The sequence below is a fragment of the Nymphaea colorata genome, chromosome 10 (genome assembly GCF_008831285.2).
Source record: "Nymphaea colorata isolate Beijing-Zhang1983 chromosome 10, ASM883128v2, whole genome shotgun sequence".
NCBI classification, from domain to species: domain Eukaryota; kingdom Viridiplantae; phylum Streptophyta; class Magnoliopsida; order Nymphaeales; family Nymphaeaceae; genus Nymphaea; species Nymphaea colorata.
In genome coordinates this window covers 22,101,523-22,240,931 of record NC_045147.1, presented here as the reverse complement: position 1 = coordinate 22,240,931, position 139,409 = coordinate 22,101,523, and the positions used below count along the sequence as shown (strand labels likewise).

Genomic DNA, 139,409 nt, shown 5'->3' with positions numbered 1-139,409 from the left:
TATTCTACACTGACATGAAGAAATGGGAAGAAGCGCTGAAACGAATACGAATCTTACATTTTCTAGCTGCTAAATTGAATAACATTTCTCTCATATATAATACAAAACGATGTTCCGCCTTTTAGGCCCAAAAAATATTGAGATCAAAACAATGACTAAAAGCAAGAGATTAGTTTAGATATTGCTATATAACCAAGCTGGTGCCAGTATGTGCGGTGTCAACCTTTGCCTTTCAGGTTCAGGTTCGGGTGGTACGGGCCATGTCTAAGATTCCATCCACTTCAGTACGTGTCTAACAAGTCAGAACTTTATTTTATGGCATTTTTATTCTTCCCCATGTGATCATCTGATTTATTAACTGTAGGATACGTAATATATATATATATAACGCGAAAATTTTCTGTTTCAAATCTTTGACCAGTTAGAAGTACTTTCTTGGTTAATAGGGAAAGAATAAATAATGCGATTTTTTTTTTTTTAAAAAAAAAGTCGGCTCAGCCATTGTACTTTCTTGTGTAGAAAGGAAAAAGCGTGGGCCTCCCACATTGTTTTTAAATATTTAATTTCCGTATAATGCGGGGAAAGCTACTTAGGGATGTAAAAAGATATACATTTTTGTATTTTGAGTAGATGAAAGAAATTGAAATAAAATTTAGTATGACTATGACCTGGAAGGTCAAACTTGGAAATGATATCTTAATAACTTGGCATCCCTAAAGCTACCAATAAAACAAACTATTAATTTAGGATGTTATCAATAGATCGGATTGAAGTCCGATATATACCTTGTACCGTCTGCGACGTATCGGATGTTCACGTAAAAAGGAAAAAGTCCATACTTGAATTTATTTTTCAAATTCATAAATTTGAATCTGGTCTGAAATCGACGTTTATTTTACATATAAACCCCAATCTGATTGTTGAATTTACAACCAAATCTGACGATATGTTAAGAACCAATTTTTAAAATGTATAGAAATTGAATATAACATACTCATTTGAAACCAAATCGGAAGAATTTCTATCATTTTATAGTGGCATTTTTTATACCACTTCTGCCCTTATAGGAGGAGATCTCTTATTTACCCATCAGGGGCATTTTGGTCATTTCAATCTGCCGGTAGGATCCAATCGAATGTGATGGGTTCGGAAATCCGGTCCGAGAGGGGCCTGTTTGCGGCCCCATAACATATTTACTCCCAACGGAAAAGACGAACCCGCAATGCGCCATGTTAGTTGTGGTCCTGCCTTTCTTCCTCACATCGCGGACCAAGGCTGCCGACTTTTTTGGCCTCCTCAACACACAAACACGGGACTCTCATGAAAAAACGGAGCAATTTATGCTTCTTAAATTTTGTCCACTTATGCTTCAAAAATCATTATATTCATTTTGCGAGATTTTCACGCCTCCCAAATTCTACATCCAAGAAAAACTTTCAAACACAAATTGTAACGGTACAAGTTCCACCAGATAATTTCTCCCTCCTAGGTCAATCTAGTCAGAAGATGAATAAGATACTTTTACCCTCTTTTGTTCTCTCTCTGGGCGTTTGAGAAGGACGTATCTTCGGGGAGCCATTTTATGGGGACGACTTGGACAGGCGTGAGGAACGTGCAATTGTTCCACGTACAGCGACAGCCTTGGACCCTTCCCACCGCTTCCCCCACCCGTTTACGTGTCGGATAACGAAAAGGGGCAAAAATACAACTCCCAAGTCCTACCCCTCCCACAACTGACGTGTAAATCTAATCCAACATATTTATTTATTTATTTATTTATAGTTTTCATAAAAAAACAAAAAAAAAATTAATGCACTTTCGGTCAATTGATTTTTCGTGTATCACCAACAAAAGCATAGTGTACATTATAATTGAAGGCGGTACTCTCCAATTATAAATCTTGTTTTCCTTCAATTATAAGAATTCTTGGTAGCAACGGAGCTTGTTTGCGTACTAGTCATTTTTTGTTCGACAATCTTTTTTTTTCTTATTTATGCATAGAGAGGCGTACACGCATACCCACATCGTTATCAATCACCATTCAATTGAACTACTTTTAAGCGGATCAGCTATGAGGCCAACCAAACCCTTTCCGGGTCCGGATCTGGGCTGAATTTTATGCTAAGCTCCGAATCTTGAATGAGATCCAAGAGTATGAGATAAATTTTGAACTAAACAAAAAACATATACAATAATGCGGGACACTGTATTGGATTAAAAGGGAAATATGAAAAGAGATCCAATGGACCACGACCCAACAATCAACTTCAAGTCACACACCACCAACTTTTATTTATCAAACGCTTGACCTCTTTCAACTTAAAAAGTTAATAAAATGCAGAGTCTTCTTGGTAGGCCAACGGTCTGAGCTTCGCAAAGTGGGTTTACAAAGAGAACAGATCTGGCAACCACGACGAACCTAGGGGTGAGGCCGGGGCGGGGCCCATCGATTTTTTGGCACTTTTAAAAATATGCCTTTTCGCTGCTTGAAATTTTGAAAAATCGATTACGTCCCCACGTAGACAGTTTGACATGTTTTCTTTAATAAGTTTCTTTCCATATTCTGTTTTACTAATTTATATATAGGTGCTCCTTTAAATTTAAAATTTAAGCTACTCACACATTTTAACTAGGAAATTTAAATTTAAATTCCACCGGGCCTAGCATTCCACGTGAAGCCCCGTGCGTTTCTAATGGCTCGGCCGACAATTGACCTCAAGAAATGTCCCCTTTTTCTTTGAGAAGTAGGTAGACCCACACAACTTGCACCGGGCACATGGGCGTGTTTGATAGAGGGCCAACGCTCGCCTGGAACGACCAAAGTATTTGAAATCTGCTGCCCATTGCACGAGGGAACATTCTTTCGGTGGGTTTTCAGTGTGCTGCTGGCGCATTGTGTGGGCAGTTGCCCACACAGAGCCACATAATTTGGTTTATTTACTTGTCCCCAGCAAAGAATTTCTTGCTGCTTCTGCCGGCCGCACTCCAAACTCTTACCAAACGAGTTCTTGATGTCAATGAAGAATAGTCTTTAAGAAGTCCGTCGGAGACAATCTTGGTGTCCGGCGACGACAACACCAAGGAAAAGCTTTTACGGAAAGAATGGGAATTTGGTTCGGATATGCATGTTTGACTGCTGATGATGCAGCGATAAGGCAATCTGCTTCTTCCCGGAAGAAGCTCAGTGTTTGCTAGTTGGTCCTCTTTTGGCCTGGGGCGGCTTTGTCCAAGCCCGACTCAGATGAGGACGAGCGACTCGTCTACGCTGGTGGCTCCACTCCGACTTCCGCCGGTGGTTTTAGTCGCCTGGACCAGATTTAGAAACGAGCGGCTGCAAACGAATCCGGAGAATCGGCGCTTTGGATGCCGCTCATCACGTAGGTGGACCGCTAGCGGTTAACTGTCAGCGTTATTCAGCCGAACTCCATCTCTGGCCCTTCGTCATTATCAGGCCTGTCGTTGTACGGGTCTGGACCCTTTTGAACTGTCACTTGGTGGGATCCAATCTGGACCAGCGTATCAGATCCATCTTCTACCATGTGCAGGACGCACTCAGTTGGATTCTTCATAAAGAAAAAAGGAGGGTCAGGTTGTAGGAGACCAAGTTGGATCCAATATTGCCATTAGCGAATGACAACTTACAAGCAGAGTTGTATAGCAGACGAGATTTTTGGAGTCACTAGCGAAGCCAGAAAATTTTTCTCCTGGGGGAACTCATTTGATATCTTTAATTTATTTGGAAAACTTATATGTAAGACAATCGAATATATCAAAATATTAACATAATAATAAACTAACTTTGTGAAGCTGGTGTGTGCAGTTGCCCACACAAGAAACCATGTGGCTCTACCACTGGCATGACCCAACCCATACAACCCCAACCCTCTTGCCATAAGGTGAGAAATGATCCAGTACAACATATATAACTACACAATTTTGTACAATAAACATCTCAAAAGTTCATTTTTTTTTAACTGGTTTTCAGAACTCTGCCTATACAAATGCTATCTACGCGATTAAAAACCTCTTGCACGAATCAGTTATATATTTGGACGTTGAAACGAGATTATGTAACTTTCAATGATAAATCCTACTTAGACATCAAAATAAACTGGTTTAAGAATTGGTTTTCCATTTTTTACACTGTACAGATCTTTACACATACCATCTAAACTTTGCACATTTTTTATTTTCATTATGTGTTTGCACCAATTTTGTCCAATCGCAGTGCGTTTAAAACCTTCATTTTGATTAATAAAGGAAACACAACATAGGTGGCGTTTGAGGAACTGCAGATCGCATTACTGAAAATCTCGCAACCTCTAAAATGACAGGGCAAGTTTCATTGCCAAGATCCTTGTCCTTCGTGGTTAAACCGGAAGCAAATGTTTCGGATTTGTAGTCAGATCTCAGTAATCCCGAGAAAAACATCTAACAATTTGTACATTGCATGCGCTAAACTGGGAAAAATTATCTAATTTTTTTGTGACTATGCTTGAACAACTATTGTACACCGTCTAGACTCATCATCTCCACATACCAGTTGCCCCTATAAGAATGACAGGTTCTCAACTCTCTCTAGCCTAGCAATGATCTGGTTTGGATCCAGTGTTTAAAGAGTATCTAGAGTTGGTCCTGTTCTAGATCCAATTTATTTGACAAGGGACCCGTAACTGTTTGAATTAGGGTAGGCACTTAACCTAACTCCATGATTGCCGGTGCAACTCATAATCAGGAAGCTTAAAGCTTGAAACCGGCTCCTGCGGTGCACGTTGAATGACAACCAAGATTTTTATGTGAAGAAGTTGATCTCATGAAAAGTAAGATAGGAAAGGGACCCGGCCGAAAATGGAGTCACTTTGATAGATCTAGTAACTTTGTGTAAGGAAGCTAAAAGTAATATATAAAAGCATGAATTGCTAGAGCCGATGTTGATGTGAAACATTTCTATTTGTAAAGGAACATAACAAAAAGATAGAAAGGACAATTGAAGATTCAACCTTTTTCTCATCAAGATTCAACTAGTATCACTTTCTCCTTTTGCGGAGAAATATTTTAGGTTTTTGTATGACTCGGGCTTCTTCTTGCATTTAATTTTTTTTTGTCACTGTAATTGTGGACAGAGGGAATAAAGTTGTTAGTTACTTCTTTTTGGGATGCAAAATATCAGTATCTGTAAGCATGTGCATGTAATAATCCGAGTCAATTCAAGAACTGGGACCAACCTGTTGATTCAGGCAGGCTCACCATTTCAATCATAGCGAATAATCTAAATTTTAGATAATGAAACAAAATGGCTTAAACGTACACAGCAATATATATTTTGCATGATTTTAATGGCCAATTAAAAGGAAACATTTTTAAAAAATCATGCATTCGAGGTCCAGTTTTATGAACTATGAAGTTGGACACGTTCTTACCCATTGAGCCACAAGATTAGAAAGAGATTGATCTTTAAACCACAAAATCCGAAGTGGGTAAGAGTTTGATGTCTGAAAGGTGCATTTGGTGGTAGTCTTCCATCAACACAAGCTTTTTAAGAAGTAACAACTCGACTCACTTATAGACTTACGCCCCTGGTTCGGCAGATCCCAACCCACCCCTTTGCAGTTTTTAGCCTCAAAAAGGCTACTAACCAGGGCATTCATCTCTTTAATGACCCTCCTTTATAAGCTCTTAAAGATCTCTTACAATCTTTAATACCGGACTAAATTTCTGGGGTGTTACAACAGATAAGTAGCTAATTCTTAAACCTTATAATCTGCATCTGAATCCAAATCTAACCCAACTTGGTAATCGAAATAGAATCTGAATCCAAGTCCACTAAAATCACCCATCTAAGTAATCAAGTTAGGGTCGGATTAGGTTGAGAAACAATCAAAATTTAGTAGCCATCCTCCCGTATCTACCAATCAATCGCTTCTTTGTCACATGATGCCAACGAAAATGTAATCGCTCAAAAATTATATTTGTTGGTTCAACAAATGCACTTTTTATTCAAAAACTGTAGGAAAGGTGCTGAAGTTTTAAAAGTTCTGAGAGACTTTCAAAGATGATCCACGCTTTGAAAGTGGCTTACTTGGAGGAACTTAATTAAGTTTGCAAATTAATTAACACAGGTTGAACATGGTACACATATTCGATCTAAGAGAGGCTTGTTATTGAGAAATTAGATCGTGCCTGATGATTTGTGCTGCTCCGAAAAGCAAAAGTATTGTGGATTAACCCTATCATGCTTGCCGTAGACCGAATCCAAATATGATATCATATCCAGACCTGCTGCTTCAATAGGGGCTCTAGCTTTGGAGTTTCAGGAGCACGCGTGCACACACACGCACACACCAGATGTGCTCTGCCCAGCATAGTGCCTCTTGCCCGCCTATCTGCCTACCTGCCCACGAAGACCACATATACTTAAGCATCAAAATTCAAATTATATTAATAAAAGAAAATTTTTTACAATTTCTTTTAAATTCTAAATATATGGATGCCATATCGATCGTTTGAAACTTACAGACTCACTCATGTTAAAAAATAAATGAATAACTTTTGAAAGCATAATTGCAGTATTCTGTGCAATCAGATTGCACCTGGACAGTCATCTGCTGCGATTGATTGATCTCTGAAGCCACCAAAAGAGGGAGGCTTGATCATGAAGAAGTAAAGAAAGACTGCCAAGAGTTGGTGGCTTCTTCAACAAACGCCATCTTCCCTCTAATTCTACCTTACTCCGCATGCATGCTGCAGCTCTCAATTAGTAAATTAATTGGTCCTGGTTTCTACTGCCAATTAAAAACAGACCACAAAAGACCAGTTGGGTTCTAAACTATTCTCCATTGGCCAATGGTTGTTCATCATTATAGACATCACACGCCATAAATCCTCTTTTTAATACTCTAAACAATTAACCAAAAGCTATGGTAGATTACCATAACTATTCTTTTTGTTCTTTCGTGTTACAGCAGCAAGTCATGACATTTTCAGTTTCTCAGATGCACTATGTATAAGAAAGAGTCTTTCTACCTCAATATCCCCTCCCGACTCCCCATCATCATCATCATCTCTCTTTCTCTCTCTCATGGCTTCCAGTGCATACAGCAAGCTCATGTGCCTTAGTGCAGCATTTCTTTACTTATCTGCGTTATGTTGCCGTGCAGGTATCTGTTTCCTCGAGAATCTAGACGCCATAACTGCTAAGTTTTTTTTTTTTTTGGTAAGAGTGCTGCGGATTATGCCAATAGAGACGCATCTCGGGCAATGAAGTCTTCCAACTTTTTTGAACACGAAGATCTAAAGTTCAGCCAGACGGCATACCTATTTTTTGCATGATTGTATGCTTAGATGTGATATGTGGTGTGTGTGTGTGCTGTCCTTATTTTTATCTTGTCTCTTGAATCATGTAGTTCTTGAGCATTTGCGATGCTGTTTTTTTTACAAAACTAAGCATACAAATAGATGTAAAATGTCTATGTTTGTCAGAAAGAAAAAGACAATCAAATTTATAGATAAGCTTTTGTAAAAGCATTAAGATTAATTATCTTAGCTTTTTAGACACAATGAATCTAATCTAGACAAGATTTTTTTGTCATTTCTGTATTTTCAAATATTTCATATTCGTCTAATAGATTCATCAAAAGGAAAAGACACATTTAAGAAAGCATCATTTATGTGTGTGACCTTGTCAGTGTGTGCGTATCTGATAAATTGGGATTTTTTTCGTGTGGTGCAACAGAATATTATTATGAAGAGGGTCCGATGGAGATACTGGAAAGGGCACTTAGATGCTTTGATGATCGTGTGGTGCGCTTTCTTCACTTTCCTTTCGGTACATAACTCTTCGGATATATCTGCATGGTTCGAAACTTAGACAGTCACAGTTGGATCCGTTCATTTTTATGTGAAACTGAGTTTATTGGGTAAGAAACAAAAGAAAGTTGGGAGTCTTTTTGTAGGTTGCCCACAATGTATATCATGTTTTTCTGGTTAGAACATTTGAACAAAAGCCTTCATTTTTTTATTTCTAAGATATTGTGATTACACAAAATTTAATGGAATCACATTGCAACCAACTGCTGTCGGTCTTATGAAGGATCACTTTGGAAAGAAAAACCCTAAAAGGTTTATGATTATTGGAACGATTTTCAGCAAGAGGAAACTAAACGAAAACATAAAAGTTTGAAATATAAAAAGACCAACAATTTTAGACACAGTGAATGGGCTATTTTCCAAATACAACTACAACAATGCAGGGCCTTTTTGCAATAATAATAGCATGTAAGTGATCCACTAATCTTCCTCAAACCTATCCCAACTTTGGAACAGATTCATGAAATATTCACCCCTTAGAACAGCCACTATGGGGATTGCAAAATTAAGAATTTAAAAGCTTTGGACAATGGCTTATGCTCATATTCTCGGACTTTCGGAAGAAAAAAACTAGCACAACTTTATCGCATCTCTTTCTCATTTGACTAAAGGGGCTTCAAGACAGATGATTTTGTTTGTGAAATGTAATATCAGCAGCAGAGCCACAAATTTCGCCAATATTTCGAGAATTTTCTCAGCCGTCAGGATTCCATGCAATCTTTTGGAAACATTGTATTTTCAGTGTATAGGAATTCCCAACCAGATATCAAGCCTCAAAACATATCAAGGTGATTTGCACCATTCACCTCCTTGCCCGGTGTAAATTTATGTCTAGTATCCTCTTGTTTCAAAAAGTTGAGGAAAATGAACGGCAGAAACTTGAGTTCAAGTTGTCGTCTAAATAGTTCACTGTGAAGTATGAAACTTGAGTTCAAGTTGTCGTCTAAATAGTTCACTATGAAGTATGTTACTGGTTCAGGGCACAGGCCGTCGGTCGACCGAGCAACTTGAGCCGTAAATATCGCTTCTTGATATCTCAAGACGAAGGTGGCTACTAGAAAATTCATTGTGAGAGTGTTTGTGCATAAATCACCACACGTGGTTTTGAACTTTTGACACATTACCTGATATCCGAATTTCTTACTGTGGTCATGCAGTCTATAGAATGCCACTGAAAAAAAAAACAACAACAATCAATCAATTTTTTAAAGTACTACCATTTCGCTGTTCAATTTTTAAGATGTCAATATCAATGCCAAGAAAAAGAGAAAATTTCAAAACAAAACACTTGATTTTAGAAAAGCATGTGGTTTCCAGATACCAATGCGTTAAAAGACAGTTTAAATCTTACATACTGATAGTTGCTGAAACTTCACAAAAAACCCAAAAGAAAAATGCAAGTTCTTCCCAAGAGTTTACACAGAGCACAATTTGCAACTGCACTTCATTTTGTTGGTTAGTGTTATTAACAGTGATTACATGACAAGATTCAGGTTTACAGGGAGTGTGCATACGAATACAGGTTGACGGCAGATGGATACATGACAGTGCCAGAGGCTTCCACAGAGGCATTTTGCAGTGGACCGTGCTTGGAGGAGACAGATATGGTGCTCCACTGTGTGGATCGCATTCTGGACCACTTTGAGTTTTATAACAGGGCCACCATACGAGATGTGAGGGACACCATCCGTGATGCATGCAGGGAAGGGAGATGGCGAGGTAATAACTAAAATCATGCGCGCGCGGGCACACACACACACACACAACATAAGGTAAACCAATTGAAATCAAATGTACATATGCACACACACACATAGAGTCACCGATATATCTACATATTTATAGATATGATAGTTATATAACCAAGGATGAACCGCACCATAGAAATGCTTTCAACCACCCTCCCCCTAAAGTCATGATAAAACCATCGTGACCTCGATTAGGCAAAGCTTCTGATCCAGCTTTTCTTTTAGTGAATGTAACATTTGCACGCAGACCTTGCCTTGAAGCATGCACCAGTAGACGAAGTTGTTTTGGTAAAACTTTCTTCTCTTATGAACATCCATATGGCAAAGATGCATAACAATTAACCTGACATCATATTACAGACTGACAAAAATAATAAATGCAAGTAATTGTGCTAAGAGTGCATGCACGTGCATATAGACAAATAAACTATAAATGTACTGAAACATGGTTACCAGATAAGCTTACAGAGTACATGCTTTTCCCTAGATCCATATAGAGCACATCTTTCAAAAGATAAACAATTTTACGAAGCTATATAAGCATGTTTAGCTAAGATACAGAGCTCTTAAAATATGAGCTCTGAAAAAACATGAGCACTATAAACACCATAAGATGACTCATTACTCACACATGGATACATGCACAGTAGCTTTGCAGAAAGGTAGTACACAGCTACTTTTTTAAGCTAACTGGACTTCAAGACAAGTCCAGGCAATCTGGGTCGCGGGATTGACGCTGGAGCATATGCTTATCATATTTCTTAGTTTTCTGAATATTTTATATATATACATAATTATATAATTTCTTACTTCAAACTTGTCAATGATATACTCCTTGTGGCTTGTGCAGGTCGTTTTGATGTTTATGAGCACATGCAAGCGGGTAAAGCAGTGGAACCTGTCAACCAACTGAGTCATCTTCCATTGTTACTAGGATTAAGTTTGATGCTGCTACTACAGAATTCATTATGAATTAGCACTCGCACATTTGCCAGGTCCAAGAAGACAGTTTGAGTAATCTAGGTCAATCCGGCAAAATCCAAAGTTACTGACTCTTATACTAGCACAACCATTTTGTTCACTGTTTTTACTGTTTCCAATGAATCATTTGATTCATATTATAAATTATTCTCATTATACAGGCAAAATATTGAGACAATGTAAGGGTCTTAAATCTTAAGATTCAAGGAGCCTTCATCCTGGAGTTTTTTCTGTTAAAGTAATCACAGGTATAAAAGGCTAAACCGGCATGGATAGGCCTCTCAATTGAAAAATGATTAATCTGATATCAAGAAAAAAGTTCATATTTTACATTCCATCTACATAGGGTATTGGGTCACTCAAGGCTTTCCAGTTGTGGCTGGTTGAGTACTTTGGGTAGCTTCTACCATGTCTGTCTATGGATCTTTATATATAATATATATATATATATATATATAAATTACCAAAACGGGACTTGAACCGATGTCGCTCTCCACGAGTCATTCTTTCAGTGCTTTTTCTCCAAGTGAGTGATCTCAGGGTTATGATTAAATTTATATTAATATTGTTGTAAAACATTGGTCTTAAATATTTTTTAATTGTGAGCCAACCTCGCTGTTTTAATTGTCTCCTCTTGTCGCCCTCATTTTAACTTTTTCAATGTTCCTTGCTTTTTAAGATACGCAGGTCATTTATTGAAGCTGGATATGCCTTAGACCCCCGTTTGATGCTTATGGATATTACTATGCATCGGGTGGAATTTACTGTTCATGTATGGTTTTCCACAAAGATATCAAACACGGAGAATTTTTTCCTGTAGAAACGGCCCGACGAGGGTAACTTTACCCTGGAAAAAGTCGGACCTCATGGGGTCCGACTTTTTTCCGTCGATTTATTATTTTGCCCGTTCGGGCTTTGTCATTGTTCTCCTTTTCCCTTGCTCGGAACAGCAAGGCGGGCCGCGGCGGGCCGAGGTTCTTCTTCACGACAGGTAAGACGCCAACTTTTCTTCGCCATCCCTCTCTCGAGATCTCTATTTTGTGACTCTCTCTCTCCCTCTGTTTGTCGGTCACACACGCCATCTCTCCCCTCTCCTCTGTATGTCAGCCGCATGCCAATTGCCATGGAGCAGCCGTCAGCTGCATGCCATGGAGCAGCCATCATCTTCTGCCCATTTTTCTTTGTTACCTTTGTAACTTGCCCTCCCATCAACATCCATTTTTTTATTTTTTTTGTTGTGTGCTGGTACATCCAAGAAGGCTACCTGCTCATCAAACCAAAGGAATAATGGCTTCAGTGATAGCTGTGAGTGGCAAAAATAATTATGTTTATTCTCATATTTTCTTTTATATGTTAAATGTCAAAAAGCTACACAATGGTCTGAATTGGTCGGAATCCAATAAAAGCAAAAGGACTGCACATGTGGAGCTATATGTGACAGATCTGAGTTTGGGTAGATGTGAACTCGGTGAAAGTTCAAACAACCTGAGTTTGTCTGAGAAAAATACATGGCAATTCTGATATTTTTTTACCTTGAGAGAGAGCAAATTCTTTTGGTAAGAAACATGCCAGAAACATCACTTGATTGCTGGTAGTTTTTACCTGAAACACCTCAATATTATAATCTAAGTTGAAGGGCCAAATCTAACCATTGCAGCATCAATAGACAGATGCCACCTTGGTCAAGAGACAAACTACTTAAACAATCTAATTTTTTGTCCTTCCAAATGCACTACAGATAGAGAAACCCTTTGGTAAACTAAATTCCCTGGCAGTCAGAGCGCAGCTCCAAAGATCCATTTGAGTGAAATACCTCCTCAGGCGTCTTGCAGACTTAATTTTTTATGACTTCCATAGGGATTTTGTCCTTTAGTCTGCTACTGACGGTTCTATTCATTGAATGACATGATGAACCTTGCTATATTTAGTATTAGTCTGTTTTTCTTTCACTTTCCCCACTCTGTTGGGAAGTCACAGGACATGTTGTTTGGCCTTTTTGTTCTACAAATCCATCAAAATTTGCAATCCTATATTCTTTACCATGGACAGTTCTTATTACTTTAATCCTTTTGCTGTACACAGTGCACACTAGGGTCAGCCGGAAATAAGCGCCGAAAATGCAGATCGGAAAATCAGATGAGAGACAAAGGTCAGAACAGCAGCACGAAAGAACGTTCTGTTTCTGCTTTAAAATTAGGTGATGGGACCTCTCATTAAAGGGTATTTCAGTAAATCAATTAGTCAAATAGCGTTTTCTATAGGAACGGTAACAGATGTGGGTACCTATGAACATGTCTCCAACTTTGTGGGCCTCGCTGTTGACATCTAAGAGGGCGTCTTTACGTCTCTGTTATTGGCACAGCACTTGAGCGCCGCGCCGACAATGTAATAATATCAAGTTTTGATTCAATGGTACAGTTTTGATTCCTTGTACCATTGAGTTTCTCTACTCTTTTGTCAGATTATGCTTAATGTTCTTTGTACATTAGACCTGTTCATAAGGAAGTGAAGACTGTAGAGTTGCATGCTATGTTCGTTTATGTAAGTAACTGTGTGCAAATTTAAGAACTTCAAGTATTCATATTTTGTTTATGTAGTATCTAAGGTTTCAAGTTAATGCAATATCAAGTTTTTTTGCAATAAAGTGAGATATTAAGATAGATATGCTCATCATTTTCATTTGATGTAGGTGGTATGCGAGAGGCCAAACCCTCCTTTCCCCTGCCCTAAAGGTCCAAGATTGCTTTAACTTGAGTGATCATATGGTTCACTCGAGTATCAGGCATGCCACATTTTGCACCCCAGAATAGCACCCACAGACCAAAGAAAATTTGTTGTCAATGTCAATTGGCATCATATTGCTTTCCTGCCTAATTGCTAAATCGGCAATCAACCCATGTCGGCATATGCGTATCCACATTGGCTTCAAAATATTAAAAGTCAGTCAATGAACGGTATAAAGAACAAAAAATTAATAACAGCCGTAAACTATCCTAGCACCATCAAAAGATGGTAAAATAACAACAAAATCAAAGGTCTAACAACATGACAAGTGAATGTTATCAAAATTAATACATGAATTGTATCAGAAAACTTGACGATTCAGTGAATCAAATTGGAACCAAAATAGTTAACAAATTGGATTGATTAAAATATGTATTTTTAATTTAAAAAATAAAATGAAAAATATTAAAAAATCAGAAAATCCGAATGTGCAAACTGCACAATAGATGACATTGTTACGCATACAAATGAAGCCATCCCCAAATCGACTGTCGTAGCAAAACTTCCAAAAGGTAAATAGTTACACACAAATGGGTCATCCCCAAAACGTTTATACATACAGAAGTTGACCATACATTTACTCGTACACAAAGGTGTCATCCTCAAAGCGACTTGTCCTAGAATAATATTCTAGGAAGAAATTTTAGTTAAACGTAAGAATATCCAGACCTAAAGTACTGTGTTAAAAGAAAAACAATAATATCCATAAATGAATGAAAACAAGCTTCACCAACTTGTTTCTCCAAACTTGATAATGGGCACACATTCTTTCCCAATGACCTAGAAAAGACCGGCTTTAAAAGAGATGTACTACTACAGAGTGAACAATCTGACTGAAGATAACCAACCTGCACGTTTTCTGCCAAATTCTTTTGTGATAGTGCTCTAGAAAAGGTTAGTAAAATTTACGGAGTTTAAATATCTGAATTCAAAAACAAAACCTGTTGCTCTTGCCGAAAGCTGCAACAATCCCCATACTGAAGTATATTCATGAAAAAATTGGGAGGAGGGAGACAAGTTGTTCATGACAGTAAAGAGCTACAAGACATTAGACATACTTAATGCACTTTAGCATTATAATAAAAGGAAAACAAAAAAAATCACAACAGAAAAGATAGTAAACAGTTCACCCTACCAGGCCTTGTAAAATGACACGATGTTGGATTTTTTTTTTTCCTTTTTTTTGGGGGTTGGATTGGGTTTTTGTGTGATGTGTGTGTGTTGGGGGACCCAAACCAAATAGTTCAGTTTCACGAACCAAAGATTCCTAAAATCATTCTCCAAACTGCAGTTGAACAACCATTTCCCTCTGAATAACCAGCCAAAAGTGGAAGCCAAGCAGGGTACCATCTGAGAAGCAAGTCAAGACTTAAAATTTACACAAATCAAATCAATGAAATCCTTCCAGTAGGCATTCTTCTGTCCAGTTTATGAATTCGCTGTGGAGGCCAGATGACATGCGTCGCTCTTCCTTTGACAAGGCCAAGTGGGATCTGGAATGACATGCTTCAAATTCTAAGAAAACTGTCGACATATACAAATTCCAAAATGTAACTGATTCTCTGAAAACACAATTATGAGAACAGGACAATGTTTGTTACATGATTACTCTTAGTACCACAAGTTTCCTGGGGGGTTAGATGCTAACAGTGTACAAAGCAAACATAGTTCCCCAGGATCCTGAAATAACAATTTTTTCAGGAAATGATAGATTTTCCATAGAAAGGTTAATACCCTCTACGTAAACGGGACACAGTGCCTTGTGCAGTTTCAAAATAACTTGAATACCTGCAAATACAAGTATGGGCCAAATTCAATGGGAGGAAAATTCTTAAATCACGTGTCCTGAAGGGGTTAAATACCAACAAGATATATAAGATAACACGGCGCACTGGAGAATTCTGAAATATCCACAACATATTGAGTAAAAATTGTTGAGAAGAATTGTTTGGACTTTAGATATTAAATGCTGATTTCAACTATATTAACATCTTCAGAGAACTCTTTTGGCTAATAAAGCATACCACCATGGGTACCCAAAACCATGGCATGATGAAATTAATCTCTAGAGTCTTCTCCATCACATAATGTTTGTACAAAAATTGGCAGGACTTCCAAAGTATGTCGTGAATTTGGGAAGAAATACAACCACATGCAGGAACAATCAGTTCCAAGACTTGACTTCTCAATCCAGTGGTTCACCATTTGGAGTGAAGTTTCTTATATATAAATGCATATTCGGGAAACTAGAGGATTACCACATACCGGCCCAAAAGACCTTGAATCAGTGCTGCTATTATAGTTGTCACCTTCAACCCAGCAATGGCCTTCTGGAACCTTCACTATTTTGTATGTCTCAGGTATTCTTATCCAATCCCCAGGCAAGGCTATTATCCGCTTTATAAGTGATTGTTTGTGGTTATTGGGATTCCTGAAAGTTTCATACCCAAATCCAAAAGGAAACATTATTCTCGAAGAAATAAGTAAATCAACAAATGCTATTGTCTCATAATTTTTAATATGTTTTCTAGTGAGACAGCTAACTTTTTTCTGCTTGAACAAGAAACACGAAAAATTATGAACCATTTCAATTGCCATCTTCACAAAAACTTGTGCTAAAGTTGGAAAATGCAGAAACCAATGCATAGGGAGAATCAACCTTACCCACACACTACCACGTCACCATGTGAGAACTTGTATTTGTTCAGGCATAACTTCTCCACCAAAACTAGATCACCAGATATTGATATTGGAAATGCTTTAGAGCCCGGGTTCAAAGTGGGTTTCATAGAGTGACCATGGACTGTAACAATGCTTGCATATCGGTCTGAAATGGTTAGCCCTATTAATGCACCAGTTGCAGTCCTCTTTGTAAAAAACCACAAAAGACCCCTGGAAACCATATTGAAAATTCTACTTGCTATCAAACATCTTCCCCAGTTGTGTCATCTGCAATATAAAGAACAAGATGTAGATATAAATCCATAACAAAATATCTGAAAATCTTCTGCAATGAGGAGAGTTAAAGTAATCATGTGGCTAGCTTTAAAACTTTCAGTGTGCAGTTCTACCATTCTCACTGGTTATGGTCTATAAGATATTAAGATATGAAAATCCTCAAAGTATTCAGAGGTTTTGAAGCAACTTCATTCTTGTGAATCTCTCTGTGACACCGTAGAAACACCCAATGGAAGCAGTTAAAGACTTGTAAAACAATATAAATAAAGTTCACAGGAATCCTGATTATAGGCAAATGGAGCCAAAGACATAGGATTATACAAATGTGCATTAATGCGCTCAAAAACATATAACAACAATGAGGATTGTTTTCTGTGAATCATGCCTAGAACAAGCATACTCCACAAAAAAGGGAAACCCTAATGTATACAAGAGAAACGGCCTGAGCTAGAATCTACAAGAACACTATCTTTTCCTTTCGATTCACCTTGATACTTATTGAAGTGGTACATAGTACATACGCTTAGAAGCCGCAAGAACACTATCTTCTCTTAATCTTTTTCACAGATGAAGAGACAGACAAGGCACTATCACGAGCTTTTTTCATGTCGTGTATTCTTACGAATAAGCTTTGCAAGTGTGTCATCAAGAGGTGGAATTGGGTGAAAACAACAGAGATTTTGTTTGTTCAATTTCCGTTCTAAGCCCTTGAAAAAGGTTAAACAAGTACTCTTCATGTTGTCTCTGTCATTTCTTAGTTGTCTCTGCTCAAGGAGAGTAATTCATATCGTACAAGGGATAACTCAGCAAAATATGTACTTATCTGTATGTCATCATGAAGTCAAATAGCCTTGTGGTGAAGTAAAACTTGTGGTATACATCATTTTCATAAGGTTCGAGTTTGATTTGCTTTTCTGAACTTGATGATATTGACATTAATTTTGATCTCCACAGTCAAAAAAATTCATAAGAAGATTTAAAGTTCTTCCTCTGCCACTTTCGCTTCTTGCTGTAAGCTTCCAATTTTCATCTCTTTCTTCTCCTTCAAGAACTTTTGGTTCACTAATTAGTGTTGAAAGCTCGAGTACATCCTCAGGGATAGTGCCACAAGAATCTTGTTGAAAATATGTAACTAAAGTCAAGGCACTCAAACACATAGAAAAAACATAGATCTTTATTAGTGAGGGGGGTACTTGGGTTAGGGAATCTCAAGAAAAGGGGCAACCCCATTGCATACAAAAGAAAGGGGCTGGAAAGATAGTTGGCTGGCTTGGTCAGTCAATACACCCTACACACACACATGTATGTACGCGTGTGTGTGTGTGTGTGTGTGTGTGTGTGTGTGTGTGTGTCGCAACCTGGCCAAATCCTACATCAAGCACGGAACCCATTTGGCAGATCCAAATTAGCCCCCTAGTAGACAACCACTTAACAACTCCCTCTTTAAATCATTGAAGTGCTCCCACAATCTTCAATATGGAACTAAATTTCTGATACTTAAGTGTCATAGTATATGACATCATTATCACCAATACGGATGATGTTCTGAGCATAAGAAAAGTTTTTTCTTGGGAAATATAATTATATAGATTTTACTTTTTAGTGTTTATTTTCTATTTTCAAGTTTCTTTTAAAATTTTAAAATCTATTGTGAATCTTTATCATTTATTAACTACTCTTTTATGAAAAATAGGAATGAACTTATAATTCATAATTTTTATGTCATCTATTTCTATTTTTTGAATTTCTGAGACTTTTTTAGGAAAAAAAATTAGGAAAACTTCCGAGAAAAATTTTGGTGGCATACACCTATATGTAATATATAGCATTCTTAACAGCCATTAGGCTAAGCAAACGCTTTATTTTTGCGGGTGCAAACAAAAGCCCCAAACTCACTACAATTATCACCTAACTTCCACTAGTTTGTGCATAAACACGGAAAACAAAGGCTGAAAATACACGTAACTAAAAGCATTCTACTCCGACAAGGTGCTGGCCAGCACCTAGCTCCTAGCTGAAAACAGAAAGATCCCCAAAAATTTCAGCCTACGCGTTACTTAACTAGCAAAAATATGAACAAAACTTATCTAATCTATAACAATGTGCACTAAGACATAAATAATTAATGCTGGAAATAAAAGGAACTAAAAGAAAATAGGTACCAAATGCAGTGGAATGCAACTAGCAGCCTAACCGGACAGCTATCAAGCCGCTGGTCAGCTTGCCAAGCCCAAAACCTAGCTAAAACATGATGAAAAATGCAAAATTCATAAAAAAATCAACAAGACTGAACATGTACGCACGATTCTAGGTAGGTAATGCCGAAAACGGCAGCTACAACATGAGACCACACGATAACTCTTGCTATTCTACCCTAATCGACAAATACAACTAACAATGCTCAACCTAAACATGCAAAATATAAAACGCATACATGAGGGAGACGACCCAAGCAACGATTAACAGAAATCTGCCCAAAAACAGAGATCTACAGCTAGGAAAACTCGAAAATCTAGCCCTAAATAATGGAAAACTATGAGATAACACCTAATATCTAACATGAAATGCAAAAAAATCGAGAAAAACTTGCCTAGAAATGGGTGTGGTCCTCTTGAATCTCCGGTTCCACAGTAGCTACGCCTTTTTAGAATCCTCCTTTGAGCATCCTCATCTCTTCCACCTAGCTGGGCTTCAAGGGTTTTAGAAAAGAAGGAAATGAAGGAGATAGATGTTCATAGGGATGGAGGAATGGAGCGTCGCGTAAGAAGGATGCTACCATCGTCCTTTGCATCTTCTGACCATCATTTTAGTGTTCCCTAAAACCCCCAATCCTAAACCATAAAGTTTAGGGTTTTAGGGTTTAATTTTATGATTTAGGTTTTTCGAGTTAACGGGCTTTTTCTTCGTCCAGGAAAGTTGATCCGAAATTTCTGAAAATATGTTTGCGGAAATCGCCCAACGGACATTTTCTTCACCTCACCTTTTATGGGCAGGAAAGAAATTCGATTTGCCCCAATGAACATCATACACTTTTATTTTTTTTATTAGTGAATCCTCTCGCCAAACCTTCTTCAGCTGACCAACCATCCACCTATAATTAATGAATAATTGCTCGTAAACACCTACTAAATAATCCATATCAGATCCAATTTGTTAATCGGATATTATATTTTCTTTCTATATCCAACCTAATTTTTATGAGGGAATTCCGTTGGATATCCAATCTGAATCCGATCCCTTAACATCCCTATACATAACTGTTATATGATCCGGACCTAGGGCTTTCTAGTTATAGCTATGTCTGATCATTCCCTAGAGAGAGCCACCTTCGGGTGAGGGTGGGCTAATGCCCACCTGACCCAAAAGCTTCAATCATGTTCTCCAAATTCGGGGTGGACAATATGCCCACCTTGAGCTCAAATCGGAGGTTGCAAGCGCTCATCTGAAACTCTATCTGGAGCACCTGACTTTCTCCCTGTTTTCACTTAAACTAATTTAATTACCACAGTTAATAAGATCTTTTCTTTTTTTTTAACTAAAAGCTAAGAAGATCTTCTTTTTCAATTTTAATAGCAGTCGCTCTCTTCATGTCAAATTTCGAACTTAACTAAAAGCTAAGAAGATCTTCTTTTTAATAGCAGTCGCTCTCTTCATGTCAAATTTCGAACTTAACTAAAAGCTAAGAAGATGTTCTTTTTAATAGCAGTCGCTCTCTTCTTGTCAAATTACAAACTTAAAAACAAAATTCTTTTATAAGACTATGCACTGTGTGTGTCTTTACGTCTTAACCTCTTTCGGATCTTTTACATGCTTGTTTCCATACTAACTTAGATTTTGGGTTAGGCCGTGGAGTTAAGCAAAGTGTGGTTCGACAGCCACGGCTTTGACTGCGGCCGACCATTTTGTGTCCTAGCGTGCTGCGAGCCATGTCCTATGTGACACAGATAGCGGCCGCTTGCGAGTATTGTTCTTCTTCTTCTTCTAGTTCTATTACGTACATTATCGTAGCCCATTTTCCTAAGTAGTGAATCGATCTGCAAATTCTTCTTCCAGCAAATTTATTTAGGGTTGTAGCCTCTGTTTTCTGTCATTTTCTCGTCTCATCCCTGAACTTGCATACAGGAGTGCCTCTTCTTCTCGATATTGTTCTTGTTCTTCTTATTGATCCTTCAGTTTCCTCTATCCTGTTTCTCTTACTGCTCATAAGGAATGAAAGTGCAAGAGCAAATTCTGCGATTGCGGGAGAAAAATAAAAAGAGAAAGGAATGCTTCAAAATGGTTGATATGGTTTCTCAATTTATTTTGATTAAATTATGTTTGCATTAAGTGAAAAGAGAATAAAAACTGCTATCCTATTTTTACATATTATGACCGCGAATCTTCTCTTGAATCGTCTCTCTGATTTCGAATATCCCCAAAATATTAGGTGTTTTTTTATGACTATGGGTTTAATGGAAGAGTGTTATGGAGCTTATTGGTAATCATGAAAATGTGTGACGTTCGTAACAATATTTGAAACTTGAGTGATTCATTCTTGCTGAAATTTTTTGTTGCATGTTGAAAGGTTCCCTAAGGCCCTTTCTCCAAGGGAAAGAGAGGTCTCATAATACTAATATGGGGACATTTAGCTTCTTCATCTTTTAGTGATACATAGCACAACCGACTGTTATGAACTTTGACAGCCTTATGAAGATTAGCAAACTAAGCCTTTTTTTTCCCTAACAAATTTTCGTACTTGATCATGCATTCCTACATTAATTGCAAGATGGCATCATTAGTAACCTTGCAAAGGGCAAAGCATTCTGATCAATACAACTTTGGAAAAACACTTGCTTTAACAGTTACTCCTTGCCAAGATTCAGTTGGTTTCATATGGGAATTAATGAATAAACTTGTAATAGAATTTTTAATTGGTATGGTGCAACAAAATTGGACATAACTTGTTAGTGTTTACTGACTGTTCATGTCAGTATGCCTTGTGCTATAATATGTAAATCATTCCTTATGGTTTTCAGGGGTCCATTCTATGGTACTAAGGGCCAAAGTGCTGCTTGCTTTTGAAGAAAATGGAACCAGTTCTGGAGGGAAACGACCTTGGTGGTCTATGTGAGCAAATCATGGCTTCTTTATTCAGTCATTTGATCATCTCTCTCTCCCCCTCCCCCACTTTATTATGATGACTATTTTGTTTTGTATTGCATCCAGTGAGAGTAAAAATGGCCCTCTGATCTTGTTTCTGAAAGATGTCGAGAAATCTTTGGTTGTCAATTCAGATTACTTTCTTCAAGATAAATGTAGTAGGCCTAGATTATGTGGAGATTGTTAGGTAGCCAATATGACAAAATGATGTTTTTGTCTATATTTTTCTAATGAAGCACATTCAAATTGCCAAAATTCCAATCTTTGTGCTCAAACTCTTACTCAAGTATCATCGTTGTTACTGGTACAAATTACAAATGTTAACCTACAGAAAATGAACAAGCACAATAGGTGAAAAAAAGATCTTTATGTGTACCTTACACTTATACTTTTATTCTGGTATAGAAACTTAATTTGGCATTTGGCAATCCTTTGTCTTTTATTTGTTATGCTTTTTGCCTCATAGTAGTGTCTTTGCAGTTTATAGTTCACACACCCCGGAGATTATCAAGGGAAAGACATCCTGGTCACATCCAAGTCAACCCATGAAAATTTCAAGTGGCGCATAAATGAGCCCCACAAGATAATGGATCTTAAATGCAAACAGAAGGCAATAGCGCAGGCAGCATGCTTCTAGCGCACCATTACACTTTCTGAAAATGCACTATTCCCAGGTTCCTTTCGTATGCTCATCTCCTTCATCATCGCTCTCACTTTTTCAGCTTCATCCCATTGACCTGCTTCAGCATATATATTTGATAGCAACACATAATTCCCAGAATTAGAAGGTTCAAGCTCAATGAGCTTGTTAGTTGCTCCTTCAGCTAGCTCTACATTTCCATGAAGTCTACAAGCACTAAGTAGTGCACCCCAAATTGCAGCGTTCGATTTCATGGGCATGCTTCTTATCAATGCATGAGCTTCCTTTAGGAACCCGTAACGGCCTAGAAGATCCACCATACATCCATAATGTTCAAGACTTGGCTCGATTCGGTGCAATCTTTCCATTGAATTGAAAATCTCCCGGCCCGTTTGCACCAATCCAGAATGGGTACAGCCAGTGAGAACCCCAATAATTGTCACACTGTTCGGCTCTGTTCCACTCCTCTTCATCTCCTCAAACATCTTAATGGCAAGCTCTCCTTGTCCATTAATAGAAAAGCCCATAATCATCGAATTCCAAGAGATTACATTCTTCTGAGGTATTTCATTGAACACACTACGGGCCGTCTCCAAATCTCCACATTTTGCATACATATCTACAAGTGCATTCATAACCGAAACATTTTGTTTGTGTCCATTCTCTACAACTTTCTCATGAATCCATCTGCCGAGTTTTAAAGCACCAAGTTGAGCACAAACAGGCAACACGGCTACTATTGTTGCATCGTCAGGCTTAGTTCCCTGCTCACACAATTTTCTGAACATCTCCAGAGCCTCATCCGACAGACCCTTTTGAGCAAGCCCGGAAATTACCACGTTCCATGATACAACAGTTCTCTCCACCATTTGATCAAACATCTTCAGCGCAATCCCAACATTGCCTGATTTGAAGTAGCCACCTATCATAACGTTCCATACGATCGCGTTCCTTCGGACCATACTATCGAACACTTTTTGTGCATCGGCCATATGCTCGCATCCCACGTACAATTCTACAAGTCCGACCTGAACTGCCCCTTCAGCATTAAATCCGACCTTCTCTATCTGTCCATGTATCCCCCGACCGAAACAAAGACTGCCCAATTCGCAAGAGGCACGCAGTAGAGGCGGGAACGTGAAATCATCGGGCGATATCTCTCGAGCTTGAAGATTGCGAAAAAAACGGAATGATTCTTCGAAGGGCCCCGACTGCGAATACCCTCTGATCATGGAATTGAATAACAAGATGTTGGGGTTCTCCATTCGGTCGAAAAGGAGCCGGGCGTATCGCATTCTGGAGAGAGAGGAGCAGACTGCCGCGAAGTGAGAGATGACGAGGTTGGACTGGTCGAGGCCATGGCGGACGAACTGCGCGAGTATCTCCGCGAGGTGAGTTCGGCTTTTCCGTCCGTGAAGCGCGCTAAGTATCCGCCGCTCGGCCGCCTGGCCGCTCATCACAGAAGGAAGTTTCCCCTAGCCGCGATGTGAAGCCGATCGTTGTGAAGAATCTCATTCTCGTTCCGGTACAGTCTGTAGCTAAAACTCATGTTCATCCGCGAATCCACGACCGGAGAATGCTTGAAACGTTGTATAATTTATTAAGTTTGGGCTTAGCTCACACGTTACTTTCACGGGATAGGAATGTTAATGGATCGGATACAATATTTGATTTATGGGATGTTCATGTATTTGGATTCAAATTCGTTTTTGAATGCTAGTGAAGAAAAGTACATCTTCATATCCGAATCTGACTTTTAAACTCACAATCTTATTCCGGTCCAAATCAGACTTTTAAATTCAGCTATGTATTTAAAACACATTATGTCATATTAAAAAGCCAATTTCAAAATGTACGGAGAATTTATGTTTATTTAAAACTCAATTTAAATCCGATTAAACATTTATTTCAACCAAATCCAATCGGATCCAATTTCTTCATAAGATGCCAATCCAACTTATGTAAAGCAACTCAATGCGTGTCTAATGTCCCTGGATGGCCCGATCGGCCACTAGTCCTTGTGTATACTAAAACCGATACGGTTAGCCTATCTAATCCCTTGTTGGCTAAGATGGAACGAGGATTTTAATAACAAATACTTTAAACTTTTATTGATTTTTTTTCGCTTCCAAATCACAAGTTCAACTTAAGTTCACTTTCAATTTCACTAAACGTTACGTACGTGTGGGCATGAGTCTGGTCTGCTGGTGTCATTGTGATACGGGTTCCTACCAACTACCGGCATTATTAAATCCACCGATCTGAGAAAACCGCGTTTAAAAGGGGTGGGCGCCGGGCGGGCGGGCGAGGGGCCGACGGCCGGTACGAAGTTCGGGGCGGGAGGGGTGCGTGTTGACCGCGCCAAGATAAAGGGGGAAGAAAAACTCCCGGGAGGAAGATCCCCTAGCCCGCCGTTCTCCGGTAATTCAGCATGAAGTTTCCGGCGCGGGCCATCAACGTTTCCGCTCAGACCCGGAGGCTCGACATCGACAATCGTATATCCCTTCGTTACTACTACCGCATCGCCGATAGCCTTCTCCGACAGGTCTCTCTCTTTCTCTCTCAAGCATATCCTTAGCAGGGATTCTAAGAGAATTTTAGGGCGAGGGTGTCCCTTTTGTTTTGCTTAGGGTTTCATTTACCCACGATCGCATGAATTGAGCCGAAACCCCAGGGTGAATTCATAAAGTTGGATGGTGAACTCGAAATAAAGTTGAAGGGGAGCGTTTTATGCTGAGCAGCTCCTGATCTCCTTTTCGTACTTAATCTGTGAAACGATATTGATTTGTATTTTGCTTTATTGACTTGTTTAAGTGGCTTTGCCTAGTATTTGCGTTGGCAGAGTGGTGGTGCCTTTGTTCTCTCTCTCTCTCTTTTATTGCCATGATTATAGTTGAAAGTTTATGTAATTTCTCTTGGGGGGTTCTCTACGAGGTTCCATTTGTCGTCTATACTACGAGGTTCCATGTCCCGTCTATCACAAAAACGCAATGCCGTGATGTTTTATATTTTCAATGTATTCATATATTTTTTATGGGATGGTTTGAAGCCGTGCCTTATGCTTTCATTCTACTTTGGTCTTTAATGAACTTATCATATTAAAGAGATGCGGATCTATAATGCCATGACACGGGCATCTAGTTTTGACATGTCTACCTTCTCAAAGCATTTATCAGCATCAGCATATTGTACCTATTGCTAGTTATTCTGTTGCTTCCATCACCACTATTAGTCTATTACTATCGCGTCATCACCGGCGTTAATATTGGCGTTAATAATGTAATCTTATGTATTGGACATCGACAGCGTTATTGTTGTCATTTGAAACTTCAGCAGCACCTATCCATCACACTGGACTGATTACATATGCACTCGGGTACTAGTCCATGATTCGTAATACTGTTCTGGCTAAGACTGCCGTGAAGACAGGCAGTGTGTTGTGGATATTTGTTTTATTAGGTGAACGAACATGCATCCCTGTAAATCACTATTCGACTATTGTCACCAATTGAGATGGTTACTGGGCTCTTCATTTGTTTCATATTCTGTCATAGGAAGGCAACATTTTTATTGATGTTGGACATGGAGTGACGCTGAAGAGTTTAAAGAAGTTTTTAACAAGTAAATTTAACTTTTTTTGGTGCATAGTGAAACTGGTTTATTAACTATGGTAAAAGTGTTTATGGAATAGCATGTCTTAGGAAGTCCTGGATCAAGGTTTTTCTGGATGGTGTGTTTGGTATATTATATGTGCCACTATCAAAGATTGTTTCTCTTATGATATGACAAGTTAGTGGATCAACAACTTGGATCATTTGTGAATCCTGAGTCCTGATGCCCATATTACCAACGAGTTTTGTTGAAGGCAGTAGAAAATTTGAGTACTATGAATGCCTTGAGGATGACAAAGCAGTAGTTATTTCTCACATAGACATCAGCACCGAGTGTTTTTGTTGGAAAAGGATACTTATGCACTGATTTATACACAAATTCATGTTTATATGTTCTTACATAAGTATGTAAATAAATTGTGATTACTAAGAGCTCATAAGATTGAGAAGCGAGTGTCTTTATCTTAGAGACAGGTTGACTTTTCATTTTTACTGGAGTCATGGCATTGATTTCTTGGCCTGTTAATAATTAACACTGGACGACAGTTGCATTCGATATCCATAGTTTCAATGGTCTTGGTTCTTATCTTAATATTCAAAAGCACTAGGCGGACCAAAAATATTAAATGGAAGGAGAAAAAATAGGACGATGATGAAGAAGAAGAATGAGAAGGAGAAGAAAAAGAAGAACGAGAAGAGAGAGAGAAAAAAAAAAGAATGAGGGAAAGGTAAAAAGTAGAAGAAGAAGGAGAAAAAGTGGGGAAGGAATTTGTTTTTTTTTTTTTTTGAGTTGGGTACCTATGTAGCCCACCCAGTAAATAGATGGCTAGCCAGGTGCCTAGGTGCACTTCTTGGCTACTAAGACTTTCAGGTAAGGTATTTATGTTTTGAGTTGGGTGCCAAGGTGGCCCTCCTATGTTGTAATGGATAAACAAGAAGAATATGCATTTTGCATTCCAAATGTATCTGATTATTTAAAGTTCCTTCTTATTTCATTGTATTCATGTATTGAATGTTTGATTTTCACAAACAAAATTTCGTCATGTCTAGGCTGATATATATCGGGAAGAAAAGAATATCATTGACCTTTATGTGATTCTTCTCAGATATTCAAGGTAAGCAGTTTGGCCATCTCCTGTACATCTGTTGCTACATATTTGCTTGGTTTAGTAGCCACTTGACTTCTCAATGTTGTTGTTATTCAAAGTAAAAATTAATTGTCAATTGTCATGTAATTCCTTTACTCGATATTTAGTATCACCCTGTCCTCTGTTTGCAGTCTGGTTTCTGAGACTATACCATGTCATCGGGATTACAAGGTGCTCCTTTCAATAGAAAAAAATACTTTTAAAAAGGTAAGACGAGATTAATCTGTGTAAGATCTACCTTTAATTTATTCTTATAGGATAAGAATGCGTTTATTCACTTATAAAGCTATTTTAATCTTTTGATTTTCTCTTGCAGAAGCTAGTCGATGCAATAAGGGAGCTAGAGACATTGAAACCCCATGTCCAGCGTGAAATTGATGAATTGAATCGGCAGCATCTTGCTGAACTTGATGTGCAGGATAAGATGGCATGCACTTCATTTGATTCTTCTTATGAATGGCCTCCAACTAGGAACCAAGCATCCAACTCATGGCCTGGGAAAAGACAAGTACGTCTGTAGATATTTATTTTAACATGCACAGTTTGGTTACAGGAAATGGTTTTGTATGTCTTGCTATGACTGATTTTTAAAGTTCCATGTTTACTATATAAATTGTTTGTACTTGTAAGGACCATTTTATTCTTTAAAAAAAATTGTTTCATATAAAATGAAAAATTGCTTTCTTTTAATGTATCTGAGGCTTATGGTATCTTTCACATTGCTCCATAGATGGTCGTGACTATTTCAGAAACTGGTGCACCTCAGGCTTCAAGGAAATATAGCAATGGGCTTGTGCAAGAAGATTTGAACAGAGCACTTCATAGACAAAACTACAAACTGTATGTTCTCATCTTGATTATTGTTAGATGTTAGCAGGAAGAAATGAAATACGTTTGTTTGTTGGTAGTTGACACACATCATGGTGCCTTTGGGTACGTAGCATTTCAATGCATGTGGAATTGTTCAATCAGATACCCGTGCACTTGGGGCTTTACTCTATCTTATCTGAACTATTGGTTTGAAAATAACATCCGGAAGTTTTGAGTGGTTTGGAGGTACAGTTATCCTTCTTTTAAGAATGATGATGTGCAACTAGACTCATATTAAGTTCCGATCTTTTCACTTTTGTTATTGGAAGTGATATCCTTTCTGGGAAAAGAAGTGTCAATTGTTGAAAAACATGCAGAAAATGGCATTTTGGAGGCAAAATGGGTTTTTGGCTGCAACATGCCATTTTTGGCATGCATCCAAACACACCCTAAAAGGTTGAGATAGATAGGGATGTATGTAATGAAAAGGTACATGTTCAATATGCCACCAGACATAAATGTACATTTAGAAAACTGGAATATGTTAAATTACCATAGGGTGAGTTTAACCACTTCCATTTTGTTAGTGCAAAACCAATTGTCACAAGTTGGGATGATGGTGATGGCTTACAAATGGTTCAAGAATCATGTCGGTCTCATGTTCAGCAGATGAAAATAGTAAATAGCCATGATCCAATGGTTGAAATTTGAAAATTTCAATTTATATACATCAACTGTACCACCACAAATTTGTGGTTATATGATAATAAAATTCTCTGTCCCTCCCTCTCTCTTTATAGCTCTCTCTCTCTCCTCCCCCCCCCCCCCCCCCCCCCCCCACACACACACACACACATGCAGGCACATAAAATAACTCAGAAATTGTCTTATGGTGGCACTTAATAAGTTAATAGATATTAAATCTTAAAAGTGAGAAGACACATGCATGACTTCATCTGCAGTTAAATATATAAATATAGCGATGCATGTGAATGTTTGGCATGTGATTGCATGAGACATATAGGCATTTATAGTTCTTTTTGTCTTTCAGCTTCCCCCGTCCAAAGGAGGAAACATTGTCTAGGCATTCCATTTTGGGACCAAATGGTCTTCGTGGTCAATGGCAGCCGCCTGTGACTGGTACAAGGGTATAGTTCTTGCATTCTTTATTCTTGAAACTTTTTCACTGCAATTTGTTAGTCATCATGTATTTTTTTTTTCCCTCTACAGGTTCAGTATCCTGATAACATGGACCTGGCTCCAGTTGAAATCCCAAGGTGAAGATATTGGCCTGAATTTTCTAGTGCTTCATACAATGAATACGTGGGTCACTGTACAAAGAATTTGACATTTCTAGGTTGTTGGGCCTGAAATTTTGTATCACTCCCCAAAGACCTTACTTCATTAAAACTGTCTTTTAGTGGCCTTTGAAAATGCTGCAATTTGACATTCTCTGTCTTTTCATGGTTGACAGTATAAACCATGTTGGGCAAGAGGGCGCTGTAACTGAAAAATGTGGTGATTCAGAAGTGGGTATGTCTGCCATGGATTCAGTTCTCTCTCTTGATGATGGACGATGGTCACTACCTGAGGAGAAGCTCCTGCAGACAGTTCCTAGTGACACAGGCATAAGCTCTACCGAGCCCATTGTTATTAGGCAGCCCACTCCTCCTCCTGTTCTGGCTCAAGTAGAGGTGTTTAATCCAATCCCACCTTCAGAAGTTGCTGATCCAACTCCTGGACCTGCATTATCTTCATGTGATGGCCCTGATCGTTCTAAAACTTTGTTGCGGCTGCACTTAGTAAGCTCCTACATTTTAGTTGTCAATAACAAAGGGAAAAAAAAGTGTTGCGCATATGTCTCTGTGATGGAATACCACTTCATGTGCATATGTAGTTCATTTGTGGTTACTATTACCTTAAAGCTTATTTTGTGGGTTGGTCAATTGCCTAAAAGTCTCGGACACACCCATTTTTATGATTTGTTTGTTAGATGCTGACCTGCATTTCTTGCATTAGAGTTCAATGTCTCAGTGGTAGTTATGTTTTTTTTTTTTTCTTTTTTCTTTTTAGCCAGTGAAGATCATGGAGGACTTCATGAGGTTGGCACAAAAAAATACAAAGAGGAATTTAGAAACTTGTGGTATTCTTGCTGGTTCATTAGTAAGTATGATTTTGTTGGTTAACCTCATATGGTTTACACTGCACTGTTTTTTTTTTTTTTTTCTGATCGTTAAAAATTTGCAGAAAAATAGAAAATTCTCTATTACTACATTGATAATCCCAAAACAAGAGTCAACATCTGATACAGTAAGAGATTCTGCAGCATGACTGAAGTTTTTAACCTATCTTGCTTTTTGATATCTTCATTCTTCTATTGTCACTACTGTTTTAACTGTGAAGTTGCTCTTGTGCCTTAGTGTCAGACAACCAATGAAGAAGAAATTTTTGATGTGCAAGATCAGCGTTCTCTTTTCCCTCTTGGATGGATTCATGTGAGATTTTCAGTCGTGCTCCTTTTTCCAAATCTCTATGATTTAAATGATGTCTGTTCTGCTTATGCATTAGTTTTCATTTTTCAATCATGGCATTTCTGATGTTATATTTGAACATTAGGTATTAGACAAGGAATAAGCGTTTATTCTTTTATTGTATGATGAAACCAACTTTGTTAGCCTGATTTTTTTGCCAAAAATGGTGCATTTTTTATATGAATTTTGTCACCAGCATCATCGGGTTCACTTGCTATTTGTCAAAGCCTTTGATTTCGCAGCCCGTGACTGTTGGTTATCTTGTGACCAGCGATCACAGGTTCAGAAGGCCCTGACTTTCACAAGGTGCTTCTAGATTACTAGATGCATTTTTTGTTTGGTAGAGGCTGTAGCAAATTTGACAAAACTTATTCCACGTTTAATGTGTCTTCGGTAAAAATTTTCGACATTGCCAATCATGTGTTAATATAATATGATTTGCTTATTATTTTTTCAATGAACTTAAGTGATCACGTTCATACAGTCAACAAACTTCGTCAAACAATTTACACGAAATTTCAGGGTCATTTTCATGCTAGTCTTTCAGTTATCTGTTTGTTGATCATGGAGAGACCCTTTTGTTGATTTGCTACAGTTCTGATTTTCAGACACATCCAACTCAGTCGTGTTTCATGTCCTCGGTGGATGTTCATACTCATTATTCTTACCAGGTAACTGTTGATCCCAAGAGCATTTGTAATTTCAACTTTGAAAATCATTTTTCTTCTTTGTTTGATAACTTGAAAGAGGCTGTTGAAGCTCAAAAGATAAACAGGATGCACTGTTCTCTAGATCAGTTTTAACTTTACTCTGCCACATTAAGCAACAAAAAGAAAAGTTAAAGAGAGAAAATTTAGAAAAACAGAAATTTATGACTCATGTTTTTACTTAGCACTCAGTTGTCAGCCACTTCTTTTTTATTTTATTTTATTTTATTTTTTTGTTTCATGTCTCCAAGCTGGTTATAAGTCACAGTACAAGTACATTTTGATACAGAAAGTTTCTTGCCTATTTTCAGATTATGCTACCTGAGGCGATTGCTATAGTTATGGCACCTACTGATGTCTCCAGGTATTTCCTTTTTCATTTGGTTGATTCGTTTAGGTTGTGTTTGCCTGTTTGGTATCCTCAGACCATAGATCCGAGGCTGGTGTGTTTTGAGAGATCCTCAGTTTATGCTACATGCTAAAAACCATGGATTTAAGGTTGGATGGGGGAAGGTCGGGGGAAGGTCCGATCTTAAATCCATGGGATCTCAGATCACTGCGGGTTTGAGATCTACGGTAAAAGAAACACAGCCTTATGGGCAGGTTTTAGTAGCCAACATCAGTCTATAATCCTTTTCTAATGCCACGAGGGCATGCCAAAATTATGAAGCACAATTTCCGTCTAGCCTGAGGAAAACCTTTGCGCATTAAGCTTAGGATCACCGTGTGAAATCTTTGTTTTTGTTAGCTGTTAACTGTGCTCAACTATAAAAATGCAATTCAGTTTTTTAATGGTCGAAGAATTGAAAGCAATATATTTAGATCATTGTCAGAAATATCACCATTTATTACTATTTTTTCTAAAAAAAGTAAAAAATGTGATAATATGGGGAAATAAATAAAAATAAAAATAATTGGATACTTTGGAAAAAAATCCAAATAAAATGTTTCAGTTTGTGTTTTTATAAATGTTTAAATGTATTTTATAATTTTATGGTCATTTAAATTTTACTGACTATCTTGGATTTTGGTCAATTTTGTTAGAATATTAGTATAACTCAAAGTTTCATAGTTTTCTATTATTTTTTATATTTAAAAAATTTTTCAATTGCTGGATTTTTGTAGAGAAAAAAAAACAAACTTTCAAAATGAATACCTAAGAAAAATGCCTGAGAACGTTATTTGTGATGATGGTCTAGACATCAAAAGTTCAATTTTGCTTTATGCTTGGTTTTCATGTCTGACCATCAAAGTTTCTCAAGCGGCAAATGCATGAAAAATAACTAATGATGATAAATTGTAGCTGGAAACGAGTGGAGTAGCTTGTTCCCTCAAGGGCGTTTGATAAGAAAAAACTGAAAACATTATGTTCGTTCTCCAGGAAACATAGTGTGGTTATGGATGTTGGATTCCTTAAATCCAACGATCAAACGATGGACATAATTATAACATGTTCCAACAAGAATATAATGCTTTCTAAGCATGTGTTTCAAGAGCACAATCTTTTTCTTGTCAAACACTGCCTTTGTTCGGGCTTGTAAGGTTTTGTGTCTAAAAGTTCAATGCTCATGCAGCAATGTTCAGTCCGTTTGGCTGGATATGTAAATAAGCTTTAGTGTGGACAATAGTTGTTTGTCGTCTTAATTGTGCTAATGTATGCTGTACACACTTAATATTAGATAACTTCTTGTGAGACGGCTGGCAAACCTGTCAATTAGACTCAGATCTGCTGATTACCGGGTCACAGATCAGCAAGTTGAGTCAGCAACTTGTTCGGGTCAGCTTATAAATTTTAATAGTGTTCATTCTGTACAAATGATGAAAAAGTTGAAGATATGCACAAAATAACAAGTAATTATCAAGTAAATACAATCGGATAACTATAGTTTATGAACATCCATTAGATTAATTTATTTCTAGTTGAACAATTATAGTTATTTCTTAGTGATATACTAGTTAAAATTGGTGCTGAATGAAATAATCTAGAATTTGGTGGTCCTGGCCTGATTTAGCCGACCATACTGAGTCTTCTGGGATTCGGTTGAACTTGGCTCAGTGACCTGACCTCGGTGCCATGTTGACTCACTATGCTATTACATACTACATACCTGCAGAGTAATTCTCTACTTATGATGTTACTTTTGTTGGTTTTGAGCAAAAAACCATTATCTTATATTTTTCTTATTTTATTGAATCTGAAGCGTTGGATAACATTTATGATAGTTTATTATCGCAAAGGATTCATAATCTCTGATGTGGTTGATGGGTTCCTAAAGAGTAGACTATGTTAAACTTTGACGGTAATCCTTTTACTTTTCTGTTGAATTACTCTAAATCCATCGCATGTTTCTTGGAAAACAAGTCTTGACAAACGCAAGCAATGATTGGTCAGACAAAAAATGCCTCCAACCGTTTCTTGCATGCGCTTAACTAGGGATTCAAGACAAATGCGTCTAAACTGCGCATTGTTGTAATTATACCATGTCTGTTGTATCCATCTCAAGTTTTCTTATAATAACTTCGAAAGAAGGAGCCAACTCACAATGGAACAAACCCTTTCGGGCTATGAGCCCGTTCACGGTGGGCTGATAAAGCTCTTGCTCGTATGGATCTTTAGTCTCGTTTCTGTTCGTGATAAGTTCACGACCGACTGAGGAAAGGGCTTCTTGTTTAAGAAACGAGCCTTGTTAGAGCCTGTTCACTGCTCAGCCTTGTGAAAGGAAAAAAGCTTGTCGTCTCTGCATCCAGTGAACTAGCCATGACATCACACTTGACTAAGCACAGACGTTGATTTCCTGTACGCGATCAATATTTAGAGGGTTTTCTCTCTCTCTCTCTCTCTCTCTCCCCCCCCCCCCCCCTCTCTCTATTGTAGCAATATGTTTGGGTTCAGTTTATTGTAAATTTTCTTTTTGATATATCTTGCTGGTTTTGCTTTTCCAGAAAGCATGGCATATTTCACCTGTCAGACCCTGGTGGTATTACGGTGATACGGCAGTGCCGAGAGCGTGGTTTCCATTCACACGTCGCTCCTTCAGACGGGAGCTCGATATATGAACATTGTTCTCATGTTTACATGGACCCAAAATTAGATTTTGATGTTGTTGATCTAAGATAATCCTGTAAATAATTCTTCTATGGAATGATTTTTCAGATACATGTTAAACCAAATTGGCTTGTAAAAATATCAACTGTTATCGGCATATGGTGATGGGAATAAATATTCGTCATCGATTCTTTAATATCACACTCCTTTTTACCCTTCTTGTTTGAGATTCGTATAACGGGAACTATAGACACAGTGTAACTAGAAGAATCTGTATTTGCGATCTACTGATGGCTGGATTTGAAATGGAAATAGCAGTGCCCATCGAAACGATGCGTCGTTAACACTCAGAATGCGCAAGGGATCTCGGACCTCTTGAAGAGTCTGACAAACAACAGAAACAATTTTGAGATGCAATCGTTTGAAAGGTTTTCTGTCAAATATTTTAAAAACATTTCCCAATTTTGGGACACTAAATGTTTCAAAAATTTTTGGAAAACGAAGTGCAATGCTGAAGCTGCATTCTCTCCTAGCTGATCAACTCCTGCCCCATTAGCCTGGGAGTTCTCTGATTCTCTCCATCCAAAGTTTTCATGTAACAACATGGAAGGAGCTCCACGATGAGCGAGGACTCGTAGAGCAGCTGATCTGTGAAGTGTGTATGAAACCCACCAAAGCAGGTGATCTAAGAGGACGTATGATCAAACAAACAGAATGCCGCTTTCACAGAACGTGGTGTTCGTTGTGCCGTTTTCACTATTTTGGGCACTAACGCTGAAACGAGAAGCAGTGACATAAGATCCATGCTTAGGTCGATTTGGAAAAAAGAAAAAAAGAAAAAAACGAAGAACGGTACCGAAGAGATGGACATCGTTGGAAACGTAAATTCATTTTTGGGTCACTCTTTCAGGATGTGCAAGTGCGATCCTGTGTCCTACAGAATTCTAGGCTTCCAAAATAAATCTGGGTTGAAAATGACTTAAATTTTGATCCACGGGATCACCAATAGAAGTTTGGGAAGAAAAAATTCCGTGCAATGGCCCTGCTAGAGGGTAGGCCTCCACCCTTCCATTGTTTTGATCCACGGGATCACCAATAGAATGCATTCACTTACATGCCGCAATGGAAAGAAGAAAAAGTTCGAAGTTTGAATTTTTGGAAGTATCCGTGCAACTACAATTACATTGCAACTTATTTTTTCTAAGTGGCCTATAAGCCAAGCGTGAATTTGGAAAAACCCAATCATTTTTCTATTCTTTATAATAAATTGAACTGAAATCTGTGTATGATTATCACAGTATTTTCAACATAACAATAAGGGAAATGGAAACTTTATAGGACGAAAATAATCTGTAATATAACTATCAAAACAAAATGTAATATAGTGGAACGGAAGGATAAATACCAGGAAAACCAGTTCCTAAAGGGACAGATGGAGAATAATTGGAGAGACCTTATCAATGACAGAGATAACCCAACGATGCAAGGGCTAAAGATCCGGCCAACTTTAAGGGCATGAACTACTGAAGCTTGAGCTGCTCAGTAACTGCAGATTCTTCTTCCACCAGAACAGATTTAAGACAGGATATCCATAAAACAAATCTATCCATCATTCAAAAGTAGAACTCTTTTACAGACGTGACATCCTGTTATATAGCATAGTCCGCAAAATTCAAAGGGTCAGGGTTTTACTACTTTTAGTTATTGACTAATATCCCCGCTACCAACATATTTCAAAAGCTAAAAGGATTTAGTTTATAAACTAAAATTCCAAGAAGTTCCAAAAAATCGGTTATCGAGTTCTTTTAGATAAATAAGAACGAAAATTTCGCAGTATCGGTTTCATTCGAAAAAATGGAGGAAAAAAAAAAGGGACCCGTGGATCACTCTTCATCTGCATTCCATGGTCCTTCCCCTGCAGTTACCCATGGCAGTGCACAATGAAAATCAAGGATGGTGCTTTCGGGACCGCTTATATATATGGAAAACGACGTCTGCGGTTCAGAGAGCAGTATATAATGCTTCGGGATGAAGGCAATCATGAATGAGCTGAAGAAAAAGTGAACTTTGAGCTTCCCTCTCGAGGGATGAGTTGTAATCGCTCTTTGAGAAAATTTCTGAAGTTTCTTTCAAGCTTCATGTGCCCGAGACGTATATAACTGCGAAATTTGCTCTGTAACATGTTTTTCCTGTCAGAATCTTGTCCTGAACAATGGCTAGTGTGGTTTTTCTTTTCCAATATAATATTTTTGTTTTTTCCCTTCTTGTCTTAGGACTCTGGCGGACGTATTACAGCTTTTAGTCATGTTATTCTGTCAGGGCGCACCGTCCCTTGGTTGCGGTTGAAAGGAGTCTGACATAACTGCCACATTTGGTGCTACACTTCAGAACTGCTTTTCTTCATTAATGAACGTGCATTACAAGTTGTTGTAAATAATATCATTTCTTCGCAACAAAGGAAATGAGCCTCCAGATTCTGATTTAATGTGCATAGCAAATAAAATAGAAAGATACATAAACTCAAGTTTTCGTTTGTTCAGTATCCAGCTGCGCTCATGTGGCTGAGTAAGTTGCAGCAGCCGATTGACTACCCTTAGCATATACATCGTCTTACAAGTCATTGATAGAAAGCTGGTTCACATACATGCATTAATGCAGCGCCGTTACATTGAGGAGGAAGAGGGACCACCAACAGGCAGCCACACCCGAATGGACTTGACGGCAGATTAATTACATGTTTTTTTTTGCCTAGGAGATAAGGACATCTTGGCAAGAAATTAACGCAACTTGCACTGGGGATTCAAGAATTCACAGTCAAAATATGGGCGGTTTTAACTTTTACTTTACCAACCAAATGCTCAACTCTATTAAATCTCCACTACCCCACACATGGCATCAAGGGTGCAATGAAGGTAGAACACGTTTGTAAGTTTAGGGTTTAAAGAGAAGAAGAAGAAGCCACCACGCACATTATATATGTAAAACAAACTAATTCCAGCGAGTATCGTTCTTAACCCAATGAATGCTTTTGTGACTCTTATCTTCACAGTAAGTCTCTGTCTGACTATTCGAAATTTGTAATTAAAAAAAAACTACCAGTGTTCCATATTTGTGTGTTTACTTTTTGGAAAGCGAAGCTGGGGTAAGACAATCTCTACTAGATTATGCCAACGGAGATGCAATGAATGAGAATCGAGTCAACCCCTTGCCCAGCGATCCAGGACGTGGACTCTCATGAATACACCGACAGTCACTGCTCCATCACTTTAGTGGCTTACATTGCTGGGTGACTCACCTTGATTCGAGTTGCACCTACTGCATTGTTAAATCCTGTTCTTCTTAGATGCTCCATTAACCAGGAGATATCCTTCTGCGTCCAACTGAAGCTGCAATCAGACATTTGAAAGATGGCCTAGATGCTGCATGCTTTCAGATTTGGCATGTTCAGACAAAGCCTGCTATAATATTTGGAAAGATGGAGATTTAGAAGCATTTCATTTTGATCTATCGACGATTTCAATTTGAGATGGAAGTTTAGTTTAAATTTGCAGACTACCTGTTTGTCCACAGATCTTCTGAAACAGAGAAGCCCTTCTTCCTCTTGCGCCGCATGCATTCCGCTCCCAAATTGATCAGCAGGTGCTCTCCACGAGTTTTAAGTCACTTTCGGTGAGCCACGAGATGTAGAGTTGCCGAGGTAGACTAAATGACAAATCAATTTTGATATCCTAGCAGTTTAATTCTCTAATTCGGTTTCTCCAACTGCCAAATGAAGATGAAACTCTATAAGCAGATGGTAGAGTTTCTGTGATGACGGTTACTTAAATTTCCTTTCTAATGCATTCACTTGCATGCTGAATATTAAAATTGTAATACTAGTAGAAAGTGTGAATAATAGCAAGAACAAACTGGAAACAAAAATCGTTTAAACTTCATTTTGCATTTCGTCATGGCAAGGGATTTTGATCATGACCTTATGGACCACCAACATTAGATCAATTAACAAGAGCCATTTACTTTCAAAATTTTCACAATCTATGACTACCAACTGTCTGGATAGATCATTCCCAGGTTCATGAGGACCACATTTAAATGTCTTCTGTGCTCCATGCCCAGTCAGAAGCACATGACACGGACATGAAATTTACAGGGCATGCGGGGCCACCAGTAAATTCTTATTCCTGCTCTTGAGTTGTCTATCTCACCAAACTATTCTGCCGAATGAATGAAAAAATTAAAGAAGAGCAGCTTTCTTCCACACCCCAAGAAGAAATATGAACGTAGAAAAGCCACCGGATGGAGGCAGAATGGGACCCAATGGCCAAGTTAGCAGGAACAACCTGGAACCCCAAAAGAGAAAGAACATTGAAAAGGTACCACGTATAAAGGGGCATTGCTTTTCTTTCCGTCAACAGATTTCTAAAATACGAAAAGAATTTTATATTAAAAAGCGAAGGGCGACAAAGACAAATGGACCAGCGCAATGCATGATGACTCAGAAACAAATAAATGTTAAAAAGCAAAAGAAATTAAGACAAGCAGCAAAGCTGCCATTCTGTTGATTGAGTTTCCCAACGGTATTGCTAAAAAATTAGATGATCAATCGTTTATTATTTAATTCAACTCTCTAATGAGTGCTCTTAACTGATCAAAAGAAACCAACAGATATTAATGATCATCAAGGTGAATGAAATCGCTCTAAGTTCTCCAGCTAATGCCTTAGAATTTGACGACATGAAAACTGCAAAGGAGCTCTTAATTAGCAGCTTGTTTTACAGCTATATCTAACAATCTAGGCAGGCCCCTTCTTTTTTTTCAAATTACAGAAGATGAAAGAGAATAAATGACACGTATTATAACTTTGGCCTCACAACTGGCCACATGATGGATGTAGAGATGAGGAGGAAGACAACAATTTCACTGGGTGCACAATATGTGTATAAATGATGACCAAACGCCATGAATTAGTCAAGCATAACGTATGTAGGTCCAAAGCTTCATTAAAGAAAAGAAATATAAAAAACAAAACCAAATATTGGTAAGGGCTCGACATCCAAAAAAAACAAGAGGTAGATAACTGAAGATGTGGCAATGTAGAGATCGGCTCTTCCCAGGTCAGCGATAGGATCAGCCAATCATTGAGGCATAATTTATCCAAAATGTCCCTCTATTTAGGAAAGCCATCAAATAAAATTCATGAACCTTCTGTTCTGTGGAAAAATTACTCAAATGCTACTAAAAAGATGGCGTCCTTGACATTTCTGCGGTACCCATTATCGTCTTCCTAGAAATAATGAACAAAGTGAAACCAGAGAAAGAGAATCCTTGACATTTCTGCGGAGCCCATCATCATCTTTCTGGAGGTAATGGATAATCTTAATGAAGAGAGATGCTTGTGTTCCAAGCACATTTCCCTTCCAAAAAGAGGAGAGGAGCAAAGCAACTTACGTTATCTTCAACTATTAGCAAAAACGATGGCTACAAGAACTTGACTCGGCTTGTATAAGCTCGTACCCGTTTGCTAACAACTGAAAAGTTCGGTTTGCATGCAAATACATAACTCAACTTATCCATGCATTGATTTGGCGTCGAAGAACAGTGACACACACCCCTGTATAGTTCATATATCAATGACAAGACCAGTGATTCAGTAAACAACCTCCCTATGCTTTATAATATGTAAATATATGTTCAGTAATTCGAATATATATATATATATATATGCGTGTGTTTGTGTGTGCGCATAAGTAAGAGGGAGAGAAAAATAATCTAATAAATTACTAGCCTCCCCAGCAATGAGTTAAAGAGGAAAACAAAAGCAGAGTATGAGAGAGAGTGCGTGCGTTGATAAATATTTGAGAGAATGGCAGATGGAACCATTAATAAAAGCAAAAATTGGCGTGGGCATTGAATGCGGAGGCATGACAAAGGCGGAAGGGACCAACGCGTTGCATGGCCCTCTCCCACCAACGTGGTGGTGCTGGCGGTGGCGCTGGTGGCGGGTTGGCCCAAAGGAGCCGAATATCCCTGCCCAGGTAGCTATCTCCTCGGGTTATTCTGTCCTTCTTGCATTGAACGCCCCACCTTACATCTTGCATTAAACAAGCCACGACAAGGGGTGGGCACCTTCCTCCACATCCAACAGCCCTCCTCCTCAAGGGCCTCCCCACTGGCCCTCGTGGCTCCTTCTCAGCCGCTGCCTCTGCAACGCCCCTTCGACTCTACTCATGCCCTCCGCACCTCTCTCACTATTACCATATTATTATATTCTCACTCAATTCACTCACGCTACTCGTGCAACCCCCTTCTCTCACTCCCTCTCGCTCTATCTCTGCGACTATGGGTAGAGCGCCCTGCTGCGAGAAAGTTGGTTTGAAGAAAGGGAGATGGACGGCCGAAGAAGATGAGATCCTGAGAAAATACATTCAGGAAAACGGAGAAGGGTCGTGGAGATCACTGCCCAAGAATGCAGGTTGAGAGATACAGTCTTTGCAGTTCTGTACTTTTGTATTCTACACTTTCTTTGTCTTGAGATATACTAAAATCTCTTATGTTTCTTTGTTTTTGTCTTCGTGGCATCCGGATCAAGGGCTGAAGAGATGTGGAAAGAGTTGCAGGCTCAGGTGGATCAACTACCTCAGGTCGGACTTGAAGAGAGGCAACATTTCCCCCGAGGAAGAACGGATCATCCTCAAACTTCATGGGTCGTTTGGCAATAGGTATGACCATATGCGGGTGAAGCTTTATCGCCATGACTAGTTCTCATTTTGTCTTGGACTGGACCGACTAGAGCCTTGTCACGAGATGAAACTCAACCCGGTCTGGTTCGGGTCAATAGACTTTGGTTTTAGTATGTGACCGTATTGCTGAGTGCATGATTAGTGCTCGAATCTATATCACCTTTCCTTGTTTGCACCCTTTGGACTTAGTCGGCCTTAACTATAAGAAGAAAAAAAAAAAGCAATATAAGTGGTTCTGGATTGTTTCAAAAAGGAGAAAAGAAAAAAACAAAAGTAAAGCTATAGCTACGTACATGTCAAAAAGTTACTTAGTTGATACGACTCATGGGCTTCGTCTGAAAAGAGCATTTTCTGGAATATTCAAAAGCTGAATCCACTGAATGTAGCAGATATCTTGGAAAGGTCCATACTATAATCCTCATTAGTAGGCTTAGTTTCTGCCTTTTTGTCATACAGATGTAGACTATGGATAGTCACCAAGCTCATGAACAATCAAACTGGTACTATAAATTTTACTATATATATATATATATATATATATAGTATTTGGATAATAAAGATGCAAAATGCTTGGTTGTGGTAGTTTTAGGTACTTATCCATGAATTTCCAGAGTGTGCTAGCTGTTTCTCATTTGACGAACTCAAGACCTAACATGAATCGATGTGGCCTAATGGTCACAACATACAGAGCAGATGCTGAGGTGATCGAGATACTGACTTTGGTAGCTATCCATTTTGTTTCATGTAGATGGTCGTTAATAGCAGCGCACTTACCAGGAAGGACCGACAATGAGATAAAGAACTACTGGAACTCACATCTAAGCCGGAAGATCCTCAATTACAGGAAGGGAAGCGATGGGCAGCCTCTTATAATTAACACCGGAAAATTTACCGGTGGAAGTAGAAAGAAGAGAAGGAGCAAGACCGGAAATCTTGTATCCGAGAAGCCAGGTACCTATGAGGCCAAGAGAGAGAAAGACGAGACGGCAGCAGGCACGGCTATCAGAAAGACCACACATAGGGTGAGATCAGAGATGGCCACGGATATGGGCTGTCCCTATACTCTTGGTCCTAGTGAAGAGAGAGAAAGCTGGGAGCTGGGACTTCTCGACGACGGAGAGAGCGTTGAATTTGGAGCTTGTCAAGGGAGAGAAAGAGGGGAGATAAGTGATCAGTGGAAGGGTGAAGTTGGCTGGCAGAGAGAGGAGGTAATTGCAGGCAAGTTTAACGTGGAAGAATGGTTGGATTTTGATTGGGAGAGTTTGGAGGAGAAGTTGAGGGTGGAAGAAGGGGAGGAAATTGTAGCGTCGTCATGGCTATGGGATCTGCAGGTTGCCGAGGATGGACGCCGAGTTGGGTCTCGAGAGGACGACTGCGAAAGAAGCCAAGAGTCAATTGCAGCTTGGCTTCTCGCACCGGACGAGGATCACGTGGGAAAGCCACTGTAGTCAATTTCTTTGTTTTATGAATGTGCAATACAAGTTGGTTCTTCTTTCTTTCCCTCTTTCTATCTCTAAATGTCTACTGTATGCGACTGCAACTGTGTTTTAATGCTTGTGCACTTAACCATTAAGCATAGAGATAATACCAAAAGTAACAGCAAGTGCCCTGACCAACTAAGCAATGCTGCTTGAAAAGGAAGAAAGAAACGCTAACAATAATAGCAAACAAACATTAGTTCCGATCAGGTCAAGATTGAACTCTATATAAGAAAGAAAATAACAAATCTTTCACCAAACCAGACTAACCTGCAACAGTTGTAAGAGATTAAGAACTCGAAAAGATTAGTGCAAACACTGAAAGTTGGACTGAGAATGACAGAAATTGGCGACTGCCATGTCATATATGCAAAGAGGGCAGCAGTCTTTTTCTTTCTTTGGGCCCACGAACTGCCTCTAAAGGTGAGAGAGAATACACAATGAAATTAAACGACGAAAAAGCAGACAAATTTGTGACATGAAAGGACCTGTTGAAGTTGATGTTTGTACTTGACAACTCGACAACCTATTCACTTTTACCTTTTGGTTGTCTGTTTCAGTGGGAAATCATTGACAAGTCCCCCATCTTCTGCTAGCAACCTCTAGCACACTTTTCTTTTAGTAATAATGGCAACAATCTCCAATCAATACTTCAATTAGAAGTCCATTGTGTATCATCTGTATGACTTTTTAGATCGTTTATCTATGTTCATGTAACTTATGACATCCTAAAGGCCTCAATTTCCTTCAACTTGTTGGTCTTATTTATGTATACAAGAGGCAGCATGTTTTATGTCCTAACAAGGAACCATGTACTATAGATTGGAACTGTTCAAAATGACTCTATTAGTTAAATAATTGGGGTGCCGCAGCAGCCATGGCCCTTTCTCAGATTTTCTGAAATTTAAAATTTTACATGTAAAATTTTTTAATTTAACTTGTATAAAAAATTAGGAACATTATATTTCATCTCCTGTAACCAAAAACTCCTCACTCTACTCCTAGTTAAATGGAAGACCCTCCTCCTATAAAGGGCAAAAGCACAATCCAGAAAAGAAAAAAAAATCTTTCTATATGATTATGAGATGTCCCTCTAAAAAAAAAAATGAAAACATGCCTTCCCATGTTAAAAGCATGACATGGGAATCACTGAGACTTCAATGTCTTACAAGGAAAAATAGGTTCAGATGTGTCGTTTAAAACAAAATAACATGAAAGTTAAGTGCGCTTCCATAAGAAGGGGCTCTCATGGCGTGCAGGGTTTCGGCATATGTGTTCACGGAACACGTACCACCTCCATAATTTGTATTCGTAGCTCAGACAGACATTTCAAAGATGTGTGATACATATATATATGTATGTATGTATATATCATTTTAATGAGTCTGTTTTTTGTGCATAAATTCTTGATTGAATATATAAAACCCAATAATACGGTTGTACAAATGTCACTCTTAGGCGTAGGTGCCCCCTATGCACGCTCAATTTTTACACATGAATCGAGCAGAGCACAATATTTAGTGTCTACACGCTTATATGTCATAAATTCTAGGATGGTTCCTTTTCTTTGGAATTCGCTTTTTCCGTGTGCTTTGGCATCCAAGCGAAGATAAAAGATACTGAAAGAGTAAAGTCCATAACAAGGCTTAAACAACATAGCCACCCTTAAAGTATGACCTATTTTTGGGTGCAAACCTTCAGGAGATAGCCACCCTTAAAGCTTTATAAATAAGAAAAGAATGAGTACACCAAAATGTGGGACAGATAGCTGCCAACTGCACAAAGGCCAGCGATCTACCAACATAGACCACCAAGAAGCCAAAGGAGCCTATTTTACACCAAAACAAAAGAAGCAGCCACATTCTGATACTTCTGTCTATCCACAACAAGAAACGTCAGGAATATGCATCTGGCGTATTTGAAACCCATTCCTTCTCTTTTGCAGAAATCGGCTCAACTTCTATTATCTCCAACCCTCTAGAAGAGACATGTTCCTCCATTGATCCAGCTCTTTCCAAATCATATGTCCAGCTTCCTTAAAGACCATGATCATGTATACTGGCCACCTTCACTAGGGAAATCAATATTGGATCAAATATATATCTGCACTACTTCAGAAAAAAAAACCGATTTAACATCCGACTAAAAAAATAGACAGAATTTTATTTCAGAAATAACGTCCAATGGGATTTAAATTCATATTCGCTTTTAAACAAATGACCAAGTGAATTCAAATCCACATTTAGTTTTAACTAATTATCTGATACCCAACATTTATACATTTTGAAGTCGGTCTTAACATATCATTATGTGGTTTGGAATTGGTTGTACATTTAAAAGTCAGATTTGAACTCAAAAGGTCAGATTCAAATCAGATTTGGGTTTTGAATACAAACTTTTTTGGTTCATATTTGAATCTGAGTGCGTGAACATCCAATAAATTAGATATAGTAAAAGTACATTTGCTTCGGATCCAATCTATTGATATTCCTACCGTTCTCCCAACTCCTTTGAAAGCTATCAAGGTGTAGGATATCTATCCCTCCTTGGCCTTGAATTGCCCTTCCACAAACCAGTTTGTCCTCCTTCATATGTCCGGACAGCTCTTTCCTCCTCCACATGTCCTACAAAAAAGTTGGTGTTCTTGGAATGCCAGCATTCACCCAAATGAATGAGCTTATAGGCAACACTTGGTGGGATCACGTATGTTGTCACTAAGTTTATGAAGATCATGAATTCAAAAACTCATCGTTGGTGGTCATAGTTAATTTTCCTCATAACAAGGCCAAATGTCGAGCATACTCTTCCGCGGGCAGAGCAAACACTATAAACCGTGACTATACCACAAAATGTTGCTAATGCTTTCATTGCAAGGTATTTGCTAACAACATTGGGCAGCTCCTTAATTTCAATTTCTCATATTATCTACATTACATATGTGAAGTAGACCGCACCTATGTGAGAGAGAGCAGAGACAGATTTCCGATGAACAAGAGAGAGAAAGAGAGAGGTTCACTTTTCTAGCATGAGATCCATCATCCATCGTAATTGTAGTAGCACTGGTCAGGATGGAGGAAGGGGAGGCTTCGACCTCACTTGTGCGGTGAGACTTCCTACCGACCTTTACAACCACCTTTTTCCAAAATATGCACAATTTTAGTGGAGAAACAAAAGTACGCTCAAGTTTAAATTTATTTTCAATTACGTGCCTACTATGCGGCGGGCTCTTAACACAAATTCTTTCGTCTCCGTGAATCTTGAACGTCTTCAGTCGCACATGAGCCTTGTCGTTGAAATTTCTTGGAAGATGACCTTGAGAATTCGCGCTTCTTCTACCTCCTTGTCGCTAAACCCTGGTAACGAATCATTCCTCCCTGCCCCTTCAACCTTGCTCCTGCCATCTTAATCCTACCCAATTGATCTCTCTTTTTTCTCGGCCTGTCTCGATTTTCTTTGTACTAGTTATTCCATTTACCTATTTTCTTTAACTTGTGTAGCTGTTGGGAAGGAGAAATTGCTCCGGTTCGTATTGGGTAGAAGGCTTTTCTCAAAAAATGCAGCTGGTGAAGCCAATTCTTATATCCTTAACGAGCCAAGGTAGCTCCTCCTCTGCTTGCTATCCTTAGATTCTCGTATGGGTCGTCGGTACCATTGTTACGCTCATTGGCATTTGGGTACATGGCTTACAGCGTAGCTGACTCCATCTTTGGTACTTTGCCTTGCCGAGTTGTCGTCTGTCTCATCCGTTGATCACTTTGTTTCTGAATTTCTCATCATACTAAGGTTTCGCGCCGCCTGTAATCCTTCAAGCACTCCATGCTGCCACTAAGGTCCTCTTGCGATACGCCAACTTGTACGGTAAATTTTGAGCAGTTGGATCGCCCTTCCTACCTTTCAACAAATTGGTGACCAAAAAATTTTCCTCAGATTGGTTTGGCCTAAAGTTTTCCGTAGTTTAACTATGGTCACGCGCTTATTCTATTCGTACTGCCGCACTCTAGTCATGCAATATAGTCAGTTTTGGTGATGAATACAGGAAAGGCATAGTTTTTGTCCAAGCTCTTGACATTGGTACCGTGCAGGATTGTGTTGTTTTCTTGAATGACTCTTTCTGGAATAGAACTGATGTATAATCTATATACCCTGTCTAATCGTGTCATGGACAACTACAGTATTGTATTCGGATGTTTGATATGGATCACATCCTCTTCCCGCAGGTCGCTTTTGGTTATATATTTCTAATTTTTTAGCTTAATGTTCAAGGTTCGTTTATTGCTGTTCGCTAGTGAGAAGCTTTGCTCTGATTTTTAATTATTGTCAAGCCTTAAATTTGTTGCGGATACATTTGATGTTGAGCTTATCGTTAAGGTGTATCAAGTTATACGTTCCTTCTTGGATGGTGCATCATGATGCTCTACATTGTGGTTGATTAGGTCCTTCTGTATCATATAAGTCTGAAAGTTGACTAGAGTCTAAGGTCTTGTACTTCTGTTCTAGGAACTGATGCAGTTCATATGAAGCTTCTACACGTTGTTTAATCATTAATGTAGTCTTCACTAACGAGAGATCTGAATTGCATACCCTACATTTTATTTTGATGATTTTAACACTGATAATATCACCACAATTTTTGGCACCAGGTGCAATGTTGAGCCCGAGTATCGTGTCAACGCTTCTTCCAGAAGGAACCGACGCAAGTGCTGGCTTGGGGAAAGGTCTGGTAGTGCCCCATCTTCCAAGGAAAATTTTTCTTCATTTGCATGGCAGGAGGATCAACGATATCTGAATGTTAAGCAGTTAAAACTAGCTGGCACTCAAGAAGATGGGTTTGCTAACCTAGAGTCTTCAGTTGATGTGGGAGGTGAACTTTCAAAGGTGATGACTATAACTTTCTGCAATATATAAATAATGGGCTGCGACTGTCAAATAAGTGTTGCAATTTGGATATGATTGTATTGATGTTACAAACAGATTGTAGGTCCAATAAACAAATGGGTCAGATCTGGCCATTGAGAAGCAATTTTGATTGGGATAACAAGTAAAATGACCCTAACTTATTTCTGTTTTTGGTTGGTCATATGATAGTCCTCTCTTGCTCACATGGGATACAGTAAACTTAGCTGTTTTTTTATCAGGATCAAGGCTAACATGTCCAGTTTGAAAGCTTATGTCTTGCTTTTTGTTATTTCATCATCTGCACTACTATGACATTTTTGAGTTGATCATCTATTCCTTCAACAAGTATGTGAAAAACCTATATCATCAACAGTTCCCTAATTTATTGAATTGGTTGAGAGGAAAAGTCAAGTAATATACATCCTCTTCTGGATCTTATTGTCTCTAAACCACGTTAATTACATTTTATTTGAGCCCTCCCTGGAGTGTGTTAGATTGTTGTTTTCACTGTAAACATCTCTGAAATATTTCACTTTAATAAAGGCCTTTTTCACTCTTTGGCCTCTGTCTGAGGTTTTTTGTGCTTTTGTCATTAGTGAAAAAGAGCGGGCATTTGTCTCGATTGACATGCATATGGTTGTCAGATTTTGTTGATCATGCAGATTATTGTTTTCACTTTAAGATAGAATTATGTGTTGTTTTTCTTTCTTGTTAGTTAGCAGGTTCAACGGTTTGAGTTACAAATCATCATGACACCAAGCATTCAAAGTTTCAAGTAAACAAACATTTGAATTACAAATTGTGATCCAGTCCAGTATATTATACAAGTGTTTACCTATAGGCTGTGACACATGGATGCTGCAATATGTCATAGTACATGAGTTGGATGTATGCTAGGTGTGTTGTAGGTGTGGCTGCTATCTTTTGATGGATATTATACTTTATTACGCACACACACACACACGGACACCTGCTATCTTTTGATGGATATTATACTTTATTACGCACACACACACACGCACACACGGACCTACTGCACCTTTTTTTGTTTTGGAGAAATGGTGCACCTGCATCCAGATTCATACAACATAACTCATAGGCTCATAGCCACTGCATAGAGTCAGTGGGACTGTGTCAGTGCAGAAGTTATCGTCCTACCTCCTCAACTGGGTCTCTGGTGAACCTTGCAAGTTTAGCAAACCCTGATGTATCTGACCTTTTTCTTTCTCATTTTGATGCATTAAAATTATTCTTGAGTTTGACTCTGTATCAATCTCATATACAGGTGCAAAACAATTTCAAAAAGTTTGGGTGCTGGGACATGGTTACGTACTTACATACGAAAATATGAAATTGATATTTTAAGCAAATAAATGATATATTCCACAAAATATAAATTAATACACAAAAACTATCAAAATATGTCCCGTCTTGTGACTTGTCCATGAGTTGATTCTCTAATTGCAGTATTCTTGAGGAAAAACTATATTTACTGCTGTCTTGATCTATAATCATTTAGTTGTTATTTCATCAAATAGTTAATCCTTTAGAAAGTTTTCTATTTGATTTGAATATTTTTCTTTAATGGTTGCAATTGAGCTTGGTTGTTAGCATGGTATCCTCCAAAGCTGTTTAGGATTTTGGAACTCAATTTTCAATCATGTCCACATTCAGTACAATTAGGCTGCAAAATATTTGATCTTATCTACCCTTTCGTGTTTTGGATGCATCATTCAGGTAAGTTGCGGTTTCTTTTGTCGTCGCATCAAGATAATGTTTTTGAGATTTCCATGCTTTCCTTTGCTCAAGATCTAGCTTTGTTGTTTGCAAGTTATGGTCCAATTATAACGGAATCCATAATTTTCAAAGGACATCCTCATTGATGAACCTGTAATTATGAACCAGACTGCTTCCAGACCAAGCCCCAGTCCGCCCTCAGGAAGCCTCCATCACTTTACTGGACTAAAATGTGCTTTGAACAGAGAAAGGCTGATTAGTGATACATCTTATGGCCAAAAAGTCCCCAAAAATGCTATTATAGTTGAGAAGGTGCCACTCAGCATTACCCTTAAGCAGTTGAAACAGGCAGTCTCAATCTTTGGGGAGATCCAGTCATCATTTGTGAGATCTTGTGATAATGGGCTGTGCAGCTGCCACATTGAATTTAAGGTATGAAGTCTCATGTTTTTTCTGTGTTTCTTACTTTCTTTAAACGTTAGTTTAGAAAGACACTTAGTATGCTTCATGCTATATTTACCTTTTCCCTGAAACATACAGAGCTTCGAATCGAAGGTGAGCGCTATTACTGCAGGGTGTGTCTCTGTTGAAAGTCGGTTATTACCTATTTATGATCTGCCTGTTTCCCTTTACGCTGCTGTTAGAATCCACAATATTAATCTTGGGACTGCTGAACCTATGGTCCACTCAGTGTGCATGTCATGTGCGCCTGTAAGGAGCCTTATCCGGAGCAGTGATTGCACAGTTGATGTTCATTTTAGCCTCAAAGATGATGCAGACATACCAGGCATATTGATCAAGTGAGCATTTCCTGAAATCGTTCTAGTAACTATTCCATTCTGCTTGTGCATGTCTATGTATATGTGTGTTTATAACATGAATGGAGTAGAAATCTAAATCAGAATTGGCATTTACTGGTAGAGTGAACTACATTCCAGAAACATTAGCTTCTTATGTCTAACTGAAATAACGACTTATGCCAGGCTGGCCTAGTCGTATCTTGAGTAGCCAGATGTTTTTTTTTCTTTTAATGATTTTTTTATGACTGAGAGAAAAAGTGATGTAACTGCATTTTCAGTTGTTCATGAGAGTTTGTTCATTCTCATGCCTTTTGCACTGGATTTTGTTCTGTCACAGTGGGTTCTTGTGTGTTGGTTTCTTTCTGAATCTCAAGCATGGCTCACAAATGCAGAATCTTGGAATCTTGTTGTCTGTACGGCTCTATGTCACATCGATGCAGGTAAGCACAAACAGAAATTTCAAAAAATTTCGGTGCAAGATTGGATGCAAAGATGCATCTCTCTCTCAAGCTGACATCATAAAGGATGTGAAAATGAACTTACAAAGAGAGTTAAACACTATGCCACATGGGTGCGGTGCTGATGCGTGTGTGCTTGTCGGTGAGGGATGCCTCAAGTTCCAAAAAAAATTGGGTGTGAGGGCGGCGAGAGTATATATATATATATATATATGTTATTTGTTATATAAGTAATTTTATTTGTCTATATTTTTGAACTTTTTTTTTATGAAGGGTATATATATATATATATATATATATATATATATATATATATATATATATGTTATTTGTTATATAAGTAATTTTATTTGTCTATATTTTTAAACTTTTTTTTTATGAAGGGTACCTTAATCTCATACAAAATTCAAAGTTTTATTAAATAAAATAAGGGGGAAGAGAGAGAAGAGGGAAAACCGAAGAGAGAAAGATAGGAGAAGGAAAAAAATGAAAAAAAAAACAAGAGAAAAGAAGAACGGGGTCAGCTGCACCAGAGGCAGAGCAAGAATTTTGTTTTAGGAGTGGGCCAAACGGTCCAACGAACTTATCCGGGTAGGGCCGAATCTAATAAATATACTTCACAACTAAAAATTTTTAAATTTTTTTAATGTAATTTTTTTTTTCAATTAACTTGGGTGGGGCCACGGCCTAGGCGCCCCCCCCCCCTCCCTCCGCCCCTAAGCAGCACCCAATTCGGTTTGACCGAGTCGGGTGCCGTGTCGGGCCACACTCGCACCTGCATCAGTGCAGGTGCGCCACCATAGTTGGTGCACCCGTGTGACTTAGGTTAAACATAGCATAATAAAGAAAATACACACAATCAGAGCATTACATAAACTAAAAACAGTGCTGTGTTTAACATGTCTGTTTTTCTCAAGAAGGCAGAAAAATGCATTACAAGCAGTTTCATCTGATGAGACATTCAATTTGTCTGCAGAAGTTATTTATTCTTTGAAAATAAAAAATATCTTGGAAAAGAAGCATCCTTTTGGCAGAAAACAGAAATCTTCTTGAAATTCCAGAAAATGTGTAATATTACACACACACACACACAGAGAGAGAGAGAGAGAGAGAGAGCACTGCTGGTGATGCACCTGCTCTACCTTCAGCACAAATGTTGGAAATAAGAGTGTCGCTTGAAATATATGTGCATGTGCATGTATTTCCTGGAGAATGCATGCCTTGTGAATTGAGCTGAATTCATGAGTTCTGATCAAGGATGCCACAATCTCATTCTTAATAACCTGAATATGGATCTGACAAAGAAGTGTAAACTAGACTACGTATAGGCGACAAAAATGCAAGCAAGAACTTATGGTGCTATTTTACGATTTCGATTCTGTGAAGTACAGAGTTACCCTTGGACATGCTTTTTGCTACCTGATATTTGCAAGGTTCAAAGTGTTATATCTTTGTACATATGCCCTCTCTCTGCGCAGGCTAAATAATGTAGAAATGGATGGTTGCCGTTGGTTGGCTCGGTTGGTAGATAATGATGCACTTCCCCCAGTAACACTAGAGGATTCATCCTGGAGGATTGAGTCTCAGATTGGCAGCCTCATCTTGGACATTAGAAAGCAAATGCAGCTTAAGTGTGTCTATTTGGAAGACCTGGAGGAATTGCATGATGCTATAGTTCATCTTACTGATTGTCCTCAAATAACTAATTGATATGTGAGTCAAAGCTTTCCTTTTTTTGGTTGCCACCTCAATGGTGTGTTTCTCTGTTTCTAGATCAAATTTCTTTCTTTATATGGACCATGTTCACCACAGGACGTTGTTTAGATTCTTAACTGAATTAGTTGCTTATGCCTTCTGATTGTTCTTCACACTACAAAGAGAAAAAAAAGTTATCCTGCTCTTGAGGTGGGTATAAATGTGATGCAATGATCCAGCTTCTCTATTAGATGCTCCTATCAATTTAATAGTAGGATCATGTGATGGTGCTAACGACCACAGGCTTCTATCCTGGCATTATCCCAGCTGTACAAAGGATAAGTACCAACTCCCAAGTGACACACAGAACTCGGCACCAAGCAGTTGTAGGCATTCAATACTGTTTTAGATCTTCACATGATGAGGAGCCATCCTTTTTTGTTGCTTTTGTCAAGTGTCTCTCATTTGCACTGTATTGTACAAAATTCTGTTTTTTCCTGTGTGTGCACAGGGTCTCTTTAGTAAGCATCTAATTTTCCTTTTTTTTTTTCTGAAACTCTCAGATAAGTCATTTAAAGCATCTCATTTTTTTCCATATGGATGTTTGATTACATCCCTTCCTCATTTCGTTATCTTAAAATTCCAAAGTAATTAACACCATTCCTAGTTGTGCCAGTTGTTGCTTTCAAAGTCAAGAAACCACTACATCTTTTGGCCAGACAAACTGAAAAACTTTTCGTCTCTTCTTACTTGGGGTTTAGCCACTCCGTTTCTCTTGGTAGCTTTACCAAACTACTTGAACCTGAGTCCTTTTCTTCCTTAAGCCTAGAGAATGAAGAAGTGGCCAGGCACTTAAAAGGCTGACTTATTGGAAGAAAGTGGGCGAGTCAGTTGTCAACATTATGAAGAAGCAGTTCTAACACTTTCTTATGCTTTATGAGCTCATGCTGGTACCTGTCGGTACCAAGTTAAGAAAAAGGTATGCAAGTGTAGTGATGATGATGCCCCAAAAATCCCAAAATTATTCCATTAAATAAGGAAGAAGCTAATCAACTTTGAAGATGGCAATGATCAAGGCTGTAATTATGCTTTATTCATGTGATGCAGCTTCGTGCTATTGTTGACAAGCCCTTTTCTCTTAATGCAGTTGTGGCTTCTTAGCTGACTCACTGGCAAGGCCCATCAATGCACCCGCAGCAGGCACTAGGATTATGAGGGAGCTGAACACCAGTAACCAACTCAGAATGAATATTAGCCCGTGTGGAGGCCAGAACCAGCTCGACATTGATTGTCGACTATCTGAGTTGTGGCCCCCAGCTCTATGAAGCACATTTCTATTGATTGCCACTTTCCTGGGAAGAAGTTTCAGCGAGGGATCGACTGCAGCAAATTTCTTATTGGGTAACTTGTAGCTGTAACCCTTGACTGACTTCACAGCATTGCTCCGTACCAACCTGCTAGGTTTGATCTTAGAAAGAACTTACGGGCATTAAAGAGCTTCTGGGTGTAATGAGTTGGAGAACCATGGACAGAATTCCTGAGAACTACTAAAGAATCATCTTGTAATGGCTATTCTTGATTTATGAGTTGGATGGTTACTAACATGATTACAGCGGGAAAGGCTTGCGCCGCTGCGCGATCATTTACATTCTCCATGAGATCACGTCATCCTCGTAAATTCTCCGGGTTCTCCATACGGCAGAACTTGCCCAATAAGCTGATCGGGATATGAATGGGTGAAGACTCGTGGAGCAGCGGTCTGCAAAAGTGTTTTTGAAACCCACCAAAGCAGCTGATCTAAGTGGACGTATGATAAAGCAAACAGAATGCCGCTTTCGCAAAACATGGTGTTCGTTTTGCCGTTTTCACTATTTTGGGCACTGACTCTGAAATGGGGAGCAGTGACATAAGATCCATGTTTAGGAAAAAGGAAAAAAAAACAACTGTGTCGAAGAGATGGACACCATTGGAAACGTAAAATTCATACTTGAGTCCGTCTTTTTGCATGTGCAAATGGGATTTTGTGACCTACACAATTCCAGACTTCTTGAAGGCCTGTAAAAAGTTAACTCACGCACCAAAATAAACTTAGTGTAAATCGATTTAAATTTTGATCCGGCGGATCACCTATAGAATTTTGAGAAGAAAAACTTCCAAGAAATGGCCCTGCTGGAGGATCGGCCTTCGCCCTTCATTAAGAAGAGACAGTTCAAAGGTGGATTTTTTTAAAGTATCCGTGCAACTGCAATTACATTGCAACTTATGTTTTCTGACTCAGATATGATTACTGGTTAAAAAATTAGGTTGTCAAAAGACTTGGTCTGAGGAATATTGTAATATCGTTTTCTGAAGGTGTCATCCAAATACAATATTAATTATGGTTAGTGAAAACTTGTTTTTGAAAGAGAATTTTTGCTTTCTTACAAACACGTTATGAAATTCGGAGACTTTGGTGAATGCTTGAAAAACATGTCTCTCATTGGCGCGAAGCTCGTTTCACTTAAAATGAAATCTCACTTCCCACATTTATTATTGCGTGTTTCATTTTCCCATTGGTTTAATGCATTATATGCTTTTTATGATAATGTATGTGACTTTATGTTGACATAAGTAAACAACCATTTCAAAAGGGTTGGTGCAACAGTCAAGATAAAGGTGGTCGGTAGGCTGCCGTTTCAATCCATCATAACGTCAACCCTCCATGCTGCAAAAAGAAGGATACTCAAATACAAATAGTGCATTCTTCACTCAAGCGATGGGATTAGCCTCTCACTCACCCGAAAAAAAAAAAATACACTACTGGTTTTTAATTGTTTTTACTTAGTTTCACAGATACATTTTTTCGCTTATGCAATTGCTTTAGATGCATTTCTGGCTTTCAACTTTCTAGTATTTCTCCAACTGCTTGTTTCCCCTTCCATGTGTTGCTTCATGTACTTATTTCGTATCTTGATAGTATTTTTTTTTCCATTTAGGAAAAATCCTTGGGGGTGCGGAAATAATATTAACCTGGCTGAGTGCAACAGAAAACGACAATACAGCGAGAAGTATGTGGGGCGGGTAAACAGATTTGGACCGAGGGGAACCGACCCGATCGATGACCAGGGCGAGTGAAAGACGCGGTTTCTTGCAAGACTGACCGAGACGAACCGGCATTCTGGCCATGGTAGGCGGACTATAAATGTCACTTGCGTGCTGCGTCCCCCTTGCGCCTGCTTCATTCTCACCGTTGTTGCGGTCGTTGGCAGAGGAGAGGGAGCGAAAGGTAGGAGGATGGCGAGCCCTAAAATCTGGTTTTCTTTGAGTGCCTTGGCACTGCTCCTCGTGGTGGCTGTGGCCGACGTCGTCGTCCTCAACGAGGGCAATTTCGAGCAGGAGGTAGGCAAAGAGAGGGGCGCGCTTGTGGAGTTCTACGCCCCCTGGTACGATCATGCCTGTCTTGATTTATGATTGAACTCTCCTGTTTCTTGACTTCATCAGTCGTGTTAGGGTTTGATGCATCTCGTTGTGGTCCGATCTGCTTTATGATCCATTGCAAACTGAGATCGTGCTGTGCTGTAGCGCATTCGTGGTCTTGTGCTTGATCTTTGTCGTGAATTGTGATCTGGAACTCGATGACTCTAGACGTTGGTGATACTTTGTTTCAGGCTGGTATAGTGCCCTGCTGTTCATAACCAGAAGCCTGCGTGGATCTGGATCTGGTTTTCCCTAGGGTTTTGTTCTGATGAGAAAATAGCAATGTCTGATGGATGTTGTGGATCGAGAGTCATGTGTTTGAATGGACTACTTGAGACACTGAGATTTTTTTGGTGAACTTTTGTATTTGTGGTGAATATAAGCGAGGTATTACGGCTGGACTATCACGGAGACGGCTGAGATCCATATTCTTACTCGATAAATTCATCAATTGCATAAAAGAAAGGTCTAGTTCGGTATTATAATTTCCTGTTTTCTTGTTTGTTCATGTCCTGGAAAACAAGAAAGTATCGATCGGCAGAAGTGGTAAGCTTAGGTGTTGCTTTGCTTATTATTCGTTTGCATGTTTTTCTTGTCGCGAAAAGCAAGAGAAGGACAAACTTGATAAGCTTATATTTCCCTTTCTAGTTTGGTTCTATTTGACTTCTTCCCTCAAGTGGTTATATGGAATCTGATGCTGAATTTTGACTGTGCCATGGGAATTCTTTCATATCAAAAGATTTCTTGTCTCTCATCTGCTGATGTCTTTATTTGTTTCTTAGAAATATTTCTTAAGCTTTAAAGTTGTAGTTCCTCAATCGTAGCTTTGAAGGTGCTTTGTTAGTTATTTTCTTCAATTTCCTTTTCAGGTGTGGACATTGTAAAAAGCTTGCTCCAGAATATGAGAAACTTGGCGCAACCTTTAAGAAAACAAAATCCATTTTAATTGGCAAGGTAAAGCACTCTGCCTTTTTTAACATGCGTGTCATCCACTCGAATCTCAGAAGATGACGGATGAGGTTTAACTAGTCTTACTGTCAAAATTAGGAGGGTGTCATGACTTTGCTAGAGCTGACAAAGAAAATGAAGGAAAACATCCTGTGTGATGGCGATTATGTATTTGAGTTATTTCAACTAATAAAGCTTGCGTTTAGGAGACAGCATGATCTCGAAGGATAAATTTGCTCTATGTTTAAATGATATTAACAAGATGAAAACATGATAAATGACTAAGCTTTGCAACCAAACATATGTATAGTTTAACATTTTTGACATGTTCATTCCTTTTATGCTGCGTGATTAAGAAGTACCACTTATTTTACTGATTCATTATTTTAATAGGTGGACTGTGATGAGCATAAGAGCCTCTGTAGCAAATATGGGGTTACAGGATATCCTACAATAAAGTGGTTTCCTCAAGGTTCCTTGGATCCAAAAAGGTATATTAACTTAAAATAGATGGTGGAGACTTAAACCATATCTCTCGTTTTCCTTTTCTTATGCTGGGTTTATTTTTATTATTAAATTTTTACGTCATGTTTAACCATATCCAGCTATGAGGGTGCACGGACTGCAGATGCCCTTGTTGAGTTTGTAAACACTGAAGGAGGTAGTACTCGACCCTAAATTGAAAGTCATATTTTACTTCATAAACTAATAATGTCTTGAAATTTTTTAGCTGTTCATGTTTCTGCATACATGTGTTTGTGAAGCTTCTTGTTGTCATATAGTTGGAATTTTAGAGGTTCCGTGCGTCCATTCACAGGTTGATCATGGAAACATATAGACCAAAAAAAAAAAAAATCTAAGGTTGTGTAATGTTAAAATCTTTTGTTGGAAATCTGATGTTTTCCTAATTTGGTATCCTGCACAATGGAATCTTAGCTTGACAATATAACCTTATAGTCTTCCCCCCCCCCCCCCCCCCCTGTCGGTAAAGATCTTGAGAATGACCTTACTGTAAAAATCTCTAGAAGTCCTATGTGTATCTATTTATGTGTATGTGCTGCATGCATGCATGATTTCACATATATATGTGTAGAGATGTAAATATACTACAAAGTGGAATTGTTCAAACTTCTTTTATTCCAATGGTGACTTGGAAGAAGAATAAAAATTGTTTTGAAGTCAGAAGGCCCGCTTGAGCTGGCTAGTTCACAAAGAATACATTGTTTCAAAAACAAGTAGTAACCTTATCACTAAATATGGTGCTTGCAAGCTTAAAGATATGTGTAGAGATGTAAATGCGTTCAAAGTGGAATTGTTCAAACTTCTTTTATTCCAATGGTGGCTTGGAAGAAGAATAAAGATTGTTTTGAAGTCAGATGAAGGCCAGCTTGAGCTGGCTCGTTCACAATGAATGTGTTGTTTCAAAAATAAGTAATAACCTTATCACTAAATGTGGTGCTTGCAAGCTTAAAGACTCCTGATCATTTATTCGACAATCCATCCTAAACCATGTGACACAAGCTATTCTTTTTAAGAAGCTGGCGTGTATGGTTCTGCCAATCCAAGTACTCATGATCACTTATATAAATTCCACACAAGCACTTTACAAGAGCATGAGTAGCTTGTCTCATTCCTTTCTTCTCTATGTCTTTTTTTTTTTTTTTTTTTTGGGGTGGGGGGGGTGTTGGGGTGTTTTCCTCCCATTATCCTATGGGCTCCTGTTGGGAAGCTTGCATTCTTTACAAGTTTAATACCTTTTGTTATTCCATAAAACAAACAAGAAAATTATTGGTATTGCCCAAATTGTTGACAAATCATAGTAACAGACTATAGAGCAGATCGGAATGTTTGGTTGACTTGTTAGCATCCTTCAAAAAGATGACAAGTCCCAGCACTTGTTGATGTTTCCTTTGAATGTTGGCTTGTTTTTCTGCCAGAATGATTGAGGTTCCTGCCTGAATTTCACCATAGTTTAGCATGCAAGGCCTTTTAGGAGCATGGAAATCCATGAGCAGGCAAGGTTTATCCTGAGACTGACCTTGGGACCATGGGTTTTCATGACAGGTGCTTTTCGCCTGCATTATGTTTGAGTTTCAGCGGTACAGCGGTATGCCAATACCAGCACAGTGGTATGCTGTTGGTGCGTTTGGATAGGTTCCGGATCGGAACTGATCCAAACCACATTTTTTCTTTCGCTTTAATCATATTTTTTTAGCCTCACTATGGTTTATGAATTTATGTAGGCACCATAAAAGGTACTATTAAACATTGTCTTATATATATATATAGTCTAGAGACTCTAACACACACTTTTTTTGTCGTACCCCGATACCAAGATTTTTTAAAATTGTGTATCCGACTCGTATTCGTGCCTATGTGACTTAGACAGGCATGATGAACCTTATTCTCAATTTCTTCAATAATTTCTTCTCTCTCCGTTCGTTATCTTGCTGATGCTTGTAAAAATAACAACCAAAATTTTCTTGTCCATTTCATTATTTGCTTCTGTCTTTCCTGTTGTCACTTTGGAATGGTTAGAGTGATCATGCTGAGAAGGTCAATCATAGAGGTGCTTCCTTTCCTATAGGCAGTTTGTTGAAGATATTGAATATAATATCTTTAGGATCTAATATTCCATGTAGAACACCTTTTAAACTTTAGACGTGTGTCTTGTCTGGGTTCACATGGGGAAGCTGACCCGCAAGACTGCATGGTGCTTCTTGTTGCTCATTAATACCAATCTTGCTTTGTGCATGTGCTGCTTTTTGCTCATTAATGCCAAACTTGCTTTGTGCTTGGTGCCCCTACATTGGTGCAGTGTCTTGTAATTTCTTGTGGCTTTTAAGTGTTCAAGTAGTTTTTCTTGATTGTATCTGTGAGTTTGATATTAGGTTCTTAGGATTTCTTTCATAGGCATTGGGTTTGATTTTTTATAAATCTCTACACTTTTGTGAGATATGGTACTTTAAACTGGTTTAATAAATGACTTTTGTGGTCTGCAGGCACCAATATGAAGTTAGCTGTGATTCCTTCCGATGTAGTTGTGTTGACCGAACATAATTTTGATGAAGTTGTCTTAGACGAGAAGAAGAATGTTCTTGTTGAGTTCTATGCACCATGGTAATTTCTTAATATTTGGTTCTGTTTATGTTACACTTGGTATTATCCAAAGTCAAAACCCTTTTGTGATATAGATCGTGAACTTCATTGTCATCTGAACTTTTCTGCTTGTCAGGTGTGGTCATTGCAAGAGTCTTGCCCCTGTAAGTTCGGAATACATTATACTTCTACAGTTCAGAAATTTTTGGGCAAGGAATTATGTTTGTGTTTCATCCTGTAGCTTTCTTAACCTGCATCTTGTTTGTTGTTCATGTGGTGTAGACTTACGAGAAGGTTGCAACAGCTTTCAAGCTAGAGGAGGATGTAGTAATTGCTAACCTTGATGCAGATAAGTACAAGGATTTGGCGGAGAAGTGAGTACTTGTATTCTAGTTGCATTCTTCATTCAAAAGATTGTCAGTGTGATGCAATTTGTTTGTATGGTCTTAGATACGTCCTACTTAGTGGTTAAGACTGATTATCTGATTGTGCTTGGATGAGCTGTGGTCTTGAGCTTTCTCTCTTATGAGCCTTAAGCAAGTGGCTTCGGCCTTGTTGAAACCTAAAATGTGATGCTCTTGAGGTGGCCTAGGGCCAGTTTATGACTTTGAGCTTGTCCAAGTATTCATTATGCCAGCCTGCTTCAATGGTAGCAACTGACACAGCTATTTTGCTTCTTCCAACATACCGTTGTAGTCTTGGACGTTCAGGTTAAATCTGGTTTAGACTCCATTACCTTCACACTTCACAGTGGAAAGGCCTACAACTCAACTAGCCTCAATTTAATGCACAAATCTGTCAACCAAGGTTTATGCTGGTTGTTGGGTGGCGGGTAAAGATCAATATATCTAGTGTCTGTCATGGTACTCAATGAGAGAGGGATGACATTTGGTTTACACTTTACAGCACTCTTCATAGAAGCAATTTGGTTCATCTTCTCTTCCTGACTTGATGATAATGCTCGTGATATTTCTGGAAGTGCTTGTTAGTATGGTAATTTTGTTGCTTTTGATGTTGGTTTTGGTGTGCTGTAAACCATATATGTTTATCAATAGAACAATGATCGCCAGTTAAAAGGAAAGGATACCCTTCTTCAGAAAGTTGAAGGTTTCTACAGCCAATTTATTGAACGAGGAAAAGTAATGAGATTCAGCAAACATGGATGCTTGCAAAATGACTCAAAACACCCAGCTCTTTTCCATATTTGACACCAGGAACAAATTGAACTCGTGAACATATAGGTGATTAGGTGTCTGAAGTTATGGCAATTTGTGTTGCTTTTCTTTTTTAACCATTTGAAAATGGTAGCGATATAGTGGGCTTTGTTTTCTGTTTCTCGAGGATGAAGCATCTTCTCTAAGAGTCTGAGTAGGACAATACATGCCATTTACTCTCTGTTATGAGCTTTTCAGAAGGATTTGTGCTGCCAAAAGGGCCTTCTCTCTCTACCTCTTTTTTTTTGTTGGGGGTGCGGGGTGGGGGGGGGTGTGTGGGGGATTTTTACAAAATGTAATTTTGTGGCAGGTTACTCTTTGTTGAAGTGGTTGGTGCATACTGCATATGATACTTGCTGATTGCTTCAGTGTGATTTCATTCAATGGAAATCTCTGAATTTCCTCTTTGCAAATCAAATTTTATTAGTGTTCCCTTCTTGTTCTATTTGTGCACCAAAATCCAAGTGGAATTAATCATTTGAAATTGGATATGTCAATTTTTTGTTCACCAAATCAGGTATGGCATCAGTGGGTTCCCAACATTGAAGTTCTTCCCAAAAGATAACAAGGCTGGTGAAGACTATGATGGTGGTCGAGATCTGGATGATTTTGTCACCTTTATCAATGGAAAAGCTGGCACTAGTCGTGATTCAAAGGGGCACCTTACTTCTCAAGTGAGTGGTTAGCAAGCCTGAAGCTTTATGTTATATATGGTTGTGTACTTTCTTCTCAACTCAACATTACTAAATGAGCTTACATGTTGCTTGCAATAGGCTGGTATAGTCTCAAGTTTGAGTGCATTAGTGAAGGAGCTTGTGGATGCTGCTGAGGGTGAACGGAAGGCAGTTTTGTCCCAGATTGAGGAGGAGGTCGATAAACTAGAAGGATCTGCTGCAAGGTACTGATCCTTCTGGAGGACTTTCTTTCTTGTGGTTATCGTGTCAAAACATCAGACTGCAGATCTTACCTTATCAAACATATTTCTTATTCTCCTTATGTCTGGGACAAACATCCATTGCCAAGACACAAACATGATGTTTGGTAAGAAAGAATGCTTGCGTTAGAGAAACTCCCAATGTTCTTCTCAGTGGTCAAGCAAGAAACACACAGAAGTTATGGGTCTGTCCTTATTTTTATTGAGGAGGAACACATTGTGTTTCACCTGTCACACCAATCAAACATCCTTGGCGGTTGGCGTGGTGGGATATGCCTAGGCTGTTTTGTGGAATATGGACAGATAAGCTTTGATTCTCATACGTGCAGCCCCTTCTGTATTGGAAAGCTGCGTGTACCTTCTGGAGGAGCCATGGTGGACCTCCGGGGTTTTACTGCTACCCATATTAGGATTACAATTGAAGACTGGGTTTTCCCTCTGCGCTTTTGAAAAGAATTCATCATCAATGATGATTCTCTCCTTAGTTGACTCTCGTTTGCCTGGATGTTCTTGTAAGGAAACTTTTGCCAGGTCTTCAAAACATTTGGTCTTTAAAAAAAATTGCTGAATTTTATTAGTTAATACAACAAAGTATTACTATGAAATAAAGTGGAATTTTTCACTCCATAAATTTACAAATAAACTACTGTTAAAGGGGAGGGTGTTCTCTTGTTAGTCATCAGGACTTTATAAAGATATAAACATAAAGTTCCTATGCAGCAATTTGTGTCATTGTGCTCGAGGAACTTTTTCTCTGTTTTGACCTGAAGGAACTGATGCATGCACTTGCTTTTAGGTATGGTAAGATATATGCAAAGGCAGCAAAAGCCTTTATAGAGAAGGGCGTGGATTACCCCAAGAAAGAGATGGAGAGGCTGCAGCGTATGTTGGAGAAGGTATATATATGTTGTACCTTAATTTTGGAGTTCTTACATGGATATTGATCCCATAGTGATTGATTGCACACCAATGCTTGCATGATGCACTCCTTTCTGGAATATTATGCGTACCATCAAGTTGTTTCTTCTTTAACCCGCATTCTTGGATAATACACACCATAGTACCTAGTTGATAAGTAGGTGTTCTCGCGGACTGCCTTTTTGTGGAAACTTCTTAATTGGCATCTCATTTTCTTCATTCTTCTCCTTTTATTCTGTTGCAGTCCGTAAGCCCATCAAAGGCCGACGAGTTTGTACTCAAGAGGAACGTCCTTTCTGTTTTTGCATCATCCTGAGGTGGATGAGATTTATGTACCTGTAAGGAGCAACGCTGTGCCCCTTTGCGTGGACCTGAAGAATCATACGCTTGGGAAACATTGCAGGGGCAGGTGAGCGAGACCCTAGTGTGGGGAAGGCATTAGTGCGGCCTTTTTTCTATTTGAATGTATCTTCTTAATTTAGGAATTTTTTGAAGATCTAGTATCATGCTGCTTAGATGTCACGGATAAAGGTGTTATTGAACCCTGCAAACTCTACCACATTCATGAGATGCCACTTATTCTCTAAAAGTCTTCCTTTTTGTTACTAAGATGCTCATATTTCTTAAAAAATTTATATTTTTATTTAGCTGCCATTTGTTCCAGTGACGAAGAAGAAGCCTCCCCCCGTTCCCATTGCCCCCATGGTCTAGGCGGCATTGGGTTTCTGGCCACCAAACTAGAGACTGGCCTTCTACCAGTCATTAGTCATTGATCTGACCAGTTATGCCCAACTCCTTGAGGCTGTTCAGCTGCCTTTGTTACAAGAGTAAACACGAGTCTGTTATATTTTTGCGTGAAGCTACGTGCTTTTAAAAGGAAAAAAAAAAAGAAAAAGAAAAAGGCACTCCTGTAGAGGGGATAGTCTCCCAGCCTTTTATTAAACAAAAATATGATGTATACACACCGAAAGTTAGGCCCAACCAGGACCAACTAGACCGATGCTGGCCGCCTCAAGGGGTCCCAGCCAACTTTATGATTTTTCCATGCTTTGCAACCCATGCAACTGGGAATAGTAGTAAGCAAAAGGCAGGTTTTCCATTGCTGGAATATTGCTATCCACGTCCAGACCGACAGGACAAGGTGGGAAAAATGATCTTCCAAAAATAACGAGGGAAGGTACTTACCTGCGGACTTGGGCATACCTGGGCTTGGACAAGAATGCTCACTCCAGCCGCATGCATCTGCAACCACAGCAAAACAATTGTAGGTCTGTATTTTCCTTTTTGAAAAAGCGCCGAATCTACCAAGCCAGCATTTTCAAAGTGCTAAGATTTCTTGGGGAAAACTAAATGGATGTGAATATGATGACCCTTATGCAGCACCGCCAATCCCAGATTATCCCCGACTGCCCACTAATTGAATGTGTTTCCTTATTTTCTGAGTCCAGCTGAAGCTGAGTGCCTAAGAAGGCGATCTAAACAAAGCCTCCGAACTGCACAGGAACATAAAAAGAAACGGCGCCATCACCATGACGTGACAAGGCGATGATATTCTACAAAATACGAGAGGAATGTCAAAAGAGGGGTCTCTGAAGATGGTGGCGCCTTCATTTTTCTCGACTTCTCTCGTTTAAGGTGCCGTTTGCGTATTCCCCCGTTAACTTATTATTTTCCGGGGTCTTCTCACTGGTGTCTTAGAAAAGATAAAAATGTATATCGAGTACCTGAATTTTTTTTTGCCAATAATTTGGTGTCGTGCACTCGAAGGGAACAAGTTCCAGCAACTTCGTCTATTTCTTTCATTTTCATTTTCAAAAGCTACGTCTTGATTGGGCTACCCAGAAATTAGGCAGTCAAATGAACCAATAAAACCTTAGTCATGTTTTTGTTATAAAAAAAAAAAAAAATCTGATCAATGCTGGTTTCGGATCTGAACCTAGGGTTCCGAATCGAGTGAAATCCGAGCCATTGACTCCCTGTATATTAGTCGTGTACGAACGTGCGCATTTCCATATGAACCAGTGCATATGATATAATGGGCAGAGTACGTGGATAAGCGTGCCGTGTTCAATACAAAAAGACTGGAAACGCTACTTGTTCTTTTGTCGCTCTGTTGGTCTTCGTAATAACTAATTGGCATTTAGCCATTAAAGCTTTATGGGAACTCGAATTTCAGTCCAAATCCCATTTGAAAATAGGAAGAGCCATGGTGGGACGGCTTCGTTTTCCCTTTCCTCCAATTACTGTTAATCGTTTTAATCCATTCTGAAAAACTTAATCAAACTTGACCTCCTTCCAAGCAAACATTAAGAAAACAAATGTCTTGAAAGCAGAGCCTGTAATATGGGCAAGGCACAATAAGAAAAGGAAATGACCAGCAAAGTTGATCAAGTGGTGCCCAATAAGGGCTTCGGCTCAGGTTAACGCCTTCGAGATGGCCCTGACACGAGTGGGCCTAATTAATTCGATTTCTTTAAACGAGAACTTGAGACGCTTTCTGTTTCCATCGTCGTTAAAATTAATAACTGTTACTTTTAACATTCTTCGTGAAAAATTGCTTGAAAGCGTATTACAAAGCAATAGGTTGTGAACGTTGGTATCGTGTCCAGTTGAATTAGATGTTCCTTTTACCATATCAGATTTATAGGATGTTCACATATTCATATTTGAATTTAAATTCGACTGGAAATGAAGAAGTGTGTCTATATCATGTCCAAATTCGATCTTTAAATTCATTTGATCTGAATCTCATTGTTAGATTCACGTCTGAATCTGAATCTGACTTTTTAATGCAAAACAGGCTTGCTAAATATAACATATTTATATTAAAATTCAATTCGAATATAAATCCAAATCCAGTCAAATATTTATTTCAAACCAAATCAAAATCGAATATAATTTTTGTTATCGACCGTTCAGTTTTTTGGATCTAACTTTTTTAGGGCAATTTGGTTGGATATCCAAGAGAGAGAGAGAGAGAGAGAGAGTTTTGGGTCTCTCTGCTCAATATGCACCTCTGATATGTGCCCTGCATCCCTTGATTTGGTTCCACAGGCTATTAGATCTCAATCCCAACCAATTAAATAGAAGAACACCTGCAGTTAATAGCAGTAATAATAAACAATGTAATTTCTTCCTGAAATAACTGGGTAGGATGGGCAGATGAACAGATTAATGTGAATAATGCAATTTCCATGAAGACCATCAATTCTGGTGCAGCTTTTGACTGTACCAGTGACAGTAATGGCCCATATGCATCCAACAGCATACACTGTGCAATTTGCTCAATGCTCAGTGACTCACATGCGCCCACAGCCACGGCCATGTCAACACAAACCAACATAATAGAAGTGCATTTTCTTGGCTTATTCACTCCCCATATGCCATTGTTGCGTGTGGAGCTGCAGAGAGCTGCCATCCCCCCCTTTCTCTGTTCCTTATCCTTTTTTATGCTTCAATGGCAGCTCGAATCCCAAAGATTACCAAACAACATTCATTTTCATGGCCTTGTGAAATTCCATCAATCAAAGCATGTTTGCTGCTTCCTAGTATTCTCCTGTAACTTCCATTTCTACTGTCTTGTGAAATTTTGTGCACCAATATCTGTGCTTCAAGTCATTTATAGTTAGCTTCCAAATTCCTTTTCACCCTTTTTCCTGCTCTTCTAGTTGGCTCTCTACTCCCATTCCAATGTGCAGAAGCTATTCAAAGAGCAGTTTTGTTTTTTTTGTTTTTTTTTTCTCATTTCCACCAAGGCGGTGGAAAACATGCAAGTTGCGTCCGTCATTGACGCAACAGCAGAGATTTTGGTAACTTCTTTTAACACGACCAGGAAGAAAAGTTTTCTAGGATAATTCATTGTCTAAATGTTCATAATCTGCTGTCTAGTTAGGAAGGAAGGAAAACTTGGGATTTAACTCTTCTGCGAGCAGCAGTAAGATATTAATCTGTTGCGCATTGGCATTTGCGAGGGCCGATGTCCACGATGACGGAACTGTGGTTGAATTGAATTAGGTCTCCAAAATCGCGATCTTAATCCGATCTGCTAGTAAAAATCTTAGAGTCAGGGCTCCGGCAGAGTTCCTCTGCGACGTGTACAATGTGAATGAGACAATGGCAATTAATAAGCGTTTAGGTATAGCTAGCGCCGTAGCTTCTTTTTCTCAAAAAAGGAAAAAACGAAATCCGTGGGTCATTGGCAATTAATAAGATGATCCGTAGGTTATTTTTTCCCCCTTTCCTCCTTTCGAAGATCCTTCCAGTAAAATATGGAGGATCGAAGAACTAACTATAGCCGCATGTATGAGAGCAGATTAAGGATTTTCAGGACATTAGATTTAACATTTTCAGATCGTCTCTCCAAGTATGAAGCGATCATTCATGTTTTTTCAGCACTGATGAGACTACGCTCAAACGAGATCCATATCCGACCCGCACCGCCCGGGAGCACGGGGGCAACTTGGTCATCCAGTAAGTGAGGTCGAACATCGTCATCTGCTTGGGGAATCCAAGGCTAAGATCAATCTCCCTCGTCGTGGAGTCAACGAGGGCATTTTCGTGATTCGTTGGAATATCCAGGCTTGGGATGGAGATTAGACTCCCAATAAAGTAAAAATGTCTTTCTCGGACTACTTTGCCCTTTCCAAGAGATGAGATGCTATGGCTCGCACGTGCCTTGACATCACCCCGTCACGTGACACCCATTCTTACCTTGGAGAAAGGATGGGAAAAACGGGTCCGGCCTGACGGGTTTACGGGAACCTTAAACCAGATCCGGTCATCAGGCCCTACATGGTTTGGTTTTCTTTATTGGACGAATAATATGCATACACATTAGGGGGCCGCGACGCCCACGTCATGTTTCCGCGGAAATCTCTTTAGGCCCACATATGAAATGATAATACAAAACGTCAAAGATAGTATATATATGCAGGTGAGCGAGAGATTTATCCTATTCTCTCTTCATTCTCTTTATTTTTGGGTTCCGAACTGCGGCCCGCGGCAATTAGCAACCACACCCTTTAATTTGAATGTCAAGTTCTATCACTTTAAGATATAAGAAAATAATGTCTATAGAAATCAAACTATAGATCTGTCTTTATTGTTGTTTAATTTGATTGTAGATATGTTAATAATTTTTTTATTTTTATTTTTAGTAACACAACGGTGCCTAAGTTAACTGTTGTTAGAAGTTGACGCCCATGACCAAAAATTCGGATTTTATTTTCCATGTAATAGCAGTTTAGTGCACTCAGGAGGCTTAGATTATTCTTAACCCTAAAAAAAAAAAAGAAAAAAAAAAAAAAAGAGAAGTATGGAGCGGCCTCCGCCCGTTTGTCTCACACCGTCTCGACCATTCCAACAAACAGGAGCTTGCATCGAAACGGCATGGGCGAAAGCAAAGCTTCGTGCTTTGGATCTCAAATTAAATTGGGGATTTGAGTCTTATATTCGGAATTTGGAGCAGAGATTCATCTATGGATCAAAATGAAAACAATTCGATGGGGCCGAACCAGGCCTCCGTTACCGATAAAATGTAATTCCGATACGATCCATTCAAACGGGTCGACTCGTTCGTTCCGCAGAACAGAACAGAGGCGTCATCGCCTTCCTTCTCTTTTTCTATTTTTTTTATTTTCATTTATTGTGGTAGTCGTCATTCCTTAAAGGGTCATTTTTGGAGGCGAAAAGACGTTGCCCACTCTCCTTCTCTACTCTGAAGTTGGAGGCGAAAAGACGTTGGTCCTCTCAAAGCTCGCTCCCCCTCCTCTCTCTCTCTCTCTGTCACTGAACCAACCCCTACTCTCACCGTCTTCCCCTTCTATATCTCACTCCCATTTTTGTCATTTGCTGACGCATTCTCTCTCTTTCGGTCTCTCCTTCTTCCTTCTCGCATTGTACCCACATCCCGGATTCCAGCCCGTGCCACTCGTTTCCTCTCTCTCTCTCTCTGGGGGGTGGTAATGGCGATGACGAACGACGGGGGAGAGAATGAGGCGATGGAAGCAGCCGCGGAGCCGCCGGAGAGTCAAAGCCCGGGAGCGTACGACGACTTCGATAGCACATGCTCCACGCCCTACGTGAGCGCCCCTTCCAGCCCCGGCCGCCCCACTTCCGCTAACGGCTACTTCTACAGCGCCCCCGCCAGCCCCATGCACTTCTTCGCCGTCCCTTCCGGCGCCTCCTCGGCGTCCATCCCCCTCGAGTCCGACCACTTCCCCGGCAGGTTCTCCGGCTCGCTTTCCGCCTCTGCGACCGACTTCGAGTTCTCCGCGCGGTTCCCAGCGGCCGGACCGGACTCCGGCTCCAGCTCGCCGGCGACCATGATATCGGCCGACGAGCTCTTCCTTAATGGTCAGATCCGGCCGATGCGTCCTTCTTCCTCCCATCTGCAGAAGCCCCCGAGGCTCGAGCCGTTGCTGGACGACGCCCCGGGGACCGACGTTTCGGAGGGCGTGGATTCTCTGCGGGGCAGGGATTTCCGGTCCAAGAACCGGTCGATCCACCGGCGGACGCGATCGCTCTCGCCGCTCCGGAGTTCCGAGCCTGTTTGGGCAGGGTTTCCGCCGGAAGACGAGGAGGAGGACGAAGAGCAGCAGCAGAAGCCAGTAGATCCGCCGCCAGTGGTAACCGCCGCGAGACGCTCAAGGCGGTGGATGAGTCTCAAGGATTTCCTCTACCGGAGCAAGAGCGAAGGGAGAGGCTATGTGAAGGAGAAGCTCTCGTGGTCTGCCCTCACCTTCTCTTCCCCCTCCAGCAAGGAGAAGGACAAGGACAAGGACAAGGACAAAGAGAAGGAGAAAGATAAGGACAAGAAGTCTGCTGCCTTGTCGTCGCAGGCTGGGGCGGAGAAGAAGAAGAGGGCTTCCGGCGGAAACGGCGCTGGGAAAAGGAGGGTGCCGGCACCGTCTGCACACGAGCTTCACTACGCGGCGAAGCGGGCGCAGGCGGAGGAGATGAGAAAGAAGACGTATCTCCCTTACCGGCAAGGCCTTCTGGGCTGTCTGGGGTTTAGCTCCAGAAGCTACTCAGTTGTGAACGGCTTCGCGAAGGCTCTCCACCATCATCATCATCACCATCACCACAACCAGCCTGTTCCGTCCAGCTAAGCGGCGAGAGTGGCTTTGCCCTCCGGCTGAATCCATCGTGCGTTTGGGGATTGCTAGAATCTGTGTACAGTCGCTTCTTCCTCATTTTTTTTCCTGCTTTTCCTGGGCCTTTTCTGTCTTCCCTTTTTCCTTTTTTTTTTTCTTCTTCAGAGCTACTGGAGATCATTGATGCTTACCATACTGGCCGCTTTTGGTTGTAATCATGTGAAATTCACAAGGAGTTTCCACCCTTTTTCTCTTTTTTTTCTCTCTCTCTCTCTCTTTCTGGTGCTAACGGGGTGGCCTCAATATGGAGATTCAGTGCAGATCGATTTACCATCTCTGTTTTGATTTTTGGAGTCTTTTAATGATTTGAGATGGATGATACTCTTGTTATGGGTGAGTTGTTACGTTGGCCTCATCCTTTTTCTCTTTTCCTGTGTTTAGTTTCACTGGAGGCGTTGATTTATTAGTCTCCAATAATAGATCAGGATTCAGGAAATAATTCTGCTTCTTTTGGGAGATTGCAGCGTCTGGTAACATGTGCTTTCTTGCAATATGTTTCCTGCTAGCTAGAGTAGGAGCTGGACGCCTCTCTCCCTCCCTTTTTTTACGAGGAGGAGTTGGGATGGCGAGTTGGCGACGGCTGAGTAATTATTTGATCGACGGGGGTGGTGCTTTGGGCCCTTTCTCTCTGTGGGAAAGCATCGTTTAAGCGCCGAATATTTTAAAGCTTCTCTGCATTGTGGACGATGGCTACCTGCTTACCAGTAAATGATGCTTAGTTAGAGGAGTTTGTGCCATTATTCTGAACACTGAGTACATGTATATGAGTTCCGAGATGAATTTATGGTTTTTGGTTGTGATGATATTTAAAGTCTGTGTGACTTGAGAATCCAATGGGATCGATCAGCGTGTGGATCTGCACATGAGTTGGTGTGGATGAATTATGGGGTGAATTGTTTTTTCTTTCTTTGTTTCTTGGTTGTTGGGTAAAACCCCATGTGACTTGTCCCAGTCGATGATTGGGGGAAGAAATTCTTTTTTCAAGAGACCTTTCTCTCTCTCACGCACAGTTGTGTGTATATATATATATATGTATATATTAAAATGTCTGCCCCTAATTGGGTAGCTCCATTAGGCCACAGATGTCCAATTTAAATCAGTTTTCAGTTCGGAACAAGAATTTTTACAATGTTAACTTGCGGCATTCAATCTAATAGCTTAGATTGCGCAAGAAAATTTGTTGATGGCAAGTTGGCAACTACAAATTCTCGACCATGGCATCATATCATATGTTGTAGTACTACCACCTAATTGAAAGGAGTTAAGGAATGAAAAACTCTACAGAAACAAGCCATAGCCATTGCACATGGACCAAGGACATCAGTGACGATGGTGTCCAGAGGAAAAATGGGGATTACAGGCCTTTAGGCATTACTTCGTTGAAGACAGGAGAAAAATCGGGTTGTCAATGTGAATCTCAACTCCATCAGTCTGATATCATAAGAAACTTTCAGTCTTATCAATAAGCAGCCTCAAATTTGGTAGAATGTCTTCTCACTGAATCTAACATGCATCAGAGTAGAAGTTACATGTAAAATCTTGTTCACTTTTGTAATTCTTACATCCAAATTCGAATCCAACTTGAGAATATCTAATTGGTCCGAATCAAATATGGAATCTCTCCCTTTTTCTCCAAGTTTTAGCTTCAAAAACTTTAGAAATCTTCCAAGCTTTTGATGAAAGGTTAAATTTTTTATGTTATTGATTTACAACAAAGCATCTGGTTGATTTTGTGGGCATTTCTTGGGAGAGGTGTTTGTAAAATAATAGCAAAAGCGCCAAAGCACCTTGTGGAATATGTTCTCTCTGGATATTCCTATTTAAAAGGTCAAGAGGGTAGTCTTTTGTTAGGGCTTTCCTACTGCCTAGCCCTCCAGGATTAGACCTAAACTTACCTTTTATATGCTTTGCAGCTTGTACTTTCTTCACCAAAGGGAATCATGGCCGCGGTTTTAGAGTACCAACGGAGTTGAGATTCAACAGGTGAGTCCATAAAGAACTCTTGGACATCTCCAGTTAGTCAAGTGAAATGGTATTATAATGCGTTGCTTGGAGGCAAATGCTTGTGCCAGCTTTGAACCATTTGCATCTTTAAACAGTATTGATATATATGGTCTGACTTGATAAAAATCAACCTTCGCAATCAACAAAGTCCGCCATTTTTAGACAGGCAAGCTGGGGCTAGACAGACGCCTGTGCGATGATGCCATTTGAGACAGATAATGGGCAGTGAACTCTTTGCCTTTTTTTAACTTAAAGTTCGTATGTCCAAACTGCAGCTGACTGGACGAACAACTTACCGGCGATGGAATCAGACATGTATATAGAAGTTCATATAAATTCCCCTACTGGACGATCATGAAGATCCCAATTGGTAAACATTTTCTTGAGTGTGAAATACAAGATCAAGGTTGGGTACATCCAGTGGCCGAGCCAGAAAATTTTAGTTGAGGAGCACTGAGTACATATAAAGCTACATGGCACTGGCATGGGGTCTAGACTGTGTGGGCACCCCGTATATAGGCCTGAACCCAACAAATGATAAATAAAATTTTTACAAAGGATTAAACAGGCTGGGGTGGGCAGTTGCCCACACGAGCCCTATGATAGCTCCGCTACTGGGTACATCATATCTACGTTCCTTTCAGAGATTAGATCAATTTAGTTGAATGCAGCCTTGCCGACCCACTATTGACTGCCTAGCTCTTTCTTCATCGGCCTGCAGAAGCGAAATTCATAGATGAATATCATTGGATGATGATATGAATTCCGCAATTCTAAGTCTTGCGGGACTGATTCGCTTAATGAGTGTGCTTACTCAGTTCACTTCCTGTCCCTTCTAGTTCTAGTGAAGCTGAGAAAGCAAGGTTCCGCAAATTGCCCTTGACTACTCGCCAGTGCTGAGCTAGAAAAATTGGTTGCAGGGACACTTTTATATATATATAGGATAAATGTTTAAAGTTGCCCATTTAAAAATAAAGAAATTCTAAGAGATCTAATTTGTGGGTATTGACTTTATTTTATGTGGAGTTGGTTTCAGATTTTGATGGAGAAATCTTGATTTGGGTTTACTGATAGATTTAGCTGCAAAAGCCTAACGAAACTGAAGTTGGTGCTCGTTTATCTATAGACTCTTTTTTCTCTTTCTTCTCGGAAAACCAGATTAACCAAGATCGCGATACTGAACTGCGGAACGACGACTAAATCAGACCCACAGACTTGCCTAGGTGTTTGCAGCACCCGCCTTCAATATTTGAACAATTCAGAAGGAAGATTTTACTGAAGGCCTGCTACTTTCGGGAACTGAATGAGAATGAGAAGTAGATGACAGTTGTGAATGATGTGAAAGAAGGGCAAAGCAAACAGAAAAAAGAAAAAAGTTTTGGAGAAAATAATCAATGGAGAATAAAGTGAAGCAGGACAATATCTTTCAGGAAATTTTTCTCCGAAAAAAGGAAAAGATTAAATCTGCTAGGTACTGAGATATTTATAATAATCATAATGGTACGACTTATGTTTAATAAAGGACGCCAATTCTAAGAAACTAGACCAATTTATACATTATAATTGAAAAGAAAAGACGATTGCGACGAGTAGAAACAGAACGACATTTTCTTTTTATAAAGAAATTGGTCATTTCTCATTCAGAAAAAGGAGAATATTTAGTCCTCAAATTTCTTTTTTAAACTCTCTCTCTCTCTCTCTCTCTATCTGTCTCTGGGTGTGTGGACCTGGTAACTCGATACAGCAACCAGCCTAAGAACGTACATAGATCCAGCCAACCCCGCAGAAAGCATGTGATTTCATTTTATAAGTAGATGGTTTCAGGTTTCAACCGCTCCGAGAAAAGTCTTGCCTGCGAAGGAAGAGGTGCAGACCTGCCTTTTTTTTATCAGCCTACCGAATGATGTCTAGCCAAATATAGTCCAAAAACAGTATCTACTAGGCACCTGCACAATATCTCCAACTCTAGCCGAGCCAACCAAGATCTGCATGATTTTAACATTGAGATTAACAGGTAAAATGAGTAGACTCTCATTAACCACTTCTTTTAAGTCTGCCACTTTTTATAATTGAAAACAAACAATACTTATAGGAATCGAACTAATGAGCGGACTCTCATTAACCAGCTAACCTGACCAGTTATCTAATTAAACCCAAACGTATCCACATAAATTCACTCTTCCTGTTTTTTGGCAACCGAAGAATGATTCTCTTTCTATTGCAGGCTCTCGCTTTCCCCCTCTATTGTATAGGATGTACTGTCGCGTGTTGTTCCTATATATATAGGTTTAGATCGTTCTTTTAGCAGATAGGGACACACGGGTTTTGTCCATTTTTAGGCAACTTTCTACCAGTGCACGAGATATCCCATCTTCCTGGTTTTCATATGCGGCTTTTGGTATCGTTTTGAATGGATTCGAGCGTTCTTTTTGTTCCTTTTCCATTAAAGGCGGTGAACAAGGCGCAGCAAGAACACAAAGGAAGTGTGTTGCGTTCGAGGCGTTTCAACTTTCAGCATTCTCACCAAGAAAAAGGCTGTTGAGGGGAATGACATCCAGAGTGCTAATCATGATGCGTTCATCAGAGTGAGGAAAAGTATGGGTGGTGAAAAGCCATTAAGAAGTGAACTTCGTCATGACAAGGCTTATTGTTGATCAAGCCTTTTATATATGCTGATGGAGAAACTCAAAGACGTGGAATGACCCTTGTAAGAGGCAACAAGAACTCAGTTGTGCGGACAGGTGCCAGCGGCTCCTTTTGCTACAGTTGTGAACTCATCCCACTGGTCATTTCAGCAGTGATCTCACGGTGGGTCTAGTGACTCAATTTTATGCTCCTGACCAACAACTTTTTCTTAGCATGGAATTCCATCGAATATCCGGAAATGAACCTACAAAATCCCATCATTCATATTATGAACGTAAACCCAAAATGATGTAAATGAGTTGCTGTCAATTTGATCGACTCGGTTCTTCAGCTCGTGCCGACAAATTTCTTTGGATTTTTTATAAAATGTTTCATGCAAGAAAACACTTTCCATTGGACTTCAACACCCAAAAAAATCTCCGTAAATTTATGCTCGAACAACAAGTTTTGTCTGAGAAATCCAGCTTCATTTTTCTGGTTTTATTTTCCAATCAACAGGAAAATACATATTGGAGATAAGCTTTCGATTCATGAGCTGAAATTAGACCTCCCCTTCTTTTGTCTAGACTCAAATCAGAGCCGATGTTTACATCTCCAGCATCGAGTCGTGTAACTGGATTTGGTTCTTGGAGGGCACTAAATTGCAGAGACACGAACTCACAACGATCTCTGAGACCTGTTTTCACTCTCAAGTGTAAGACTTTTAGGAAGTGAACACTTTCAATGGCAAGGTGTAGAAAAAGGATGGGAATGATGATTTCACTGTATTTCTGAACAAAAATGGAGCTTATCTGTCCCAGAAGCAGAGCATCAAGATCTACTTGGTCACTGCATCACTGTCATAATAATGGGCTCTACAGGGAGATCATAATGCATTTGATTCTGCTGCTTCGAATTCTTTTACCCATGATTAGATCTACACAATGCCCAGATGTAGCCCTCAGCCAGAAAATTGGAATCTCGTGCTCAAGGATTACTTGATCCCTGAATCCTCCAAGTAGGAATCCATGTGCACGAGATCATGCCGGAATTTCAATTACATTTAGAAGGAAAAAGAAAAAAGCGACTGTGTCTGCTTCTTTGTTTTCAAGAGCAGCCATCGAGACAAAGCTTTGAGAAAGGCAGAGAAAAGAGTAAGAGACTTGTTAGGGATGGGACTTGTCCAAGTCTGTCTGTTTCTTCCAAAAAAGAGACTTGAGCTCCTACAGCCGAATCTTGTTGCAGGAACCTACAAATTAATCATTTCATGGTAGCCTTCTCACTTTGTACCTATCCAACTGCATGACTTCTCTCTCTCTCTCTCTCTCTCTCTCTCTCTCGTATAAATTTTTTTCTCAAGAAACCTACCAAGTTCCAACTAACTGCAGGTTGGACAGCACATGCCATGCAATATGAAAGTGGGTCAGGACCTGCCCACGTACAAAGCCAGGTCAGGCCCACCCTGAGAGACAAGTTTTTGCCCATCACACACCATTGATTTGTCTCATTCATCTGCCATCACTCATGACATAAATAGTATATAAAAGATACTGACAGCCATGCACCACAAAAAAAGAAAAAGGGAGAGAAAAAGAAAACCAGTGAAAAGATTCGGATATTCATATGCATGATGCGTTCACATTATATTATCATCTCAATATGGTAGACATTATGTTATCTTCTTAATATGGTAGTTGTGTAGCGAGCAGTCAATAGGGAACTTGGTTCCCTTTTTCAAAATTCACTTCCCCACATCTCACTTCTTTCGTTTCATACTGCTCTCCCGAAATGTTGCTTGCTTTAATATAAAGATTTTTCCAAAACATTTGTCGCCTTGCTTCTATTTCGCGTATCGCTTCTTGTGTCATTTGCAGTTCCTGCAACTATGAGCAGCCATTTTTTTCTCTTTTTAATAGAAAACGAATCCCCTTGAGCCTTAAAAACTAAGATCTGGAGGAATCCCGTCTACCAAGATGCAATTATTGCTGTGATAGCTGCATCTACTATCCCCTTGTTTGCATCCGTTGGGATGTGGCAGGAAGTTCGGAACCTTAATAATGCATTTGACAAGTTGCAATAGCTCGGCATCTAGCAAGAATCTCTAATTAAGCTTGGGTTCTATCACTTCTATGAGTTGCACTCGATCATCGCTTGCCTGGAGTGCCCACACTTGTGATTCACCGTTGTGAAGTGCACCCTTCGCACCAAGTAGCGTTGTGAAAATCGGAAGCTGAAGCAAATGTTCCTCGCAAACATGAGAAGATCCCGTTTCCATATTACATGCAGTTTTTTCTTTTTTCCTTTTTTCTTTAAAGCATTGGACTACTCGCAGTCTTGAGAAAGCTTCTATGTCCACTGTGTCAAAGTGTGAAAGAAATTGGCACATTCTTTTCCCTTCCAGCTTCCTTAGTTTGCTCAGGATTCATGGACTTCGCATTTATAGTGCCACCAGAAAGTTTTTGTGACCTGTTCAAGATTCTGAACTCTGAAGTGCATTTGTAAGTGGTTTTTTTTTTTTCCATGACTAAAAGTGTCATCCGTTGTCACGGCAGCGTGCCTCAAAGATTAGTCTTGGTAAATGAGCGGAACCGCAGAGTGGCTTTGTTTTGGTCCTGAGATCTATAAAAGTGATAACAGGGTGCTTCTTATTTTGTTAGATTAAATACAACTTGAAGAAGACGCCATCGTGATGATTGAATATGACTTTTTTAGATCATATAATAGATAGATGTTTGTCACATGTGGTATGCGACTTAGATCGTAGTTTAATCCGCTAACTGCGAAATTTTATAAGCAAATAGATCAAAATCATTGTATCTTTCCATTTTAGTCGCTTTCTTCTTTATTTTCTCCGCTTCTGTTATTTACATTTACACACTTTAATTATCGGTCATGAAGCTTATGCCTTGACGCCCACTCCCTCGCACAAATGAATGTATTAACTCCGCACCTCGCCTCAATGCCTGTCATAGCATCGTTCATTGTGCAGCACAACTAGTGAGCATAACTTGGTGTCTCTATGCCTTTGGATATAATTTGCATCAGTGTGATGCACAAAAACTTGGAAGTACAGCATCTCCAACAAAATGGATTTCTTCTTTTTGCTTCAGATAGTCTAGCATAAAGTTCACACAAGACAGAGCCCAAGCAACACAGTTGTAAGAAATAAGCAGCCTCTTGCTTGGCTTGGCTCATCTGTGTTGATTAACTAATAATAGTGCAGAATTTTGCACCTTGTGAGTTTAAAAGTTATTGCTTACTGCTTCATGACTTGATACAAGAGCACGCAGAGAAGAAAAAATGCCATTAACCTGGCAACTTAGCTGCAATATGGAATTGATGACACGTGCATACCACAGCAAAAATTTCCTCTTAACTAGTAAAACATATCGTAGAGAATGTGATTCTATAATTTCAACACATTAGATCTCTCGTACATCCTTCCTTTTCCTTGGATAAGGAGCACAAAAATAAGGAAAAATTGCAGACCTAAATATAGACCCCGCGTACTAAGGAAAATAGCTTCAAGAAGGATGTGAAGGAGATATATATATATATATATATATAGATATATGCAGGAAAATCCGTCTAAGGTTCCAAGCCAAAGGTGTAAATTACCACCTCTTCGATCAATGAATCCAATATATCCTCCTCAACCTCCAAACCGGTCTCAAATTCCTCATTTTCATAATCCAACCATCTCCCTGTGCCCGTGCTCATATCCTTGTACAGTATCTCATCCACCATTAGTTCTCCCATACTTCTCCACCCCAGCATTTCCTTAAAAATTTCATTTACCACATCTGCCTTCCCAACCACAGCAGCCCCTTTGGTCCAGCTTCTGCAATCTCCCCTGCTGTAACAGCCATATTTTGAATCCACACACTCGCACACACAATCAAAGCACAATCTCCTCTGGATTTTTATGTGCTTTTCGTCTTCAACACTTGCAGAGATGGCACTGTTACTCTCTAATCTGTCAAAGAGAAGGGGATCAACAATGCCACTGTATGAACCAACTGCTACATCCTCAAACGTCAACCTGATGTTAAACACAATGTCCCTAACATATTCCAGTTCTTGGTCATTGTTAATGACAAGTTTATCTGGCAGCCCAAACTCAGAAAATCCAGGCGTTTCTACGGTAGGTGTACATGCCGAAGTAGCAGAATCCAGGAGGTCCTTGTCAGCAGCTACCACCAATGTGCTTATGATACATGGTTGGCATGATTGATCAAGTTGACCACCTAAGAAGATAGCTAAGAAGTAAGCATGAGAGAAAAAGTGTTCCCAGGTGGGAATAATACAAAGCAGAACAGATTAATTGTCATCCTTCACATTACCATAGACACCATCCGAACTATCCACCGAGTTGTAGCTGTCATTTGAGAAGGCAGCATCAAGGATTGAAACAGGACTTAGCCGCTCATTATCCTCCACAGCATCCATTTTTATCAAATCCAAGTTCCCTTTTTGAGCTTCTGAGTTTTGTTCACTTACTGATTCTTGTACCTGAACGGGCAGTAACAATAGAGAAACCAATCAAAAAGATTGAAGAAGCTACAATCAGGAATACTATCAAAATTACATATCAAGGAACCAGACGTGAACAACAGCACAGGTCATGCCATGTTCTATAATAATACACCGGACACCAGTTGCCAGATGCATAACTGGCGTTCATAAATGCAAATGAAAGCACGTGTTCCACAAAAATATTTTCACAGAACTCCAATCAACAGCTGGTTAGCAACCCTCCAAGTGTGCTCAAGGAAGTAACTTCTCATGTTATGATCTGGTACATTAATTAACGTCACTTGCTGCCAGAAAAGAAAATGGACACAAACTATCATAAAACTACCGAAAAGCAGTCAATGCATACATGAGCACCCGAACTAGACATGCTATGATGGCTAAAATATCAACAAGCTTCAAAAGTGAAATTGCACATGCAAATAACAAGAACAAGTGAACTATGTACACAAGAAGTTTTTTATCATTGTCGGGGAAGACATGTTCAGAGATGGAAACAACACCATTAATGTTGCATTATCTTACACAGGATCTAGTTCTCATATAGATGAAGAGAAATACATGTGTTTATGAATCAGCAATTATCAAAACCCTGATGTCAATGCTTGAATTGAACAAAGTAAAGGCTAAAATGACAGGTGCACAGTTCGGTTATGTCAGCAACACAATGGGGTTAATCTCACACTCCTCTGACGTTACCTCACTGATGTACATGGATGATTTAACTTTTCATTTCTGTTTACAATTGTTTATGTGAAGCATTGCCTGTTCAAGCTCACAGGTGCAAACTAGGGACATGAAGATAAGGGTATCCAACCAGAACTAGAAACGATTATTCAGATCCTATCAACAAAGATATCCACAATCAATAAATTGGATTCTGACTCAATATTTTCATCAAACTAGAACACCCATTAACTAAGGGAAATTATCCGACTCGGAACTGAAGGTGGGATCTGGATTTTAGTAATTTCTAGAAACTGACTTAATCAATTACATCCCTATGTACAAGGAATTCCAGTAAAGAGACAACACAACAAGGTAGTGTAGTGAAAACTAGAATTAGACAAAAATAATCTGCTAGTATTCCCAAATCGATCCATAAATGAAACAAGACAAAAAGCACAACAGGCACAAGAGAACTCTCATTACGCTTAAAATTTAAGGACGTGTGGCCAAAGATGTGCAAAAGTTGAAGCGAGTTTGAAGAGGACCATGACCAGTTTATGGCCAGTGAAAAAACTAATGAAAATTAGTTCTGTGATTTTTGTAGGAACTAGAGTCCTCCAAAAATTCACACTTTACTATTTCAAAGTTCCATGAGAGAAACACTTTGTTACACAGAGATCTGTGAATCTAGTGTAGAATCACAAACCAACCTACAAATGGAGACACCAGTTGTCAAGGACTCAATGGCGTGAAAACTATGAGTTGCATTCATGCTACTAGAAACAAGGAACAAATATGTTGAATAGTGCTCCAAGAGATTACTCATCAAACAATTAAGGACAAACTAGATTTAAGTCAGTCAGGGACTGGTAGACGGAAAACCATCTACGGTTCACCCAGACCTTATTACACACACCTCCATGGCAATTAATGGAAATTTCTGTAACCATTGATTTAGGGAACTCTTTACTTTACAAAGTCCTGTGAGAGAACAAAAACATCCCAAGAATGTAATAAGATTACTGTTGCTACCAGCTGGCTGAGAATTCCCTTTTGGGAATATATCCTGTAAAGTTGGATGTGACTTGTTGTGCTCTCGTACTTTTTAAGCACATGAAACCATATTATTTAAAATGTATCCTGTCTAAGTATGTACATTACTTTTTGGCTTAATAGCAAGGACATTACATCTGAAATTTGGTGTTTCGACATTTTTGTGAAAACATGAAGCCCTCAGAATAAAGCAGTGCACATGATTATTGTGCAGCAGGTCCTCCAGGGTCAAACAACTAAGATGAAGAAGCAATATATGTGAGAGGCGACCCATCTGGATCCTATCCTAGAGAGCTGAAGTTTATGGTTCAAACTTCAAAGCAGATAGCTGGCAATAATTGGTCCAGTGATACAAAAAACATTCCCGTGTCATACGAGCAATTTCATTTGCCTTCATATTTTTTTATGGTGCCTAACAGGATTGGTGCACAACTTTCCACCAGACTCATCATGATTACGAGGAAAAAGACAAAAAAAGAGGTTCAATCATATTTCATCCACATCTCAATTAAACCCAGTTCCATATTCAGCAAGAATAATATGTGTCAGTGGCATAAAGGGATGTCTTCTTCTAGCTTTCCTCCTTGGTGGATCTATCAAATACTCTAGCTTACTTATCACAATAATACCCATGGCAGCTTTTGACTAAGAACGAGAAATGGCCAATGATGAGAACACCTGAGAGTAATGGGTCGACAAACATCACTAGTTCCATGGCATGCGATGCATGAAGCACAGGCTCCATGTAGAACGGTTATATATGTGTGCAAAAAATATTTGCATTAGGCAAACAGTTAGCTAAATCAGATGCTTAATTCTGCCCACTACGTCCCTTCAATGGAACTGAAATGGATATAGACATATGTATACCTCAAACTTGTGATCTGTGTTCACCATTGGAGTGCTTGAAGAGGAGCAGTCAGTTTCATCAATGCACCTGTAGTTCACATCATTGTCGTGAGGCATGGATAGACATTCAGCATCATGTTCCTTTGAAATGGGAACCCCAGAGTTCAGAGTAGCAAGAAAATCTTGGAGTATGGACACTGTATTTGCATTTCCTGAATTGGTTGCTTTAAGAGAGCTGGCCATTTGAATCCCAGATGTCAATTCTCTCAATTTCTTCTCCAAAAGAACACTCAAGCTTTCTCCCCCCAAATTCATGGAACCTGGGGCAGACATCCTTGAACTTTTTGTGTTTGACACATTCTTTTCACCAAGGGAATCTATAATGCATCCCTTCTTGATGTTTTGCTTATTTGATGCCAGGTCAGCTGAGCGAGATCCAGCAGTGGATGCCAAAGGTGAAGTGAATGTAAAAGAAACAACATCCATACTCTTGCTGCTACTTGAAACAGCCTGTTCACCATTCCAAAGGTTTCTCTTGTTACACTCTACCTGACTCGTATAGCCAGTAGTAACAGAAATGGTATCTCGAGGAGTTCTATCTCTTTCATCGATAAAGATGGTACCAACAACCCCATTTTTTTCAGAACAAAAGCTCCCTTCTATTGATCTTTTCTTTCGAGGGAAGTCACTGGTTCTTGAGAGGCACTTTTTACTCTCAATATCGCTTTTATCCACACCTTTGTCTGCAGTTCTAGAAACATTCCCTTTTTTCGGTTGACTGCAAGGATTCCTTCTGGATGCCATGTGATCCCTTACATGGTCATGATTTGCAAGCTTCTGCCCTGGAGAAGAATTCCCCCCAGCCATACCTTTTTTGGTATGTTGGTTTACACCTGCACATTTTGAAGGCAATCTGTTCTGTTTCTGGTTATTCTGTCGAAGCACATTTGCACTACTAGAAATAGCTTGCTTCTGCTTATTCTTTTGGAGATTTAACTGGCTTTTGCGTTGTCTACTCAATCCTGGTTCATCCTGTGCATCATGTATCAATAAACTATTAATTCTGGTGTTGTTTGGTCGTGCCAAAGATGAACAAGACAGACTTTCCCTCCTCTGCACGTTAACTTTTGCTTGGACAGCAAGCGAGATGGATTTCCCTTGGTTACTAGAAAATGCAGGTTTACTATCCTCACAGTTTAGAAAACTGTGTGGTGTTGACACTTGCTTTTCTCTTTTAGTGGAAGAGAAAAATGGCTTCTGATTATTTTCTGCACTATTCTGAGATGATGAGGAAGATAAATTCTTTGACGTCCTTCCTTCAGAAGCAGTCCTTGAGCTGGAACTACCATCAGAACCATTCCAGCTCTTGTTCATGGGTTGTCCGCTCAAAACTTTGACTGCATTAGGCTCAGTAAATTTCTTTGGAAGCTCCAGGGGCCTGGAAATTCTACAGCTAGATATTATATCCTCTGATCGACCTCTATCTTTCAAAGAAATTGATGAAGTTCCAACAAGTGTTGATCTAGTTCTAGCAGCTGGATGCAGTCCAGGTTCAAGAATCTTTGCAGCTGTCTCCATTAAATGAGCTGCACTCTTGGCTGAAACAAATCCAGAACTCTTTATTGGTGACAAAAGTCTGTGTTGGATATCTGAATAAGACTTAACTGGTTTTCCCGGTAACGGCTCAGTCTGAAACCTCTCAATTGGTCTTTTATCAACAAAAGACATCTTCTGCAACTTTTGCGGCCTTGGAACAACAATTTTACAAGGCAAAATCTCCAAGTTGGCAGACTGTCGGACAGATGGTAAGTTCTGATACTGAGATGCGAATTCTAGGCACTTCTTGGAACCATTAACAAGCCTGCTGTCATGAAAAGGGGTGGAACTCGCCTCGGGCACATCTACAGAAGGCAACGATTCCAAACCCATAAGCCTAGCGACCACACTGGGTGCCTTTACTCCCACTCCTTCCTCATCTACTGATAATGATGAAGGATAACTGCATTCACTTCTCTTCTCATCATCCATCTAAAATTTTTTTAAAAGATGAAGTCATTACCATAGTGCACCATAACAAAAAACTGACGGAAGGAAGCTCCCCACATACAAAAGAAAGAAAAAGATCAAACACAAAAAATAAAATAAAATAAAACAAATAAAGAAACAGCTGCCTACCATGTGAAAATTGGTAGTCTGCAGTTTCTCTCCGTCCAGCTTTGCTTGTTCGGATTCATCTACTGAAACAGACAGAAGGAAGAATAAGAAGAATGAGACCAACAAAATGCACAAAACAACCAATGAAGATGAAAAATGTAATAATCGAGATTTATGGGTGAGTGGAAGAGTATGAAATCTATAGAGCGCCAAAAAGTTATTGCGTCAGGGGAATGTACAAAGATTGACTCTCAAGGAAGGAAACTTGTGGCAGAAAGACAGCAGATCTGCGATGCATAAATGGAGGCACCACTTCGTAATAAGATGAAAGCCGGATAATTACCTGCCGCGGATGACTTGCTCGAGAACAGCTTCTTCCACCTAGATTTACCATTTCGATCAAACAGCTGAAAGAAACCACCAGGACCTGCTCCCTTATTGTCTCTTTTCTCGCCTCCCATTTTCGTTTTCTAGTTAATTACCTCTCCTTCCTCTTGATCTCTAAACTAAAAGCTAAAAAGCCACAGTTGCATCACCAGCAGTGAGAACTATTCTGTGGAGTCCATGGCACACTAACAGTCCAATTCATCGCTGAATTCTTCAGACCTCGCTTTAGCCCCGGCGTTGACAAATATATGCAAACTATAAGGAAGCATCAGTTTTAGCTCTAGCCTCTAGGTACTCATATGTCGGCCATCCTAAAAAACAAGTGATCCCGCATTAGCGTTTGACCACACCAATTCATCTCAATTCCTCAACTTAAAGGGGAACCAGCAACTACCATGGAATTCACCAAGCAGGAATTTAAAAAATCACAAGATTCTCTGCGCATAAACTTGCTGCCAAGTTCCACCAACCAATACATGAAGTAAAGAATCAGATGCTCTGGATATTTCCTGTCTACTGAATCCTCGAAACGACCCCCTCTAACTACCCCCCATTAATCAGAAGCTTTCCTCGGGCGGAAGGCACATGTAAGATTCTTCAGAAAAGAAATCTAGAATCCCCTGAGCTGAGGAAGCCAATTGGTACAAAACCTCCATTGTGCGAAAAGGTCAACGATCTTGGCCGATCAGTTCGAAAGAATAAATTCAAGAGCAGATTCAGCATTTGCTCCGAAGCGGAAAAACCGATCTTCTAAACAACCAAAATTCAAAGAGAACCAACTACATTCCCCTCAGGACCTGGAATCCAGCACCGCCAACGTTCAAAACAAGGCCCTGAGTTTCTTCCTTCTCCGCCTAAACAAAAATCCACAAATGGTGCTTCAGAAAAGAGCCAGAATTCTAGCCAAGATTTCAAAAGAAAAAAAAAAGATCCAAGCTACAACCTTGAACAAATCGTCCGTTTCACGGCCAAAAATCTTCGTACAAAGAACACTAGAAGCAGCCACCAAAAGCAGCAAATCTAGGGTTCTTGTCACGCAATTCCCCCCCTTCCCACAAAAAGGAAAGAAAACCTCACATCTTCAACCTTCACAGCTGAAAAGAGCACAGAAAGTCAGGACTTGAGCTGCGGAAGAAGATCTCTGAACAGAGTAAAATACCAAAAACAACGAAAATGCAGAGACAAAGGTTGACCCACATACTTCACCTTCTTCAACAATGTGTGTGTGAGAGAGAGAGAGAGAGAGAGAGAGAGAGAGAGAGAGAGAGAGAGACTAGTGCAAACTGCAAAATGCCAGTGAGAGAGAAAGGGAGCGTGGTTACTTGATGGGGGAAGGAATTTTTGCGGGCGAGGTTGTTTTCTGGCAATTAATGTGATGCAGCGGGGGCACAGCACGAAAAAAATTAATGATTTCCATTTTCCCCTTTTTTCTCAACCGTGATGCATATTTACCAAGAGGTCCCAAGTTTCTCCGCGAATATCGAAAAAGACTACCCTGCAGTTGGTGGCGACGAGCCCTTCAAATGACTACCTTGCCCCTCTCAACCGAAGGTCCACAAAACCTCAGATGAAAAAACGAATCCGGTGTGAGTCCGATCCAGGATCACTATCTATAGGAATTTATTTGGCAGGTGAATTTAAAACTTTTCGTTATGACGGGACATTCTTTCGATGGCTGGATCGACAAAGATCCAAGCAAATTTATATCAAGGAACTGATCTTAAATTCAAGAATTAAATTGCTGAGACCAAAAAGTCAACTTAGAATTTTTATGCACTGCCATATGTGAATTGGAGAGGAACTGAAATCTTTTGGCCATCCAGTCTCTCAAAAAATACAACGTAGAATCCAATGTAATCTCAATACATCGGGTTGTGTGTGTAAGTGTGAACAATTGTGAAAAACCAAGCATCCGGATGCATAAAATCATTTGGATTCGACGTCCGATCCATTTTACCAACCTTCGCAAAAACCCTTTCAAAGGGTATTTTTGTCATTTCTTTAAGCTAACATTCCGGTAGAAGACCCGCAGCGCACCGAAGTCATTCGTACTTGTCGGCAAAGTTAGGGGTATAACAATCATTTCATCACTAACGTCTCTCTTTCCGGGGGCGGAAAACATTTCGAATTACGAACCGAAAAGAACAAGTCACTGATTACTGATACGCCCCTGCGCCGAGGAACCGCTTTCGAGGATATCCCCAGGAACAAACAAACTTTCCCTACCTTTCCTCAATTGACCGGAAGCGTCCTGGGTGTTCAGTTTAATTGCCAAACGCGGCTTCCCTGTTTGCCGCGCGTCACGTGTTAACCGCCCGCTCCGCAGCCTTCAAAGGTTCGAGTAGTCATTCTTGTCCTTAACAGGAATGATGTGTACATTTTCGGTAAACCGGTTGACGCGGAGGGCCTTTCAGCGCCTCCTTAAAACGGGGAATTGAGAAGCTCGGGGTCATGGCGCACTCTGCCGTGGGACCTGAATGACGAAAATACCCTTGATTTGACAAGTCGCAGAGCTGGTGAGTGGTGTCGGCAGCTGAGAACGACCAAGTTCGTGAACTCGGTCGCGTTTCAGCAGTCTCCAAACGGATTTCCTCATGACCTTTTCATTTTCAAAGAGAGGTAAAATTTTCTCCTTAATTACCAACACCGGATTTAATTTCCATTCGCTTCCAATTTAGTTGAAAAGTAATCTGATCTCTAAAAAAAGGCAATTCGCAGAAAAACTCAGTCATGTGTCAATGATGGCCAACCTTTCGAGGTTAAAGATCCAACAAATGAAAATGTTTTTCTCTTTATGCAAGAAAAAAAAAAGGCAAAGCAAAGCAGAGAGTGGATGTGAGGCTGTCAGTGATCTTCTTGTTGCTACTTTAATGCAGCTGAGGGCCTTTCCATTGAAGACCATTCACTAATTAGTTGTCACATCAATGATACAACATAAGAAAGGAAAAGAAAAAAGATCAGCTGTTTGATGCAATCACATGCATGTGCTTCCCCTATTCTTTTCACGAAGAAGAAGGACAACCACGGGGCTTTCTACTTCACATTCATCACCTGAAATAAGCAGGAAGAGTACACGATTTAATCAAAAGCAGCAGTTGGGGACTATTTCAATCAACTCATTATTCAACCAATCAATGTTAGGATTAAAACCCGATTCATAAAACAATAAATTGTGTCTCTAATCTTTATGACAAATTTTTCCCCTTCACTAAACCCAATACAGTCCTGTCTGGACTCACCATGTTTGATGAGACCAAAGGACCGCAAAATAAGTTGCTTTTGCTATTTTTGGACTGGATAAATTATTCAGGGTGCCCCCTCGGTATAAAACTTCTGCAGTGAAAAAAAGGGAAGCGTTATCTATTTAGGATAAATTATATCCGAATGACTTGTGCCGTGTTCCATGGGGTGAAGAATGCCCCCTGCCCTTAATGGAATTCAGGTGCGATTAGACATCGTAAAAGTGGCTGCCACAAAGCTAGGGTGAGAGTAAATATCATGCTTGCGGCGGTTTCCTACTCAAACACAAGCCGCATTAGCTCTCATTAATTAATAACTGAGAGTGCAGGTAGTAATGAAAGCAAAACGATGGGACGGCGTTTGAGAAGGAGGACACGCTATGCTATTGAGGCTGTAAAAAAAATGTCAATGTCAGAGCTCAAATGAAGCCCCAGCAGGGGTGGTGAATCTGCTAACCGCGACAGTCGTCAATGTTGAGAACAATTGGTACGCTACCATCATATTCAATCTACTCCATTTGTCGGCAATGGGGAGAGATCATATATATATATATATATATATATATATATATATATATATATATATATATATATATATATATATATAGAGAGAGAGAGAGAGAGAGAGAGAGAAATTATTGGATTGGATGTGTTAAGACAATTTCGGCAGTATGCTGCCCAGGAAAAAGTTCCAAGTGGAAATTGAACGCTGTAATGTTTGTCAGATTCAGAAGCAAAATGATGCCAAGAAAGATATTCAAAAGGATTGTACTGAACACTTTCAGACCACTTTCACAGAGTGGAGTGGAAATTATCCTCCCTCTCTTTCCCTTGCCATTATTGCTACCATCTTCTTCCACGTACTTCTGGTTTGGCGTTTGGTGAAGAAGCCAGCGCCATCTCCTCGGTGGCTACTTTCCTATTTGCCTTTTCTTTCCCCATGTGATGTGAGCGCCATCTAAATTTGGATTCAAGGTTTGAACGTGGACAGATTCTGGTGGTACTCAGCCTTACCAAATTCTACTAACAAAACTATATTTGGACACTGTTTTTTTTTTATAATTTGATAATGAACTTTGATACGACGGATTCTTGCCCTTCCGGGCTCTCATGTTCATTATGAATTTATGAATACGAGAAGCAAATGGTTGTCGTGAGTTGTCAGGGGTCCTAGTCTGCAGCCTCCAATGCGAGCCCATGGAATACAATAATAATACACCAATACATATATAATAGTATGTGAGACATGTGATTTAAGATGACCAAACACGTAATGTAAATACCAGGCATGTGATGTAAGATGACCAAACACGTAAATTGACACCCTGTCTTAAAGCTGAAGTGTTGCTGGCAGTTCTGGCATCCGGTTAGTATTTCATGAATTTGTTTGAAAGACGAAGAAGATTCATGGAACACTTAATCTCAATGTTTGATGAATATGTTTTAATCTTTGAAACATATTCATAAAACACTATCACAATATTCCAAATACCCTCGCAGTATCATTATGATATTGTTGGATATGAAAGCAAAAATTATATCCTCATACACCTTTGCTCAGTGTCTAGTCCACTCAATCCATAATTCTTATCTCCATACTTAGAGATTCAATACTTTTGGCATGGGTCCAGATACTCCCAATTTAATGATACCTTACAAGGACAAGATGGGGCCAAGTAGTTTTGTGGAGCAAATCCATTAGGCCCACCACAAAACAAAGATGAATGGACCTCCTGTCTCAACAGGCGCCTTTAATGTAGACCTGCCAGCTCTTCTTCCAGCTCAAAACGACTATGTATTGTCAACATTAGTGGCAGTATCAATTCTTGCCAGTTATCAAGGGTAGGTTGGGTGGGCAACTCTTGAAATCAATAAAACATGATTTCATTGTTCTGGGATCTTCATAAAAGCATGACTAAGATCATGAAATCCATGTTCCCGTCAGATCTTGAACCAAACATGCCCTTTCAGGCTCTAAGAGTGCACCAACCCCTGTCGTAAATATATCTGCTTCCCTTTCATATAAAAGCCCAAAAACAACGAGCCATACCAACTGACATGCATCGACGTGCACGTATCGGCTTGTGTCATGCATTTTTAAATTTCAAAAAATGAATTTTATTGTATTGTCGAATGCAAGGCTGAATCCAACAATACGAATCGACATTTGAAAGGCACGTTGCGTATATAAGAGAGAGAGACATCTGCCTTTACGAAACATAAGATCCGAGCACCCCCATATGGTGAACAACAAGTTGAGCTACTCGAGCCTTAATCGAGTTTGTCGAACCTTAATCAAGTCGATATATTCAAATGAGTTTCCGAGTTTGTGGAGCTTTAATCGAGCAACACGTAAGGATGAATATCAATTTTATTCAAACGAGTTTGTCGAGCCTTAATTGAGTCGAGCTCAAACTCAACACGTAACTACCGAGTCGAGCTCAGCTGGTGTTCACCCCTCCACCCCATATCTTAGATCTCAATCAGAGGCAAATACCCATAAATATTTATAACAAATTTGGAAAAAAGCTTGCGGGCGCCTGTAACATAAGCATATGGTGTCCCCAAAGAAGAAGACCCCAGATTGTTTCATCATGACAGTTGTAAAGGAGATTGCTGCTTCTGCAATTGAAACAAGGAAAGAAGACGCCACTTGGAAGAGGAATTCTTCCTTACACTTTGATTGGTATCAGAGATAGCACCGTCACGTTAGCCATGCCAAAGCCTTTACTATAATCACGATGATTATTGTATAAATTAGAAACAGTTGCTTGGTTTATTTTAACCTTACTATAGATATTATTATATGAGGTTAGGTAACGTGCTAAGATGCAGGCCATGTTCATCAGGTGTACGAATCCACGTTCGTATCACCAAGAGACACGCGACCAAGATCATGTTTCTATGAGTACGATTATTCTGAGCCTGACATGTCATTTGTAGGTTCAGATGAATTTAAAAAATGATCTGGATCTGCTCACCCGTGTTGAGTTTGGATCTAATCCGTATTGCAACCTCTCTTTGGTCGCAGTTCTTCCCCTTTGCTCTACTTTGAAAATCAATTTATATACACATCAGCTAAAATATCTTTGAGTCATTTCTGTTCATATTCGCGTACCATTTTCACATGTCTTGCTAGATAATACTATTTTGAGATTGGATCTAGCGGTTGGCATTTTGGATAAGAAGGAAAATTATTCAGATCCGACCCGGCCGTTTGCGGCAGAGCTCTGATTAGCATGTAATATTTCTTTTTTCTGACGACCTTGTTCACAACTTGTTTCGTTTTTACTCATCACGGGCCTCGAGAAACGGCCCTCCCGGTTTTCGAAATAGTAGTACCATTTACTGGCTGACATTAATGCCGCGACAAGCCCGTTATGTGACCGTTACCTTTTCACCATAAATTTCACCCACCCCACGCTCCTGTTTCCCGCCCGAGTAAGTGGATCGGGTCTACCTGATTTAGACCCATCACCGATCCAACTAAATCCAAATCTTTTCAAACCGAGCGGCCTCGCCTCATCAACTGCTATAGTCTCTGCGCAAATAATGCAAAAATATATATATAAGTTTGTAGTTGAAGGGAGGCACTCATATGTCCATATGTCTTATTTCAGGGGTCCCCAAAAATTTAAAAAAAAAAGTACTTGTCATTTCAAAAGATTGTATTTGGCATCGGTACATATTTTGAGAAATATTGTGATCTTAAACATTAAACATCTCCAGTTTTCGGTTGCTCAAATGTCTTAAAATTCAAATTATAATTCCAGGAATCTTTTATAGGCAGATCATTAAGAATGGAGTTCGAAGCCTAGATTCTATGACATCTCATAAAGAGAGAGTTTGAGAAAGAGAAGGATAGTAATTACTACAATTCTAAACATACATGTGTCATGTGGTTGCACCTATCTTAATGGTCAATTCCCTTACGGAAAGGAGTCTGATACCACTTTCATACAAGGTTTAGTTTTTCTCTTAACTTGAATTCAAATTTGATATAAAGTAGAGTAATTATTGGCAAACTGGTATTCATCTGTATAATTCTGTTGAGATTTTGCACAACTCTTTTGCAGCAAGATTTATATTACGTTTTAATTAGTAACTGCCAAAATACCAACATTCAGTGCTCTACAGCTTTGCGTCGATAAGAATTGCATCACCGTTTGACGAGACAAGACTCTCATCCTTTAGATCAATAATAATTCTACTGTGTTTTGGATGAGATATCTCCAAAAAGACTGAAGCTCTTTCTTATTTTCTTTGTTTTTGGGTTTCAAAAATACTTGAAACTAAAGTAAGTTGGGCTACGGATATCAATAATATCAATAACTAACGTGTCATGCATTCGGAGGGAAAGAGGGTGCTTAGGCCATGGCTCCACCCTGACAAATAAAAAAAAATATAATTTTTTAAGTGTGCAATGTATTTTTTAGAGTTGAATTCAATGTGGCCCTACCCAGATTCAAAGGTTGGACTGTCGGCCCGCTCCTAAGAAAAATCCTGACTTTGCCCCTGCATGCATATATCATTTGTAAAAAAAATAATATTTATGAAAATCAAAATGACATTAGACTTTCATTAGCGCACCAATTTAACAAACCATGTAGAGACCCTCAAAACACTCACCCAGGAAAAAACCACCGGCATTATACGAATTTTTGAGCCTTTGAAATTCAAAGAAAGTGGCGACTATTTCTTCCTACGAACTCCCAACGAAAACACTGACCCCTCCAGGCAGCTGAGAGGTGATGGGGGTATTTTTGGTATTGAAAAAATTAAACGTTTTTCATGTATCTCCGCGAGTGTACTGATCGGCGTCTTTTGGAGAATATATACGAAACCTTGAGGACCTCTTTGTTAAACTCTAAAACTTAGACGGTGATTCGTTATTGGCCCGAAACGTCGGCAGCTTTTTCGTAATTTTCTCACGCCAAAACCCTCTCCAGAGGAAGTAAACAAAACCCCCATGGTCGCCGTCTTCATCGTGTCCGTCTCGCCGCCAAAAGCACATTTCTTTTTTTCCCGCCATGAACAGCAGAGCCATTGGAACCGCTAGCGCTAGCGAGCTTTTCGCGCATGCTTGGGCGCTCGAGAGGGGAGCAGTCGCGGGAGGATGGGCGAAGAAGTCGAGGGTCTCCCTACCGGCGAGGTCGAGCCCCGGACTGCTCTCCAGGAGTTCGCGGGTATCGTCGATCAGGATGATGCAACAACAGCAGCGCGGTCGTGGGGGACTCACCTATAAAGACGCCGGCGTCGACATCGACGCCGGCTCTGAGCTCGTCCGTCGCATCGCCAAGATGGCTCCCGGCATCGGAGGCTTCGGCGGACTCTTCCCTTTGGGTGCGCGCTCTCTCTCTTTCTTTCTTTTTGAAGGGTCAAAGGTGATTTCTTTTCCTTCATTGTCAAAATTCTACGAATTGGGCGGTTTGGCTGTATGTTTCCCTCACGTGTCCCTAGAGCAGACTGTAGGATTCCGGCGTTGAGAAGCAGGTGAAATTTTCAGTAGAATACGGGGACTATCACACATCAAAGTGGGGCAAATTCGAATTGGGGTTACGACGAGATTGCAGAAATCTTTTTCATTTTATTTCTTTTCCCCCTTTTTCTTCTTTCAGTTTCTAATAGCAATTAGGAATTCGGGAGAAACTGTTTGTGACTGAAACTAGCTCAGGAGTTTCTGAACACATATGCTGCCCAAATGTTCAGCATCATGTATATCTAATGGTGGGAATCAAGATTTTACTCCTTCCTTTTCTGCCCCTTAACCTAAAGAGTTTCTGGCTTTTTATTGTTAACTTTCCGTGACAATCTTCATTTCCTGCTGGTTAATGTGGTCTGGTTCTCTTTATTTATTTTGGAGATTGTATCTTCTATACTTGCCTTCACTTTTGTTAGGACGAGTTGTAAAGGAATGTTGATCATCTCAATAAACAGGTGATTCCTACCTGGTTGCTGGTACTGATGGTGTTGGGACCAAGTTGAAGCTGGCATTTGAAACTGGCATCCATGAGACTATAGGCATTGACCTGGTAATACTCCGTTTCAGTCGTTGCATGCCTGATTTTGGTCCATTCTTGTGACGGTGAGGTCATTCATCAGGTCGCAATGAGCGTCAATGACATTGTTACATCTGGGGCTAAGCCGTTGTTCTTCCTTGATTACTTTGCGACAAGTCATCTTGATGTTGATCTTGCCGAAAGGGTATGGATTCGTTCTTCTTGATGCGTATGGTATATCCTAGTCTAACTTGGTTGTTAGTCATTGTTTATCTGATTTCTTTGTTTAGGTGATCAAAGGTATCGTTGAGGGCTGCCAACAAAGTGACTGTGTTCTCCTTGGTGGGGAGGTATTCATGCATTTGATGGTTGCTCCATTTTTCTAAGTACTTTTATAAAAGCTTCTTTGTCCAATGTTGCTTCACATGAATATACGTGAGTACATTTTCTGTGATCCTTATTGACTCATCGGTAAATTTAAGTTTCCTTAGTTCGTTACCTTGTTTAAGGAGCTTCTTTCGAAGGAGTTGGCCACAAAAGCAATCCATTGGTTTCTGGTCTAGTATTCTGTATTGGTTGTAGGTTGTAATTCATATGCTATTACCTTTCCACATGCAGACAGCAGAAATGCCAGATTTCTATGCAAATGGAGAATATGATTTGAGTGGTTTTGCTGTTGGAATTGTTAAAAAAGATTCAGTCATTGATGGAAAAAATATAGTTGATGGAGATGTTCTCATCGGTCTTCCTTCTAGTGGGGTCCATTCCAATGGGTTTTCTCTTGTTAGAAGGTAAGATGAAGTTCCACAAAAAATTTAATTATCATACTTTGGTTTGCATTTTAGCAAGTGTGAGTTGTGTCAGAACTTCGGATATTCAATTCTCGATCCATAATATTTTGCAGTTGTACTCTTCCATGAATACATTTTTGCTTAGAATTTCTTGCCTAGCAATCAGTAGCACATGAGTCCAAATCATGTTGACTACATGTTTTTCTATGGGCTTTCAGGGTTCTGGCACATAGTGGTGCTTCTTTAAATGACCAGCTACCCAATAGTAATGGGATCTCGGTTACTCTGGGAGAGGCTTTAATGGCTCCAACTGTGATCTATGTCAAGAAGGTAATTTCTACTTTCATGCTGCCTTTTATTACAGCAAGGTAACGCAAATGAAAAATGTATTGCCGGTTTTTTGTCTTAGGTACTTGATATTGTCAGTAAAGGAGGAGTAAAGGGAATAGCACACATCACTGGTGGTGGGTTTACAGACAATATTCCTCGGGTCTTTCCAGATGGTCTTGGGGCACTCATATATCCTGATTCTTGGGAAGTGCCTCCTATTTTCAAATGGATTCAAGAGGTAATTTGCACAAGATATGTTAATGTTCATTCTAGGAATCAAGGTCATGGATATGCTTTGTAGACAATAAAGTAGGAAGTCAGCTTCTTCATAGTATCGAGTCCAGTTTTTCTGTGCAGACATAGATTTTGGATCTTATAATGAGACAGCAGATGCATGACAATTGATGGTATAAATTTTCTAATGGAAAAAAAAAAGAAGGTAACTAAGTAAGTAGGGTGCACCATGAAAATCAGATATTCCTACTAATTCTCTAAAAGTTGAATTTGCATGGAGATTGGTCTTCACGATACCACTCCATTGAAAATGTCCACTTAAAGTTATCTTGTTGCTAGGTTTTATTTCAAGAAACTTTTGCCCAGAGATTGGCAAGCAGCCATATGATTGTCTAGATCTGATCTGATGTTTATCATTTAGGTCTCGACCTATCTTTCCTTGTTGGTTCTGCAGGTTTTGTTATCTCTTGATACATTTTATCTCTAGCTTGTATATTTGATATGCTTGGAAGGAGGTAGAATGAAAGTTCTCCCTTTGTCCATGTCAGATACATTTTCCCCTTCTTGAATTCCTTTCCTAATGTTCAGTCTTTTCTACACAAGGTATTGCAGAGTGCTATAGCCTATAGCACTCTGCAATTCTGAATTTACTTTTATTTTGCCTTCTGTCACTGAATTTCAGATTCGGTCTTAGCTTTCACTTTACTGAAAATTTCACTCTTTTTATGGGAGGATTAGATAGTTGATACATGCATGTACTGTTACCAATCCCCCCCTCTCTCTCAATCATATTAGGCTGTGGACAGATTGTTTGAACTTGAAATTTGATTTGTTTCAGAAAGGAGGAGTTGAAGATGCTGAAATGCGGAGAACCTTCAATATGGGTATAGGGATGGTTCTTGTTGTCAGCCCAGAGGCATCTAGCAGAATCCTTGGTGAAGAACATGGCCCATGCATGCCTCGCCTTATTGGGAAGGTTGTTAAAGGTGAAGGCGTGATCTATAAATGACAGTATCATCTGCCGACAGCGGAATGGAAGAGTTTCTGGCGAAGATGGCGGCTCTTTTTTCGATATTAATAATTTATACTTGTATGTTAATATGCAACAACAGCCTATCTGAAAGATGGTGTTTTGCATAGAATGTTTTATATGGAAGTGGTTGTTTCATATCGATGCCCTTCTTAGACACTGCATCTCTTTCTTTGCTGCGTTGAGTATGAGGCATTTCGATCTTAGCGTATGGCATGGGCGATAACGGGGATGACATGCTTGGTTCTCCAGCTCAAGTAAAATTATCATTCCCAGCTTGAGTGTCAATATGAAGAACCCGGTTTTATCTCCTTTTTTATTTTTCATAGGCTTGAGTGTAATCTGGTTTTAATCCGATACCTTCGCAGTGATAGAGACATTAGCGTTCTGAGGGCAGTTCCGGTCTGATCTTGGCTATGAAATACTGTGGTAGAACAAAAACTTCTGTTTCTCGCTATACAGGTGAACTGCATATGTTTCTTTTTCAGGTGGCCGACGCTCTGGCTCGCTTCAAGTGTAAGTTTTAGATTATCCGACCTGTGAATGAAATGGATGAACCTTTTTTTAGCTACATGTCGGGTGCTTTTTATCTGAATTCAAGAGATCCCTAGGAAGGTTCCTACTCTTGAACATCACATACGATCAAACTGGCTCCACTGCATTCTTAACTGATAACTGGAAAACCATGATTCTATTGCTTACGGAAATTTCAGAAAATTTCACCTAACTTTCCAAAGGCAGCAGTAGCTTTCCTTGCTCAGACCAGTTTTGATCACTTTTCGACGGTTTTCATGGGTGTCTATTCTTCAAAAGCTTTTTTTAAACTCTTTCAGGAACTCCTGATTGCCTCATTCGTGTTGGCGCCAGTGTGTATGTGTGACCGTGCTGCTTCTATGCAGCATTCATGTCTAACGGGTTTGGACCAAAGGCAACTTTAACGTAAAGAACTTTCAAACCAAATTGGCTGTGGTCAGCAACAAACCACAATGACATTCTTGGTGTTCAACTGCGTTCTACAGAAAGAAGACTTCTACTACCACTAGGATTCAAATTGTGTTAGGAAGGGTACGCCTTTTCCATGTCAGAATTTCAGTACTTCCTTGAATACAATTAGCCATGTTGCTGATTCTATCTAACCAAGTCTCATCTTCTTCTCCTCCGGCTCCTCCTCTGGTTAGCCGGATGCGTATCGGTGGTTGGTTGAACGTCCCTTTTCTTATTATTCCCCGTGAAATGAGACCTTTCTAAACTTAAGCCACTGAGCGCTGCACTATGCTTCAAGTCCCTCGGGCCGCCTCTAGTTTGTTCCACATAATTTCTTGGGTTGGAGTTCTGTTCTTCATTGTAATTTCTCTCCATACGGCCATAACAGAACCTCTTCTCTAAAATTCTGTCAAACTTCTGAGGGGGTTGCCTTTCGTTAACAACAGCAAAGGGAGAACTCTGCCACCCCAAATCCACCGGTCTGCAGGAAGGCCTTTGCGTCTCTCCCAACCAACTTGCATCAATTTGGGGACAATAGATTGCTTCTGTTGTACGTGCCCTGCTGCTCTGCGTGGGCAGATTCTCATGCAGATACGCAAACGCAATGGCTGTTGGATCTGGCAATGAATGGTGCCCGCAATTGAAATGGGTTCTCTGGGTTGCTGCTTGGTGGCCTCTGTGTACTCTGTGGCTTTCAAGAGGAAAATATTTCTTGGGTGTTAAGGATGTGGGTCTGCTTCGTTTTTGCCCATTCTCTTTCCTGCCAATACCAATTTTTGACCGTTATTTTTTACAGAGAAAAGAACGTAAAAAAGGCAGTACATCATATTGTTCTTTAACTATCAGATGTTCTCCTGTAGAAGCTGACAAGTTCATGTCATCTTCGAAACAAATAACAATGAATATATTTCAAACCCATGTTAGTTAACAACTATATAGTCTGTTCGTGCGTGTGTTGTGTGTGGCCACACGCATTTTTGGTTTAGGCGTATCCAAATCCCATATTTGAAGATGTTCATAGTTACAGAAACAAAAACTTTCAGTTTTGTACGTAACTACGTTAATTGTCACATGATGCCCCCTATACAGCCAAGAAACTGTGGAGCTAAAAGAAAAAAAAGAATGGTACACGATCCATGAACTCCCGCGGCCAGTTGGTAAAGAGTAGTATGGTGTGCATATTGGGTTTGCTTATGGATGATTTATCCATGAATGGAGTGTATAACTGAGCAAACAAAAAGAATCAAAATAGCAAGTTCTCTGTTGTTGGTATGTTGAAATGGAAGACTTCACCCAGAAAATCTGGAGATTTCATAGTTGATCTTGATAACTACAATCTACAGTTCCAAATCGCAATGCCCCCGTCAAATAATGTATTGCCATGAATATAGGAGTTAGGAGGGGATATCTGTGAATATTGTGGTTTTTCTTTTTTCTTGGAGGAAGCAGGCATAAAGTGATACATAACCTTTTCATACATTGACTATTAATCATTAAAAACCATCTCCATCTGGAATCCCTGGATAATATCACTGTAGTATTTGAATATTAGCAAAGCAGCCAACAAGTGGCGAAGCTGCAGAAAGTCATGGTCCAACGCAGCAAAGAAACACTCACCATCTTTAGGTGATTGGCACCTGGCCGTTGCTTCTGAAGTTGTAAAACTTGCAAAAATGCATTACAGATCAATTTGACCTGTGGCCGTATGCATCTCCCAACAGTAATTTGGGAATCAAGTGTAGAAGAATTAAGTTGGAAATACCTATCTGGGAGGCCCCAGCAGGTACCAACAGATCTGGATACTCTTTATGGTAAAAAAAAAGAAAAAGCTACATATGTTTGAGCTATTCTGACCCAAATCTTGGGCAATGAGAACTAGATTGTGCGTAAACCATTTTACATAAAACGACATGGCGACATGCCCCAAGGCTTACTGTAATATGAAGTTTCTAGGTCTGGTCTCTGTGGGAGTATTTTAGAACTCGGTCCACATACAGAACTCCACCATCCCCCTCTCGTTTCTTACCCTCTATGCCCTCTGAATCCAAACCCCGAATGAAGCAACAAATATTTCTTCCACGCCTAGATGACAAAAAACTAAGAAAGGTTCATCACAAAGGAAATACCACTGGCTGTATGCTTATCCTCAAAGAGAAAGAGAGAGAGAGAGTACCCTGGGATTCTCTGAGTGCTGTGGAAGCTGGTGTCAAGGCTCCTCCAGTCAATTCCTCTCTCCTGAAGAACAATTTCCCTGGGTCTGGCCGACCCAAATGGGTTTTGTTTCTTGATCCTAAGGCTTTCTTCTTCTTTTTCTTCTGTCTTCCTGGTCTGCGATTGCAACGCCTCTTCCTTCTCTACCTCGTCCGCCCACGAGAACCCTGTGCCGCCCACCATTATCTCTTGCTCTTTTTTTCTCTCTCTCTATCCCTCTCCTCCCCATCAGCCAACGGCTCCTTCAAAGTTTAAATTGCTCTGGAACATCGTTGGGGGAGAGGGAATCCAAATGGGGTTCCTTTCTGCTGTCCCCACCATGTGTAAATACCGACAAGATTACGACAGGTAATTTTTTACAGTCTTTTTATTTATTGTCATTATATTGAAAAGGGTGATTCAGGCTCCAAGAATTCGATTTTATATTTGAAAATTCAGATACAGAAATTGGCACAACGCTGAAAAAATTCAATCATTTTGTAGTCGAAAAAATTAACCGGCTTTGCAGGTAGCCATTGTCGACCATTCAAAAATAATCTACGACCTTTGGGAAGCCCACGTAAGAATGCGCTAGATTTTCTCAGAAGCTTTTCGTAATGAAGCTTTTTTGTCGTCAGTATTTATTGATAAAAACAACTTCATACGCTGATATTTCTTCATTTGCTAAAGAGAAAAAAAGAAAAAAGATGAACCAAAATTTTCTGATGGCTTGGAAAAATCTGTGCCACACATTGGTATATAATGCTTCCTGTACCTCGAGGGAGGGAATTTAAGAGGGTCGAAGATATGCTTTACCAAGCCCGACTATCCGGATCCAAATCATTTTCATTTAGATTTTGACTTGCACTTAGATCAGGAGTTTTGGTATCTGTTTATTATGCATGATAAAATTGTTCACATGCAAAGGTTAAAATCAGAACTACATATCCATGTTTAGCGGAAAACTACCTGAAGATAACGAGTATCCCCATGGAAGGATGTGCATAAGAAAATAAATGGAAAAAAGAGACTAATGTTTTCACTGTTCTAAACCTTGATATAATTTGAGTATTAAAAAACGAATGTCGCATTAGCACATACCAAATCGAAAAACAATTACATCGCCCCTACCTTTATGGAACAACGGATTTCATCGTTGTCGCTTCGTACCGGATGGTTCGAGCCGATACATATTGATCACTAATTATGATAACTAAAGCACATTATAGGGATCAATGATTTAAACACCTTGCTTTGATCACCAAATATGATATTATACGGGTTGAAGATTAAAAAAATCTCATTTAAACATCTTAAAAAACAAAAAAGAAAAATGAAGCCCGAAGTTTAGGTATTTAATCATGCAGTACACTTCGAATTTCACAAACCGACTTGGAATGTTTGAATAGGTCAACAGACCAGTTTGTAATTAATTCACCTTCATCTAACGCCAGAGGAAGATCGATCAACGCGGTTCCGCAGTCTTTCCTGCTCCATCGACTTGGTCAATGCTCCTTTCTGTATATAACCACCACTCTCACTCAACCCTCTGCAATCCATCACAAGCTTTATTTGCTTCTATTCCTCAAGAAACATATACAAGAGCGACCACCGCCTTCCGTTTCCTATCAATATCATACAAATCCCGCTCAGCCGATCGATCGAAAACGATGGCTGACAAGAGATCATCTTCGAGATTCGCTACTCGAGCTTGCAGCTTCCTTCGTTTGGCGTTCCTCTGCGGAAGTAGATTCTGCAGACAGAGACCAGCTTGCAGCTTCGTCCGTTTGGCGTTCCTCTGCAGGAGAAGCAGTGTCACCAGACGAAGAGTTACTCGCACCTTCGTGCGCTTTGGGTTTCTCTGCAGTGGCACCAGCGTCTCCAGGCCAACTAGGCTTACTCGGAAACACAGCCTCTCGTCACACTGCGTTAAGGCTCCACCTTCTTCCAATGGGGAGTCCAGATTCACCTTCCGTGCTGAAACTCCCGTTTCTAGATGCAATCTTCATGGAGCCACGAGGAATCGGCCGGCATCTCTCGCAATATTCATTCCCTGCATAAATGCGACCGCGGATGTCAACGACGACTTCTTCATTTATGACCATGGCAGCTACCATGGTGGTGATCTGGACGATGACGTTGCTGATGAGAATCAAGGTGAAGGGCAATGGTCGAGATGGGTAGGTTATACCGGTGGACATGGCTGCTCATGGAAGGAGGACGATGTTGATAGGAAAGCAGGCGAGTTCATAGCTCAGTTCCGTAAGCAGCTGCAATTTGAGCGGCATATGCCTTCCTTGCGGTTCGAAGAGATGCTTGATAGAGGTGCAAAATGATGATGATCACAATCTAAGTTTTCCCTCCAAACTTCTAGCGGAATCCATTCGATAACTTGCACGATTCTTTATTTGTTTAAATTGTCCATGTTCACATGTTCGAAAGGAAGACAATTTTCCCCCTTTTGAATAAACATAAATTATGTGATGTACTGATCCTCTTTAAAGAAAGCAGATCCATTTGACAAATGTAATCTCAACACCTAATTGTGGTAGTTAAATGAAGCAAAGGAACGCACAATAGCAATATGGTGGGACTGAACTACCAATTGCTTATAAGCGAGGAATGAATTTACGTTTGGCGGCTTCCAGTAGGCATATAAAACTTCATAAATGCTTTCACCCCGTAGCTATCTCCAACCATATTGTTCGTAAGAGTATGTTTCTTGGGTACGAAAGGTGTCGTTGTGTTTATGAACAAGGAAAGGAGAAAATGGATGCTCCCCACCGAATTTTTTTTCATAATTGCGTCCTTGAACTTCATTCTTATGCGAGTCATATTGGTTATCAAACAAGTTCAAGAACTGGGTGGTCCATAGAATGTTCCAAAGCCCCCTAAAGTTTTGAAACATTCAAAATTTACTTGTAAATAAGTTCAAAAAGTTTTTCTTTGAAAATTTTGACTAGACAATAGCAATCCCCAAATAAATTTTGTTGGCACCTGGTGACACCCATGAGTATTCAAACTGTAACTGCCTGTCTGTCAATCGTGTGCCTGCTCTATTTCAAAACTGCTAAAACACAACCTCCCAAAAAAAAAAAAAACCCAACAAAAGAAAAAGAAAAAAATTGTCTTTAGTTCTGTGTGCTTGCATCAGGACCCAACTCTTCCTCATTACTCCCGAAATAGTTACAAAGGACTCTGACGATACTGCATGCCATGTCAGTTTATGAATGCAAGTTCAGTTTATGAATGCAAGTTCAGATATATGAGAGACGGGCATTTCTTTCAACAAGTGAGCTAAGTGAAGATTCAAACATCTGAATCATAAGTTCCTATATGGAGCCGTTTGCCAAGTTCTAAGCAGCAATTGAAAATTCCGTGGGCGGTCGTTGAAGTGGAGCTTACTTGCATAAGGTGGAAAACGACACTCTTAAAGACCACAAGAAAAATAATAGATTCTAAAGAATATTATGTGATCCTGATTTACAACTCAATGTGGTCTGCTATAATGCACTGAATGAAATTTTGAAAGGGTAAAGGTTTTGTTGCATGCTCAGGATGTCAAAGTGGGAAAGTGAATTGCTCATAACGAGGCAAGCCAGGGTAGCTCTAATTGTTAGATCATCACCAATTCTTGTGCAATGTTTACATCAATTTAATCTTATTCTTTCCCTTGGATGATCAGGAGGTTAATGGTGCGTCCAATAACAAAACAATAATCAGCAGGTCGGTCTCACGAGTAGGAGAGTGAACTACACAGATGCACCGGAAAAAAATATATATATATTCGTTTTAAAGTTTTCACTTTTTCACTATTTCTTTTCATTCTTAATATTCTTCTTCTTACTGATCAAGCGGCTAATTAGATCTCTTCTGCTTTATCTTTATAAACATAAACCATGGATCTTTCGTTACGTTAAAGACATACCATATTACTCCAGATCAATAAATTTCAAATATGCAGTAATCAAACACCTGTAATTTGAATTGTTCAACGACCAGTACCTCTCAGAATTAATTAATGCATCTGCATCTTACGCCAGCTTATGAAAATCAACGCGTTCCGCTCTCAATCCTCCTCCTGGACTTCGTCTCCGCCCTTTTTTATATATAATCACCACTTTAACTCAACTGTTTTTCACCGATCAAAAGCCTTTCCTTCTCTTCCTCAAGAAATGTAAGACCGAACACCATCTTCCTTTTCTGCTCAATATCATATGCATCCCGCTCATCGGATCGATACCGATGGCCGAGAAGATATCATCTTCGAGATTCGTCACTCAAGCTTATAGCTTCCTTCGTTTCGCGTTCATCTGCGGAATTAGAATCTCTGGACGAAGGCTTGCCTGCAGTTTCGTTCGTTTCACGTTCCTTTGCAGGAGCAGCAGTGTCTGCAGTCGAAGCCTGACAGAGAGACCGACCCTATCCAAGAACTGCTTCAAGACTTTGCGTCCTTCCAATTCAACTCTGAATGGGGAAGGTGGAATCTCCTGCTGTACTGAAATTCCCGCTGCTCGACGCAATCTTCACGGAGCCACGAGGAATTGGCCATCTCTCCCATTCGTTCCCGGCATAAATGCGACCGCGGACGTCAAGGATGACAGCCTCTTCATCTATGACCATGGCAGCTGCCATGGTAATGATCAGGACGAGGGTGTTGCTGATGAGAATAGATGGGTAAGTTACAACGATGAGTATGGCTGCTCATGGAAGGAGGAAGATGTTGATAAGAAAGCAGACGAGTTCATAGCTCAGTTCCGTAAGCAACTGGAACTTGAGCGAAAGATGTCTTTCTTGCGGTTCGAAGAGATGCTTGAAAGAGGTGCAAGATGATGATGATAACAATCTAAGTTTTCCCTCGAACCCTCTAGCGGAATCCATTGGATAGCTTGCGCGATTCTTTATTAGTTTGTCTATGTAGATGTGCTCACTATCAAAATAATTTCAACTGTGTAATGATCATTAAAAGAAAACAGATCCATTGACAAATCTAATCTCGATACTGATTTAGCGCAATTAAATGAAGCGGATGAAGAATCCACAGCATCAATCTGGTCGGAACGAATTTGTCAATTGTTTACAAGAGATCTACGGATGAAATTGAAACAAAGTTTATGTATGGGGTGGCGGCTTATAATCCCTCCTTCCCTTTATGTTCACGGTTTGTGCAAAGGGTTGACGTTCATGGAAACAAACTAAAAAATGGTCCAACCAGCTACGCCGGGAAAAGTACTGTTGAAAGAAAATAATTATGCCGCTTTACTGAATGATTTTTTCCTAGTAATTTCGCATGATTATCGACTGAATTTCCGGCGGTTAACTCTCCAAATGAAGTGATTCATACTCTTCTGGTACTGTAAAACTGGAATATATCCAACTCCAAGGCTCATTTGCATAAGAAACGGCCATTTACATAAGAACTGGTCAGTAACCATTTGACTTCGTCTCATAGTTGATCGGACAGACTCCTCCAGCTCTGACGTATTACAGAATCATTTGGTTGACTTCGACATACTTAAATCCCAACTAGGATTTTAGTTTATTAGATTACAATGTTTTTACACCCAAGTAATTTTTTTATTAAGTTATGGACGTAGGCTTATTTTAATACAAATTCAAACATAAGAGTGTGTTTTGCTATAGGGCCAAAAGTTAGGCATCTTTTGATAATCTTTCATATTTATTTTTACGTCATTCAATTTCACACATACGCCAGTCGGCTTGGTTGCCAAACAAGTTCTACTTTGTGGTGATCCATAGAAGCACATTCCACTGGCCCCTGAAATTTTGAAACGTTCATAATTTGGTTACTTGTAAATAAGTTTCAAAAGCTTAAGTTTTTCTTCAAAAATTTGGTAAAACAATGGCGATCCCCACATAAGTCTCTTGTCATTGCCTGTCTGTCAATGATGGCCCCCTTCCCTACTCCAAACCCGTTTTTCTTTTTACCTTTTGAAGCTTGCCGTGAGAATAAATAAATTAAACTTTAGTGCCTATGAGCTTGCATCATTGGATCCAACTCTTCCTTAGTGTAGAAGTAGTTAGAAAGCAAAAGTCCGAGTATACCACCATATCTATTCATGGGATATGAGAGATGGGCATGTCTTTCAACAAGTGATCAGCTAAGCTCTGATTGGATGTGAACGTGGTTTATTTCTTTCGGTGTCTTATGAGAATATCTCGTACCCCAGTAGATATAAAGGCCATTAGAATACAAATGTACACGTTTTATTGCTCAGTACACTCCAAATATACAATTGAATTGGTGGGAAAACGTTGATGAATATTAAAGACCTCTCTCTATATATATAATCATATCTTCTAACGTGCTGGTACCTAACGTGCATATTCCTTTATTAAATGGACAAATTGTGAGCAAGATAAAAAAAGGAGGGATTAGCACGATATACACAAGTTTGTATGAAAGGCGCTTGTTTAAGTTGAAGAGAGTAGTTCAGGTCTAAACAGTTGTTTATTTTTTCTATGGTGATGTCATTGTGGTTGGCGCTCACCCTCACTCTTGAAAAAAAAAAAAAAGGAAATAAAGGATGATGAAAAGTTCATTAATACCATGTGGATATATAGATGCTCTTTTGCTCGATGTGAATTAACACTCAGATCGTTGCACGTAGTGTCCAGTATTCAAAACACTAAAATTTGATGTTTACATATATAAATAGCTTCCCGATAAGAAGACACAATTTTTTTTCTGAAAAATACAATTTAAAGGTTTATTTGTAGGAAGCTGAACATGATGGCTTCAACCATAAGTTCCAGTTTCCTTGAAATTATGATGCACAGAGTTTTTGAATGAACGTGAACTTAAGAATTAGGAGGAAAACTCGATCGCACTTCATCCTGTTTCTGATTTAATTAGTGTCGGTAAAACATAGATTACTTAAATTTGTTTAACTCATTTCTTTATTTCTTTTAGCTTTTGGAGGATCTTTGGCCTCATTGCCGAAGGGAAGATTTTTGCAATCTTTGTCAGTTCTTGGCATCAGCGATTTAGCTAGATTTTGGGTTTGTGCGGATGGTGAATCTCTATAGTGTCACACGAGATCACCTGTAAACACCTCTCTCCATGCATCAGATCTGAGACATACATGTGATTTTTCGAATCACGAAGACATTGGCTAACTTTATGGAAATAAAGTTGCAGAACGCACTACGATCTGATATAGGACCATAATCTTTTCATTCAGCACAACACAACTTTTTTTTCTCTTTTTCTTACAAGGACTCTTCGGTATCTACATAGACGAGGCAAAAAGTAAGGAATATGCAGAGTGATGTACTATAGATGAACAACAGAAGAGGGACGAGGGGAAACGAGTGCTTGGCTATTTGCTGGCACCTCTATCGAGCATCTCTTTGTACTGCAAGTAAGAGATCTGGCGCTGCAACTTCATCTGTCTGTAGAACTCGGCTATGAATTCATCTGCTTTCAGATCAACCTCTTCCTCCTTCCATGAGCCATCCTGCCCCCCGCTAAAGGAAGCCCCCTTTTTCTCGCCGCTACTGCTGCCGGATCCCTGATCAACAACTTCATCGCCATCGCCGTCGACATCATCTTCATCACAATGGTAACTACGGTGATCATAAAAGAAGTCCTCACCCTCGACTTCAATCGGTGCGTTTATGCAGGGGATGCGAGGGAAATGCCCCTGCTTCTTGACATTCTTGTGGAACTTGAGTCTGAAGATGGGGGTTTCCTCGATCGAATACTCGCGCTCCCCATTAAAGTTCGAGCCCGAAGAACGAAGATTCTTTAAGTAGTTGGGCATCATGCGCAGGTTAAGGATGAGTCGTCGCCTGAAGGCGCTGCTTTTCCTGGACCAAAGGAGTGCGAACCGAAGGAAGCTCCAGGCTCGCGCGGCGAAACTCGACGACTGCTGCTTCGCCATCGTCGAAAGCTGCGAAATCGAGGGAGAGATTGCACAATGGTGATGGATGGTGGTGGTGGCTTCTGGTGAATAGAACGGAAGAAATGAGTGAGATGCAAAGGAAGAGAAAAGGGTGGGATATAAAAAGGGGTGCGCAGACGCGGTTCTGTGACGAGGAAGAGAGCGTGTTCGGCGTTGATAGAGTTGGTGCACAAGGACAATAGACAACCGTCTAAGCCGTTGCTTCCTCTAACGCAAGTATTTTATTGTATAAACAATTTCTTTCATTTGAATCTGCAAGTTGGAATTAACACAATCATTGAAGATTTGGACAACATCTTTCTGACTCTTTCTCTCTCAAAAGGAAGTGGGCAGGCGTATGCCATGTGAAAGAGAGAGCGGAAATGTAGCAGATTACCGTGTAAGCAATAGAAAATGATATAGAGAGATCCACACTCTTTTCAGTTAGCTTTTGAGAAGCATCGGTGAAGTCCACGCATGTTCTCCAACATTTGTTGGTAAGACTTTCAGATGGCTGCCACAAGTCTTGGTTTCCGTATCAACCACCCTGCTTATTTAATTGCACGTTATCACCTGCTTGTTTTTCTTCCTCTCTCCTTGTCTCTCGATCATCGAAGCATCAAGTCGTTAATGTCTAAATCATCGACCATGAAAGTGAATATCTTCCCGACAGGCGCGTATTTCTCAACGTAAAAAAAAAAAGTTTGGTGCCGATTAGAACGGGAGATCGAAGACAGGGGATCCTGCAGCTTTATGGAAAATCCCTTTTTCCTTTCCAGATTTTGTCTGTAGTGTTATACAATATGGAAAAGCGCTGGGCACTTGACTTGGAGAATGAACCTTCTTCCTTCCTAATGAGTGAACGAAAGGTGGCTGGAAATTTGTTGGCTTGGTGAAGCGGTTTTTGTTTTGGTCCCACAGGAACCGCGTGACATGAAGTTCTCGCACATGGATTCGAGCAATGCATCCAAATCTTGTGAACATTCTTCCGTAGTTTATTTGAGCTGCTCCAAACCCGAACCTCCATTAATGGTTGGCAGTTATATAACCCGTGAAACACTCTTTTTGTATTGTCAACTAACCCTTGGATAGTTGCGAATGAATATCAACACTCTCAACTACCCAGATCGAGAAAGTATGAAACTGAACCTGAGGCATTTATCGACATGGGCCTACCCATTGTCAACTTATACAGCCGATACACGGTGGCTGCTGCGGAGAAGACGGGCACCAAATGAAGAGCTACCATCAATGTTAGTTGCGAATGGATATCAACACTCTCAACTCCCCAGATCGAGAAAGTATGAAACTGAAGCTGAGGCATTTATCGACATGGGCCTACCCATTGTCAACTTATACAGCCGATACATGGTGGCTGCTGCGGAGAAGACGGGCACCAAATTAAGAGCTACCATCAATGTTTTTCATCCTGATGTGATGGTAGAGACCGGTGCCCTTCCAGCTGCTACATTACTGTATATCGTTAACCATTGCATTAGCTTTCAAACTAGTGTGATTATGTTTATACAGATAAAGCAGCAGCAGAGATCTAACTAGCCGTTTGAACGACTCTAATCTGCTTTCAATAAAAACTTAATAGAAAAGGAAAGAAAGAGTTTTGAGATAAAACCGCGACAGCTTGCATGTCGCGGCTGGCAGCTGTCGTGTTCTCTGCCTTGAAAAATTTACAGCTGGGTCAGAGACGTAGGCCGCCTCTTTCTTTCACTCCAACTCGGTCTCCTCCTCAATGAAGAAGCTTTGCAGTGAATTCCAGTTGCGCATGCGCATCAAAGGTCCAATTGAAACCTGAACTTTCTTCTTCAAAAACCATCGTCACCTATATTGTTTATATTAAAGGTAAGGTTTTCTAGGATATAATGCAACAAACTTCTTCTCTTTTTTTTTTTATGAAAAATCTCCACAAATTTGAAAAAAAATTAAAATAAATGAGAAACTAATAAGAAAACATTAAAAATGATTAGATAAACAACATATGAAAATTAAAAAATGGAAAGTAACATTCTGGTAAATAATAACTAACAACGAACAACCATATTTATAGCACTTTTTTCAAATAAAACACGATATTTATGACAATAGTTAAAAATCCTTAGGGCCGAACTGGGATAAGGTCACATTCCATTTGAATCACATTTAGATCGCTCTCCGTTTGAGGTCACCTTTCGTTTGAACAACCCAAGCAAACGTAGCTCATACATTTGATGAACAACCATGAGGAGTTACTACATCGAAGTTGGATACGAGAAATTAAGGGAAATTTTATTTTTGTGCCTACCTTTCACTTATGATTCTAAAACGACGCAACCTTTTGTGATTTCATAATAAAATCACGTTTTTTTTTTGTACAAAAATTATCAAAATAGAGCTTGAAGTGAAATTTTTTCAAAGTAAGTTGATAGGAATTCACTTCAAGCCCTTTATTTGATAGTTTCGTGCAAAATTGGACGCTCATCAAGAAAACTGCAAAAAGATCTGCCCTTTTTCAAAATTGATGGAAAAATTTGACCCCAAAAGATTCCTAGTTTGAAAGACAGCTTTCCTTTATTTTCAAGATAAAATGTATTGTGGCGGTTTTTGTATGATAAGAATACCTTTAAGTTTGCAACAAACATCTAAAGATGCTATATTTTAAAATGTTTAGAAAGTTGAAACAATAGATCGCTTTCTTAATTGCAGCAGCTAAATTAGCTGAAACCCGTGAGGTTGAGCTGAGATAAAACAGCTCGTGCTCGGTTGAGCCCAAGCAAAGCTGAAGCCGATGACCTGGTGAAAATGACAATACAGACAGCATCTTCAGCACTCGTTCATTATAAAAAGTTATTAAAACTCAGACATGCCTTATCAATACCAATTTTATTGAGAGGTGGTACCATAAAATACTATTACTATAGCTACCGCTCAAAAGCAAATGTGAAAGCTGCAATCGATCCAGAATATTTTTTTATAGCCAATGGACGTGACCTCCATTTCGCAAGTTAAACATATATCGGATATTAAACTCATGTTTTACATTGCGTAGGTAAGATTCCATAACATGTAAAAGTTCGACTTGTTGACCTTTAAGCTGTTCTGATATCTGATGTAGACATCCAAAAAAACATAATCTTATGTCGCTTTCTACGTATTTACACAAGAAAATTACATCATGCAGTTATTATCCGAAAAAGACAGTACTTGCAAATGTATATTACAACTTGAATGTATTAAACCGTTACTTCGGCTCTCTCTCGCTATTGATTATGCCTCTAACGTGATGGCCCTGGTGACTAGTGACCAAGCATTCGAAGCCTCAACAATTTTCTTTATTTTCAGGTTTTGGCCCCAAAAGAGAAGGAGAAAAATAATCTAAGAAATTGCAGGAAGAATCGAAAAGTTTTTTTATTTAAAAAAATCGTGTGAAATTTTACTATTTGAAAATTAATAAACATTTATTGAACAACCGATGATATTTGTCAGCATCACGACGTTGAATGAACTTCTCACGACGATTGCACTCGGGTCCATCACGATGTTACGTTAGCTGAAGTCAAACCACTCTCTTTTGGGTTTTATTAAAGTTAAGGGAACATTTAGACGACATCCAAAACAAGTTTTAGAAGGTTAAAAAAAAAAAAGTTCCGGTCTTATTACCCAAGTACAAAATCAACTTTTACATCTGATTAAAAACCACATTTCTGAAAACTAGTTTGCACAAAATCAATTTTATTAAGTGTGCTATGCAAACACTACCTAAATCTCAATTGCCCATATTGAACAGAAATAATCAACCAAAAACAGGGGACGTTGAAAAAATCACTTTTTGCTCGTGTGATCGTGGTGAACCCCTTTTAACCAGGGCCAGTTGGTTCGAATGTTCTTGCCTGATTCCATCTGACCTTGGCGGCAGATGCGGGCGGAGGAGTGGCGGATGGTGGATCCCAGGTTGGTGGTGTCAGCAGCTCAAGGTCATGCGTCTTTTGTGGAGCAAAGCAAAGGGAAGGGACTTCTTTTCCGTTTCCGCGGACTCGTTCAAAAATCCTTTCCTTCTCGTTTCCTCTGCCTCTCTCTTCTGCTTGGGTTCCTGCAACAACCAGCAATCGACAAAAGAAGCAAAACCAACGAACCTGGAGAACTCTTTTGTTCTCCCCTGAGAACAATTTCATTCCGCCTCCTACGCGTAACCACGCGTTGCCATCGAAGCCTCACCACTCGATCGTTTCACCGTCGTCTCCTCTCTGCATACTCCGATATACTCTGACGCCCACTTGTTTGTGGTTGTATAAATACCAACTACCCATCGGCAGCCCCTCACTCGTGGTAGTCTATCTCCTCTCTTCGCCCTGCTCTCAGGCAGGGCAATCATGGACGCCGCCCGGCAGGAAAAGCCTTCTGCCTCTATGAAGAAAAGGCCGGGCATGTGGCAGTTCATGCGCGCCGCCCTCTTCATGCTGCGGAAGTGCGTCGCGCCGACGAAGCCGAAGGTGGTCGAGAAACGGATGATCGAGAACCTGGTCGGCGCGATGAGGCCGCTGCACCACAAGATCGACCAGCCCCCCGTCGTGGAGCATCACGGTCTAGAGAACAAGCAGCAGAAGCTGCTTCATGACGTCCGCCCGCCACCGCCTCTGCCGCGTAACGACGACGAAGATGACGATGACGACATGTTCTCCATCCCGCAGGACAGCCGTTACGCGTCGGCCGACAACCTCCTGGAATTGGACGAGAGCCAGGGCGAGAGGAACGGCGAACCCAATGCCATCGACATGAAGGCCGAGGAGTTCATCGCGAAATTCTACGAGCAGATAAGGTTGCAGCGACTGGATTCGATCAATCGATGCGAGGAGGTGGAGGCGCGACCCACTTGATCCCTTTGACTGCATGGCATGAGATCATAAGCCTCTGCGTGCAACAATAAGAATAAAAGGGTTGAGTCCGTTCCCTTCGCTGCAACGGATGGTAGTGCAGATTCTTTATTGCTTGCTTCCTTTCTTTCATTCTTTTTTCCCCTTTTCCTCTGTTAATGTTCAATTTTTGAGTAGAAGCAGCTGCAATGAGAAACCGTTGATTGTTCCACTTCTCCATCGACTCGATCCCTTCTTGCAGGTGACGAGGAATAAACTGTTACCCATGTAAAACGCCTCATCTGTTTTAAAATATATATATATATAAAGGCCTAAAACCTAATTTTATGGAAATCACATTTTGAATCGAGTCGTTCTCGTTCAGTGAATCTTCAGAAGCGACTCAACGTACTTCGTTTTAATGGAAACAGTTAAAGGTTTGCAACTTTTTCAATCCAAAAGCATAAAATGGAAACAACTTTTAAGGAAAAAAAAAATGGATATTTGCTAATATTGTTATGTGAATAGGAAAACATATGAGACTCCTTCCTTCAGCCTGCACACAACACGACTAAAATCTCTTTACTGAAGGGCAAAACAATGCGGAGTCTTAATTCGCCCTTACCCGAAATCCTTTCAAATTTCTAAATTAAGTAGAAACCCAGAGGCAGAAAAACAAGTGAAAACCTTTCAATCTTCGATGCAGGTTCGTGACAACAAAGAATTGCACAGGGAGAAAGGTATCGGCTTGTGCAAAAAATCCCGTGATCCTCATTTTTCTCTAGGAAAAAAGAAAAGGCAGGCAGTGAGTACACAGACTGAGGTGGAGTTTGGGTTCCTCCATGTGGGTAGGTTGATCCTTTCAGATTACACAAAGGGGTTCAAATTAATCCTTTGAATTTCATTACAAAACGAAAACCACCCGAATGTCATAGGCCTTTGCATAATTGAATGCAACACTAAGAACAAACGGTTCAATTGGTGATCCTTAATTCCGGTTGATAGTGGAAAGCGGTCGGATTGGTCAAGGCAGATTCAATCCGACGGTCAGAAGTGTGAAACAATCCTCCCCTACAAGAACAAAACATGAAAACGGCAATATACATACCTTTTTTAAATGACGAAACCAACCTTGAAAAGAAAAAGGCAACATAAACAGCAAAACAAGTGCCCCCTTGGCAAGCCGAATCGACTTTGCAATACAGATTGGTGATATGCTTGCCTTAGTCTATCATTTCCGCCGATCGTCGAGTTTGATTAGGAACAGCTACAGCGGAAATTGCCTGATTGCTCGCGTCAAATCGGTTTCCGCATGAATAAAAATAAGTTTTACATATATAAAATACATGGATCGGAAAAGGATATCCAGGCACCTGGCTGAAGTTGGTTTTGGACTTTCCGAAACCTATCCTGCCGGAGGTTAGGCCTCCTACCATTTTAGTATAACAAAATGACAAAAAATGCTATACATCAGGGAGATATCCACACCAGTTAAAAAAACTGGAGGTTACAAGTTAGAAAACATAGCAACAGTTTCAAAACTTGGATTTGTGAAGAAAATAAAAAAGCAAAAGTTACAGCAAGACCAATTCTCAGGCTGGCCTAGAAAGAAGCATATGTACAGGAAGTAACTTTCTGACATGCAAGTTTGCGCAGTTTGCTTGAAGCAGGTGATTTCACAAAGCATGAGGAAAAAATAATGCAGATATCGCAAAAAAAGAAAAAAAGCTAGGCCTTCACATCGCATGGAAGTAAGCAAACGGTCAAGTGGTTGTACGATATACATCCACCTCATACGCAGTGTATATAGGAAGAAAAGGTATGAATCAGAAGGCTGCATCTTAAAATTCTAGGGTAGGGAATCTCCTGAACATGTGCTTGCTCTTTTATTCTATCCTCAATAAAAGGATATGATTCCATGATTATAAGTTCATAACCCCAGATGTTTTCCTTGGGAATCCTTAAAATACCATAAAAAGAAAGAGTAAACAGTAAAGGTTAGAATTAGTATACACATTTACTCAGACACTTTACGGCAGTTATCACAAGGGCTAGGACCCGTTTTACAACGGAATCTGTCATAAGGCTCATCGAAATGCTCGAGCAGCATCTGTCTCCTGCACTCCGTCTGAAAACGAAAGAACAGACATGTCCCCAGATGAGTCGATCAATCTCAAAAGTTCCTCAATGTGTTTTCTAAAATTCATTAATAAGTGATAATATTAAGAAGCAACAGGTAAAGAATGCTGCGCTGGTTACTGATGCAGGAGTGCAACATTAAAAGAGAGAGCGAGAGAGAGAGAGATTCAGTCTCAATTTTGGTTTTATTTATTATTTTATTTTATTTGGATCCTGTCTAGTACTTTAGGTTTTTATTTATTATTTTTTAATTTTGGATAGGGATCCAGGGATCCGTTTGTGGGCTATATAAAGATGTTTAGAGCCTCATTTGTGATTAGTTTTTGGAGATTAATGAAACCCTAATTTTCAATGAGTTTCCCTTCTTCCAGTTATTTCTGTTTCCTATCGCGGTCCTTTTGATTTTCCTAGCTAGTTTAGACATTGACCGTGGGTTAGAGGAGCAGTCCTCTTTCCCACTGCGCCAGTTACACCAAAAGTCATGTTTACTTGGAAAAATTTTGGGTCGTGGTGGACGTGTTTGATTTATTATATTACCCACGAGAATAAACTTTCTAACTAGTCAAGAGAAAAACAAAAAATAATGTTCTATGCAGTCGAGAAATTACTGGGAAAAATGTGACAACAAAATTCAATGCCACATTGCGAAGATGAAGGATAAAGACAGATTACCAGGTTATGACATTCACTATAATATTTCTTCAACATTTTGAAAAAATAATGACAACCATAGAGTGGACTTCCACATTTTTCACATCTAATACAAGAAGTTCATTGCCAAATGCCATGTGAAGTTGTTCTCCATAGATCAAGGGGATTACATAGATATTATGCATGACAGAAAAACATGAGTCTTCCTAGTAATTACAGACGTGACCAACTCAAAAAGTCAAATTTATGATGCTAAAGCACAACAACAATGTTCATGTGTCTCATCGAGTTGTCACAGTAACATGGTAGTCAGGATCAAACAGCAACACGTTGAACGCTATAATTTTGCCATTTAGACTTCTACAGAAAGCAGTAGTATATAAACACACTTCAGAAAATAGGAGTACCACATACATAAGACCCTATTGATTCCCCCTTCGATAATTCAGTCAATATCATAAACATTCAAGGCACTGTGATACTACTTGGTAACATCTTGCATAAGGAAATGAAAGGCATGTAATGAGTGCACAAAAACATATACAAAAAGAGAGAGAGAGAGTGACTTTAAATGAGTAACTATTAAAAAAGCACAATGATTCAGGTATCACTCAGTGAATGTTAAGTCGTAGACTAGGCTTACAAACAATTTGACAAATTCTCTTCATGCATGGTTCTTTGGAATTATTTGTGTGTGTTTTAATCCACTTTACAGATCTCAGATTATTAACATATATAATGAAGATCTTTAAAACTTGTTTTTAATGGTTTATGATTTAGTAAATTTTTATCAAGCAAATACATAAGGATTACAGCATATTCCATCACCATGTGTGCCCTTGTCTTGCACACCTGCATCCCATTGAGCATGACCTCTACCAACCGACCATCAAGGCATCAAGCTTAGAGTTGGTAATATCTTCCATGTTGAACAATCTAATTTCTGTAATTCAACCTAAATAATATATGCAGATAAGTTCATTAATTCATGCACTGAAGTTGCAAAGCGAAGCAGGATACCTTTAGCTCGCAATATGTCTGCATTTTTCTTGCTTGATTCATAGCAGTTCTAAAGCTTTCACTCTTACATCCTTGTGCATTCCTCAACATGCACACAACCCGACTGAAATCCTTTTTCTGGTACAGGGCAATGCATGAAGCTGGAAGATTGTCCCTGCCAGCTCTCCCTGATTCTTGATAATAGCTCTCAATTGACTTGGACATTGTATTATGTAAGACAAATCGCTGCAAAATTTTATCAAATTATCTTCAGAATAAGTAACACAAGCCAGTCAAGAAAAGCATAAATTGAAACAGAAGAACAATTTTAACTCACAACATCAGGCTTGTCTATTCCCATCCCAAACGCGACGGTAGCACATACAACATGGACCTCTCCTGAATGCCATTTCTTCTGAACAGCAATTCGTTCACGGGCAGCTAATCCCGCATGGTAATAAACTATTCTTACATGAAATTTGTCTTTCAAATAGTTACATACATCAACACATTCATTCTTTGAGAGGCAGTAAATGATTCCACAAACACCCAGAAAACGTGCTTTAACCAGTTGACCAAGCTGCTTCAAAGAATCTTTGCTTTTACCAATAACTTCGTACGTAAGGTTTGGCCTGTCAAAGCTAGTCTCAAGAACCAAAGCATGGGGAATTTTCAAAGCGTTCAATATATCCTGAATGCCATTAATAATATTAGATGCCAATTACAAGAAACATGGAAAATGAACAGTGACATTCTAGAGGTACCTTACGGACTGCCTGAGTAGCAGTTGCAGTAAGTGCCATTATAGGAACTCGAGGAAAATTCTGCTTAAGGCAACTCAGTCTTCTATAATCAGGGCGAAAATCATGACCCCACTGGCTGTGGAACGCCAGGAGAATAAATGTAACAAATCCCATTTGTCGAACAATTATTGACAAAATTGTGCACTTAAAATCACCTCGTCAAGATCACCTTCATCGAGGCAACTGAAATCCACATAGGTTACCTTACGCAGTGTGCTTCATCAATAACAAATCTCGCTAGTTGTCCCTGTCGTGATAATGATAACGTTTACGTAATGAACTATAATGATGCAGTCCAACAAAGTCCCTATGGCATTATGATATACCATTTGTCAAATCGAACATTAGCAAAGGGAGAGATTACCTTCTCATACAGACACCTCAATATTTCCAGAAAAGAGATGTTACCACCTATCCTTTCAGGGGTCACATACAGTAGCTTGCATGATGGCTTACATTTCCTGGAAGCAGGAGAAAAAAGGTTGTTAGCCTTGTGCGCAACCTATGCAGGAGAAAGTCTTAATCTTTGCAAGCCCCAAGGCATTTGTGCATCCATGTCACATGGGCACTGGCCAAATGGAGCAGCACTCATGCCGAACCAGTAGGATAACGGTACAGGCACCAGTATAGCCTCAAGTATGGTCAAGGCCATAACGGTACAGTCAACATACCCGCAATCAAATCGGCCCCCTTTTATATTCACCCAAACTTGACCAAGTCCAAGACCGTCCAACGGTTGGGCTTTTTTTTTTAATTGGGCATTACTGTGTTTGTGTAGCTTGGTTCTTAGATATTATCTAAAGCACAAAAACTACAAATTTACACTGCATATGCCTAGCTTGAATTTTCATATATTGTTTGTATTTGATTTCCTAGACAAAACTATAAGTTTGAATCTATAAATTTTGAATCATAAATGTGTTGTTCTGCTTGTGTAAAATCTTATTTTTTGTTATATACATATAGAAATATAAAATTATAAATAAATCTGGTGTGTTTCCATACGCAAATTTTTTTAAGATGCTCCATACCCGGCACCTATACCGTACCCGTACCGGCACTTGCACTTATGTGACATAGTTCTGCATGTGCTTTCTTGTCTACGTAGTGTTTATGTCTATCTACATGGACATAGACACAAGCAAACATAAATAGGCATGACACTTATGTAAATTGTCTATAACATGCAATACTGAAAGATACTTTCCTCAGCTCTTGCATTACTGCCATTGCCTGAGAGGTGGTCTGTTGGGAATTCAAGAAGGTTGCCGCTATTCCAAACTTGATATTGAGAGTAATAATCTGGTCTTGAATAAGTGAAAGTAATGGGCACACAACAACTGTAACACCTGGAGTGAGAGTTGCTGGAAGCTGCACGCACAAGGAAGTAAAATAAACAAAAGGTCAGAATCACTCTCATCTCTGAAATTTCACCACCAAATGGATACAAGAAAATATGGTGTCTCATCAACATGACGACTGCATTCATTTTGCCATGATAAACCTAAAGAACTTCATGCATTTAACACAGAAATTACTATTTCCAGCATCACTTTTGCAGTTCAGAATGGTAATATCAGAATTGTTATTTGGACTTCTGACCGTACATTTGAAATGAATAGAACTATTTCTCTTAAGAATCACCTTTTTTGTTGAAAAATGTTGACGCTAGATGGCATATCGATAAATATGTTTCTTGTTAGAATGGTGCCCTAATCCTCAATGCCTTTTAATAGAAAGCCCTTGACTAAAATACAACAGAACTTAAACAAAAATTACAAAAGATGCCACCAGACCCAGTGTACGACTCTAATATCAAAATCATATTGGATCGGGATATGGATCAGATCCCTATGCTTTTTCATTTCTCCCAACACACAGAAGTTGGACTTCAACTGAGTTTTCGATGTTTCCAATCATTAATTAGGAATTTAGGACCTATATTGTCGTTGACAAAGGAACAGAAAAACATCATAACAACAGGTAATAAATACTAGAGCTAGGCCATTCATGCGGAAGCTGAATCTTCAAATTTCTGTCCCACAGAAAACTCAAATCTAGAAGAAAAACGACACAGATGTTTCATAGACCTAAATGAATCATAGGTAGATTGGCACTACCCTCCTGAAATATGAGGACATCCAATTTTCCAGAATTCAGCTTTGGAATGATTACTTAAGTCTTTGGCTCCAGGGAAAAAAGACTGGGCAATTGGTGTCATTGACACTGAATAGATTCAACAGAACATTAAAAAGTCTCTCCAAAGATAGGCTAAGATGAAGAAAAGACGAGATGTGGACATATAAGATTAATCATAGAAGACAATGCTGAATGATGCATACCTGGTAGCAAAGACTTTTGCCTCCTCCAGTAGGCATAAGGATGAAACAATCTTTACCAGCCATAGCTGCCTTACAAGCCTGGTGCTGTAGAGGACGAAACATTTTATTCCCAAATATCACAACATTTGCTAATTCTGCATCATCTAAAGCCTGAAGTTCCTCATAAGTCAGAGTTTCATGTTTCCCTCTGACAATGCTGGGACGCAACCTTGGTTGACACGATGGAGTTGATGAATTGGCATGTCCCAAACCAGGAACTTTCTGAGAAAGAAAATCAAGTAAAAGCATCAAACTGAACTCAATAGCAGTGTGGAACCAGAATTTTCTGGCTAAGAGGCACTAATACTCCCATCAAAATTCTTAACGGGCAAACAAAGGTGCCTGAAATAGTGTAAATTCACCGCAAAATGATACTGGAGATTTAAGAATCTGAACAATGACCAACTTAATAACGTCGCTTGAATGTTTTGTTAAAAATAACCTCATCCGGGTTTTGTGAGGATAAGGAATTGGTCCATATGCCTTGGTTAGGCAAATGAGGAATCTATTTTCACTTAATAAAAGAAATCTGGTAGTCTGATATTTATAGGTATGTTGGCCAAAATTTGCAAAATATAACCGTAATTTGTGTCAACCTAGAATTACATAGTGAATCGAGGTTACAGTCACAAACTATTTCCAGAGAAAATATTGGCAAGGAAAAACCCCACGATTATTGAGAAACGCAGCCTTTTTAAGGCAATGTTAGCTTGTATAAGTACAAAAACTTATATCTAAGATGCATGAAGTTGTAGCAAAAAAAAAAAAAAAAAAGAGCATAGCTAATGAAACCTATCTTTCATCATGCAATGTCTCCGTAAGTATGGTATATGGCTACATGCATGAGTAATGATATTTCACCAGACCTTTTTTCATAATTTCATTGTACAAAATAATTTCAGTTTTCAAAATGATGGCACCATGAAAACACTATTTAAAGTCCAAAACCTGATAATTCAAACACAACATGAGAATGGCAACACAGAGTAAAGGTTCACTTTGAATATGGGCAGCAGTTATTCAAAACCCCCAAAAGAAAAAATCATAGGCCCTTGTTACAGAGTCCTGATTGTAAAGAATAAGGATCAAAGAAGGTCCTTAAACAAAACAACCAGAGATTTCACTTACAAGAAATTATTTCTTGGGAGAATGTTAATCGTCAATGGAGGTGAATGAGAAAGAGTAAATTCTTCAAGTTACATGATAATTCTATTGGTATATGCAGCTTCGTCAGCACCCTGCCTTTCCTCCAGAGCAATCACAAATGACAAACAGCACAGAGACCACAGAGAAAAACAAAACAAGCAACAATATAAGAACAAACAACGATTAAATAAAGATTCTCCAAATAACCTGACGATAAATATCTCATTGAGCCAGCAAAATTATCTTTTAACCCCAAAAAAACATTTCCAAACCATATCAAATCGTGAATTTTCTTCCTTGAATCTCTAAATAGACGTTTAATTTTCTAGGCAAGAAAGTGCTTATATTCCACGAAAGTTGATAATGATTCACACAAAGTAATAAACCAGCCCCACGAGACAATGGTTGTCAAAACTAACAACTACTTTAGAACGTAACTACCATAATAGGATTCCCAAAAACAATCAAGTGCATGGCCTAGGACCATATCCAAAACAATTTCATAAAATAACCTTGTCGAAAGGGATCTTACACTGAAATGTGGACTATGAGTGTCCAATCTTGCATTGGCAGCACCAGCGGCACAGTTTCGAAGAGGAAATGAAGGATTGGACGACGAAGAAGGCAAATCCTCATCCTCGCTACACAAATCGATTCTTACCCAATCTTTTTCACCAGCAGTAATGCATGAGGCATCTTCTCCACTCAGACAATGATCCCAGACCTCATTCAACACATTGAAAACTTCATAGCCATGATCACGTTGAACTTCACTCCCTAGGATGTTCTCCAAGACACCACAAGTTTCGTTCTCCATAGCTTCCAAATCGTCATAGTCCTCTCCCTGTTGGACAGAGTCCACTAAGGCGGCCAGATAATCATCGCCGAAATGCTCAACCGTAACAAATTCCTTGCCCTCGTCTCCTGAAAAAACAGAACATATTCTATGAACCAGCAAAGAAACAAAACAGATAATTGGGAATGAATCGGAAAACCGAACCAAGTAAATAATCGAACAAAGAAGCAAGATTCCAAAAAATCCTTTCTATGATCATTCGAAAAGAAATAAGAAATCTAGATAACATAACCTGCCATTACTGACTGCATCAATGTGCCGATAGAATGAGAAAAAAGAGATTTAGTAAATGACTCGATGGAATGAAATATTCAAACCATTGGGTAAGGAGAGACAAATCACCGTAGAGATCCATCATCCGATCGAGGCATTGCCGAGCCGTCTCTTCGTCAAATCCAAACTCGAATGCAAGGCTGAGAAGACGACCACGCTCGAGCTCTAGATCGTACTCCATCTCTCTCACCCTCTGTCACCCCTGCTCTAGGGAATGAGGAGAAAGTTGTAAATACCTCACAAAATTCAAAATCTAACGGTCAATAGGATAAAATTTCAATTTAAAAATAAAATATGAGTCAGAAATTGAATGTAACGGCTGCTTTCTACATATGCAATGCATAATCAATATAGAAGAATCTGATTTCTACTTATTACGCTGGAACTCAGAGGCTTAAATATAATTGATGCTTACCCGCCTTCTCTTAAAATTCTATGTTGCTTAGAAAAAGAAAATACACAAGTGGTGAATCCTGCTTACTCAGTGAGCATACATTGTAAGATCATATCAATCAAAAGTAGACACATGATATCAGCAGTCAAGAGATCTCACTGTATAAATAAACATTCAAGCATATCTGTTCCAGTTGTTTTATACTTAAAACTTAAATGTCAGCCATTGAACTCACTTAAAATTTAACTGACTGCTATTGAACTTTTAGCTGCTTTCTTATATCAATCTCTTTCTTAGAGTTTGCTCTATCGCCTCAAAAGAGACTTGCTCTCCACTCGAGGTTCCACCCTCGAAGGACTTGCTCCTTCGTGGAATCTTACGACTAGTGACCATCTTCATTTGCTTTTTCTTTTGTCAACTCTCCAAAAGTAATAATGCAGGAGAGTTAAGAGGACTCGCCCCTTGCCCCTCATGGGCCATGCCCCTTATGGGCTATCAATGGTCACCACCCTTAGGCAATACTCACGGCCAGTCACGATAGAGACTTGCTGAAAAATTTGATTAGTATTTTGATAATTTGTCTTCTCATTATAACTGTTTGCCTTCAAATATAACAGCCTCTATTAACTGAGTCCTATCTCAATTCTCAAATATCTGATTTCTGAACAAGTCAATCCCTGTAGTATGACATAGTCTGGTCGTTTTTATTCATAATTTGGACCCTGTTTGTAGACTTAATTCAATACTTTCATCAAACAGCTCAATCATGCATGATATAATGAGATAATCATATAATATGATTTTCAAATAGCTACGAACATCTACATTTATTTCTGTTTAGCATATAACTTAACAAAACACGGTTAAGCAAGAAGTCAATCATGTTCCACCTATTATATTTATCTATTTAATGATCCATATAACAAATAACTAAATAACTCGCAAACAAACATTAAAATTCAGCTATGCTAACAATCTAATGCATGTTGAGCATAACCATCAATGCTTCAACAGTCTAAACAAGCAAGAGAATACGCTCTAAAGAAATTATACTAAAAATCTGCACACCAAAGAAGAAGATACTATTTAATACTTCCTCCGGGCATGTCCTTGGGTGCGGTTTCGCGAACCAGGCCACCTAATGAAAATTAAATAACATGATCAGTCATTACTTCAATTAAGGGTCTCATCCCATTCCCGTTATGTGTCCAGCTGCCTCACCAACAACGAACCCTTCAAGCTCACCTAGTTCAACTTCTCACTTTTATAATAATACGCATTTGAATCGCAGACGAATGCTCAAAACTTACGAATCTGCACATGACTACAAAAGCCCCCCAAGGGCTGAATGCAAGACAGCCCCCTTGCTAGCCCAAGAAGGATGTTCCTCCTTTAACCATACAGAAAGTCGATCCCCCTAAGCTCAGTCCATTCAATTTTCCCTGCCCAAGCAAACCCTTATCTGAACTCAGGGGAAAATCCCAAAACATTCTAACCGTGTCATGCATTCAGCCCTCTTTAAAACAGAAATATCATTTCCATCAAGAATCTCATGCTAAGACTGATAACGACCCGATTCTCTATCATAAATTAACAATGCAGAGATTCAAGCTTCTTATCTAGGAAGGAATTTTAAAAATTGAAGAAGAAAATAAATTCGGATAGACTTACCTTCTCTCCCGTTCCTCTCTTCCTTATCTATCTCGCATTCCCTCGTCTGCTCCCTTCCTCCCTCGTCTCTTCTCTCTCGTTCACCCTCTTTCTCTCTTCACCTCTCCCGTTCTCTCCCTCTCTCCGTCTCGCTCCCTCTAACCCTCTCGGTTTTCTTTTGAAAATAACGAAACGAGAAAAAGGCGGTAGGGCTCGATAAGCCCTCCCCACTCACAAATTTCCAAAATCGACCCCTAAAGTTTGTAAAGTTTTCGAAAACACGCTCCGATTTTTAAACTTTCCAAAAGGTCCTTTTCAGCCAGGAAGGTGCCGGCGCAACACCCTCTCTCCTCTCAACAGGCTTTCGGCTACATATTCACTCCCCGTCGCAATATCGGTAAAGGGATATAGCGGGAAATTTCGCGGTTCAAGTACCCAAATTACCCTTTCGTCCACTGAGTCGTCCCGTCTGCCACCCTTTTATCACAGGTTGTTCTGATCATGTTTAGGGATGTTTTGGTAAATTTCTTGTTCAGTAAATAACTGCTTATTTCTCGCTAAGGGGGAAAAAAAAATCTAGAGAGAAGAGAAACTAAAACTTTTATTTTCGTGCAACAAATCGCATGCGAATATCGTCAATCTAACGGTTAAAGCCTTTAACTCCTCGAGCTTAGCTCATGATGGTGATTTATCATTTCATTTCTTTTCATTAAAAAAAAAAATGCATGAATTTATATATATATATACCCCACCCTTTTCCCGTTATCGAAATGTCTGAGAATAGAACGGAAGAGGAAGTGTCTAATCTGCAATTTATCGTAATGCAATTGAACGCCCGCTCTTAAAAGGCGCAAAAGATGTTGACCGGCTGATTAGTGACAAGTCAAAACGACGCATATTAGATGTGAGGTAAGCAGAGGCCTTTAGGTCATGCGCACGAGAAGAGTAGGACAAGTACTCTTCCTCCTTTTCAAATCTTCTAAGAATATTGCCCACAGCAAAAAAATAATTTTATTATTCCTTTCATAATATTATGAGTTTGAAAAAATGAGAATATATTCTTCTTGCCTGGGAAGACATAACATTCCGATATGTATGGACTAAAATTGGAAAAGACTAGGGGACCGTCTCAGGTGAGAAATGTGCATGAGTGAGTCATGAGGCCCACCCACCCTCATACCTGCTGCGGTACGGTGGACATATTCTTGCACATGCAAGTCATGAAAGCCTACGTCTCGCTGCAATGCAATTGTGTGAACTGACGCATCCACACACAAGCGTGCGCACAGGCACACATATAGAAATGGATAATATATGTGTATGTAGATTTTTCCTCCACTCCTCTTGGTGCAATCGAGTAGCCGCACTAAGAAAATGAGGGGGATGCATGTTGCCTTTAGATCAACCTGAATATTTGAAAAAATACATACGTCGGGAGAAGCCTAATAAGATTCATCTTATCTTTACGCACGTACACACACATAGTATATAAAAATATATAATATCAACACGCATTATAAATGAGAGAGATTGGAAGAAGGTAAGGTTTGGCAGCTTCATCTATAGTAGTAGTAGCAGTACATTGCTCTATAGAAAAGGAAAAAAGTCACCAAATTCTTTTTACAAGAGATCAAACCAGGTAAAGCGAGAGAAAGGATCATCAGGATGGATGCCAATAGCGAATTAGCTACAGAGAGAGAATTCTCTTTACAGAATACCGGACCTGGTGAACCCAGGAAAAAAGACGAGAGAGAGAGGAAAGGGAAGGTTGGCCTCTCAGGGAGCAGCAGGCGCTAGTCTGAGCCGGAGGTCGACTCCCGCGTTGTTCGATGCCTCGTCCAACACGCGCTGGACGTCTGGCGCCGCCGACGAGCCCATGCACAGCACCGGCGGCGCCACAACGCTGCCGTGGGAGGGCGCGCACATCCAGAAACCGGGCTGGGTCCCCGGTGGAGGTGATGCAGGAGCGACCGCGGGGAAGTACCATCGGTGGACGGCGGGGATCATCCCAGCAGCGACCGGATGCTGGCCGACGGCCAGCAGTGGGGCGGCGTGGCGGAAGCCGGTGGGATCGCAACGGTAGGCCGGCCTGGCGCGGGCGGAGTGAGGGCTGAGCATCGACGATCCGGAGAGGCGCGCCGCCTGAACCTGAGCCCGCCTGGCCATCTGCCGCTCCTTCTTATGCGCGTTCTGGTGGCCGCCTAGCGCCTGCGAGTTCGCAAACCCCCGACAGCAGAACTGGCACTCGTACCTCCGCCCCTCCACCCTGGCCGATCCGCCACCACCACCACCTCCTCCTCCTCCTCCTCCCTCCTCCTCCTCCACAACCACCTCCGCTTCCTCGTCCGTCACCCGGAACCCGAAGATCTTAACCGCCGACCCGCCACCCGCTTTCCTCTCCCACACCTCCACCTTCTCTCCCGACCCATCCTCCTGCGTAGTAACCCCCAACCTCGACCCTGCCATCTCCCTTGGCACCGCCGATAGTTCCGGTCACCGTCGGTTCGTCACCGCCGCCAACTCCATCCGTTCAACTCACCGTCTCCTCTGGCTTTATAGCACCACCTCGCTGCTTAGCGTGGGACCCGCGCTCGGTGCTAAATCCCTGCAATAAGTTCGAAAGACGTACTAGACAACCTTGACCAAAGTGCCTCTCTGCTTTTCCCTTATTGCCTTCGCTGTCCGTAGGAGCTTATCAAACGTCTACATTTTTCCCGAATATTTCGTCCGGAAATTGACCGTATTTTCCCCCTTTTCTCTCCGCTTTTTCTGACCTAACCCAATAAAAACTATTTTCACTAAACATTTAATTTTTTATTTTCCTTGGGCGTTCTGGTAATTCAAGGCGGCCCCCGTGCGGCGCGAGATTGCTGAAGCCCCGAAAAGGCGGAGAGATTCGGCGATTGGTTAGTCAAGCGGGCCCCACATGATTCCCCCCCGCTCCCCCCCCCTCAACTCTGCGCTCTCGATCTCCGCCGTCGATCGCTCGAGATGAACGACCAAGGCCCCATGTTTGACCATCCACGGCTCGACGTGCATGATCAACGTGTCCGTCTCCTTCCTTTGTGTTCACCAACTCTCCAAAGGCACGAGGTGGGCTTCGGTGGGGCCCGTCGCACGATCACGGTGCCGGATCCTCCCCTATTCTTCTATTATTGCACATAGTTTTCAAATGGCTGAGAAAAAAAACAGGAGTCCTTCTTCTCCCTCCCTCTCACTTCTTGGTTGGCTTTTTAGCCTTTAGAAGTGGAAGCCATGGCTTCTTTATTGCTTTTTACAGAGTTCTAATCAGTGGGAGTCACCTCCTCCTCTTTTGAAGGGTTTAGGGCGTCCTCCTCCTTCTAATTAGGCCCCTGTTCGTAGAATTGAAAGATCACGGCGACATGGTTGTTTTTCGTGGGGTAGGTGGCCCCTCCCACCAATCGACTAGCTTCATTCAGCCCCCGCACCGTACCTCCCTCCGCTCCATGTGAAGGGACGGACTTCAGTTCAAGTTCATAGCCGATCCACCTTAAGACCTTTCCTTTTCTTCACCCCTGTTGCTTTTCTTTTTTCTTTTCTTTTTTCCCCGTACTTCCATGAGCACGAGAGGATGGCATGGCAGTACGTATATGGGACAAGTTCGATATCTCATGGTTGATCAATGATCAGGTTTACAAAGTTCTCAATCACCACAGGTTAACTCTCAGATCCGATAGTCAAAGAAACTACAAGCTCTTAGGCGGGGGCCGGGAAGACGTGCTTCTACTTCGATGACCGCTGTAAGTGCGAGAGTGGGGAAGCAGCCGTGAAGTTACTGTAATCATCCCACTGAATCAGAAGAAGAAGAGGAGAAAAAACAGCGCACTAGAAGAAAGCAGAATCCGCTGTTTTCCCATTGCCTGGGAATGGAACAAAAAAGGAAGCTTGGCAGATTTTCAGAAAAAGAACATATCGTAGCTAGCAAGCAGTAACCATGTTTTTCTCGTGAAAAGATAACGAATCCATGAGTGTTTAGCGCTCTGCTCATGTCCTTAAGCAGCCTGAGATAAGGGAAAAGAGAGAGGGGCTTCCAAGTATTCCCCTCCCCACATGAGTCTTAGAGCTTGGTGAAGCAAACATTCCTTTGAAGTACTTTGCATGCGAGATCGAACCTGCACTTTCCGTCACACATGCGCCCTGAGTTTATGCGGGGGCCCGGCGCTCGGCATCTGCTGTCGGCCATGCTCTAGTCTGAGCTTCGACTTCCAGCCTTTTCTGCTACCATCTTGAACCAGGGTGGCCCATGGTCGATGCAAGCAAGCCCCACCATGGTTGCTTGTTAATTTGATGAAGCTTTCACCTCTCTTAACTTCTCGACTAACCCAAGAGGCCAACCCTGAAAGGTCGGGGCATAAAGAAAAAGCTTTAGATTCTCTTCTGGTCTTAAAATCAAAATCATTATAGATGTTGCCTACTTTTCATGGGTTTTGAAATTGCCCAATACATCGTGCCATAGTTGCAAAGAAAAGTCACATTGACCACATAGTTCAATTCGAGTGCCTTCTTCTCCAGTAGCCACACAGTAACGCGAGCCCACCGACTATAGAGTGCTCTCGTCAAGTACTTGAGTCCCACTCAACGCTATTATTAAGCACACAGTAGGTGGGGGCCGGGTTCCACGGTCGCTGCTGCCTGTGGCCGCATCTTGGGCCTGGGCCAACTACCCACGATCAATCCAGTTCTGGATCCAATATTAGAATAAAAAAAATACAATTTTCAATATAATTCAACATATAAATATAATTAATTATAACAAAAGACAAAATAAATAAATATATAATAATACTAAAAATTAAGTTAAAACCATTCATTTGGTCTTACAGTTATGGTTAACTCAAGGTGAAGCAGGTCGAATGTTCGGCTTGAGTCGAAGATCTCGGTCTCCATGCATTCAAGTCAACTATCAGGGGCTAAATGATTAAAACATGTTTTTGGAATGTTTGAGAGACGTGAATACAATTTTGACAAAACCTCATTCTTTCTTTAGAGAAAAAGAAAAAGCTTAACCCCCACAATATTCATAAAAAAAAAAAAAAAAAAACTCGGATTTGGATGTCAATACAAAAATTGAGTATTCAATATTTACAAAAAAAAAAAAAAAACTTGATTTTCACAAAACCAAAATTTTCTAAAACTGGATTAAATAAGGGTGCCATCCAAATACTATTATTCGAAAAAAGAAATATCCCTCGGACAGCCATTCATTCAAATAGTCAACTATTAAATACAATGGTGGATACTCAAAGGGCTTTAGCTTTTACCGATTGGAATTTCTTGCTTCAACTTTTTTATCACAAGCATCATATCATATCAGACCCATCCACAAGGCTACCTAAGAACCAGGCTGCCAAACTCGACACTCAATTTGTTCCCTCTTCTCATTCGCAGAAACTGCGGCGGGGCCAACATTGAATACATTATATAAGCCATCAACAACCAGCATCTCTTTTGTTCTTTGCACTTTGGTCAAGTGAAACTTTCGCTTTGAAGTGAAGGCTTTTTATTCATCTGTCTTTGTTCAATGGAATAATATATCGCAAATTCCCATCCTCATTATCGCAGAGCTGGAAAAGGAGCTTTGATGCTGATTCATGGTCGGCAAGACTACCTGATTTCTAAGATCACAATCCTGAGGATGACCCACCGGATTAGGCATTTGAACTGTTTTGCTAAGATATAAACTGATTGTTATGTCACATGTGATGCAAAGTTGCAGAATTCTACAAAAAGTTCTTGTCTGACATAGTTTGTTTCTTCTTCTTTTCCTTTTTCTTTGTCCTTTTAATGGTTTGTTTCAAAAAATAAGCAAACGCAAACCATAGTAATGACTTGACTATTGCACCGCATCTTATTCCCATTGAAGCCGAAAGAGCCATGGCCTCACCTCAATTTAAAAAAACAAAAACATGTAATTTAAAAAAAATCATTTAATTTATATAAAAATTTTAATATTTTATATTTTAATCCCCATAAAAATTTTGAAACTACGATTGGAATTTCGCTGAACACCTCCACAGAGGTGGTCATTTGTGAATAAACTTCTCAAACAAGATTGGATTTGTCATTTTTTTATATGCTGGGCGGTTCTTTACCAATCAATCACCCATTAGTTAGACAGCAACTTGTAATTTTTATCTAAGAATGATTCAAACGACTAATTGAAGATAAATAGAGTAAATATTAATTCAATTGACTGGAACAACATGACAACAAAAAGCACAAAGCCAAAGAATAAGTAGGTTGCCGATTTGATTTGAAGACGGCCGGTAGTGGAGCCAGAAATTTTGAATCAAGAGGTACTCATTAAGAAACATTGAACCCTTAGAAGTATATATATATATAACAAATAGTTGAAAGCACCACTATATAAATTACTAGTTTTTGTAGAACCGTGTAAGCAACTGCCCACACATGGCTCCACTGCCGACGCCGTATTGTACCCTAATGTCAATAATTCCTACCAAAAAGGCAAATGCAGGTAGGATGATGGGAAATGGCGTCCATACATACATTCGACCGATGAAGCGAAAGATTAATCATGCCTTGTTTTACTTTCTTTATCTATTGCTCTTCTATGTCATCGCCTGCCTTTGTTGAGTAAAATAATTCAAAGTGACAATCGTGGTGGCTGCTTTGAATCATGGAAAGAGCGCTTAAATTATTGCGGCGAGAGAATAAAACAGCCCTTGGCTTCATCGCGTGTAAGGATTTGGCTTAGCATGAATGTCCAGAAAAAAGAGTTAAGTTTGATTCTCCAAATCTTTGACGTCACAAGCTTTACTTTGTTTTGATCTATTACAATGTTCAGCATGGATGCAATGTATATTAATAACAAGTGTCGTGAGTAAAACTTTTATTGACGTTTCTTCTTTCTAACTTTTATTGATGTTTCTTCTTTCTATCTTTATTGATGTTTTTTTGTGCTTTTGAAAAGTTGATGCGGGCCATTTTGTCTGTAATGCATGTTTCTCTGTGCACTTTCGACGTTACCAGTGGGTCCTGCACCAAATTAAATAAGAAGCTACATTGTGAGGATGGATAGGTCACCTCGTGTTTCATACAAACATGTTGCAGGTGGATGAAGATGGCACGCCAACCACAACATGTGGTGTTTTGATTTGTCAAAGTGCAATAGTAGATAGTTCTTTTACCGCCGCCTAAAGAAGATCAATAGAAGTCTATTTCTTTCTTCTTGTTCAGGGTTGTTTTGTTTTGGGTAGGAGTGAACAAAGACTCGAGTCGTTAAAGCTTGGAACATGAACGAGTTCGAGCCGAGTTATTTGCTTAACGAGTCGAGCTCGAGTTCATGAGTCGACTCATTCAAATAATCGAATTGAGTTGGAGCTCAATACGTAACTGCTGAGTCGAGCTCGAGCCTTAATTGAGTTTGTCGAGCCTTAATCAAGTCGATATATTCAAACGAGTTTACGAGTTTATCGAGCCTTAATCGAGTGGAGCTTGAACTCAACTGAATATCAATTATATTTGATCAAGTCGAGCAGGTACTATTCATTTTTACTAGAGGACACTTTTAGCTGACGGAGTGTACTGTACCAAGTTATGAAACATCTCTAAAACTTGTGGGTGGAAAGAAAAGGTGGCTTTTGCTTCTCGCATGCCACCTACAGCCAAGAACGTTTTTTATTTATTAAGACAAAAGTTCCTTTCCTATTAGAATATGGGACATGGGAAGTTGCATCTTAGAAATCCAACCTTGCCAAGTACATGCGCTCCATTTAATTTGTTCAACCAGCAACAGGGAAAGGGAATGAAGATAGTGATGACAGGATGTGACTTGTTCGAATAAAGCGCATCGGCTGCATGGGGACGCTACCTAACTACACGTGAAACTCAATCGCTCGCACTTTGGTGAGACCGCAAATTAAAAATCCAAACCAGTTTGAAAGGTTCCTGTTAAAGATCGATCTGCCGAATAATGGCAGATATAACAATTTCTCTATAGAACAAACCACATATATGATAGTGGTGCACGAAAGTTGACGAGGGAATAAGTTGTTTTGCAACGGGGGAGCTAGAAATTTCGGGCGGCACATGAAAATTAATTATGAAGGGAATAATAAGTTGTTCTTAATGGCGGAGCTAGCTAGAAAATTCTGGCTGATGGTAACTAATACTTCAATAAACAATTTCCATGGACTGAGACTACCCATGAATTCAGTATACAAGGAAAAGGAAGCCATGTAAGATCCAAATAGAAGAAATAAAGATTCAGGTTATGAATTCAGATATGATATAAGATTTTTCTCTTCATCCGAATTCAAGCATGAATTCAAATCTAGATATATAGATATCCAAAAAAGCAAATATGCTAGAGTATGCATTCAATTCAAAATCTGATCCATTAACATCCCTACCTGCGCACAATGACATTATTAAAACAACACTGACCTTCAAACTTTTGTAACAAAGGGACGCCACAGCCAAGCATCCATTTAGATTAGATGAAAAAATACTGTGGTGCACGTTCTTCAGATGTGCACATCAGTAAGAAAAAGTTTGTTCATGTGGGCTGACTACTGTTTGTTTTGGCTAACAAAGAATAAACCACCAACTTTTCTTTTGAATGTGTGTCGCGTGGCTCAATATAAGCTTAGAACTGGTAGGATATGTTAAGAGATTGGGTATGTGTTGGGAACTTGAGAGAGTGTTTGATAAGAAAAAAATATCTTTTTAGAACACATGTTGGAGAAACACTTGCTTGAAAAATATATTTCTTAGTGAAAGACACATTGTGTAATTATATCCATCATTTTATTATTGAGTTTAGAAAAAAACTGAAATCATATGATGAACAAATGTTCTTAAAACATATATGCTTAGGAACATGCGTTCTATAGCACAAAGTTCCTCATGTCAAACACTCTGGTTAGATCATACGCGGGCTCCTGACTACAACTAAAAGTGGTCATCACCATATGCAGGTATCTATACTGAATCTTTGACATTTATATATAATTGGTCAGATTTTTTTCACATTTCAGTCATGCATTGGAACATATTGCAATTCAATTAGTAATAGAAAAAATCCAAATTTCCTTTATCAGGTCCAATTAAACCGGTTCAAACTAGGATTGATAGTTCCATATATATACTGTTACTGCTTTTAGCCATTTTATATGTTTATAAAGAAAATAATTTATCGTTTTATGACGATCGATCGATCGATCGAAAATAACGTCTTGATTGCTTATTCTTAGACGGGGAGATGCAAATATTGCTCGTATCGTTTACGATACGTTGGCATAATCGAGGGCAGTGATGTAACTTAGAACTACTTTACCGATCCTCTCTCCCTCTCTTGCTATTGTCGCTCTCCCGCCCCCCGTCGATCTTAACCCTAATAGGGGCTTCGTCCGCAGGGTCGCGCCCCACCACACGTCGACGGGCGACTCCCGCGATCCGCTGCCGGAGACCGGTCTTCCACCACCGGAAGAAGGAGATCGAATCCGCAGCGAGGTCGGTCTCTGTCCCTTCTCTTCTCGTTTGCCTTCTTTCACTTTGTTTCGTTCCTGGCCTTTAGAGAAAGAAGGGGGATTGTTTTCTACTAGACGCTTCTTCCTTTCTCTCTCTAACAGAAAGCCCGTAAAGCGATTGACCTGTCTCGAGAGGGATCTCCGGGTATTGCCGGGGTCGATTGTTCTGAACTGCCCATCGTTTTTCAGAAGGTTTCTGATCCAGATGTGTTGAAAAACTAGCAAAACAGTCGGGGGAAAATGGCGGAGACGGTGGTGTCCAGTTTCTGGGGACCGGTTACGTCCACCATCGAGTCGTGCGAGAAGAACTACACGCACTCCTCGTACATTGCTGAGTTCTACAATACGATATCTAATACACCTTGCATCCTTCTTGCGTTCGTGGGGCTCGTGAACGCCTTGAGGCAGAGGTTTGAAAAGAGATTTAGCGTTCTTCATTTGTCGAATATGGCGCTTGCGATCGGGAGCATGCTGTTTCATGCTACATTGCAACGCGGGTAATTTCTCATCTGTTTGAATATTTTCTCTTGGTCTAAATTATTGTTGATGGATGCAGGATTTGTGGTGAATTTCCGCAGTATAGTTACTCCTTTTTTCTTTTTCTTTTTCTTTTTTTTTTTCCAATGAGTTGATTTGCTTACATGCACATGGATGTATCTTTTTCTGCTTGCGTGTCTACCAAATGGAATCACATTTTTTCCCTCTTTTTTTTTGTTAAAGATGGATGATGTGTTGGTGTTCCCGTGTGATCTTTCATCTTTTTAATGATTGTGACATGTATGATGTTGTTCATTCCTTGTGGCGAATCACTGATTGTGTTGCTTATATTCATGTCCGAAGCATCATGATAACTACTCTACCTGATTGTCTTTACAGGTTAAGTGGTTAACTATGAGCTCCACCCCTATACTGTTTGTCCAGGAAGGCACATACAAACATGACATTGGGAGTAGCAATAAAATTTTAGTTACATGTCAGATCCCACGGGGTACTAACGATAGAAATTTTTGGCAGATAATCAGAAAAAACCTTCATCCTAGAATTAGAATCCCTCATAAAGGAGATTGTTTATATTAGTGGTCTAGCAGTTTCCTAGTTTACCCGATCTTGTTTTGCAGGTTACAAATTATGACTTGTATGTGCTGTTGGTGGTTATCACAATGTCATTTTCAAAATGCTGCACGTTTGCATTTCCTTGCATTGTTTTCTTCTGAGATTTGTCCATATTCTCAAGTCATATGTGTCCTATAGGCTATAGCCATAGTAAATGTGATACCCGGAATTGCCTTGGCGGGGCTATTAATCTTGACGTCTTGACATTTTCTTTGCTAGAGTTTGAAAATTCTGGTGTCTGAATTGAATATTTTGCATTTGGATGTTTGTGGTCCTCAATCTTGGATCAAGGATATGTGCTATTACATGTTCTCTAAGTGAAATATCCTATTCATACAATTTCATTCTCCAGGTGGTTAGTAAATGGATGAGCTGATTGTTCACTAGTCTCACTATGATTCCACATTATTTGCTGGTTAGGTTTTATAGATTATTCAGACGTTGAAATTTTTGCAAATAAATGCAGCTATGAACTCTTTTTTTTTTGTGTAGGAAATCTTGTAAATCATCCTTATTTTTTGACAAAAGCTTATAATTCCTTTATTTCTTAAAAGTAAGCAGCTCACATGTCTCCATTACTTGCGAGTTTTTTACTCTTTTCTTTTTTCCATATGTCGGATGTTATGATCTGATTTCACTATCATCAATTCCAGAGTTAGCTGTTGCACTGCTTTGGCAGGAACTAGAATCTGCTTGCTTTGCATGTCTACAGAACAGTCACTTTTTTATCTCATTCTTTCTGCAGAACACTCGCTGTTTATCTCATTCTTTCTGCAGAGGCTTCATGATTGCAACCCTTTTTCCCAGCGGCTTCTATCTTCATCTTCTAGATTTTTTTGCATGGATTTTGAGTATTTTTTGCAGCTGCTGTTTGGAGATAGCTGCTTTTTATGTTTATTTCTGATGTCATTTGGGGATCAAATGGCCATTTTCTTATTCAGGGTCTTGGAAAACTAGATAATTTGACTTTTCTCTTTACGTCATTTGTTTAACTGCATGTATTTTATATTTTATAATATACAAATATGTCTGCTTATTTAGATGGGTATTAGATTGGATTGAGAAACAACATTGGTGGCCCAATATTTTGGAAGGTTAGTTTGCCTGAATAAGAATCTGCTGATTAACTAACTGAGCTGTGTTGGGACACACAGTTTGTGATTTATGGCTGTTGGGATTTGATTTCCAAAGATTAGGTGAATTGGAATTTATGAATTATGGGTTAACATGTTCTGCTCGCTTGTTCATCTTGATCGATAGTTGCTGGAGTACCACTGTATATTCACAACTTAAGATATGCTTTGTCTGATACATTGATAGCTTACATGATTTTTTATTCCTTGATGGTTTCATGCTTTCAGTCAACAACAGAGTGATGAGACGCCTATGGTTTGGGAGATTTTGCTCTACTTGTACGTCCTCTATTCTCCAGATTGGCACTACAGGAGCACCATGCCGACCTTCCTTTTTCTCTATGGTGCTGCTTTTGCCGTAATGCATTCACTGTTGCGGTTCAACATAGGGTTTAAAGTACACTATGTGCTCCTTTGCCTTCTGTGCATTCCTCGCATGTACAAGTATTACATACATACAAAGGAGTTATCGGCGAGGCGGCTGGCCCATCTCTATCTGGCAACAATAGTACTGGGAAGTTTATTCTGGCTGCTTGATCGCATTTTCTGCAAGCAGTTCTCAAAGTGGAATATCAATCCACAGGGTCATGCACTATGGCATCTTCTTATGGGTTTCAATTCTTATTTTGCAAATACTTTCTTGATGTTTTGCCGCGCTCAGCAATTGGGCTGGAACCCCCGGATTCGACACTTTTTGGGGCTCCTCCCCTACGTCAAGATCAACAAAGCCAAGACACAATGATCCTGGAAGAGGATCATATCCTGGATTCTTAAAGAGAGATTCTGTTTTCATATTTCATTTCCTTTTTCTCTATAGTTGTCTCCTTTGGCAGGCAAGCGGTTTTTCTTTTGTAAGTGAGGGGTAAGGAAACTGAATGTTTACAGGCTCACTGTTCACTTTTAGGTTTCCATGTAAGCCACTGCTGCTTGTGCTGTATCATATTATTTATTTGTGTTTTTCATTTGCAGGGACTGAGAATATTTTGTCTCGTCGCATTGAAAGCCGGTTTTACTAAATCTTTCAATTTTCTTGATATTTCGGAGGGTCATATCCTCGTTATTTCTGTTCAGAAATGATTGTGTGATATTGAATCACTTGAATGGTAAATAGCTCCTGGTTCAATGCACAAGGAATAGTGGAAAACCATATAAAGAAACTTTAAAACGGACAACCGATGGCACTGTCCCTCCCTAAACTACTGAATAATATCCCCGTGCCCAACTGCCCACCTGTCGATGTCATCAGTACCGCTCATGGGAATCAAACCCAAGGCGTTATGCGTCTCCTGCCGACAGAATCATCAAAAAGTTTTCTTTTATTATTCGTTACACATTTTAAATCGCCTGAACAAGTATGTGAACTAAAGAAGAAAAGATGCGAAGATTCAGTTATTGTATGTGCTTCATCGTCCATTCACGCTTTAAGTAGTTAGTCTAATGAAATAACCGACACGGCAAATGGTGGGAGGAAAAAGAAGATGCAAATATTAAATTAGACCTGAAACGAGTGTCTGCACAAATAGTTGCCATAGTTGCGGATATCGTTTCGAGGCTTTGGTCTGAGATGTAATGTATTTGTCTTATTCGACTCTGACCGTCCACTGCCCTACTTGTTAGAACAGCTGACATGCGTCCATTGCTTGTTAAGTTTGCTGGTAGGTGCAAACAAGACGTGTGAAGTACGTATTCCTTTTTCATGTGAAGAACGTATCGAACGCATTCCCCCGATTAGGCAGAACAGCGTGAACAGAACACGGCATCTTATGGCCTAGAGATGTTTTGTTCCATTGGCACTAAACGTACTTGTGTGTTCCAAAACTAGTGGGCGGAATCAACTGGGGTGTTCGTCCTTTTATTCACGAACTCTCCCAAAAAAAGCGTGACGTTTCGGCAACAATTCAATCAATAATATATGCTGTTCATAGTGATACGATGCGTCTAACTTTGCTTGGCGGTGTTTGCAGTTCATGTTCCAATTTTATCCGATGTCTCGAAAGAGACGTTTGTAGTTCATGTTGAGTTAACGACTTCAAACACTGTCGAAGCACGTTTTTGTCACATTACATTATTATCTTACAAATCTCTTTAGCTGGACCAACACATGTAAGTCCAACTAACCATAAATAAATTAATTATGTTATAACTAATGAAACCTTACTTTAAAGTGGTGCTAGTGCTTCTGGGTTGTATAATTATGAATGAACAACAGCCTGTATAATTATGTTATAAAAAATTTAATTTATTCGCCAAAAACACGTACTTTTTAAGCTTCTCTTAAAACTTAGGTCTCCTCATCAAAATCGTCTCCTCGGTCGGCTGACAAATAGAATGATACTGAAAGTTGTTTAACGGCCAAACGCTGTTATAGGCAACCAAGTGCAGGTGATAGCCAGATGCCAACAATAATTTATTATTATATTAGATGGTGATATCCGTTTAAACAAGAGTCAAGATACAGAAAAATAATAATAATAATAACATGCAAATTTTGCCTTTATTGCTCATGAGAAAGCCAGGCCACAACACCAAACCCTAGCATACTAGAAATAAGACATGATTGCAGGGCACGAGGACAAGCTGATGCTTACAGGAAATCAGAGACATACTAGGAAATCTCATAGCAGCTGAAAAATATCAAAAGCATTGAGATGCTATGCCGTAGTTTTCATTAATGGGTAAGCTTAAAATACAGAATCAAAATAATCACGACAACCAGAACTGCAATTACGGTGCCAATAATCCATTTGTTCCTGTCCATTCTTCTTGACATGGCAGTCAAAATTTTTCTGCTTTTACCAATGTTGTCATCGACACCGTGAAGCTGTTACATATGAAAATGAAAATCAGAAACACCGCGTTGGACCATAATGAAGTCAGTGAACAAAGCAACCACAACAAATCTCCTTGTTACAGGACTCTTTCTTCTGGAAACTAGTGAACTGTGAAACTTAGATGCACCATTCACCTATTCTCCAACCAGCTTGTCCAATAAAATTACTAATTTGAGGGCAAACAAAATTAAACATACCGTGCCATGAGCATGTAACAATGACTGGCGTTGTTGGTGAAGGTCTTGGAGAATTGAAACACCAAGCTCCTCAGTCTCTAGCATCGTCCTTCTGCCTTCTCTGATGCGTTCACTTGATTGGTTTAGTCTCTCTGTTGACTGAAGCAATCTACTTCTTTGATCAGCTGACACCTAAAGCATGCAATCTCAAAGAGTCATTTGGAGGGATATATTGACAGCGTCGGGAGATATTGGAGTATCCACAACATTTACTACACGCTATATATGGAAACATGATAATAAGTTAGCTCCAAATGTACCACAAAGAAAGGGGAAAATAGAAAAGGAGAAATTCTGGGTGGTGACAACTTTGCACGAACTATATAATCCTGTATGGATCAAAGACAATTTCTGCATGATGCATTACCGTTAAGGCATCTGCCATGCCCGACTCTAGAAGTTCATCTCTTGCAGCCTGAGCATTAGCTGATGTGATCTTTTTCATTTCACCTTTCAGGTTGTTTAAATCAGATTTATATTCCCTCAACTTCTGAAGTAGCATGGCCTTCACGCTTGGCTGTAAACTTCTAGCCTCAAGGTCCATCTTGCGGATCTGTGCATATTGGTAGATGGTTAACCAATATGAAAATACAGTGGTCCTACCAATCAATCAGCTATCATAGAACTTGACTCATGCCTACCAAGCCGTCTGCTTCATCAAGACCAGTTTTTATCTCAGAAATTTTTTGCTTCTTTTTCTCTGCAAAATCAAAAAATGTAGGAGAGAAGGCATGATGGACAGATATCCAAAATAAAAAAAGTAGGAGAGAAGGCATGATGGCATGATTATCTTGCTGAACTGCCACAGAAACAAAATTGGATGACTAGAAGAATGAGGAAGGTGCAAAAGGTAACAAAAACGTTGCTCTTGGTTTAGCAATTGGCATGCACAAAAGAGGAGCATTCTGTCATCATGCAATATTCACTTCAACTCTCTTAGCCAGTTGGTCACAAATAAGCCTTAATTTCTATATCTTACTGGTATGCTGGTGGCAACTACAACCCCTTAAGGGAAACACTATAAAACAAAAACTATAATTATCGGCAAGCATAAAGTTCATACATTTTCCATATCCTTATGTAACTTCCAGACAATCTGCAAACAGCTGCCTGGAAAAAAGAAATGCACGAATTGCTTGTAAAACTTGTTTTGATTTCTCGGAGGCAAATTATGATTGTCTGGCCCCTTCTCATGAAACAGAAACACAAACTGATTGAGACATGCGATTAGTTTTATGTTTTTCTCACCAATAGGAGACTAACTTATGAAGACACAGGCAGGATCAGATTAAAAAAGCCATTAGCGAAGCATGGGTAGTAACATGTTAACCATGCCTTGAACCTCTCGATTACACATTGTGTTATAATTTGCAGTTTGAACTCTTGAGCGTTATTGCATTATCTGCTACAACGGGTCAACTCAATGTTCATCAGTAGGAAGCGTACACCACAGCCGAGATGAATTCACCGAGGCTGGACTCATGAACCTCATACATCACCACACTGGTCTGGGAGGTCTGGGACATAGATGTACCAACTTGGGATCTCGTCCATGTTTGTAGCTGAACTAAGTTCAGAACTTTCTAACATGCACATATTATGTGCATTAACACAAAACTTTGATTTCTGGAAACCCAAGTAAAAGTTCATTGCACAAATTCACAATCTTACAGTAGTATGAGATAACTAGTGTCTTCAATATCCCCTAAAATGATTAATGCAGATTGTTCAACATCCAACATGGCACCCAAGACCCACCCCGTTTCTGTAAATGCATGTGCATATCCATGCGTGCATGTGCAAAATAGAGTAACAGGGGATATTTGAGGCTCACCTCCATCAAGTAGACCAGCAGACGTGCACTTCTTAGTGAGATTTGCAGATAGTTCACAGTATTGGCGCTCGTAACCTTCAAATACCTGACTCATCCTGCCTTGTCTTCTACTACACTCCTAACGCCCTGGATGCGCAACC

General features: G+C 39.8%; 16 protein-coding genes across 29 annotated transcripts in view; 9 read left to right on the top strand and 7 right to left on the bottom strand.

Moving 5' to 3' along the window:
• Window positions 1-7,017: 7,017 nt before the first annotated feature.
• LOC116261737 (uncharacterized) lies at window positions 7,018-10,911 on the top strand. 2 transcript variants are annotated; one of them, XM_031640568.1, is made up of 4 exons: window positions 7,018-7,157; window positions 7,733-7,800; window positions 9,360-9,585; window positions 10,465-10,911. In XM_031640568.1, the coding sequence occupies exons 1-4, from the start codon at window positions 7,079-7,081 to the stop codon at window positions 10,584-10,586; spliced, it is 495 nt and encodes a 164-aa protein (XP_031496428.1). In that variant the 5' UTR covers window positions 7,018-7,078; the 3' UTR covers window positions 10,587-10,911. The 2 variants fall into 2 exon arrangements, with proteins under 2 accessions (XP_031496428.1, XP_031496427.1); XM_031640567.1 differs by having other exon boundaries at window positions 9,354-9,585.
• A 3,412-nt stretch (window positions 10,912-14,323) lies between these two features.
• On the bottom strand, window positions 14,324-19,278 carry LOC116261736 (uncharacterized). Of its 4 annotated transcripts, none has more exons than XM_031640564.2 (4): window positions 18,928-19,278; window positions 16,044-16,328; window positions 15,638-15,810; window positions 14,324-14,903 (listed from the first exon to the last, which is right to left on the bottom strand). In XM_031640564.2, the coding sequence occupies exons 2-4, from the start codon at window positions 16,280-16,282 to the stop codon at window positions 14,770-14,772; spliced, it is 546 nt and encodes a 181-aa protein (XP_031496424.1). In that variant the 5' UTR covers window positions 16,283-16,328; window positions 18,928-19,278; the 3' UTR covers window positions 14,324-14,769. The 4 variants fall into 4 exon arrangements, with proteins under 4 accessions (XP_031496424.1, XP_031496426.1, XP_031496425.1 ...); XM_031640566.2 differs by having other exon boundaries at window positions 14,324-14,872; window positions 18,928-19,274; XM_031640565.2 differs by having other exon boundaries at window positions 14,324-14,872; window positions 15,645-15,810; window positions 18,928-19,266.
• Window positions 19,279-21,828: 2,550 nt separating this feature from the next.
• Window positions 21,829-23,700, bottom strand: LOC116262755 (pentatricopeptide repeat-containing protein At1g09190). The gene has a single exon (XM_031642246.2). The coding sequence runs from the start codon at window positions 23,571-23,573 to the stop codon at window positions 22,110-22,112; it is 1,464 nt and encodes a 487-aa protein (XP_031498106.1). The 5' UTR covers window positions 23,574-23,700; the 3' UTR covers window positions 21,829-22,109.
• Window positions 23,701-24,398: 698 nt separating this feature from the next.
• LOC116262585 (AMSH-like ubiquitin thioesterase 3) lies at window positions 24,399-34,165 on the top strand. Its single transcript, XM_031642064.2, has 14 exons — window positions 24,399-24,661; window positions 26,778-26,842; window positions 27,007-27,082; window positions 27,192-27,383; window positions 27,606-27,715; window positions 28,737-28,833; window positions 28,916-28,962; window positions 29,160-29,487; window positions 29,759-29,848; window positions 29,933-29,995; window positions 30,106-30,180; window positions 30,825-30,887; window positions 31,235-31,287; window positions 33,867-34,165. The coding sequence occupies exons 1-14, from the start codon at window positions 24,548-24,550 to the stop codon at window positions 34,039-34,041; spliced, it is 1,548 nt and encodes a 515-aa protein (XP_031497924.1). The 5' UTR covers window positions 24,399-24,547; the 3' UTR covers window positions 34,042-34,165.
• A 5,963-nt stretch (window positions 34,166-40,128) lies between these two features.
• On the top strand, window positions 40,129-42,282 carry LOC116261776 (transcription factor MYB8-like). Its single transcript, XM_031640627.2, has 3 exons — window positions 40,129-40,441; window positions 40,559-40,688; window positions 41,458-42,282. Exons 1-3 carry the CDS (start codon window positions 40,309-40,311, stop codon window positions 42,155-42,157), a joined length of 963 nt encoding a protein of 320 aa, XP_031496487.1. The 5' UTR covers window positions 40,129-40,308; the 3' UTR covers window positions 42,158-42,282.
• Window positions 42,283-45,156: 2,874 nt separating this feature from the next.
• LOC116261774 (uncharacterized) lies at window positions 45,157-53,345 on the top strand. Of its 4 annotated transcripts, none has more exons than XR_004174360.2 (8): window positions 45,157-45,290; window positions 45,459-45,543; window positions 45,685-45,784; window positions 46,828-47,062; window positions 48,989-49,252; window positions 49,361-49,375; window positions 49,512-49,620; window positions 51,557-51,696. XR_004174360.2 is itself a non-coding variant. In XM_031640622.2 (8 exons), the coding sequence occupies exons 1-7, from the start codon at window positions 45,213-45,215 to the stop codon at window positions 51,786-51,788; spliced, it is 1,254 nt and encodes a 417-aa protein (XP_031496482.1). In that variant the 5' UTR covers window positions 45,162-45,212; the 3' UTR covers window positions 51,789-51,791; window positions 52,921-53,345. The 4 variants fall into 4 exon arrangements, 3 of the variants coding, with proteins under 3 accessions (XP_031496485.1, XP_031496482.1, XP_049935768.1); XM_031640622.2 differs by adding an exon at window positions 52,921-53,345 and having other exon boundaries at window positions 45,162-45,290; window positions 49,361-49,620; window positions 51,557-51,791; XM_050079811.1 differs by lacking the exon at window positions 45,157-45,290 and adding exons at window positions 45,319-45,360; window positions 52,921-53,345 and having other exon boundaries at window positions 49,361-49,620; window positions 51,557-51,791.
• A 1,628-nt stretch (window positions 53,346-54,973) lies between these two features.
• LOC116261775 (protein disulfide-isomerase like 2-1) lies at window positions 54,974-62,989 on the top strand. The gene is made up of 11 exons (XM_031640626.2): window positions 54,974-55,195; window positions 56,099-56,183; window positions 56,571-56,668; window positions 56,783-56,838; window positions 59,180-59,297; window positions 59,413-59,440; window positions 59,559-59,650; window positions 61,008-61,164; window positions 61,264-61,388; window positions 62,221-62,320; window positions 62,587-62,989. Exons 1-11 carry the CDS (start codon window positions 55,047-55,049, stop codon window positions 62,656-62,658), a joined length of 1,080 nt encoding a protein of 359 aa, XP_031496486.1. The 5' UTR covers window positions 54,974-55,046; the 3' UTR covers window positions 62,659-62,989.
• A 5,047-nt stretch (window positions 62,990-68,036) lies between these two features.
• LOC116261708 (uncharacterized) lies at window positions 68,037-69,781 on the top strand. Its single transcript, XM_031640517.2, has one exon. The coding sequence runs from the start codon at window positions 68,306-68,308 to the stop codon at window positions 69,449-69,451; it is 1,146 nt and encodes a 381-aa protein (XP_031496377.1). The 5' UTR covers window positions 68,037-68,305; the 3' UTR covers window positions 69,452-69,781.
• Window positions 69,782-77,497: 7,716 nt separating this feature from the next.
• LOC116262332 (uncharacterized) lies at window positions 77,498-85,109 on the bottom strand. 3 transcript variants are annotated; one of them, XM_031641595.2, is made up of 7 exons: window positions 84,972-85,109; window positions 84,714-84,864; window positions 83,727-84,624; window positions 83,405-83,466; window positions 81,251-83,257; window positions 78,469-78,637; window positions 77,498-78,372 (listed from the first exon to the last, which is right to left on the bottom strand). In XM_031641595.2, exons 3-7 carry the CDS (start codon window positions 83,842-83,844, stop codon window positions 77,714-77,716), a joined length of 3,015 nt encoding a protein of 1,004 aa, XP_031497455.1. In that variant the 5' UTR covers window positions 83,845-84,624; window positions 84,714-84,864; window positions 84,972-85,109; the 3' UTR covers window positions 77,498-77,713. The 3 variants fall into 3 exon arrangements, with proteins under 3 accessions (XP_031497455.1, XP_031497456.1, XP_049936010.1); XM_031641596.2 differs by having other exon boundaries at window positions 84,977-85,092; XM_050080053.1 differs by having other exon boundaries at window positions 83,405-83,463; window positions 84,977-85,092.
• A 6,858-nt stretch (window positions 85,110-91,967) lies between these two features.
• Window positions 91,968-95,531, top strand: LOC116261967 (phosphoribosylformylglycinamidine cyclo-ligase, chloroplastic). Its single transcript, XM_031640933.2, has 8 exons — window positions 91,968-92,352; window positions 92,947-93,041; window positions 93,112-93,213; window positions 93,299-93,358; window positions 93,627-93,799; window positions 94,018-94,129; window positions 94,209-94,367; window positions 95,202-95,531. Exons 1-8 carry the CDS (start codon window positions 92,040-92,042, stop codon window positions 95,370-95,372), a joined length of 1,185 nt encoding a protein of 394 aa, XP_031496793.1. The 5' UTR covers window positions 91,968-92,039; the 3' UTR covers window positions 95,373-95,531.
• Window positions 95,532-96,326: 795 nt separating this feature from the next.
• LOC116262988 (uncharacterized) lies at window positions 96,327-98,831 on the bottom strand. Its single transcript, XM_031642543.2, has 2 exons — window positions 98,551-98,831; window positions 96,327-97,137 (listed from the first exon to the last, which is right to left on the bottom strand). Exons 1-2 carry the CDS (start codon window positions 98,769-98,771, stop codon window positions 96,537-96,539), a joined length of 822 nt encoding a protein of 273 aa, XP_031498403.1. The 5' UTR covers window positions 98,772-98,831; the 3' UTR covers window positions 96,327-96,536.
• A 6,912-nt stretch (window positions 98,832-105,743) lies between these two features.
• On the bottom strand, window positions 105,744-106,774 carry LOC116262784 (uncharacterized). The gene has a single exon (XM_031642279.2). It carries the CDS (start codon window positions 106,472-106,474, stop codon window positions 105,911-105,913), a length of 564 nt encoding a protein of 187 aa, XP_031498139.1. The 5' UTR covers window positions 106,475-106,774; the 3' UTR covers window positions 105,744-105,910.
• Window positions 106,775-110,459: 3,685 nt separating this feature from the next.
• LOC116262865 (uncharacterized) lies at window positions 110,460-111,545 on the top strand. Its single transcript, XM_031642391.2, has one exon. It carries the CDS (start codon window positions 110,836-110,838, stop codon window positions 111,337-111,339), a length of 504 nt encoding a protein of 167 aa, XP_031498251.1. The 5' UTR covers window positions 110,460-110,835; the 3' UTR covers window positions 111,340-111,545.
• Window positions 111,546-113,170: 1,625 nt separating this feature from the next.
• On the bottom strand, window positions 113,171-122,766 carry LOC116261854 (ATP-dependent DNA helicase Q-like 1). Of its 2 annotated transcripts, none has more exons than XM_050080337.1 (11): window positions 122,629-122,766; window positions 120,633-120,770; window positions 119,967-120,358; window positions 118,250-118,510; window positions 117,117-117,278; window positions 116,272-116,370; window positions 116,111-116,154; window positions 115,869-115,983; window positions 115,442-115,795; window positions 115,126-115,350; window positions 113,171-113,443 (listed from the first exon to the last, which is right to left on the bottom strand). In XM_050080337.1, the coding sequence occupies exons 2-11, from the start codon at window positions 120,742-120,744 to the stop codon at window positions 113,333-113,335; spliced, it is 1,875 nt and encodes a 624-aa protein (XP_049936294.1). In that variant the 5' UTR covers window positions 120,745-120,770; window positions 122,629-122,766; the 3' UTR covers window positions 113,171-113,332. The 2 variants fall into 2 exon arrangements, with proteins under 2 accessions (XP_049936294.1, XP_049936293.1); XM_050080336.1 differs by having other exon boundaries at window positions 120,633-120,765.
• Window positions 122,767-131,921: 9,155 nt separating this feature from the next.
• LOC116263308 (alkaline ceramidase-like) lies at window positions 131,922-135,330 on the top strand. 4 transcript variants are annotated; one of them, XM_031643000.2, is made up of 3 exons: window positions 131,922-132,105; window positions 132,353-132,619; window positions 134,597-135,330. In XM_031643000.2, exons 2-3 carry the CDS (start codon window positions 132,363-132,365, stop codon window positions 135,108-135,110), a joined length of 771 nt encoding a protein of 256 aa, XP_031498860.1. In that variant the 5' UTR covers window positions 131,922-132,105; window positions 132,353-132,362; the 3' UTR covers window positions 135,111-135,330. The 4 variants fall into 4 exon arrangements, with proteins under 4 accessions (XP_031498860.1, XP_031498859.1, XP_031498858.1 ...); XM_031642999.2 differs by having other exon boundaries at window positions 132,345-132,619; XM_031642998.2 differs by having other exon boundaries at window positions 131,923-132,105; window positions 132,312-132,619.
• Window positions 135,331-136,821: 1,491 nt separating this feature from the next.
• LOC116263438 (vesicle transport v-SNARE 13-like) overlaps window positions 136,822-139,409 on the bottom strand; it is a 3,538-nt gene continuing 950 nt past the window's right edge. Inside the window, exons 2-6 of the mRNA XM_031643208.2 lie at window positions 139,270-139,409; window positions 138,077-138,135; window positions 137,803-137,988; window positions 137,397-137,567; window positions 136,822-137,189 (exon numbers count right to left, since the gene is read on the bottom strand). The exon at window positions 139,270-139,409 is cut by the window's right edge and continues 8 nt beyond it. Of these exons, the coding sequence (XP_031499068.1) occupies window positions 137,037-137,189; window positions 137,397-137,567; window positions 137,803-137,988; window positions 138,077-138,135; window positions 139,270-139,363 (663 nt within the window). The 5' untranslated portion in view covers window positions 139,364-139,409 and the 3' untranslated portion in view covers window positions 136,822-137,036. The remainder of the gene's footprint in view (window positions 137,190-137,396; window positions 137,568-137,802; window positions 137,989-138,076; window positions 138,136-139,269) is intronic.

Bases quoted from the DNA above. Each gene is read 5' to 3' on its own strand.
- LOC116262585 (XM_031642064.2), top strand. From the start codon at position 24,548: ATGAAGTTTCCGGCGCGGGCCATCAACGTTTCCGCTCAGACCCGGAGG. The intron at 30,181-30,824 runs GTGAGATTTTCA...TCTGATTTTCAG, and splicing joins TCCCTCTTGGATGGATTCAT to ACACATCCAACTCAGTCGTG. The intron at 31,288-33,866 runs GTATTTCCTTTT...TTGCTTTTCCAG, and splicing joins GCACCTACTGATGTCTCCAG to AAAGCATGGCATATTTCACC.
- LOC116262784 (XM_031642279.2), bottom strand. From the start codon at position 106,474: ATGGCGAAGCAGCAGTCGTCGAGTTTCGCCGCGCGAGCCTGGAGCTTC.
- LOC116261776 (XM_031640627.2), top strand. From the start codon at position 40,309: ATGGGTAGAGCGCCCTGCTGCGAGAAAGTTGGTTTGAAGAAAGGGAGA. The intron at 40,442-40,558 runs GTTGAGAGATAC...ATCCGGATCAAG, and splicing joins ATCACTGCCCAAGAATGCAG to GGCTGAAGAGATGTGGAAAG. The intron at 40,689-41,457 runs GTATGACCATAT...TGTTTCATGTAG, and splicing joins CATGGGTCGTTTGGCAATAG to ATGGTCGTTAATAGCAGCGC.
- LOC116262865 (XM_031642391.2), top strand. From the start codon at position 110,836: ATGGACGCCGCCCGGCAGGAAAAGCCTTCTGCCTCTATGAAGAAAAGG.
- LOC116261737 (XM_031640567.1), top strand. From the start codon at position 7,079: ATGGCTTCCAGTGCATACAGCAAGCTCATGTGCCTTAGTGCAGCATTT. The intron at 7,158-7,732 runs GTATCTGTTTCC...GTGGTGCAACAG, and splicing joins TGCGTTATGTTGCCGTGCAG to AATATTATTATGAAGAGGGT. The intron at 7,801-9,353 runs GTGCGCTTTCTT...TTACATGACAAG, and splicing joins GATGCTTTGATGATCGTGTG to ATTCAGGTTTACAGGGAGTG.
- LOC116261774 (XM_031640622.2), top strand. From the start codon at position 45,213: ATGAGATCCATCATCCATCGTAATTGTAGTAGCACTGGTCAGGATGGA. The intron at 45,544-45,684 runs GTAACGAATCAT...TAACTTGTGTAG, and splicing joins CTCCTTGTCGCTAAACCCTG to CTGTTGGGAAGGAGAAATTG. The intron at 45,785-46,827 runs GTAGCTCCTCCT...TTTTGGCACCAG, and splicing joins TATATCCTTAACGAGCCAAG to GTGCAATGTTGAGCCCGAGT.
- LOC116261708 (XM_031640517.2), top strand. From the start codon at position 68,306: ATGGCGATGACGAACGACGGGGGAGAGAATGAGGCGATGGAAGCAGCC.
- LOC116261736 (XM_031640564.2), bottom strand. From the start codon at position 16,282: ATGGTTTCCAGGGGTCTTTTGTGGTTTTTTACAAAGAGGACTGCAACT. The intron at 15,811-16,043 runs GTAAGGTTGATT...TGAAACTTTCAG, and splicing joins GGTGACGTGGTAGTGTGTGG to GAATCCCAATAACCACAAAC. The intron at 14,904-15,637 runs GTAATCCTCTAG...ATATGTCGACAG, and splicing joins GTCTTTTGGGCCGGTATGTG to TTTTCTTAGAATTTGAAGCA.
- LOC116261775 (XM_031640626.2), top strand. From the start codon at position 55,047: ATGGCGAGCCCTAAAATCTGGTTTTCTTTGAGTGCCTTGGCACTGCTC. The intron at 59,651-61,007 runs GTGAGTACTTGT...TCACCAAATCAG, and splicing joins TACAAGGATTTGGCGGAGAA to GTATGGCATCAGTGGGTTCC. The intron at 61,165-61,263 runs GTGAGTGGTTAG...TGCTTGCAATAG, and splicing joins AGGGGCACCTTACTTCTCAA to GCTGGTATAGTCTCAAGTTT.
- LOC116261854 (XM_050080337.1), bottom strand. From the start codon at position 120,744: ATGGAGTACGATCTAGAGCTCGAGCGTGGTCGTCTTCTCAGCCTTGCA. The intron at 117,279-118,249 runs GTATGCATCATT...TTGTGCGTGCAG, and splicing joins GCAAAAGTCTTTGCTACCAG to CTTCCAGCAACTCTCACTCC. The intron at 115,796-115,868 runs GTACCTCTAGAA...AATGGCATTCAG, and splicing joins CTACTCAGGCAGTCCGTAAG to GATATATTGAACGCTTTGAA.
- LOC116262755 (XM_031642246.2), bottom strand. From the start codon at position 23,573: ATGAGCGGCCAGGCGGCCGAGCGGCGGATACTTAGCGCGCTTCACGGA.
- LOC116263308 (XM_031643000.2), top strand. From the start codon at position 132,363: ATGGCGGAGACGGTGGTGTCCAGTTTCTGGGGACCGGTTACGTCCACC. The intron at 132,620-134,596 runs GTAATTTCTCAT...TCATGCTTTCAG, and splicing joins CATGCTACATTGCAACGCGG to TCAACAACAGAGTGATGAGA.
- LOC116261967 (XM_031640933.2), top strand. From the start codon at position 92,040: ATGAACAGCAGAGCCATTGGAACCGCTAGCGCTAGCGAGCTTTTCGCG. The intron at 93,214-93,298 runs GTATGGATTCGT...TTCTTTGTTTAG, and splicing joins ATGTTGATCTTGCCGAAAGG to GTGATCAAAGGTATCGTTGA. The intron at 94,368-95,201 runs GTAATTTGCACA...GATTTGTTTCAG, and splicing joins TTTTCAAATGGATTCAAGAG to AAAGGAGGAGTTGAAGATGC.
- LOC116262332 (XM_031641595.2), bottom strand. From the start codon at position 83,844: ATGGGAGGCGAGAAAAGAGACAATAAGGGAGCAGGTCCTGGTGGTTTC. The intron at 78,638-81,250 runs GTATACATATGT...CTGCCCGTTCAG, and splicing joins ACACAGATCACAAGTTTGAG to GTACAAGAATCAGTAAGTGA. The intron at 78,373-78,468 runs GTAATGTGAAGG...CTATCTTCTTAG, and splicing joins TAGTTCGGATGGTGTCTATG to GTGGTCAACTTGATCAATCA.
- LOC116262988 (XM_031642543.2), bottom strand. From the start codon at position 98,771: ATGGTGGGCGGCACAGGGTTCTCGTGGGCGGACGAGGTAGAGAAGGAA. The intron at 97,138-98,550 runs GTACTCTCTCTC...TGGTATTGGCAG, and splicing joins AGCACTCAGAGAATCCCAGG to GAAAGAGAATGGGCAAAAAC.